At 35.2% G+C, this 144179-nt stretch overlaps 1 protein-coding gene and 1 non-coding gene across 2 annotated transcripts; one reads left to right on the top strand and one right to left on the bottom strand.

Moving 5' to 3' along the window:
• Window positions 1-73815: 73815 nt before the first annotated feature.
• Window positions 73816-73921, top strand: LOC131154649 (small nucleolar RNA R71). The gene has a single exon (XR_009136565.1). It is a non-coding gene; the product is annotated as a small nucleolar RNA R71 (small nucleolar RNA).
• Window positions 73922-117452: 43531 nt separating this feature from the next.
• Window positions 117453-137319, bottom strand: LOC131154571 (uncharacterized). Its single transcript, XM_058107414.1, has 3 exons — window positions 136881-137319; window positions 118057-118259; window positions 117453-117901 (listed from the first exon to the last, which is right to left on the bottom strand). Exons 1-3 carry the CDS (start codon window positions 136980-136982, stop codon window positions 117637-117639), a joined length of 570 nt encoding a protein of 189 aa, XP_057963397.1. The 5' UTR covers window positions 136983-137319; the 3' UTR covers window positions 117453-117636.
• Between the last annotated feature and the right edge of the window lie 6860 nt (window positions 137320-144179).

The following is a 144179-nucleotide window of genomic DNA, read 5'->3' as shown; positions in this document are numbered from 1 at the left end:
GTGTACAAATAACACATTTTTCAAAATATAATCATTTGAGTGTATCGTGTCTATAATGAGGAACCCATTCATATCACCGTCATGTAATTACCACACATGACCGAGTTATGCGGCTTGAAGGCGAGACCCAACCATGGCTAGCCTATGAGGTTAGATCAAAATACCTTGTCTGTAATACAACTGGCCCACCGCAACTTGGTCCCTGACCTGGTGGCGGTCAACATCTCTTCGCAAGCTCAATTGACCTCCATTACCAACACGCTCCCTGAGCAGTGTGGTTGCACTAACTTAATCACTAGCAATGGTACCGTACTCTTATATCATTAACCAACCGGGTTCTCATTTCTACCACTCAGTATACATAATAATATCTTTCCAAAAGCTTTCATTTCTCATAAATAAGCTCAAGCTCATGAGTATCCATATGTAAATAACACATATCGTCGGTAACTCATGGTTGTTCATCATATTTCATCATGTCTGTGCATATCTCATCATGTTTGTGTATATCTCATTTTAACATATCAATGAAATTCGCATCTGTATATATATCACATTTCATCATATCTGATAAATCTAGTTTGTATATAACTCATCTCAACATATTTGTATTAAACATATCTATATATAAGTCATATCATTATATCAGTGTAAAACATATTTGTACATATCTCATGTCAACATATCTATTTAAAACATATATGTTTTTATCTCAACATAAATCACGTCTCATCATATAATATATTCACATATTCATTTTGCAATAATCAAATCCTTTCTCATGTCACACAAGTTTTTCAGTAATATTTAACAATATAATAATTATCCAGTAAAACATAGGATAGTCCCAAAACTATTATTTCTCATATGCCTGATAAGTCAGAATTCCACGTATAATATTTTTATTTCATACTTTAATTTAATTAATTAATTTCCAAAAATTCCTAACATAATTTAACTCCCCTTACTTGCTTATTGAGAAAATGCCTACAAATATCCTAAACGGACGCCTGCGGCATTCGAAGCACAACACCTGTGATCATACATTTTAGTTTGCTCAGCTCAAACTCGTGATAATAGCTACTTAACATTCCTATGCCCACACACTCCCATTAATCGGTCAAATTCTAAAGAAAGGCAAGTGTGATCCACTTACCTTATTTGAATTTAATTTCTAATATATTAAAAACACTAATATGAACAAATACCGTAGTTTAATCTAATTCCAAAATATTTTTCAAAAATCTATTTAATCAAATCCTATAGTTTAATTTAATCTCATGAATATTTCCAAAAAACTAACATAATCAAATACTACAATTTAATAATTAAATACTAGAATTTAATCAGTTAAATTTTTAAAACAAGAAACATAATTTGTACTCCTCACCTTAGCCTTGGAGTGGTGCCTAGGATCCTCAAATCAAAAATCTGCTCTAATTAAATTGCTAAGGATCGAAACTGGGATCCTTGTGGTAGTATCCGATCATTAATTTGGATGAATATTTGGGAGAAATTGAAGAGAGAGAGAGAGAGAGAGAGAGAGAGAGAGAGAGAGAGAGAGAGAGAGAGAGTTTATCTTACCTCAGGAGTGGTGCCTACGACGTCCTGATCATAAATCCACTTTGGTTAAAATGTTGGTGGCCGAAGAATCCAGTGGTATTTTCCGTTTGTCAATCGACCGAGAATTTGCTGAGAAATTGAGGAGAGAGAGAGAGAGAGAGAGAGAGAGAGAGAGAGAGAGAGAGAGAGAGAAGAGAGAGAGAGACGCTTGGGAGAGAGAAAAACTCTCTGGATACTTTGAACTGAAGGATCAAAAGATCTTTCAGTAACCTAATGTATATATATAATATATATTATTATAACATTATATTATTATAACTTAATAATCTTATATGATATCATATAATATTATATACATATATATATATACACACACACACACACACACATATTACTTATATATATATATATATATATATATATACACACACACACACACACACACATATTACTTATATATATGTATATATATATATATATATATATATATATCATATTATTCATTAAATTAATTCAATTTAATAAGAATTAATTAATTCATTAATAATAATTTTTTTAGGATCATTTCACTAATCTTATACAACTATTTTTGGGGTTGTTATAACACACGCACACACATGCATACATGGTCTACTCACAGATTGTAGAAGAAGAAGAAGAAAAAGAAGAAGAAAAAGAAAAAGAAAAAGAAGAAGACAAACCTTGTCACCGAGCTTCAGAATTTGAGGAACGAGGATCAGAGTAGCTCAAGCGAGCGCAAGCGGGGGGGGGGGGGGGGGCGTATGAGCAGGTCAGGTGAGTAGTGGTGGCGGGCTAAGGAGTAGATCAAGCTTGCGGCAGCGGCGGGAGGAGCTTCAGTGAGCAACAGAGGCGGAACTCAGTTCGGCGAGGAACAGAGGGAAGGAAAGGAGGGGAAAAAAATGGGAGACGGTCGCGCGAGGGAGGCTCAGGAAAATTGAGAATTTAATCAGAGAATCAGTGACAAATTTCAAACCGTCACTAAAAGTTTGTTATTAGTGACGGTTTAAGAACCATCACTAATAGTCTGTCATTTAAAATTAAAATTTAAAATGTTGTACCAATTAAGGATAAGCATAATTCGAGGAAACTCGAATTCATCGAATTAAGTGACCAATTTCAATCATCAATTCAGTTTGGTCAATAAATAGGGTTTGTTCGATTCGATTATAATTTTACCAATTTTTGGTTCATCGGTTATTGGTTCAGTTAATATAATTTTTAATTCAGTTAACCAAATTAACGAAATTAATAATTAATTAAAAATTGAGTTTATAAAATAAACTACTCTAAAGTGTTTTGATAACCATTTAGTCACTAATTTATATTTTACTAATTTTTTTATTAAAATTAACATGCATACATTAACTGTTTAATTAAGTTAAATGATAAGTGATGGCTCTAAAAACTGTCACTACTATAAAAACTATCAGTGACGGTTCCTAGACAATATATATCAGAAACAGTTCCTATCTATCCACTATTACGACTATAGTCTCATACTGGCCAATCTGAATTTTGATCATCTCCATGAGCAACCCACCCATGCATGCACTAACATGGCTGCTGCATATGCAGAATCTCATTTCGGCTTAACTACGGCCGATGTGGACCTCGAATTCATCCACTCAGGTGGCTACTAGCCAAACATATGGATTTTTCCTTCATATTTGAAAGAGGTTGCTTCTATTAGGAAAAGTGAGAAAAGACCTTCAAGACCTGATTCATTGAAGAAGCTAAAAATGAGTAATTCTTCCATGAAACCTTTGCACATTAACACTACAAAGTCTGTCTTAAAGAAACTACAAATTAAAATCTTATGCAGATGATGAAAGTGGGACTTCCTAAATCGGAGAAAAGTTATATAATATGATGTGTAAGGGGTCTAGTCCTATTAAATCTAGGACATGCTCTTCTTGTTGTATTTTATCTTCAACTTATCCAGATTCTCATTTGTGGTGTCAAGTTTTACTTACTAGCAGCGCAATATCAACAACTCTCTTTTCTCCGTCCACTGCTACAAAGATAGCATCTTAACTTACTAGCCCTGCTGAATTGTAATCATCTTCATGAGGAACCCACCCATATATGCATAGACATTTGAACAAAAGCACGTTGTTTCTCTTTTGTGCATCCCATTCCTTTTACTGTACGTGATGAACAACTTCAAAAGATCTCTTAAATTAACTTTATTGCATTTAATAAATCAACTCAATCATTGCAAAACTTCACCACACCTACCTTGGTATATACACGATCATTCCAAAAGGTATGAACTTATAAAGGTTTGAATTTAGAGAATTTTTTCAACCAGTGTTCACTATATATCAATGACAAATCTTCCATTTTTTTTGTCCACTATGTTAAGAACAATCACAGTCCATGGCCAGAAATGTAGATCTTTCCTTCAGATTTGAAAGAGGTTGCTTCTATTAGGAGAAGTGAGAGAAGACCTTTAGGACCTAACTCATTGAAGAAGCTAAAAATGAGTAATGTTTTCACGTGTGAAGCCTTTGCACATTAACACTACAAAGTCTTTCTAAAAGAAACTATAAATTAAAATCTTCCGCAGATGATGAAAGTGAGACTTCCTAATTAAACGAAAAACTATATAATATGATGTGTAAGGGTTCTGGTCCCATTAAACTTAGAACATGCTTTTCTCATTGTATTTTATCTTCAACTCATTCAGATTCTCATTTGTGATACATCATGGCCACTTAGGTGACCTAAAACACTAATAGGTCGAGGCAAGCATATATGTTTGCCTGACATGACAATTGAGGTGATTCCTTAGCCATCTCTATCTTAGTTGGAAGGCCTAACTTTTAGGTTTGAATTATCTATAAGCTAATCTACTTGTTTTCCTGGTCAACAAGTGCATTATAAGCGGCGAGACTAATACAAGACTATTAGTGATGGTTTAATAAATTCGTCGCTAATAATATACTATTAGTGACGGTTTTAACAAATCATCACTAATAACAGATTATTAGTGACGGTTCTTCAAAACCGTCACTAATCTTGTAAAATAAATCGTGTTTATATTTTTTTAAATAAAAAACAATATTACTGATGTTTTAATAAATTCATCGCTAATAAGTGACTATTAGTACCAGTTTACATAAACCGTCGCTAATATAGTTAAATAATTTTTTATATGTTTTAAATAAAAAAAGTTTATTAGTGACGTTTAACAAATTCATCGCTGATAATGGACTATTAGTGATGGTTTACGCACACCGTGACTAATATAATACTATTACTAACGATTAAATAACCGTCACTAATTGTTGTTTAGTGACGCCTTCAATTCGTTACTAATACCCCAAGAAATGTCGCGAATATTTTCTCAGAATAGTTCCTGCGCAAAAAGTAGTTTCCGCAATGGTTTGAACAGGAGAACTGGTTTTTAGTGATGCAAGTATTAGTGACGGTTTTAGTTTCATCACTAAAAGTATACTATTAGTGACGGCTTATAATAGTTGCACTATTAGTGATGGATTTTAAAAACCGTTGCTAATATGCTACTTTTAGTGAGGAAATTGGAACCGTCACTAATATTTTCGTCATTAAAAACCAAATTTTTTGTAGTGATTTACAAAATGTTAATGATTTTTATAAGGTTGATGAACACTCATCTTCCTCTAAAGAGATATGTTACTTTAGCTCTAACACCAAGAAACATCAAATTATCTAAGAAGCCATGCTCTCATTTTACACTAGTACACAAAAACTCTAAAATGAATAAAATCTATACTAATATTTACATTACGATAACCCATTCCATGCACACAAAGAAAGTGGTCACAAGCAAACATAATATTTTGAACAAACTTGACTCGTGATTGTGACACGCTACCCACCTATTGCCTGCCGTTGACTTCTTCTCCCCATTTATCCCATTTTGCACGGCAGAGCTACATCCTTAGCGATTCTAGCGCAAGTACTCCGATCAAACCAATGAATTCATCACAATCGTTGCAAGCGCCATGGACAACTAGGACAGTGCCAAATAATGGTGAGTGGCAGCAACGCCATAGACAACTATGACAGTGTGAAATAATGGTGAGTGACAACAACGCCAATAAAAACTTACTTTTATAACATATTCTAGTACAAAATTAGCTAGGGATGGGTAGCAAGGTCATAGGCCCACAAGGGGGAGGGACAACATGTTTGCTTCCATGCGTGCACTCTTGAATTTTTGATGACATAATAATAGTCCCAACCAACTCTTAAACTAAAATCACTGGAATATTTCCTAAGAGACGCGTACATGATTAGTAGTGTATTATAAATAGATCCGAAAAATTGCATACTAATCTTTTTTAATTGATTTTGTTGGGCGCACAAGATAAGCACATGCCACTGATTATCATACAATAATTGTTGAGGTATTTGAAAAATTTTAATATTTTTCTTGAATAATTTATTGGATTAAAAAATAGAATATCACAACTCAGAGACAATAATTTGGGTTTTCAAGAGATCACAAGTTGGGCATCACAACGTACATCATTGATCCACACTCATCCGTCAAACCAACACCGCGGCGAGATTCCCGGCCAGCCTCGGGCCCTCGCCCGCGCTCTCTCCCCTGCCGCCCCCGCCTTCCCATATCCCCAGTCTTTTTGACCAACACGTGACCTACCCCGCCCGTCATCGTGGCGCGTGCAACGGGCATTCTCCAGCACCGGCGGCGCGTGCGTCTTCAATTTCAATCACCGACGCGTTGACGTCATGTTCCCGTCTCACGTGAGAGTGGCATTTCAGCAAATATACAATGTTGCGCGGAGGTAAAATCGGAAGAATGTAGCGTTTGTATTTCAGAACCTCCAAAAATAAAAAAATACGTACAATAAATTAAGCTGCTACAGTCTGCTGGTTTCTTGTCACGTGGGTCCGTATGGTGCATGGATCTAACCAGCCCCTACCACTGCCGCCCTCTCCCATCTTTTATTCAATTTATTTCTCTTTCATCAAAACAAAAATTATTTTTCTTTTTTTTCTTTTTTATAAAATTTGAGTTAAATAATTTTATTTTATATATATTTTTTATAATTAATACATGTAGTAAAATATAGATATGTTTATTAGGTTGTGCTGCCCTTCTTGACTTTAGAATTCTAGGTTGGTCCTAACTCGTACCACTCACAAGATTAGGTCTTACAAGTGTGGGGTCCATTTATGAGAATGATTAAGATATAGTTCGGAATTCCAAAGTTTGTTCAAGATTTCATAATCAAGAAGTTCAAAATTTTCCTTCTGAGGCGTGTGGTAAAATGGGTCAATGCCTAATGGATGATCCAAGACCCACCCATTTAAATTGGATTTGTGTTTAAGATATAGTGACTCAATTGTAATCAAATCAATCCAAATCCAATGCATTTATTTGATAGGTTAAGTGGATTTGGTTTGGATACCTAAGGATTACACCTCTCATAAGTATTGATTTTAAAATTTTTTAATTATTTTTTTTAAATTATTAAAGAGAGAAATAATAAATCATCAAAACAAGTGTTTTTATAAAATGTTTACTCACATTTGTTGAAATTTGAAGAGAAAAATGATAAATATGTACTTTTTTAAAAAAAAAATTAACACATATTTGTTGAAATATTAAATAAAAGTTTAAAATAAATTTATTATATATTTATCAATGGATACCCATTTATAGCTCATTAACTAATTGGATGAATTTCATATTTATATTTTATACACACATTTATAACCACATCCATGCCCATTTAAGTCTCACCCGTTAATGACCCCACCAAACTTGAAACACTAACCCATTTTGTCACTCTCATCCCTTTTTATAAACTTTAATCAAATTCAATCCAAAAGGATTTAACTAATCTTAACTCATTTATTTTAACTGAACTCATTAACTTGCTCGTAATTAAGCATGTTGTAGATTTTAATTGTTGTTGTTTCTAGTTCAAGTGAGTTTGGCATCTAAGAGGGTCTTTCGAAGTGGAGAGCACGAGGGAGCCAAAGATATAGATATACAAGAACGTACATAAAATGATTAAATCAATGAGGGGAAAGTAGGAATTATGACCGCAAAAGAATTAGCTAAAAAGATTCATAGTCTTTTGAGGGTGATCATGCCTCTAAATAGAAGTAAGCTCTTATGAAAGTTTTAGGTGGTTATCACTGAGCAATTTCTTAGAGTTGGAAAAGTGAGTCCAATTTCTAGTCATAGGTTTAGATTGTAGTGATCCAAAGTCTTTATCCAAGGTTATATTGTATTCTTCTATTTCTCCTTTATCTTTGGAAGATCTTTTGAGTTATTTGGTGAAAAATTTACGTAGGCTAAATGATTATGTATGTCCATTTGTCATTACATTTTTTGAAACATTATGTCAATTTCATTTTATATGACTAGTTGTACTAATGCATCAAGGGCTCTTGGCAAGGTGCATTGAAACTTCTCCCCTTTTCCCAATAGAAAATGAAGTAACCTAGGGAATTATGGAATTTAAATAATGGAAGAAGAAAAAGGAAATTGTATTTAAACAGTGCCTCGTCGACGAACACAGGGAGTTCGTCAATGAATACACATGAGGGGCTCGTCAACGAGGATATGTCTCGTCGACAAGAAGATACTGAGAGGCTAATTATCATTCTCTGAATTTCGTCAACAAGAAACAAACCTTCGTCGATGAACGACCTTCATGACCTCATCGACGAGGTGACGTGGCTCGTCGACGAAGGCCAGTATATAAATAGGCCTAAACTTCATTTTTGACTGAAAACTCATGCACAAATCTCTCATTCTCTCTTCTTTTCTGTTCCCTACCCTTCTCTCTTAATTTCTGAGTTCGTTCTTCACCGGATCAACGATCCGAAACCACCACGACACTCATGGGGACGTTCTCTACAAATTTACTGGAGTGGATCGTCGATGGGGCTTGTTTAGATTTCATCCCAAATTTAAGGTAAAAGTTTTTATTCAATATTTGACTTCCCTACAGTTATAGAAATTGTAATAGTCAAGGAAATACTAAAGTTTTGTTATGGAGGATATCATTTTCAGGGTGTTGAACGGGGAACCCTGTGGGTGCAGAACTGATTATTTTAGGAGCTTTTCATGAATCAGGTAAGGGGATAAACTAAACTAGTTGTTTTATGAAAATATGTGTAAAATCTTACAGCATTTGATTTCAGGAAAATAAATAAATTTACATATATATATATATGTATATGCATTATGTTCGGGAAATACTACTGTAAATGACAATATGTTGTAAATATGTATAATACCCATTTTGTGTGGTATGTGTAGTATTTACTATGAATTACTCTTTTCTAGGAAAATGTTAAATGATACAGAGTTTTATATGATATACGGTGTATGGGCCGAGAGTTTGATATGATATACCGACATACAGGCCAAGGATGTTCTCACATGATATGCCGACGTACGGGCTGAGAGTTTATATGATATGTCAGCATATGAGCCGAGCCTCTTATTTGATATGTGATATGATGTACGGGCCGTGATTGATAAAATACGAAATGCCGGCGTAAGGGCCGATGATTTTCACGTTATATATGAAATGTGATGTTGATGATGTTGAATAGAAAATTATTATTATGAAATAGCAATGTATCACAATTTGAAATATGTTATATGTTATCAGAACCTAGTTGACTTGGTTTAGGCTTACACGTGCACGGTACCGTAGCTATGTGTTCATGATCATCATGATATTGTGTTATCACTGTCGTACGGGACAGCGTGAGGATGGATAGTCGATATTGTTTATTGAAGTGTTGGCGCCCCTGGTGTATGGACCAGGTCTAGCAGACTCATCATACTGACAGACATTTTCTTTGACTTGGCAATGGTCGGCCAGCCATTGTCAGGTTGTTTTTATATTATTAATATATGAGATGAATTATGTTTATGGAAATCCAGTATACTCTATCATGATTATATATGTTTTTCCCATATACGATTCACACAGTTTCATTAAATATGCTTATGTATGTTTTTATATATAACACACAAATACTAATGTTGTCACACACTGGTATTAGTTTATATTCCTTACTGAGAGGTGTCTCACCCCAAATTATATGAACATTTCAGGAGCCCCAGATAGGAGAGCGGATAAAGCTCCGCAAAGGTAGTTACAGTTGATCTACCCTTTCTGAAGGGTAAGTCTTTTGCTAGGGTCAGATGGATTTTTGGGTGGTGACCCTAGGACAGGTTTTGATTGTTTTGGGATGTATATGATGGTTGTGGTAAACTATGGTATTGTATTGTTTTGGGAGTTATATATGATTTTATGTTTCTTGTTGTTTAGGCTTCCATGTTGCATTTCTGATGTATCCCTGGTACCCATGGGTTCAAGTTGATTATAATCTACTAGGTTTATTATATTGGTTTTTATAATCATGGAAAAAAATGGGTAAAATAAACAGGTCATTACAGTTTGGTATCAGAGCCTAGGTTGTTAGGTTAGACTTTAGTGTACAGTGGAAACGATACTAGAGTAGGAAAATGATTTAAGGTTTTGTTCTACGGTCTAGAGGTAGGACTTCCGTGGTGGTCTCTGTGTTTTTCTTGGGGTGATGATTTCAGGAAAACCATAGTAAACTATTGTTAGGTTGTATTCTTAAAATGTCGGACTGGAGTTAGGAATGAGTTAAGGAAGTTAGGTTAAGGAACTATATTAAGTTTGTAAACTATAAGTATAGGGTTCCTAAGTTACATTTATTATTTTTCAGGATGGATCTGGGAGGAGGTAGTGCCCACACGAGCAGTAGTGATTGAGCAGGGCCCTCGAGTGCAGGCGAAACTTATTCTGACGCAGTACTTCGTAGCGTGGCTTAGTAGGTTATGTGTGAGATCGCTAGGAGCTCTAGAGAGCAGGGAGGTCCATCTGTAGGCCATGGGTGCACTATAGAGAAGTTTACTAAGATGAATCCTCTGGCGTTTTCAGGAGGGATTGATCCTACAGCTGTCGAGAATTGGATGCAGGAGATTGAGAAAGTCTTGGCAGTGCTACAGTATACAGAGGAGCAGAGGGTCCTCTTCGCCACCTATAAACTGAAAAGAGAGGTTGAGAGGTGATAGATTGTTGTGAAGCTTCTAAAGCAGCAAAGGACGATGCCGATAGTGATGACATGAGATCGATTTAAAGAATTATTCTTTGACATAGTATTTTCCAGCTACCATCAGGGAGGCTAAAGTGGAGGAGTTCCTGAGTCTGAAGTAGGGATAGTTGTCGATCCAGCAGTATGCTGCGCGATTAATTGAGCTCTCTTACTTCACTCAATATATTGTTCCTAATGAGATAAAGAAGGCAAGGCAGTTTGAAAGAGGATTGAGGAGAAGCATATACAAGCGGGTGGTAGTGTTAAAGATTCAAGATTTTGTTGAGTTAGTCGACAGAGCAGCCTTGGCAGAGGTCGACGAGAGTATGGATGCAGAGGAGCAAGGACAGAAGAAAACATATGCCTCTTCAAGCTACCAATAGGGTCATAGGCAGGGTCAATGGAGAAGAGGAAACTATGGCAGGGGGCGAAGACAAGAAAATGGGGATCATGAGGTTTAGAGAGTGCAGAATCCTCTTGTCTATCAGAATTGTGGGAGGAGGCATTGAGGAGAGTGTCGACTAAGACGAGTTATTTGCTATCGCTGCGATAGACATGGACATCTGGTGCGAGACTACTCTTTACCACCAAATATCGCTCCTGCTCCTAGACCGTACCGGGGAGGCTATCAAGTGCCATATGGAGGCCAATAGAGAAATATGGCTCTAGCCAGAGTTTTTGCTTTGACACCGGGTGATGCTAAGATAGCCGGCAACATGGTGATAGGTATGGTTAGCATTTTTTCCTTTAAAGTTATTGTATTATTTGATTCAGGAGCCACACACTCGTTTGTGTCTCTAGAGTGCACTAGACTATGTAGGGCAGAAACACAGTTGTTAGACACTGAACTATAGGTATCTACACCGACCAGATCAGTAGTGAGGTGTAGTAGGGTGCTCCGGGGTTGTCTAGTTGCTATATAAGGGAGAATTTTATTTGTTGATTTGATAGTGCTAGACATGCATGGGTTTGATGTCATATTCGGTATGGATTGGTTAGCAGTTAATTTTTCTAGCATAGATTGTCATGCACGAGAAGTGATATTCAGACCTCCAAGAAAAGAAGATTTCAAATTTGTAGGGTCGCGAGTGCAATCCCCACCTCAATTAGTTTCAGCTATTCAAGCAAAGAGACTACTATTGAATGGTTGTCAGGGATTCGTGGCCTTTGTGAAGGAAATGTTAGGGAATGAATCGAAACTCGCTAGTACACAATAGTAAAGGAGTTTACGAATATTTTTCCAAATGAGTTACCAAGCTTGCCACTTGATCATGAGGTAGATTTTCCTATTGATCTGCTTCTAGGTACGACACCGATTTCTAAAGTACCTTACCGAATGGCTCTAGAAGAGTTGGAAGAATTGAAGAATCAATTGCAAGATTTGCTTGATAAGGGCTTTATACGGCCCAGTGTATCTCCGTGGGGAGCTCCAGTATTATTTGTGAAGAAGAAAGACAGGTCTATGAAGATGTGTATAGATTATAGGGAAATTAATAAGGTGACAGTCAAGAACAAGTATCCTCTACCCCATATAAATGATTTGTTTGACCAGCTCTAGGGTACACGGGTGTATTCTAAGATTGACCTTAGATCAGGCTATCATCAGGTGAAAATAAAAGCAGAATAAGGCTCGAAGATAGCCTTCAGGACAAGATACGAGCATTATTAAATTCCTCGTTATGCCGTTTGGTTTGACGAATGCTCCTGCAGTATTTATGGATTTGATGAATAAAGTTTTTCACCAATATTTAGACCAGTTTGTTGTTATTTTTATTGATGATGTACTAGTTTATTCAAGGAGTTATGAGGAGCATGAAATGTATTTAAGGCAGGTTCTACAGATGCTTCGGGAAAATAAGTTGTACGCTAAGTTTAGTAAATGTGAATTCTGGCTTGAGAAGGTTGTATTTCTGGGACATGTCATTTTAGAAGATGGTATATTTGTGGATCCTAGTAAGATTGAGGCAGTAGTGAATTAGGCTAGACCGAAGAACGTCCAAGAGATCAGGAGTTTTTTGAGACTAGCTGTGTATTACCATCGTTTCATTGAGGGATTCTCAGCACTATCAGGACTTCTGACATGATCGACTAGGAAGAATGTTAGATTTGAGTGGGATGACAGTTGCGAGTAGAGTTTTCAAGAATAGAAGCAGAGGCTTGTTGCGGCACCAGTATTGGTTATTCCGTCAAGGGGTGAAGATTATGTTATCTACAGTAATGCGTCCTTGAAGGGACTTGGCTGTGTATTGATGTAGCATGGTAGAGTAATAGCATATGCTTCTAGGAAATTAAAAGAGTATGAAAAGAACTACCCTACCTATGATCTTGAATTGGCTGCAGTGGTACACGCATTGAAAATTTGGAGGCATTACCTGTATGGTGAACGATGCGAAATCTTCTTCGACCACAAGAGTTTAAAGTACTTTTTCACCCAGAAGGAACTGAACATGAGGCAGAGGAGGTGGTTGGAACTCATTAATGATTTTGACTGCACTATCAGTTACCACCCAAGAAAGGTGAACTTGGTAGCTGATGCTTTGAGCAAGAAGTTGGTGGCACCAGCATTGACAGCTATGGAGATTCAGTATCCGATCATGATGGATTTTGAAAGATTAGGTATAGAATTGGTCGACAGTGGTTCTCAGGCTTGTATTTCTAGTTTAATGGAGTAGCCTACTCTGCAGGAAAGAATTAAAGTTGCTCAAAAAGATGATCCAGAATTAACAAAGATAATGGTCAAAGTACTGAGTGGTCAGGGAGAAGAGTTTAGTATCGCAGATGACGGGGCTTTGCGGTTCCGTTCCAAATTATGTGTTCCTACCAATGTTGACATTAGGAAGACCATCCTAGAGGAGGCTCACAGATCTTTATACACAGTTCATCCCGGCAGTACAAAGATGTATAAAGATTTGCGAGAGTCTTATTGGTGGAGTGGTATGAAGAAATAAATTGCAGTGTATGTAGTCCAGTGTCTGACATGTCAACAGATGAAAGTTGAGCACCAAAGACCGGCAAGTCAGTTGTAGCCGCTATTTATCCCAGAGTGGAAGTGGAATCATATGTCTATGGACTTTATTTCAGGGTTATCGTCAGTGTTGCATGGCCAGAATGCGATTTGGGTGATTGTAGACCGTTTGACTAATACTGGCCATTTTCTTCCCATCAAGATAAGCTACTCCATGGACAGACTGGCAGAGATATATATTCAGGAGATAGTCCGTTCTCACGACGTGCCAGTGTCTATAGTGTCAGACAGAGACCCACGTTTTACGTCACGATTTTGGAGGAGCTTGCAGGAAGCTCTAGGGTCTTAGTTATCTTTTAGCACGGCGTTCCATCCTCAGTCAGACTGACTGACTGAGAGGACGATCCAAATATTAGAAGATATGCTTCAAGCGCACATGCTAGGCTTTGGGGGTAGTTGGACTTAGTTTATGCTGCTGGTGGAATTTGCATACAATAACCGTTATCGGGCCAGCTTTGGCATGGCACCATTTGAGGCACTTTACTGTAAGAGATGTCATTCTCCTTTATTTTGGGATGAAATGGGTGAGCAACGAGTTGTGGGACCAGAACTTATTCAGGAAGCGCGTGATAATGTTCATCTTATCAGAGATAGAATCAGTGCAGTTCAGAGTCGACAAAAGAGTTACGTTAATACCCGCCGCAGGGAATTAGAGTTTGATGTTGGTAATCATGTATTTCTGAAAATAGCTCCATTAAAAAGGGTTATGCGATTTGAAAAGAAGGGTAAACTTAGCCCTATGTTTATCGGTCCATTTGAGATTCTAGAAAAAGTGAGGCCGGTTGCCTACAAGCTAGCTTTGCAACCTGTGTTGTCCAGGATCCATGACGTATTCCATGTTTCCATGTTGAGAAAATACGTCCTAGACCCTTCTCACAAAATCAGCTATGGTGAATTAGAGTTCAATGATTCACTAGTTTATAAGGAGGTGGTAGTACAGATTCTGGATAGGAAAGAACAAGAATTACATAATAAGAAAATTCCTTTAGTGAAAGTTTTGTGGAGAAATCATGTAATGGAAGAAATTTCATGGGAGCTCGAAAAACTGATAAGGCAGAGATATCCATAATTATTCAAGAAAATGTAAGTAGTTGGTAATGTTTCTTTTGCAAGTACATGTAATGGTTTAGTTAGTGAGTAGTATTTTAGTTTTGGGAGAGTTTTATTTTGGTATTTGTAATCTCCCAAGACTTGGAATATAACCACGGTATTCCTCCGTCATAAGTGAGGGTAAGTAATAAAATAAGTAGACGGTTTTCTTTAAGGGATGATGAAACGTATGAATAGCAAATTTCGAGGATGAAATTTTTATAAGGATGGGAGAATGTAGTGACCTAGGGAATTATGGTATTTAAATAATGGAAGAAGGAGAAAAAGGAAATTGTATTTAAACAGGGCCTTGTTGACGAACACAGGGAGTTTGTCGATGAGTACACATGAGGGGCTCGTCGACGGGGACGTGTCTCAACGACGAGAAGATATCGAGAGGCTAATTGCCCATCTCTGAATTTCATCGACGGGAAACAAACGTTTGCTGACAAACGACCTTCCTGATCTTGTTGATGAGGTGACGTGGCTCGTCGACGAAGGCCAGTATATAAATAGGCCTAAACCTCATTTTTGATTGAAAACTCATGCATAAATCTCTCCTTCTCTCTTCTTTTCGGTTCCCTACCCTTCTCTCTTAATTTATGAGTTCGTTCTTCGCCGGATTGACGATCCAAAACCACCACGACACTCCTGGGGAAGTTCTCTACAAATCTGCTAGAGTGGATCGTTAGTGGGGCTAGTTTAGATTTCATCCCAAATTTAGGGTAAGAGTTTTTATTCAATATTTGACTTCCCTACAATTATAGAAATTGTAGTAGTTAAGAAAATACTAAAGTTTTTTCTAGGGGATATCATTTTCACAGTGTTGAACGGGGAACCTTGCGAGTGCAGGACTGATTATTTTAGGAGCTTTTCAGGAATCAGGTAAGGGGATAAACTAACGTAGTTGTTTTATGAAAATATATGTAAAATCTTACAGCATTTGATTTCAGGAAAATAAATAAATATATATATATATATATATATATATGCATTATTAGTGAGAAATACCGCTGTGAATGACAATATGTTGTAAATATGTATAATACCCATTTTGTGTGGCATGAGTAGTATTTATTATGAATTACTGTTTTTTGGAAAAAATGTTAAATGATACAGAGTTTTATATGATATACGACGTACGGGCCGAGAGTTTGATATGATATACTGGCGTATGGGTCGAGGATGTTCTCACCTGATATGCCAGCGTATCAGCCAAGCTTTTTACATGATATACCGGTGTACGGGCTGAGAGTTTATATGATATGCCAGCATACGGGCCGAACCTTTTATTTGATATGTGATATGGCGTACGAGCCGTGATTCATAAAATATGAAATGCCGACGTAAGGGCCTATGATTTTCACGTTATATATGAAATGTGATATGATGATGTTGAATTGACAATTATTAATATGGAATAGAAATGTATTACATTTTGAAATATGTTATATGTTATCAGAACCTGGTTGGCTTGGTTTAGGCTTAAACGTGCACGGTACCGTGGCTATATGTTCATGATCATTATGATATTGTGTTATTGTTGGCGTATGGGGCAGCGTGAGGATAGATAGTCGTTGTGGTTTATTGAAGTGTTGGCGCCCCTCGTGTACAGACTAGATCTGGCATACCCATCGTACTTACAAACATTTACTTTGACTTGACAATGGTCAGACAGCCATTGTCAAGTCCCACCTTCGAGCCACACAACCCAGTCATGTGGGGGTAAGACATGACACCAGCCAGCTAACCTACCAGAATTATTTTTGTATTATTAATATATGAGATGAATTATGTTTATGGAAATCCAATATACTCTATCATGAATATATATGTTTGTCCCAGATATGATACAAACAGTTTCATTAAATATGCTTATATATGTTTTTATGTATAACACACAAATACTAATGTTGCCACACACTAGTATTAGTTTATTTCCCTTACTGAGAGGTGTCTCACCCCAAATTATATGAACATTTCAGGAGCCCTAGATAGGAGAGCGGATAAAACGCCGCAAAGGTAGTTAAAGTTGATCTACCCTTTCTGAAGGGTAAGTCTTTTGCTAGGGTCAGATGGATTTTTGTATTGTGACCCTAGGACAGGTTTTGATTATTTTGGGATGTATATGATGGTTGTAGTAAACTCTGGTATTGTATTGAATGGTAGTATGAGTTATATATGATTTTATGTTTCCTACTGCTTAAGCTTCCGTGTTACATTTTTTATGTATCCCTGGTACCCACAAGTTCAGGTTGATTATGATTTGCTAGGTTTATTATATTTGTTTTTATAATCATGGAAAAAATGGGTAAAATAAGCAGGTCGTTACAGAAAATGTCTATAAAGGGCTGAATTTACTACATTTATGCTTTTTTTGCCACTTCCATATCCTTCTAGTCCATTGGATAGTATTATTCTCCTCTAGAGCTTCATTTATATAACTACTAATTTTAGTCATCCTCCTTTGTTTCAAGCTTATGTCTTTGGTGTTTTCAAGATATTCCCTCTTAACCTATGTTTGAGAAGTATCTTATATTTGAATTTGTGTGGATTTGGATAAGATGTAACACAAATTTTTATTGAATTTTGTCCAAATCTATCTAAATCTAAATTTAAAACCCAAAATTCATGCTCCCAAATACAACATTAATATTTTCTTCACTTGTGGATTTCACATAGAGTACATAAGTATTATCTTTTTTTCTTCTATCTATTTAGGTTACCTCCTAGATGGCAGGATAATAATCAAGCCACCAAGGATAGGCAATTGCCATGTGACTCACTTCTCATTGTAATTCTTAATGTGATGCTGTAATTAGTAAATAAGTGATTTTCCTTACTTGCCATATGCCTAGGCATTGTCATAGTTAGGTGATTGTTACCATATCTTAAGGTAGACACACATGATGTCACAAATAGTGCCCCCCCCCCCCCAATAATTGCTCCATTTAGTTACTTATAATGTTTATATTTAAATTAGAATCTGTAAATTACAACCTAACTTTTGATTGATCACAATTGTTAAATCAACCCTTTTTATTTTTTATTTTTTGCAATCCTTACTTGGAATTTTGTTAGTCAATTCTCTACTTAATCCATTGCGAGGTTTTGCATCACACGCTTGAAAGTTATATTAATTGCCTTATAACACCATAGCCCTCGATATCCTAAAAAGGTGATATTTGCCTAGGTGAAGGGGGGGGGGGGTTTAAGTGAAAATCATTCTCCTTTCTCACCTCACTATTGTGATTTCCTTTTAGTTAAGCAAAGCTTGAATTCAACCTCACCTAGCCTTGGTGATGCTAGACTTGTGTCACTACGACCACTATTTTTTGGTCATCATTCATTCCTTTTCACTGCTTATTGTCTAGTATGATCATATGAAAGATTCTTTGTAATTCGAAGGTTAAGTTCTTAGGATTTTCCATTTTTCATTTTTTATTTAAGTATTTCTCTTCTATTTTCCTTTCATAGCTATAGCCTTCTTTTTGCTCCCATTTCATGCTTTGCCTCTCGCTTCCCTAATAGGCAAATGATTCTCCCTTATTCTTCATTGTTTATACTATGAATCCATTAACAATCACTAACATATAGGCTAGGGTTTCTATGAAACCATTCTTTGATTCCCTCCTCTAAGAGATAGAGGTTATCCTTTCTCTTTTGACTGCTTTTCTAAAGGCGACATTGGTACAAGCAATTTGGTAATTATCTTCATTTCTCTCTAATGGGGTTTTATATTTGTTTGATAACGAGAGAATACAATCCCTTCTCACCAAGGCTGTTGGGATTGAAGCAATGTATACCAAATTTTCATTGACTAGTAGGTGGATCATCAACTCCTAACATTCCTCCACAAGGCACCTAGGGAGCATAATCCCTACCATGAGATCCTAGTTAGAGAAAAGAGATATCTCATTCAAGATGCATGAATCTCTAAAATCTAGCCTAGAATTCCTTCGAGACTAGTACTGTCAAGTCAACTATCAACAATGTAGGGATGTTTGGGAGCTAATTAATGAGGTTGGAAGTTATAAGCTTAATGCCATTCGTGCTAGGATGAACTCTTCATCTATGCTTATTACCAATGTAACAATGCTACACAAGAAAAGATAGAGAAGTAATTGGAGATACAGAATCATCTCGAGGATTTGATCCATGAAAGTTTTGAGGCAAAGATAACATCTTAGGATAGATTCTCTGAAAATGGTGAAAGTTAAAATAAATTATCAAAGAACATATATCAATGCCACTAATACTACTTTGTAGCTCAAATCAAGTAATTCAAAGGCTTTAGTATTGAAGAGTTGGTCACCATAAGCACTTCTTGGTCTATATCTAATCTTCATACAATTGGATTCTCATAGTATATTTAAACAGTCAATGTACAAAGTTATAAAGGGCTAAAGGGGACATACTACGACTAGTCTAAGGCCAACACCACCTTTGAGTTGAATTCTTCAATGTTATGGAAAAATCTATATGTTATCACGTTCTATGCTTCGTGGATGCTCATCAAGGCAATGAACATCTCCAAGTACTCAATGAGGTTCATGCTACCATCATATAAATCAATGATTGGCATCTTGAAACCTTAAGGTATTTGATTATTCTAGCTATGATTTAACGATGTTTCTTTAGCTGCTAGCTCTAATCCACCGTTTCAACTACTTTTTTCCAAATTTAAAGTTTTTTTCCTAATTATTCATCAATAATGGAGTCTTTTCCAATGCATAATTACGAGGTTTCCAACCTCCAACATAGGATACCTAAGACATAATGTAAGTCATACTTCGCGTATGGTGTGAGTTACTTTGGTATAATAATGTTTGCATATTTTAAGCTACAAGTTTCATATATGCTCTTGCGTAACTTAAAAAAATAAACATTGTAGCTTAAAATTGCAATAAAAGAAGCAAAATGTGCCGCCCAAGGGTGGGTGGATAGGTTTAGTATTAGATAACCAAATAGCTCTCCAATTACAACAGTAGAAGAATGAAGGCTTCTCATCTCCACCAATAAGAATCTAGACTTTTTTTTTATTGTTTTGATGCAAACAAGGGTGACTCATGACTTCCCATTGTAGTATTTGCAAGGGTGCATGCCAAGCTTTCGATGCTATTTCTAATCAAAATTAAGGGCAACATACAAAAAGAAGGGGTTATAACCATGCATGCATAAAAGGAAATGGGTTGAGATAACTTGCCTTTTTATAGGGTGACTTGACCATTAAATAGAGATTATTATGCAGGAATTATTTGATAGTTACTTTGAGTAGGAGAAGTGGTGTAACGCCCTGGGCCCGCCACATGGGGCCTGAAGTGTTATGAGAATGACATGCGTCTCTGATACCATTCACGCAGTGGAAAATAATAAAATTAATAAAATAACCTCAGACATAATATATCAGAGTTCTATATTTGTACATCAACAAACTCATATCGTATAGCCATGTTCTCCATATTACAAACTTGGATGAAATATAATAAAACATATAAACAAAAACATAACCGATCAAACATCACTCACAAAACTACCCCGCCCCGGAGCTATCTAAGCTCGATCACCTGGATAACCTGAAAAGATTTAACATATGACAGGGTGAGACACTTCTCAGTAAGGAAGAAATATAGTTTATAACAGTGTGTGGTTGAAGTGTTTATTATACAATTAAAATATCCATAAAAAATGTACCCACAACTCACAAGTAGCCCAATTATCATACCCATAATCACACAAGGTCAATGTCTTTATCATCCAATCACATACCCATAACCTTCAATATTTTACTGGTAATTCTCGAGAATAGAGAAATCTACTCGCCTATATAAGTGGTTTCTCTGTGCTCTAATGCTAACACTAGAGCACTCACCTTTCTCAGTAAGCCTTTGGTTCATGTATCTAGATAAAGTCACTAAGAATAGGGAAGATGACCCGCCCATAAAGTGGCTTCCCTCTACTCTGGTATCCACATATAATTACTAGAGTACTCGCCTTCCTCAACAAGCTCTCGGGTGGAGTAATCTACTTTACCCAAAATACTTAATTAATTAAAGTTATACACGGCCAATCACAATTGCTTCACAAATTTTCACACATAAACCCATATCACAATCAGTCCACATAGGATATTTATACAGTTTTCAATTCTACCCACATAGGGTCTACGTTCACATAACATATAATCGTCCACATAGGATCAAACACAACATATATGTCCATGCAAGACTGGTCCACACAGGACTAATCAAATCACAGCATAAATGTCCAAACAAAACTGGTCCACATATGACTAATCAAACTACATCATAAATGTCCACACAGAACTAGTCCACACAGGACTAATCAAATCACACATGAAACAAACAACACTCCATTCATAGTAAATAGGTAAACAACCTCCTCATACCACTGCCAATGTTTACCTCCCAATATAAGCGTCCATATAACGACCTCCTCATACCACTGCCAACGTTATATGACGGTTATACCAGGTACGATATAATGACCTCCTCATACCACTGTCAACGCTATGTCATAATTTACATGAACCACAACTCAAGTCAACAACAACCAATCATTCAAAATATTCACAATTCTACCAATAATATACACAACATCAGAATTCGCAATCAGCCAATATATTCAGCCAGACAAAATTCACAGTTACACGATTCTCGCAATCTCGATAATTCATCATTTCACATTACTCATAATCATTTATTTATCAAAAATTGTTTCAACCACACAATTTTTCCTAATATAATTTATCTATCTAAAAGCAATATTTTTAATGCCAGCATAGTTTAGAAAACTATGTCTGTATATATAGAAATTTATACTCAAAACTAGTCTTTAAAATTATTGAAAAACTATTATAAAATATTTCCCCTTACCTGCTCCTTGAAATTCGACCCAAAATCAACAAAATGGGACCCTATAATCCAAAAATTCCAAATTCCTTAAATCTTTGTAAAACACCCTTATAATACTTCCTAAACTTCAAATACCTCAAAATAAATTTAATATTTTAAATTATTTTACTTATCCTGATTTTGGGATGTTTCTCAAACTTTTCAAATCAAAGATCCACTCTGCCTATATTACAGAAAATCTTTCTAAGAGTCTCATGGTAGCTTCCAATCGTCGAACCAAATTAAATCCAGTCCGGAATCAAAGAGAGAAGGTAGTAGGGCCAAATTTTTGTGTGTGCGAGACAGAAAACATGTAGGAAATTCGTACTGAAAATGAAAGATCTCATTATTTATACATAGGGATTCGTCGACGAGACACGTGGACTCGTCGACAAGTCCTAGTACACAATTCAGCGATGAAACAGCCGACTTGTCGACGAATTTCAGTCATGAAACCCCCCCTCTCTGTATTTCCTCATCAACGAGACACGTACCCTCGTCAATGAGCCAAGATAGAGTCGACGAGACCAGTTTGTTCATCAACGAATGCTTCCTGCCCCGCCTTTTCCAACTTATTCCTCCTTCCCTTCTATCTTTCTTATTATTCCAATTAGTTTAAATTTTTTTTTCCTGGGTCGTTACAAGTAGAGCATCAAAACCTTGTTTGGAATTCGGAAAACACTAAGGAAAGGAAATTGAGTATAAAAAAAAAAAAAATGAAAGCATTCACTTTTTCTTTTCTTGTTTGGTATTATAAAGAAAAGTTAGAGAGAGAGAGAGAGAGAGAGAGAGAGAGAGAGAGAGAGAGAGAGAGAGAGAGAGAGAGAGAGAGAGAGAGAGAAGAATTTGACTTTTAAACATAATTAATGTTTTATGATGTTTCTTAGTTTAATCATATTAAAACAAAAATTTATTTTTAATATGATTTGATATAATGAAAAGAACAATCAAAAACAAATTTTCTTCTTATTTTTTTTTTCTTTTATTTAATTGCCCCTTTTTCAAACAAATCTTTGATGAAACGGAATTTCTGGATCATAACAATTATGGCTACGGTATCATCTCCTCTTTTACATTTTGAAGCAAATTGAAGCAATTCTTTACTTTGAATCCACGGACTTTCTTACTTAACCAATTAGATATCATGCGTCGATTTGTAATAAAATTAATCTTTATGTAACAAATTGATTTATAGTAAAAATAAACTTTAAAAAATATGAAGAAAATATAATTAATTTAAATTAATATCTTGAACAAACACCTACTTATCAAGTGTGTGTGTGTGTGTGTGTGTTGAAATAATTTATGCAAACTACCCAAGCTGGAGCAACAAATAATTATTGCTGGATGCCTGTACCTGAAAGCTTAACCCAATTAATAGTGCTTTTTGCCCTTTTTTTAAAAAAAATATTTTTTTCCTAATATAGCCAGGTACTGTCCTCTCACTGATTTGAACCTAAAAGTATTGCTGCAGGTCTCTTCTCTTCGCTTATAAATGTATATAGCCTGAGAGAGAGAGAGAGAGAGAGAGAGAGAGAGCATGCAACATTAATTTGGCGAATTAAAAAAAGGAGGACGAGGTTAAATTTGTCAACGACACCAGGTGAAGATCGCCGGAGGGAATCAGGTACTGATGAACATAATACGGGGAAGGTGGTGAATTTATGTGGGCTCGTCGGCAATATGTCTTCTTTCGCCGGAAGGAGGAGGAGGTTCACGTACTCTACCCCCATGCTGCTTCTTTTCACCATTTGGGCCTTGCATATATGCCTCTTCTTCTCCGACTACCACGCCGGAGCTACCAGACCTTTTCCGGCGAAGGAGAGAGAAAGCCAAAGCGACATGAAGAAGGAGAAGAAAAGCATTAACGGTCATCGTCATCAGTCGTTCTTCCGCAACAAAGGATTTGAAGAAAGCAAACGAAAAGTCCCAAGCTGCCCAGATCCTCTCCACAACAAGTAGAAATCAAATAATCATTTGATAATAATATTATTATTATCATCCATTTTTGTTTCTATTTCTATTTTTGCATTTACCCAAAATACCCACGTTTTTCCCGTTATTTTTGCGTTAGTCTCTCGATGGATAGTCGCAATTCTGTGGGAAAAACGGGGGTATTTTGGTACCCTTAAACCCTTCTTCTGAATGAAGCTAGCCCAAGATCAGCACCGCTTGTTCTTGATGTGTATAGAAGCTGATATATATTTTTGTTTTTCGTTTTTGTTTTTAATTTTTTATGATATCCAAGTTTGTATGGCTCGAATTAATTAATTAATTAATCTCTGTAAGTTCTTTTTCTCTTCTTTTTTTTTTTCTGCTAAATTAGTGTTTCTTCTTCTTGAAGAAGAAGAAGAAGAAGAAGAAGAATGGCAGAATTGAAGCGTCTTGATTAGTTTGCAGTTTGCAATGCATCAATACAATACTCTTGGCTTGTACTTCCTCTATTGTTTCTGCTTTTCGTGTTTTTGTTTTTGTTTTTTATGTTTTCTGTTTTTGCTTTTGTTTTCTGCTTTGCCCAGTTACTGTCTCTGCTGTGCAAGGAAAGAAAGCAGATGGCCTTTACAGCATCTTCAGTGCCTTAGCTGCTCTACTGCTATTTCCATTGAAGGAGCAGAAGCTTTAGTAATTATCTTTTAACCATCTCTGAGATCGTTGTAGGTTGTACCTTTTTTCCCATATCGAGTCAAGTATGAACTGCACTGTCTTTTCATTTTTTTTCCAATCGTAGCCGATATTTTTTCGATCAGAAGATCACAGCCGTTCAGTTGGTTGACTCGGCTTTTCCATATTTCATCAGTTGACCCCACCAAGTACAACAGTACTTGCCCAACTCGATTCGATCACAGTACAAATGTTCAATACCCAAATTGACCTTCCTCGGTAGGTTAACGCAGAAGATATGGTTAAGGTAATATGGTAATTTCAGTTGATACATATATATATATATATATATATATACTTGTGCAATAATTAAAGGAAGAAGGATGCGTAGAGCGTAGGGTTCACGGGGAGTTTGGAAGCCCGTGCAATAACTACAAACTTTTTATTACTTTTTATTTCGTTCCTTAAATAAAGTATATTTTTGAGTAACCTTTTAAAATATTATTAAACCACATTTCGAAATTTTAAATGCAACAAATATTAATTTAATTCCCAAACTTTTAATTTCAACTTTCTTAAAATTTTCAGTACTAAGGCCGTGCAGATCTTGAAAAATATATGACCAAATTTATTTTTTTAATGTTTGTTTATCAATCAAAGTGAGAAAAAAATTAATTAAAAATTTAATTTTAAACATTATTATCATTTTTTAGTTTTCAATTGTATTTAAATAAATTTTTATTTTTAATAAAATTTGATCTAGAGAAAAAAAATTAATAGGAAAAAATTTTCTTTTTTTTTTCCTTTATCAAATAAAATTATTAATTTAAATGGAGTTAAAATAAAAAAAATTAAAAATTAAACTATTACAGTTTAAACTCGTGTTTGAGAGTTTGGAGTTTGAGTTTTAAATTTATATACATTGCAGTGCAAAATTATATTAAGTTTTTCCAAATCTATATAAATTTAAATCAAAATTTCAAAATTAGTACTCTCATATGTAATATAAATTTTTATAGAGCAAAATGTAATTCAATAAAATTTCAGCTTTTATTTTAATAAAATCCTCTTGAATTTCTGAATATGACTTAACACTGCACTCATCGGGCTTTTAACAATTACCAAAAAATCTCATAAAGTAATTTGTGAGAAGAAAAAATTATATAAAAGATCATTTTTATTAATAAGGGTAAAAGATACTGACCTATTCGAAGATCTAGAGAAAAGATACAAACTTTTCTTGAGAATTTTAAAATCTCAAGAATCTTCTCTAAAATTTTAAAAAATCTAAAAACCTTTATGGAGATTTACCAAAAATACACTGAACGTCCTTTACATTTAGGAAAAAAGATAAGTTATTTGAGTGATATAAGTGTCTCAAAAGTCAAACATTAAGACTTATGGAGTGTTTGAAACATTACGAGTTTGTTTGGATCAAGGATTTTATGTGGGAAAAAGAAAGGAAATGAAAATAAAGAGGAAACTCATTTTCCTTTATATTTTCCTTCTCTACTAAATACTATCAAAAATGAAATTGACTTTCATATGATAAAAATTTTAAAATATATATATTAATTGAAAAGTAAGGTGTATTCCCAAGAGAGAGGGTGAATTGGATTTTTTAAATTTTCTTTGAAACCTTTTTGTTTTACGAGTTCCTTTAGTTAAGAGTTAACCCAACAAATCAATATTCAGCAATCACACAATTATAATGATATTGATTTGCAACCTCACAAGTCTAACCAACAATCCTTTTGAATATGTCAATCCAATCAATAAGGTAAGCTTGATTTCACAATATGAAACAAAATAAAAATTTTAGCAAGCTTCTAAAATTCAGATTTTGATATCAAATAAGTTACTTGAATTTAATCAATAAGTTAATGAGTTTTGATATTTATCAATGAACGTATTCCTTTAAGGTATCTACAAACTTTGATATTTATCAATCAACAAACTCCCTTTAAGGTTTCCACAAACTTTGATATTTATCAATCAACATACTCCTTTTAAGGTTTTCGCAATTCCCAATAACAAATTAATTTCCAACAACTAAGTAAGCATCCGCGCAATTTATATATGCAAAAAATTAAAGAGATTTAGGAAAAAGAAGGACACCAAAATTTTACGAGGTTTGGCTATACCCGCCTACGTCCTCGCCTTAGGTAAACCATCCAAAGATTTCACTATACTGCTCCCTTAACCGGGTGGAGCTAATTACACACTCCTTCAAGTAGAATGGAGCCCTCCTCTCCAAGCGATACCCTACGCTCAGTTAGCCAACAATTCAATCAACCTTGAATTGTCAAAAATAACAAAAGAAAATTTTGTGTACAATGACACTCTCAAAAGAGCTGATTAGTACAATTTGAATATCACAATATACTTCAATCAAATATCAATATAGAAAGATAAAGCTCAAGTGTATATCATCGTGTTCTTTCTTAGATTGAAAATTTCAAGTAGAGGACAAGAACCATGAGCTTTTAAATCAGCAAGTACTCAACTTTAACTTTTAGAAAATATTCGATAAGAATGCTTTGATTGAGAAAGAATTTGATCAATAGCTAATTTTGATTTTGTTTTTGTATTTGATTCTTGGGTTTAACATGTATTTATAGATAGAAAAAATAGTATTTCGTATTCCCCAAATTGCTTTGAATATTCCCCAAGTTTTTACAAAGTTTAGGGGTCCAGCAAACACTTTTGGAAACCTTCACACACTGTTTTAAATTTAAATTTACGAAAGTTGGTCGCCTGAACCCAAAAGTTAGTCATATGTGCCTTTTAAATTAGTGTATTTTTTAAAACAATACAGGGTTAGTCGCCTAGGCCTGATGGGCCAGTCCCCTGATCTGGTTTTGTCTGCTTGTCAGTTAACTGATCAGATATGGTCAGTCACCTAATCTACTATTAGCTTTGACCACCTTTTACTATTTTGGGTATAACTTTCACTATAAAACTCCAAATAAGACGAACTTGGTATCAAAAGAAAGCTAAGAAAAAATACTACAACTTTTATGTTGACTGTTTTTTAACATAAGAAACCATTGATAGAGTAAATTGCACATCAACGAAGATATAGAAAAAAGAAGGAAGTTTGGCATATCCTATTTTGGTCCTTTATATTCCAAAAATAATTTTAACCTTTTTGAAATAACTTTTGACCTTATAAAAATATTTTCCAAGTATTTTAAAAGGTATCTAACTCCAAGTAATTAACATAAGAGTTTCATGCATCTATATTGAAATCGTTTGAAGTACCTACATGAGACTTCTTAAAAAATTACAACTTTCTAAGCGCCAAGTCTTCATGTATTTGCTTTACTCTCAGTATCTTCATTTATTTGCTTTACTTTCAACATCTTCATATATTTGCTTTGACTTCCATCATAGCTCATTGAATTAAGTATACACTTCATCAAGTTCTTCTAACTTTAAGTACAAGCTTTCAATAGACTTTTCAAGCACTTGACCTTGGTCTTTTATCAACACTCTTGAGTCCTGAAACTTTATTTAACGAAATATGTTAAGCTCCTTTACTTTGTTATCATCAAAACAAGATTCTAAGTCTTGTGAGGCCAACAATCTGCCCTTTTTTTTATGATGACAAATAAGGAGCATAAATGAATAAGTCTTAATAAGACTCCCTCTTACAATAAGCATCAACTTAACAATATTTGCAATATCACGATCATTTTCAATAAGCAAATTAGAATTCATGATCAATTTCAATATCATGCTCATGTATTTCATTTCATAGTTGAGCCAATATACATGCTTAGGTATGAAGTGTCACGCTCAATTTTTGCCTAAAAATTCTCCCCCTTTTGACATCATTTAAAAGGAGAAAAAAAATATAAATATCAAGAAAAAACATATAAATACCAAGGCACTGAGCAATCATAAGCAAAAGTATATATCCAGTGAAAACACAAAATAAAAACTTTGTATTCATCATGCATAAAAAGATAGACAATAGGTCCCAAAAAGCATGAGAAAATACAAAAGGTTATATATATTAGATTTTTCAATAATTTCTAGTAATGAACAAAAATCATGATATTATTACTTAACAAGAATAACTCTCCCTGAATGAAATATATTTCATATTCAATAAATTTATAATTTCATTCTTGAAGGACAAACTATGTATCCATGTATAGTATGAGTGTAAATATCATGTGAAGCTATCATCATTATCAGTCATCATTAGCAATCATTATTATCAACCATGCTTTTCAAATTTATTATGTCATGCTCATGCTTAGTTCACTAAATTTTTTCCTTTTTATATCAACAAAAGGACAAACCAAAAGAAATATTATGCAAAGGTACTAAGGACCAAAAAAAAAAAAAATCACATTTAGATTACAATAACAAAGTCCATAATCCAGCATATATTTCAATCATAACATGGTCATCCATTATTCAACATGCCAAAAAATATATAACATAATCCAACATCAGCATGTAAACTAAGATGGTCAAGAGAAAACAAATAAAAGAGCTAAGTAAAAAAATTAGTAGTGTGAAACATTTCAACCCAACTTAGTGTTTGGTTTCAGAAAATTCTTTTGTATATGAATACCAAAATTCATATGGCTTTCCAAATCTCAATACTTTCTAAGTTACGCCTTGTACAATCCAAGCTTTCTTGATTGTAGCCAACAATGTCATTCTTGTATTTATTTGTTTCAATAAGCCCAGAAACTCATCTTTAAAATTGTCCATTTCAACTCTTTCAATATCCTTGTATTAATTTTGATTAAGTGGCTTTCCATATATTGAACAGGGAGAATTTTCTTCTTGGTATTTGTGAGCTCTTTAGATTTTCTAAGTAACAGCTTCTTTTAGTGTTTAAATCAATCAACTAGGTTTGTTGTTGTTCTTCTTCTTCTTCTTCACCTTTATTTAATAATTCAACTAGGGTTTAAGCTATATTGTCCCTATTAATGAATTATTTACCATGATATGCACTGTTAGACTTTGAATTTATGTATTAGATTTCTTATTTTTACTCAGCTTCTTAGGGTTTCTACTATAGTAGACATCTCTATTAGTAACTTACATTTTTAAGTATTTTTCTACTATTCGAACACATTTATAGTCATTGCTAAATCTCTTAAGATTGGCTACTTTAAACCCTGTAGGCTATGGAGGCATTACCATATTTTCATTTAAGTACAAATTTATCTTTCTCAATGCCTAATAAGAATGACTATTATTCCTAAGATCTAAAGAGTCTCCTTGGTTTGTGAACTAGGCTTTCATATTGATACCCATACTTTCTTAGATCTTGATGATTTAACAAGAGATGTTTTTTTTACTTTCCAAACTTGCTTAGTTTTCACACCCTTTCTCTTTAATAGACACTCAAAGTTAATGTGTCATTTCTCCTTACATAGAAAGCATGTGGTTTTTGTGTAAGCATTGGAGGAGGTATTATCATAGTCTTTAGAGGCTCTTACAAAGTACCCTATGTAGAGGTTATTTTTCCTCGTGTTCTCTACTTCATTGAATCCTATACCTTCTTTATCCAAAGACATTCTTTGTGATCCAATCATTTTATCAAAGTTCTCATTTCTTTTAGTGAAGTTGTAAATTATTTTATTTTGATCCTCAATTTTACTTTCAAGGCAAAGTATTTCTAAATCTTTTATTCCTTTGCAGTTTGCTTGCATCCTTACTAGCTCTTTAGTCATCTGATTTATTTTGCTTTCAAGTTCACCAATGACAAGGTCCTTTTCTTTTTCAATAAAAGTTTGAGATCTTAAATCTTCTAGATCTTTCATTACTTTTTCATTCTTACTTTCCAATCTTTTGATTTTTAAATTCATTTCTCTTTCAGCAAGATTTTTTTATTCTAATTCTTTCATTATAACTTCATTTTTATTTTTCAATGAAGTATATTGTTTAGTTACTTTAACTAGAATATAGCTTATGAACTTTGAATAATTCTATTTGTAGTTCTTCATAAGATGGTCTACTCTCATCACTGGATTCATCAGATGAACTAGATTCATTGTATGAATTATCTCAAGATTTGGATGAAGAGCTTTGTTCCTCATGATCGTCCCATGTCATAAGACAACCATTTTTGTTGACTTTTTGAGTCCGATCCCTGGTTTTGATAATATCAAACCGCATGTTACTAATGTGTGTACCTAAGTACTTGAATAGGTTAATCATTCAAAACACATACATGTAAGTGAAATGGAAGCCAAGAATGACTTAAAGCACATAATCCTGGCTGATTCCACAAAGAGTCAAGAGCAAAAGAAGAAGTGTTTTAATTGTAAATGCATTTTTGTTTCATAATTTATTGGGTCTGTAATAATTATGGTCCGTAATATTTGCATCGCATGCATGATAGGGATAAAAGCTCAATATGACCATAGATTGACCGTAGGAACCAAACCAGACTTTAGTCGATCGACGTTAAATTATTAAGGTCAAATTAAAGGCAAAGTTGTAAGTTAAATTGTCCTTGGCCGACCAACCGCTTGTGTATAATATTACCATGGTCGACCAAAACACTGTTCACACATGGAGTCAAACTTTGAACTTCTCTCGGTCGACCGAACCCTAGGCAGTGTAAATGCCTTGGCTGACCGAGCCGGCCAAGAAGTCAAAATGTTGACTTCATGGTCGGCCGTTCTTAAATGAATGTGTCCTCCATGGTCGACGGAATTGACACGTGTCTGACCCTCAACTACTTGGTCGACTGAACTCATAGTTCAAACTGGCCACGGTCGACCGAATCTCATAAACGGTCAACCAAACCTCAACTATGGTAAACCAAACCTACAAAGGGTTCGAAATCACCTTTGGACGGTCGATCAAACCTTAGTTCAAAAATGCCACGGTCTACCGAACTTAGTAATATGGTCGACCGAACCTTGAATACGGTTGACTGAACCTCATAGGTTGGTGAAATTTTTACCGCAATTAAATAGGGTTATTTTTCATTAAACATAATTAAAAATTTTCAAAAATACCCCTTGTATCACCAACGGTCATATTTTTACCCAAGTCTATATATGCCCCTTCATAACTCAAAATTAGCAAGATGATTAGTTAGAAAACTCTCTTAAATTTTCATATCATATTTTCGTCTTCCTAATCTTATTTTTCATCCTCTCTTTGTTGTTACTTTGAAAAATCATTTTCAAGAGAGTGTTTTATTTATCTTGGGCATTTTTTTTACAAATAAAAATCCTTTTTATTCTCATATCTTATTCAAGTTTCATATCTCATTTTTGAGTAAATCAAAGTTTTCTTCGTATATATTGATTGATATATATATCTTTGGAGAAAACTTGTTTATTGCTTGTGAATCTTGCACACATATTGCAAGACTTCAAAGGCTCATATATTCTTCATTGCAAAATTATTTTTGAGCAAGAGTCCTAGTTCCCCTAAGCTTTATTTGAAAAACTAGTTTTTGGGAAAACTCTTGGCTTATTGAAAAGAGTACCTTGTGCATATTCTTATTTTAATATCTTTGCTTGGAAGTCTCTTACTCTTTGTTAGTAAGAAAATTATTTTTCACACTCAGTCTTTATTGAGAAATATTTTTGAGTGAAAAATACACATTCTCACATTGAACTTAAATTCATATCATACATGAGTGTATTGAATATACTGTTGTACATCATTTGCTTACTTTAGAAGCACATCTATTTGTACGCAAAAATTATTGATTATTTGTTTTATTCTCGACAGGTTGTCGAAAGAGGGAGACTAGCCCTGTGAATAGTCCTGAAATTGCTCAGACCCGGTTAGGAGAGCACCGGACTGGTTCAGACCTGGTTAAGAGAACTAGGTACACCATCCTGGTAAGATATTGTAAATGGTGTCACTCCACCCATGAAGTGAGCAACTAGTGGAATCCTCTCTCTTGTGAGCTTGAGGTGGGGACATATGCAACATTGGCTAAACCCCGATAACATTTCTTGTTCCTGATTTTAATTTCCGCAATTTAAATTCTTGCACTTGAATATTTATGTTTTATTGTTGTGTATGATTGTGAATTACTGAGCCTGCTTACTTGCTTTGATTATTTGCTCAGTTGAATTCTTGTGAGTATTGGAATCCATTTAGAAAGACTCCAAATTGCGAGATACTACTAATATCTAGTTTAACCTAAGAAGAAGTTTAAAAATTCTAATTCATCCCCCCTCTTAGAAATACACTAATTCCAACAATTTTCAACCTCTTGATCGTTTGATTCGCAATCTGAGCTATTAGAACTTATATTGTCCCATGTAGTTGCCTTCATTGCCTTTTTCATTTTCTTTTTAGAATCCTTCTTGAGTTGTGGACAATCCAATTTTATGTGTCCAACTTTCTTGCAATTATAGCATGTAAGAGATTCTTTCTTTGTTTTCTTTTCATTAGTTTCTTCTTTTTCTGATTTGGAGTCTTGGAATTTTCTTTTATTTTTATTTCTAAGGATTTTTGCAAGTCTCTTGGTTATGAGGGCTACATCATTCACATCCATTGTCTCTTCATCTTCATCGCTAGAACTTTCATTTGAAGCTTTAAAAGCGATGGATTCCTTGGCTTTAGATTTTCCTCTAGTTCTTTTGTTTATTGTCATTTCATAAGTAAGGAGAGATCCAATTAATTCCTCTAAGGAAGTATTTTTCAAATTTCTTCCTTTCGTAATTGTAGTGGCCTTAGGTTCCCAAATTAGTGGGAGTTCTCTAATATTTTTCTGGATCATTTCATAAGTTGAGTAATTTTTCCTTAACACATTGAAGGAGTTTATTATATGTGTGATCCTAGTATACATACAAGTAATGACCTCATCAAGGTTCATCCTAAATGTTTCATACTCACTAGTGAGCATATCGATTCTATTATCTCTAACATCAACCATTCCTTCATAGATTACTTCAAAATTATCCCATATTTCTTTAGCTAATTTACATGTCATGACCCTATCGAATTTGTTTACATCAAGAGCACAATATAATACATTCATTGCACTAGAGTTTATTTGCAGCATCTTATGGTCATTATCAGTCATCTCTTTTTCTTCCTTAGGTATGTCTTTGTTGTCTATGTTTTTAGTAAGGATGAGGTCACCATGTGTGACTACTTTCCATACTTTCCAATTCATAGTTCATAAATATATCCTTATTCGTTATTTCCAAAAGGTGTAGTTTACACCGCAAAAAATAGGTGGTGTATATGAGGATTAACCCTCAGCAAAGGGATATACACCTAGGTGTGCCGTAGGGATCTTTATGTAGCTTCTGGTTTAAGATTTACTATAACCCTGCTCTAATACCAATTGAAAAGTAAGGTGTATTCCCAAGAGAGGGTGAATTGGGTTTTTAAAATTTTCTTTGAAACCTCTTTGTTATACGAGTTCCTTTAGTTAAGAGTTCACCCAACAAATTAATATTCAGCAATCACACAATTGCAATGATATTGATTTGCAACCTCAAAAGTCCAACCAACAATCCTTTTGAATATGTCAATCCAATCAACAAGGCAAGCTTGATTTCACAATATGAAACAAAGTAGAAATTTCAACAAGCTTCCAAAATTTAGATTTTGTTATCAAATAAGTTACTTGAATTTAATCAATATGTTAATGAGCTTTGATATTTATCAATCAACGTATTTCTTTAAGGTTTTCACAAACTTTGATATTTATCAATCAACAAACTCCCTTTAAGGTTTCTACAAACTTTGATATTTATCAATCAACGTACTCCCTTTAAGGTTTTCGCAATTCCCAATAACAAATTAATTTCTAGCAATTAAGTAAGCATCCATGCAATTTATATATGTAGAAAATTAAAGAGATTTAGGGAAGAGAAAGACAACAAAATTTTACGAGGTTCGGTTATACCCACCTACGTCCTCACCTTATGTAAACAACCCAAGGATTTCACTATACCGCTCCCTTAATCGGGCAAAGCAAACCGTTTACACACTTCTTCAAGTAGGATGGAGCCCTCCTCTCTAAGTGACACCCCACGCTCGGTTAGCCAACAATTCAATCAACCCTGAATCATCAAAAACAATAAGAGAAAATTTTGTGTATAATGACACTCTCAAAAGAGCTGATTAGCACAATTTGAATATCACAATATACTTCAATCAAATATCAATATAAGAAGATGAAGCTCAATTGCATATCACCGGGTTCTTTCCTAGATTGAAAATTTCAAGTAAAGTGTTGACTTTTTGAGTCTGATCTCTATTTTGATGCTGACAAATCACCAGTGTCTTATGTGTGTACTTAGTATGTGAATAGGTTTAAAATTCAGCACACATAATATTAAAGGGACTTAGAAGCCATGAAGAGCAGAAAGCTCGTATCACACACTTGGCGTATTCCATGGATCAGAAGAGCAAGAAAGAAGATATATATTTTATCTTGTAAAAACATTTAGTTTTATATTTTGGTCTGTAATAATATGTATGACATGCATGATATGTATGATAAGCTTAGGATGACCGTAGATTGACCGTAGGAAATCAAACAAAGGCCATAGATTGACCCTAAGACACAATACCCTTAATCTAAAATACTATAACTTATTCACAAGGTGTTGAGTTAGGTGTACTCCCAAGAAGGGGGTGAATTGGGTATTTTCAAATTCTTTGACTCTATTTACCTCTTAATCCTTACTTGTATATTTAGCAAACTAATTTCAGGGATTTATAACAAAAGAAAATTCAATTTACCAATAAGTTCTTAATTACCCAATTAATTGTGCGCAATGTTATTACACCCACATATGGAATACGTACAATTTAAATATAGTGTTGAAAGTAAATAGTAAAGGGAAAAGATAAGACAAACACAGTTTTTACGAGGTTCAGCCAACTCGGCCTACGTCCTCGCCTTGAGCAACTACTCAAGAATTTCACTAAATCCCTGCTCCTTAAATTGAGATGGAGCTTTCCTTACAATCCACTGCTTACAAGAGGTACAACCCCCTCCTACTCTGCTACTTACAAGAGATACGGTTCTCTCCTCAAACCCCGGTTCACACACCGAACCGTGTATACAATAGAATCTGTAAAAACACTCAAAAATGCTTCCAAACAAAAGCTCATGAGTACAATTCAAAATTCTTAATACATTAACATATGATAAAATCTGAAGTTCAGAATGTATGAAACGATATAATCGTTTATGTATGATATGTCTTAACACACAAACCCCTTTTTATCAATTCTCCCAAAAATGTATAAAAACAATGATTTGGAAATCTTAGGTTAGATCCTTGAATATAAAGATAACTTTGTAGATTGCAAAGATGTTACACCCACTTTGGAAAAATTATTTCATGAAATATTTTAATCTCAATGATATTTCAATCTTAATGTGATCTAGGTAATATTTGACTTGATGTATATGTATATGTATCTCTAAGATGATAATACCAAAGATCAACACTCTTACTATATAATTTTCTGAAAATATCCTTCAATATATATTTAAAGTTACAAACATAAATGATCTTCAAATAAGTAGATTTGTTATATTGAAAATATCAACTCTTTGAATGAAATCTCACTTGAATCAAAAGTGTTTAATCAATACCTAAAGTTCTTCTCAAGTGGTAATATTCTTAATGAAATGATTTGCTAGATGCACACACCAAATCAACTTCTTAACTAGAATTCAAAAGTAGATTTTGCAATGATATACTCTATGAAAAAAAATGGATATCAACAAGTAGATCAACTTTTATAAGAAGAACTCTATCCAACTAACTCCTATAAAAAATATGATTTATCAAACCTCAATACTCAAATGAAAAACCAGATGAGTAACTGAGTTCCACTTAGATATTCTGAGTAGATTTGCCCAACGTAAATGAATGTAGAGTGACAAGCAAACAATTTTTTATCAATCAGCACAAGTTCCTCTATTCTCTTTCAATAAGATGTATTCTTCTCTTCTTGTGTGTCTTAGATAACGTACTAGGGTTTAGATATTCAGTATTTATAGTGTCTTACCCTTATAATTGATCTCAACCACTGGATTAATGAGATAGTTCGCGAGTTCTATTAATAAAAATTAAATTTTTAAGTTTTCTTGCAAGTTCAGACGATTGAGGTCAAGAGCCGAGATGACTAAAGTCATTTTATCCTTCAAAAAAATAGTCTGGACACAGGGTCAGACGATCGAGGTCAAGTTCATATGACTAAAGTGTCAAATTTAGATGACCAAAGTGCTTCTGCCAGTTTCTTTTTTTCACTCATAAAACTTCAAACGACCGAACTCATTCTTCAGACATCTGAGGAAATTCTTCAGATAACTGAACTTAAAGTTCAGTCAACCGAAGTCCCCAATTTTGAATATTTTCTTTCTGGTTTAGAAATCTATTTTGCTTTCTTTCTTGGTTCTTTTATAAAAACATTTTCCAGGATTTTGACATTATTTCTAAGTCCATGAATGTCCCCTAATGATGTTTATGAAATGTATGAGTCCTAAAATCATTCTAAGGTATATGTTGAGCCTCAAATTAAATCATATGAAAATGTAAATACATGCGATCTAAGTACCCATTCCCAAGATGTGCTTGAACTTTGCCGCTTGTATCTTGATTCTCATATTCTTTGAGTTCCATGGATCTTGCCAAGATACATAAGCTTTACTTTAAGGCTTCCATGACTCGTTATCCTTCCGTGCATGCTTAATATAAGTCCTGTTCACAAACTCAATGCACAAATCAAATACCAAGTGATTTGTCATTATCAAAACCAGATTGGACTCGTAGAGTCAACAAAAGGCAAAAAGAAATTACGGTCAAAATTGGGGCAAGAAGGTCAACCAACTCTAGGATTTTGGGCTTAATTAAAAGCCTTGCTTGACCAACCATCGCAAGGTCATTTGACCTTGGTCAACCTAATTGAAAAAGTTGACCAAAGTTAAAAATTCGGTCGATTGAACTCTTGGCAGTATAAATGCCTCAGTCGATCGAAACAACCAGAAGTCAATATATTGACTTCACTCAGTCAACCATTCTGAAATGAACGTGTCCTCCACGGTTGACCGAATTGACATATATCTAACCCCCAAGTACTTGGTCAACCGAACTCATAGTTCAAATTAGCCCCGATCGACCGAACCTCATGAACGGTCAACCGAATCTCAGCCATGGTCGACCGAACCTACGAAGGGTTCAAAATTGCCTTTGGATGGTCAACCAAAACCTTAGTTCAAAAATTTCATGGTCGACCGAACTTAGTGATATGGTCGACCGAACCTTGAATATGGTCGACCATACCTCTCGGGTTGGTCAGATTTTTACCACGGTTAAATAGGGTTATTTTTCATTAAACATGATTAAACATTTTCAAAAATGCCTAGCGTGTCCCCAATGGTCATATTTTCACCCAACTCTATATATACCCCCTCCTAACTCCAGATTAGCAAGTTGATTAGCCTAAAAACTCTCTCAAATTTTATACTTAATTTTTCCTCTCTTTTTATTATTTATTTGATAAATCATTCAAAGAAAGCATAGTTTTAAACATCCTTTTGGCATTTGTTTTTAAAAATCTAAATCGTTTTTACTCTCATCTTGCATATATTTTCAGATTTTATTTTGAGAGTATTACTTTGGTTTCTCCCACATATTTCATTTGATAAATATCCTTGGGAGTTTTATTTGCTCGTGAATCTTGCACATCTATTGCAAGATTCAAAGACTCATTTGCTTGTATTTGTGAAAATATTTTTGAGCCATAAACCCTAGATTCTCCAGCACCTTATTGAGAAAAATAATTTTGGAGAAATTCTTATTTGGGCATAAAATCGTTGAGCTTAATTTCATATTATATGTGAGTGTATTAAGCTTATCATTGTACACATCTGCTTAGTTTAGAAGCATCTTTGTTGTACGAAAAATACTTTATTGATTATTTGTTGCTTTCTCGACGTGTGGTTGGAAACGGGAGACTTACCCTATGAAAAGTCTTGGATTTTCTCAAACCCGGTTAGGAGAGCACCGGATTGGTTTAGACTCGGTTAGGAGAACTAGGTGCACCAACCTGTAAGGTGTTGTAATCGGTGGTTCTCCACCCACAAGTTAGCAATTAGTGAAATCCTCTTACTTATAAGCTTGAGGCGGGGACGTAAACAGTATTGGCCGAACTCCGATAACATTTCTTATGCCTACTTTTAATTTCTGAAATTTAAATTTCAGTACTTGAATGTTTGTGTTTAATTGTTTGAATATTTGATTAGGTTTATGATTATATAGAAAGACCTTAGGTTTGTGTAATGCTGCTTGTAGTATCTGAATTGACCTAGGAGAAAATTTTTTAAATACCCAATTCACCCCCCTCATGGGATTGCACATAATCCAATAATTGGTATTAAAGCCTGGTGGCATTGACTTAAATGTTTTTACTAAAGATCGAGATGGCTCACATTGGTGTATCCCCATTCGGAGAGGGACGATCACCTTGCAGTCCTCCATTATTTTGTGGTGTTGATTACACTGCTTGGACAACTAGAATGAGCATATTTATAAAATCAATGGAGTGGAGGGCCTGATAGGTGATTGTCAAAGGAATTTCTATGCTAGCTAACAAAAATGATATAAATTTATTGCATGCGAATTCATATGTGTTGACCATATAAATCATACTCGGGTTTGATAATGACAAATACTCAAGTATTTGATGGCTATCTAGTTTGTATGCAGGGTTATATTAGCATATAAAGTGATGCCATATGAAGTAAAGCCTAAAGACTCTAAAGATTATTTTACGTTGTAATTTATATTATTATTCAATTCGGGTCTGTAATAGTAATTATAGGAAAAAAGTTTGTAATAATCTCTGCATATCATGCATATAGGTTTGCTGTAAGCTCAGAGACCTTAAAAGTCCTGAGGTCCCTACACAAATGCACAAGATGGTCCCCAAAATAACTTACATTATCAAGAGAAAGAATTGAAATGATTTGGACTAAAATAGGCAAAATTGTGAGAGGTCTAGTGACCAAACCCGTTGTGTTCAAAACACCTCGGGCGCTCGAACCATGGATCGGTCAACAAGTTGACTTAAGTTCGGAAAACAGAACTAAAATGAATACACCATCCATGGGTGACCAAACCGCTGAGGTGATCATGTTCACTAACTTAGCCAACCGAACTTCACGGTCAAGCTGGCCTTGGCGACCGAACACTTAAGTTTGGTTAACCGAATAATTGACCAGGCGACCGAAAGGCAAATAGAATGAAATCGCCTTAGTTCAGCATACCAAGCCCTGATTCGAGCACTTGAATGATCAAAAGCAACTTTTTCTACCGAGTCTGTTCAGGCAACCGAATCGTGGTTCAGCCACCCGAAAAACTCTTGGGTTGTTTATTTTTACCAAAGTTAAAATTGGTTAAAAGAGGTTATTTTTTCTAAATGGCTTTTAAACAATTCTAATAATGCCCTATAAGTCCTTAACGACCATAATTTGGGCTACTTCTATATATAAGGCCTCATTTGTGCAAATTAGCAAGAGATTAGAGAAATCATTAGCAAAAAATCATCTCAAACTCAAAAAGCTTATTTTACCTATTCTTACTCAAATTCTCTCATACACTCATCCCTTTGATTAATCCTAGCATTGTGAGAGCTCTTATTGTGTTTTTGTTTTGTTATAGATTGCTTAAAACTCTCAATACTTTGGTTATTGGTTGTTATTTATTTTGGAGAGTTAAGCAAAGAGTTTACCCACATATTTAATTTGATAAATCTAGTATTGGGAAAAATTCAATAGCTTAAGGATCTTTGCATTGTTATTGCAAGATTCCTATGGCTATATTTTTTGTGTGCAAAATATTTTACAAGCTATAATTTTTTCAAACAACTCTTGTGCTTATTTTATCAAGGAAAATATTTTGAGTTGGTTGGAATGTTTGATTAGCATCTTTGAAACCATAATCTATTATTGAGATTTATTATACTTTGTTTCAAATAAATAGCTTGTTAGAACACTCTTGAGCATATTCGTGATTATACTTTGCTGAGTGTTTACTTGCACAAAATCACATCACCTAGCTTACAATTTCCTATACTGTTGATGTGGTTGATTAATTACATTTGATACATATCTGCTTGATTGAGAAGCATAATCATTGTACCCAGTTTATTATTGAAAAATATTGTTGTCTTCGAGGCGTGGCCTGAAGGGGCGGTAATCCAGGCTGGTAAGGATTGTATGTAAAGGTTGAGGTCAGTCATGTGCTAATTGACCTGGTTGTTTAGGTGTCGCTCCACTCGTTAAATGGGCTTATAGTGTAATCCTTGTTCCTGTTAGCTAAGGCGGGGACATAGGCAGTTTGCCGAACCTCGATAATATTTTTGGTGTTGTGCTCTTTATTACTTTATTGTGCATGCTTGGTTAAATCTCTAATGGAGTTTAATTTTCACTAAAAATATATACTGATTTATTTTATACGCATTAGATTGACCCTAGGCTTGTGTAATAATGCTGTTAGTGGATTGATCTAAGGGATCAATTTTAAAATACCAATTCGCCTCCCTCTTAGGATTACAATAAAGCTAACAATTGGTATCAGAACCTAGTAGCTTAGACTTAATTGTTATTTTTCAAAAGATTTAGATGGCTCATAGCACTGCAACCCCTTTCCTTGAGGGACCCTCTTCCACACACCCTCCGATTTTTAGTGGTGTTAATTACACCTTCTGGAAACAGAGGATGCACATCTATCTTCAGAACACTGATTGGGAGGTGTGAAGAGTTTTCTCTAGGGGTAATTATGTTCCTATGAAAACTGAGGGTACAACTAGAGTTCCTAAAACTGAGGAAGAATATAATGATGATGATATGAAAGCTGTTAGTTTGAATGTCACTGCTATGAATATTTTGTATTGTGGTCTTGATGTAAATGAATTTAATAGAGTTATGGCATGTTCATCTGCTAAGGAGATATGGAATAAGTTATAGGTCACATATGAGGGTACTAGAGATGTAAAAGATAGTAGGATTGATATGTTGACCAGTAAGTATGAAGCATTTAGGATGAACACTGGTGAGTCCATTCAGAGCATGTACACTAGATTCACACACATCATTAATTCACTACATGCATTAGGTAAGACCTATCCTACATATGAGATGATTAGGAAATTCCTTAGAGGCTTGCCTCCTATTTGGGGAGCTAAGGCTACGGCCATTTCTGAGGGTAGAGACCTTAAGGTCATGACATTAGATGAGTTGATAGGTTCACTGATCACCTATGAATTAGCTATAAATGAGAGATATAATGAACATAATAGGTTGAAAAAAGTGACTCCATTGAAAACTTCCACTAATATATCTAGTGAGTGCAGTAAACCTGATTCTGGAGATGATATGGCCATGCTAACTAGGAAATTCAGTAGATTCTTCAGGAAGAATAGTAAACCATACAAAAGGTATAGGGAGTTTGCATCTGAGAAGGGAGAGTCGAGTAAAAGAAAGGAGAAATCAAATGCTCCTACGTGATATAATTACAACAAGGTTAGGCATATCAAGTTGGATTATCCCTTACTGAAAAAGGAAGCTAAGAAAAAGAAGAAAGCCATGAAAGCGGGCACTTCATAGGATAAACTAAGTAGCAGTGACTCAGACTCAGACCACAGTGACTCAGAGGTTGCTAACCTGTGTTTGATGGCACATGATGATGAGGTATTGTTTTCTTGCTCTTTATCTTCATATTATTCTTCTGATGATTGTGACTCTAATAGCATGCCTACTTTTAGAGAATTTCAATTTGAATATATTCATGTGTCTAAACCGTTGAATAAAATGATGCTTTAAAAAGGAAATGCGAAAATTAGTCAAAATTATTTGAAATTGCAAAAACCTCTCATGCTTCGATTCTGAAAGAAAAGGATTTGAAAATTGCTAAGCTTGAGAGAAAATTGGAGGATAGCTCCAAAATTGTTTTTAAATTTACTGAGGGCTAACATAATTTTGAAAAAGTACTTGGAGCCCAAAGAAACTCTCTCGGCAAAGAGGGACTTGGTTTTAATGGTGTTGAAAATATTAGATGACCTAATCTTTATTTGGAACATTTCACACGTGAATCAAAATCTCAAATCCCATATAAAGATCCAAGGTGTCAAATAAAATGTTTTAAAAGCAAGCAAATCGGTCAAATTCAATTTGATTGCCCATTTAGGAATAAATATGTAAAAATTAGAAAGGTATGGGTAGTTAAGGGTGATCCAGTCACTAACTCCCATGGACCTAACAGAATTTGGGGACCAGCGTCAGTTACTTAGTTTATCTTGCAGGTGTGTTTGAGATCATCCTCTTCAAAGGACAAGTGGTACCTGGATAGCAGGTGCTCACTGCATATGACCAGCGATAAAGCGAAGTTTGCATCCATCACTCCCAAGGATGAAGGGTACGTGACATTTGGCGACAATGCAAAGGGGCGCATCATCGACATTGGTAAGGTCGGTAAGGATCCTTCCCTAATTATTGATAATGTTCTATTAGTTGATGGCTTGAAGTATAATTTGTTGAACATTAGTCAATTGTGTGATAAAGGCTATAAGGTTTCATTTGAAAATGATAAGTGCATAGTTGAAAGTAAATCAGATCATAAATTTTTTTTCACTGTAGATCACCATGAAAATGTATACACTACTACTTTTGATGATCTAACTTCACAACAAATAACTTGATTTTCTACAATAAATGAAGTTAGTTGGTTATGGCATAGGTGCTTAGGACACGCTAGCATGGACTTGTTGCCAAAACTAATGAGAAAAGACTTAGTGAAAGGCTTGCCTAAAACACCATTTGGGAAAGATAAAATCTATGATACATGTCAAATGGATAAGCAAAGAAAATCTAGCTTCAAGAAAAAGAAATTTATATCTACCACTAGACCACTTGAAACGCTTCACTTGGATTTTTTTGGTCCTAACTCTGTGCAAAGTCTAGGTGAAAAATCATATGCTTTTGTTATTATTGATGACTATTCTAGGTTCACATGGGTATTATTTCTCTCACATAAAAATGAATCATGTGAATAGTTTACTAAGCTATGCAGGAGAATTCAAAATGAAAAAGGCGATAAGATAACTCACATAAGAAGTGATTGAGACACTAAATTTAAAAATGATGACATAGAAAATTATTGTGACCTAGAGGGTAGATCACACAACTTTTCTGCACCTAGGACCCCTCAACAAAATAGTGTGCTAGAAAGAAAGAACGGGTCATTGTAGGAAATGGGTAGGACTATGTTGAATGAACATAAATTACCTAAATATTTCTAGGCTGAGGCTATAAATACTACATGTTATGTCATGAATAGGGTGTTAATTCGACCTTCACTTAATAAAACCTCATAAGAATTGTGGAACAACCATAGACCTAATATTTCATATTTTCATGTTTTTGGTTGTAAATGCTTTGTGCTTAGGTATAATGAGCATCTAGGGGAATTTGATTCTAAATTTGATGAAGGCATTTTCCTAGGTTATTCTCTTAATAGCAAAGCATATAGAATTTTCAATAAAAGAACTTTAACTTGTTGGGAATAAAGAACAAATTCCCAAAACCTGTGAGAAACAAAATAGAAGAAAAATAACGCCAAAGAAAAAATCAATCACACGCACAAGACAATATTTACGTGGTTCGGCAATTTTGCCTACGTCCACGGAGTTGCAGGGATTTCAATATTATCAGGAAGAAAACACAGAGAGTGCAGCAATACAATGCTCTCCCCCTCTCTCTCTCATAGGTACAACCACGCCAACCCTAATCACCCGAAAAGCAATCCTTTTTATATGTTGCGCCTAGGGTTCCATTCCAAATGGGCTAAGCCTTAGGATAGAAATCTCTAATTAAATAGAGGTCGGGTCGTCATCCAAATTAAAACACAACTAGGCTCCACAAAAGCCCAACATAACTGTCATTGAATCTATTCATGTTGTATTTGACGAATCTAATCCATTTTCTAAGAAAAATGATGAAGAACAAGCTATCTATTAATAACAATGTGAATGAAAATTCAAAAATAAATGATAAATCATCTGAAGATAATCAAAATGAGAATGAAGTTCAAGAGCTGCCTAGGGATTGGAAATTTATTAAAAACCATCCTATTGATCAAATCATAGGTAAACCTTCCTATGATGTAGCCACAAGATCCTCCTTGAGAAACCTAGTGAGTCACTCTGCCTTCTTGTCCCAAGAAGAACCTAAAAATATTGAAGAAGTCATAGAGGATGAGTCTTGGGTGATGTCTATGCAATAAGAACTTAATCAATTTGAAAGAAGCAAAGTGTGGATCCTAGTTCCTAAGCCTAATGATCATACAATTATTGGAACCAAATGGGTGTATAGAAATAAAAAAAAAATGAAAATGGGACAATAACTAGGAATAACGTTAGACTAGTTGACCAAGGTTATAATCAGGAAGAGGGGATAGATTTTGATGAAACCTATGCTCCTGTTACTAGAATGGAAATTATTCGTATACTACTTGCTTATGATTATTTTAATAACTTTAAATTATATCAAATGGATGTTAAAAGCACATTTCTTAATGGCTACATTAATGAAGAAATGTATGTAGAACAACCACCCGGTTTTGAAAATCATAAATATCCAGATCATGTATACTGGTTGTCCAAAGCCTTGTATGGATTGAAACAAGCTCCTAGAGCTTGGTATGAAATGCTTAGTGGTTTTTTTACTAGAAAATGAGTTTACCCGTGACAAAATTGACACCACACTTTTCTTCAAATCTAAAAATGATGATATGCTTATTGTTCAAATTTATGTTGATGATATCATTTTTGGAGCCACTAATGATGAGTTGTGCAATGAGTTTTCCAAATGCATACAAAGTGAATTTGAAATGAGCATGATGGGTGAACTTAGTTTCTTTTTAGGCTGCAAATTAAGCAAGCTAAAAATGGAACTTTTATATGCCAATCTAAATATATGGAAGATAGTAAAATTCTTGGTACTCCTATAAGTTCTTCCATCAAACTTGATAAAGATGAGCAAGGAATCCTTGTTGATGTGAAATTATATCATGGCATGATTAGGAGTCTTCTATATCTTACAACTAGTAGGCTTGATATTATGATTAGTGTGTACATATGTGCTAGGTTTCAGGCCTCTCCTAAGGAATCTCATCTATCAGCAGTAAAACGAATCCTTAGGTATCTAGTTGGAACCATAGAGTTATGATTATGGTATCCTAAGCATATGACTTTTGAGATTGTTAGTTATACTGATGCTGACTTTGTCAGTAGTAAGGTTGATAGGAAGAGTACTAGTGGAACTTGGCACTATTTAGGACAATCTCTAGTTTCTTGGTTCTCTAAGAAATAGAGTTCAGTTGCCTTATCCACAGCTGAAGTGGAACATATTGTGGCCGGTAGTTGTTGTGCTCAAATTCTATATATGAAACAACAACTTGTGGATTTTAGGTTGCACTACGATACAATGCCGATTAAATGTGATAATACTAGTACGATCAATATTTCAAAGAATCATATCTCACATTCACGAACTAAACATATTGAGATTAGACATCATTTCCTTCGTGATCATGTGCAAAAAAGGGATGTAGCACTTGAGTTTGTGTGCACAAATGAGCAGTGGGCAAATATTTTCACTAAACCACTTCCAGAAGATAAGTTCATACAAATTAAACGTGAGCTAGGTCTAATGCATAGTAGGAATGACTCCTAGATATTTGATAGATTGCATGAACTTAGGGGGAGCTTAAGTCTAACAATTGATATAACAATTGGTATCACTTTGAATCTCTCATTGGTTTAGACTTTATGAATTTGGTTGTGTTTTGAAATGAATAATCTTCATATCTATTGCATGATGATGATTGTATTTGCGATGTCTTGATCATACTGGACTGTTTGGGTTAAGTAGTTGTGGATAAACTGTTAATTTTTTAAAACTCAAAACAGGTCATTTTTATACAGGTATTTTTGGGAAAATATCCTATTTTCAAATGGCATATTGCTGAAATTTCTGAAATTTCCCAAATCTATTTTGTATATTAATGCATCATACCCAATGCCTATGACTACAAGTTTTATATGCTTCTTAGCCCTTTTTGCTATTGCCAAAAGGGGGAGAAGGAGAAGGAGAAGGAGAAGGAAAAAATTGGGTCGTACTTTTAAAAAAAAAATGTTTGTATTGATAAATCTTTAACATTATGCATATTGCTAGGGGGAGCCTTTCAAGGCTATACCCACTTTTTGCGCGGTGTATTTGTCATCATCAAAAAGGGAGAGAATGTTGACCTCATAGGTCATACCTGGTTTTGATAATGACAAATATTCAAGTATTTGATGACTATCTAGTTTGTGTGTAGGGTTATATAACCAGATAAAGTGATGGCACATGAAGTAAAGTCTGAAGACCCTGAAGATTATTTTACATTGTAATTTATATTATTATTCAATTAGGGTCTGTAATAGTAATTATAGGAAAAATGTCTATAATAATCTTTGTATATCATGCATATAGGTTTGTTGTAAGCTCATAGACCTTAGAAAGACCTTAGGTCCCTACACAAATGCACAAGATAGTCCCCATAATCACTTACGTTATTAGGAAAAAAAATTGAAATCATTTGGACTAAAATAGGCAAAAATGTGAGAGGTCGAGCAATCGAACCCGTTGTGTTGAAGACACCTCAGGCCCTTGAACCGTGGACCAGTCAACAAGTTGACCTGAGTTCGACAAACCGAACTGAAATGAACACGCTGTCTACAGGCAACCGAACTGCTAAAGTGACGTGTTCACCAACTCGACCAACCGAACTTCACGATCAAAATGGCCTCGAGCGACTGAACACTTGAGTTTAGTTAACCGAATGATAGACCAAGTGACCGAAACACGGATAGAATGAAATCAACTTAGTTCAACATACCGAGCCCTAATTCAGGCACCCAAACGATCAAAAGCAACTTTTTCTATCGAGTCTGTTCGAGCGACCGAACTGTGGTTCAGCCACTCAAAAACTCTCGGGTTATTTATTTTTATTGAGGTTAAAATTGGTTAAACAAGGTTATTTTTTTCTAAATGGCTTTTAAACAATTCTAATAATGTCCTATGAATCCTTAACGGTCATAATTTGGGCTACTCTATATATAGGATCTCATTTGTGCAAATTAGCAAGAGATTAGAGAAATCATTAGCAAAAAATCCTCTCAAACTCAAAAAGATTATTTTGCCTATTCTTACTCAAATCCTCTCATACACTCATCCCTTTGATTAATCCCAGCATTGTGAGAGTTCTTCTTGTGTTATTGATTTGTTGTAGATTGCTTAAAACTCTCAATACTTTGTGTTAGCTTTGGTGTATTCCCAAAAGGGGGGGGGGGTGAATTGGGTATTTAAAACTTTTCAGGTTGATTTCAATTCCACAAGCAGTAATACTCAACCTAGGGTCTATCTATATACACATATAGCCAAATGCGTAGATAAATGATATACGAAAATTAAATCAAGCGCAATATTCACACTATAACATATACGTGCATGAAAATAAATTGCAGAAATGTAAGGTGCACACACGATATGTTATCGGGGTTCGGCCAATACTTCTTACGTCCCTACCTCAACTTGCGAGCAAATGATTACAACTATTACTCACTTAACGGGTGGAGCGGCACCGTTTACAACCAGGTCAATTAACGGGGTTGACCTCAACCTACACCTAACCAAGATGGTGCACCTAGCTTTTCTAACCGGGTCTAAGCCAATCCGGGACTATTCAACAGGGCTAGTCTCCCTCTTCAGGCCCACGCCTAGAATATAACAGATATAAAAATTTTCATACAAATAAATACTTCTTACACAAGCAGATATGTACCACTACGCACAGTATAATCAATGCACATCAATATGCATGAACTATAAGCTCAGTCCTCTATGTGTGCAAGCAACACTCAGAATAATTACTTTATCTAATCAAGCACAAGAGTGTATTCTAGAACTATCTTTGAAACTATGTATCAATATATCTCAATCACAAGCTTAGGGTTTCAAAGATTTCTACCAAGAGTATTCTAAATATCTCTAAACAATATTTTCTTAATATTCAAGCATAAGGAGATACTTAAAAATAAGCTTGTAAAAATATTTTTGCACAACCAAAAATACAAGCCCAAATGAGTCTTGCAATGACAATGCAAAGACTCACTTAGCTATAATATTTTTCCCACACTCAGATTTATCAAATTAAACCAGTGGAAAAATCTTTGCTTAACTCTCAATATGAAAATCAAATATCAACGAATGTAATGAGAGTTTCTAGCAATGTAGAACAATATATAAACACTCACAAGGCTAAGAGAATGGAAATATATGAGTGTATAGGGTTTGAATGAACAAATAGGGCTTAGGAAATTTGAGAGGATTTTTCGTTAATCTTATTTTCTAGTCACCGCTAATCCAAGCAAATGAGCCCCTATATATAGACAAGGGTTAAATTATGACCGTTGGGGAACGCATAGGGTATTCTTAAATTTGTCCCTATTTGACCCCTTTTAACCATGGTGAAAAAAAAAAAACAACTCAAGAGTTTTAGGCGTCTGATCCACAGTTTGGTCGCCCGAACAGACACAGTGAAAAATGTTTATTTTGAAGTTTGGGTGCCCAAATCAAGGTTCGGTTTGTTGAACCGAAGCGATTTCCAAAAGGTCCGCGATTTGGTCGCCTGGTGTCAAGTTCAGTTTGCCGAACTTGAATGCTTGGTAGCCCGAGGCTTATTTGAACGTGAAGTTTGGGTTGTTGAGTTGTTAGGAAAAGTCAAAGTTGACCTTCAGTCACCCAAGGACGCTACGTTCATTTTTGATTCGGTCACCCAAAACCAAGTCAACATTTTGACTTTCTAACTATTCGGTCGACCGAAGCAAAATGTATTGCCAAGTTCGGTTGCCCGAATCTATAGGATTTGGCCCATTTAAGTTCGATTTCAAAACATAAGATTCCCCAAATAATATAAGGGAAAGTGGGGACTTTCCTAAGTGCAAGTGCTGGGACCTAGGGTCTTTTTAAGGTCGTTTTACTTGCCAAAAAAATTCAGCATCGGTCGACTGATTCCTAAGGTCTTTCTAAGGTCTTGAGCTTATAGTTTTACATGCATAATTTGCATAACAATTATTAGAGACCATTCCTATTTTACTATTACAGACCCAATATTAAACTTAATCTGACATTACAACAAATGAATCTCTTGGGTCTTCTTTTGCTTCAAGTTAACATGTGCCATCAAATGATCTTTGCTAATATGAACTTGCACAAAAACTTGATAGACATTAAATACCTGAATATTTGTCATAATCAAAACAGGGTATGACCCATAGGGTCAACACTTTGGTTATTGATTATTATTGATTTTGGAGAGTTAAGAAAAAAGTTTACCCATAGATTTAATTTGATAAATCTAGTATCAGGAAAAATTCAATAGCTTGAGGATCTTTGCATTGTTATTTTAAGATTCCTATAGCTATATTTTTTGTGTGCAAAATATTTTACAAGCTATAAGTCTTTCAAACAACTCTTGTGGTTATTTCATTGAGGAAAATATTTTGAGTTGGTTTGAATGTTTGATTAGCATCTTTGAAACTCTAATCTATTATTGAGATTTGTTATACTTTATTTCAAAGAAATAGCTTGTTAGAACAGTCTTGAGCATATTTGTGATTATACTTTGCTGAGTGTTTGCTTACACAAAATCACATCACCGAGCTTACAATTTCATATAGTTGATGTATGGTTGATTGATTACATTCGGTACACATCTGCTTGATTGAAAAGTATAATCATTGTACCCATTTTATTATTGAGAAATATTGTTGCCTTACAGGCGTGGCCTGAAGGGGCGATAATCTAGCCCGGTAAGGACCTGTGCTAATTGACCTAGTTGTTTAGGTGCATCTTCCATGCGTGGCTTGAGCGAGCAGTAATCGTTCATGTGCATATAAAACTTGCCCATACATTGGAAAGGAATGGCACATTAAATAAACTTGTTCAGGTAGAGGTGTCAGATGCATAAATAAAGAAATGGAGTGGCTTGTTATGAAAGCAAACCCCTTAGAACCTAAGGAAAAATGGATTTAAATTAATATTACCAAATTATTTAATTCTTCCTTAGACCCTAGGACTAGATTTAGGGGTTAGTAATGACATTAGGCTTGGGAAGTGGCTTAGGTTTAAAATGAAGAAGCTTAGTATGCACATCCACTTCCAAATGGACAAGGCTACTACGTCTGGTATATAATTCAAAATGCTTAATCCACACTTAAATATAAACATGTTAAATTAAGCATACCTTGTCCACTCATAATAAATACTCTTTTGACCCAAACAGAAATTTAAATTAATAAGAGTATTTATCCAAATTCGATTCACAAGCTCTCAATCCTTCAAGTCTAATCCTTAGAGCTTTGTATCTTTTTAGTTTAGTGAAATGGCTAATATGATGGCCGTAGGTTTCAACATTTATGAATATGCAATAACTGAGAAGCCTATGCATGAATGTTAAGAAAGAAAAGCCATTTAAACTTGAGCCTCTCACACGTATTAAGATTTATAAGAAAAAAAGGCAAACATCGACTTATCATCTTAACGAATATTCATTGTGACTTTTTGGTCCAATAAGCCTAATGTAATCAAAGTCAAGTTCAAGTCATTGAAAATATTAGGAACTCTTGGCTAAGAATTTGAAGAATTAAAAAGTCATAAGATTGTAATTGTGCACAACTCAGGGGGAGCACTTATCTTTCATGACTATATAAATTAAAAGCTCTCATTATCTTATAACATATATGCCTATATGCCCTTATGAATTACAGCATTGCACTGAACTCAAAACTATCCACTGTCTTCACTATTCTTATTCTTTGATGGATAGATTTTATTTTTATGAATTGTTGATTGTTGTCTGATTGCATGCTTAGTCTAGAATGTCTGCTGCATGGAGGATGTAGTGATGTGAATTGCATGCTGATAGTAGATTATCGGTTGTTGCATGCTTTAGATAAATTATTTTGTTGAAAACAACCATTCTTTAGGTACATGTTTTATGGGAAAATGTCCAATTTACAGACGATCCGCTCCAGTAGACTTGGAGCGAACTTCCCCAGGAGCGTCGTGGTGGCCTCAGATCGTCGATCCGGCGACTAATGGGGCCAAAATTGAAGAAAGAGAAGGGAGACCATAAAGAGAGAAGAGAGAGGGTTTCGGTCGATTTTCCTACGTAAAAACTGAGTTTAGCACTATTCATACTACGGCCTTCGTCGATGAGCCACGTCATCTCATCGACGAGCTCACGAAGAAGGTTCGTCAATGAACACCATCTCCTCATCGACAAGTTTTAGAGTTTAGAAAATAGCCTCTCGATATCTTCTTGTCAATGAAACATACCCTCGTCAACGAGACCCTATGTTATCCTCGTCGACGAATCCCCTATATTCATCGCCGAGTCCTTGATTAAATTCCTGGGTTATTACTCTCAAAGTGCAACTTCATCCATGAACGCGAAGCATTCGTTGATGAAGCCTGCTGCCTCCTTTTGTCTCTGTTTCCATTTCCCTCTCTCTTTATTATTTAAATACTATTATTCTTCGGGTCACTATATACCAGGCTAGTATAAAGATGGCACCATATGAGGCATTGTACGGTCGTCGGTGTCGATCTCTGTTGTACTAGGATCAAGTAGGCAAGTGGCAAATACTAGGACCGGAACTGATTCAATAGGCCTCTACAAAGGTCGAACTAATTAGAGAGAGAATCAGGGTAGCTCAGAGTCGGAAAAAGAGTTATATAGATACTCGTCGACGAGAGCAAGAGTTCAAGGCAGGAGATATGATATTCTTGAAGATTGTTCCGATGAAAAGAGTAATGAGGTTTGGGAAGAATGGGAAACTAAGCCCTCGGTACATTGGGCCATTTGAGATCCTAGAAAGGGTAGGTATGGTTGCTTATCGAAGGGCATTACCCCCAGCACTATCCAAAGTTCATGACGTTCTTCACGTGTCAGTGCTGAGGAAATATGTGCCAGACCCTTTGCACGTGTTGAGTTACAAACTTATGGAGATCATTGGTGCATTAGCATACGAAGAGGTTTTGATATAGATATTAGCTCAGAAGGTGCAACAGTTACGAACTAAGGAGATACCGTTGGTTAAGGTATTGTGAGATAACCATGCAATGGAGGAAGTTTCATGGGAATTGGAGTTAGAGATATGCTAGAAGTACCCTCAGTTATTTAAAGATAGTTATGTATGTATGTATAGTAGAATAGGTTTTTCAAGTTATTTTAGATATGTTTAGAAGAGTTTTATATGTGTATTGTAATCTCCTAAAACATCACGTTGTAACCACAGTATTCCTCCGCCATATGTGAGGGTATGTAATAAACTTGGGTTGTGGCTGCTAGGTGGGTGACTTCCGACTCTTCTGTAGAATTGAGTTATTAGGTAAGGTTATGCTTAGAAATAGTTAACAAATTTCGAGGATGAAATTCTTATAAGGAGGGGAGGTTGTAAGGGTCCGACCCGAGAAATGTGAATTAAACAAATAAGAAAAGGGAAAGGAATTTTAAAAAAGTGAAAACAATAGGGCTCATCGACAAGGCTTTTCTGTCATCAACGAAATATCTTCTGTGGCTCATCGGCGAGGCTCAAAGGATCGTCAATGAGTGGATACCAAGATATTTCTGGAATTTTGGAATCTCAGGCTCGTCGACGAGGCCAACTCCGTCGTCAACAAACACTCTTCTTCTGCTCATCGACGAGCGCTCTACTTCGTTGACGAGTCTGGCTGGGTTAACTAAATTATAAATTTCTATTCATTGCTTCATGGTTAAGAAAACTCAAAACTCTCTCTCTCTCTCTCTCTCTCTCTCTCTCTCTCTCTCTCTCTCTCTCTCTCTCTCTCTCTCTCTCTCTCTCTTCAATCCTTCATTATTCGTCACCTGAATCCACGATTTGATGTTACTACATGGGTCAGGGGGGAAAACCTCTACAGTTATAGCATATTGGATCTTCATTTTGAGGATTTCTGGGTTTCATCCCGAAATTGAGGTAAGGGTCTAAGTTTGTTTTTGGTTCAGTAAATCTGTAGTAAATAGGATTGCGTTGAAGTACTATTTTGTGGTTTATAGGTTCTGAGAACTCAGTTCACTGTTTTGGAGCCGTATAGTTTGTGTTTTAGGTTCGGGGAAATAGGTATGGGAATTTTTTTACATCAGTATTTTTAGAAAACTAAACCGCTAGAAATTTAGCTTATATTTATATGCACATATTGACTGCTTATTTGCAAAGTTTCACTAGATAAAAATGTCAGTTTTACGATTTTACGGTTTTGGTAAAAATGAGGGTTTTGGCGTATAATCTCCAAACTTTTCAAAGCTTCGTTATTTGTATTAAATTTAACGAAGGAGATGTTTGAACCCCTTTTTTCCCATTTAAATGTTATTTTTCGAGTTATATACTATATAGAGCGGATTTTTGACCAAACAAGTGTGGCATATGATATGAAATGGAATATACTGAACTGTTATACATGTATATGAACTATGGGAACTGAAGTTCCATTTTACTATCTGAAAATGTGGAAAAAAGGTGTCGGTTATATATCGAGCTTTATATGTAAAAAGGGTTAAACCGAGAGTGTGTGTGCCAGTTTATATCACCATATGAATGAATGAGTTTGTGAAAATACTGCAACTGTATAGGTGATTTGTGAATTTGAAACAAATTAATTCGTTTTACTATAAATTGTATGATATTGGGACCACAGCTTGTTACTATGAGAGCCTTAAAAAGCTCAACATTATATGAAGCCTTAAAAAGCTTAAGCACGATTCTATTTCTATAATTTAGGTACAGTGCAACCACACATCTATTTTTCAGTGTAGGTGTCGAGATAGTCAGCTGGGTAAGAAGGGTCACTAGTGAATTAATGGACTAGGTGGAGGAGTTTCATTCAGACTATAATAATGGTGAAGACTGACAAGTGCCTGCGCAAGGTAGGGCTTGAGCAGTGCTTTATCATCGCATAACCCACGCCAAGGGGTAGTGTTGGCATTAGTTATGATGTTTCTAAGCTGAACGGTGTTCTAAATATGCATATACATGGTTTAAAAGCTAAAATAGGCAGAGTCACAGGTTTGAGTACTGGGCGGAGGGATTATACAGTGTATGGGCCTGTACCCTACCGTAATCTCGGGAACTCGTGCTTGCAACGATGCTTAATTATCTATTGCAGGAAATATATAAATGTCTCCTATATTACAGTATTGAGAATATGTTATATATGTAACTGCTTTCTACTGGTTTGAATATGTATTGTTGCACACTGATGTAATATCTTCCACCTTACTGAGAAGTGTCTCACCCCAACATACAATCTTTGTTTTAGGTCCTCCAGGACGTCAGTCCTAGTTGCAAGAGGGACTTGGAGTGTCGTATTGTGTTTAGATTACGTAAGTGTTTTGAATATACAATAGACTTAGTTCAGAATGTATTTTTGGGGATTGTAAGAATAGGTTATGTTTTAAGCACGATCATATGTATGTGAGAATACAGTTAGAAACTCTAGTATGTCTTTTAGATTTCCATATGGATGTTTATGTTTTCCGTTGTGCATGAGATTACATATCAGTATGAAACACCCATATGTCCCTATTCAGGGTGGGTTGTATATGTATGTTTATCAGAGACAGGTGTAGTAGCACTCCAGCGTTGTATAAAGGGTCGGGGCGTTACATATTGACTTCGCTTGATCGATCGTTCTGAGATGAACGTGTCCTCCACGGTCGACCGAACTAATATGTATCTGACCCCCAACTACTTGGTCGACCGAACTCATAGTTCAAATTGACCCTGCTCAACCAAACCTTATAATGGTCAACCGAACCTCAGCCATGGTCGACCGAACCTACGAAGGATTCAAAATCGCCTTTGGACAGTCGACCAAAACCTTAGTTCAAAAATGCCACGATCAATCGAACTTAGTGATATGGTCGACCAAACCTTGAATATGGTCGACCGAACCTCTTGGGTTTATCAGATTTTTACCACGGTTAAACAAGGTTATTTTTTATTAAACATGATTAAACATTTTCAAAAATACCCAATGTGTCCCCAATGGTCATATTTTCACCCAACTGTATATATACCCCCTCACAACTCCTGATTAGCAAGTTGATTAGCCCAAAAACTCTCTCAAATTTTATACTCAATTCTTACTCTCTTTTTATTTTTTCTTTGATAAATCATTCAAAGAGAACATAGTTTAAAACATCCTTTGGGCATTTATTTTTACAAATCTAAATCGGTTTTACTCTCATCTTACACAAATTTCATATCTTATTTTGAGAGTATTGCTTTGGTTTCTCCCACATATTTCATTTGATAAATATTCTTGGGAGTTAATAGTATTTGCTTGTGAATCTTGCACATCTATTGCAAGATTCAAAGGCTCATTTGCTTGTATTTGCGAAAATATTTGTAAGTCATAAACCCTAGATTCTCTAGCACCTTATTGAGAAAAATATTTTTGAAGAAATTCTTATTTGGGCATAAAATCCTTGAACACTCATTATGCACATCTTTATTCAAAGATTATCTTTGTGAAAAACACATTCTTACATTGAGCTTATTTTCTTATCATATGTGAGTGTATTGAGCTTATCGTTGTATACATCTACTTAGTTTAGAAGCATCTTTGTTGTACGAAAAATACTTTATTGATTATCTATTGTTTTCCCGATGTGTGATCGGAAGAGGGAGACTTGCCCATTGAAAAGTCCTAAATTTGCTCAGACCCGGTTAGGAGAGCACCGAATTTGTTCAGACCCCGTTAGGAGAACTAGGTGCACCAACTTGTAAGCTATTGTAATCGGTGTCGTTCCACCCGCAAGTGAGCAATTAGTGGAACCCTCTTACTTGTGAGCTTGAGGCAAGGACATAGGCAGTATTGGCCGAACCCCGATAACATTTCTTGTGTCTGCTTTTAATTTTCAAAATTTAAATTTCAGCACTTGAATGTTTGTGTTTAATTGTTTGAATATTTGATTGGATCTATGATTATATAGAAACACCCTATGTTTGTGTAATACTGTTTATGAAATCTGAATTGACCTAGGAGAAAATTTTTAAATACCCATTTCCCCCCCCCCCCCCTCTTAGGATTACACCAATTCCAACATAAAGGACAAGAACCATGAGCTTTTAAATCTGCAAGTACTCAGCTTTAGCTTTCAGAAAATATTCAGCAAGAATGCTTCGATTGAGAAAGAATTCAATGAATAGCTGATTTTGATCTTTATTGTTGTGCTTGATTCTTGGGTTTAACATATATTTATAGATAGAAAAAGTAGTATTTTGTATTCCCTAAGTTGCTTTGAGTATTCGCCAAGTTTTTACAAAGTTTGGGGGCCAAGCAAACACTTTTGGAAACCTTCCCACACTGTTTTAAATTTAAATATACGAAAGTCAGTCGCTTGAACCCAAAGGTCAGTTGCCTACGCCTTTTAAATGAATGTATTTTTGAAAACAGTACAGGGTCTGTCGCCTGGGCCTGATGGGTCTGTCGCCTGACCTGGTTCTATCTTCTTATCAATCAACTGATCAAATATGGTTAGTCGCCTGATTTGCTGTCAATTTCAATCACCCTTCAGTATTTTGGGTATAACTTTCACTATAAAACTCCAAATAAGACAATCTTGGTATCAAAAGAAATTTAAAAAAAAAAAATCCTACAACTTTCATGTTTACCATTTTTGAACATAAGAAGTCATTGATAGATAAAATTGCACATCAACGTGGATATAGAAAAAAGAAGGGAGTTTGGAGTATCCTGTTTTTGTGTTTTTTATTTCAAAAATAATTTTAACATTTTTGAAGTAACTGTTGACCTTATAAAAATATTTTCCAAGTATTTTAAAAGATATTTAGGTCCAAGTAATTAACCTAAGAGTTTCATGCATCTATATTGAAATCATTCGAAATACTTACATGAGACTTCTTAAAAAATTATAACTTTCTAAGCGATAATTTTTCATGTATTTGCTTTACTCTTATTATCTTCATGCATTTGATTTGCTTTCAATATCTTCATGTATTTGCTTTGACTTCCTTCATAGCTCATTGACTTAAGTACATATTTCATCAAGTTCTTCTACCTTTAAGTATAAGCTTTCAATAGTCTTTTCAAATACTTGACCTTAGTCTTTTATCAACACTCTTGAATCCTGAAACTTCACTTTACCAAATATGTTAAGTTCATTTACTTTATTATCATCAAAACAAGATTCTAAATCTTGTGAAGCCAACATTAACAATGTGTAAGATCAACCTTTTGTTTGTAGAGTTTTAGTATATTTTTTATTATCTTTCTCATTTTCTTAATAACCATATTATATTTTCATTTCTTTTTTGTAATATTTTCTAAATTTCAAATGGGCGTCAAAGAAATCCATAAAATTTTTAAAATCTTAAAAAAAAATTGTGTGTACTTACCAAACTTTAAAAGAGATTAGTATCTCTTTTTCCCATCAACAAAATCTTAATATTAAAAAGCTATTCGATAATTTAAAATTTATAAAAATCTTTATCTTATCGATAACTCAATATCTGTATCGTCATATTAAACAAAAATATTATTTTTTTTATTAATGAAAAAACAAAGATAAGATTTGTATTGGGCCATTTTCGTCATTTCGCGGTGTCATGGTAATGCGGGATTGTTTGGAATTTGCAAGGCTGGTGAAGCCTCGTGTTTGGATGTGGGGGTTTGAGCTGTGAGAGAGAGAGAGAGAGAGAGAGAGAGAGAGAGAGAGAGAGAGAGAGAGAGAGAGGCAGTCAGGCGGAGAACCCAAGGCGAGAAACCGCGACGCATTGTGCGGCGGGAAGAAGTAAAAAAGCTGCGAAGTGATGCGTAGCCGTGTGCTTTGTCCCTTAGCTCTTTGGATTTGGAATCAATTTGCAATTCACATTCCACTATTTCAGTCTCTTCCATTAAAATAAAAAAAAATCATTGACAAGCTTTGATATATATATATATATATATATATATATATATATATATAATTTGGGAATTTTAGTCATTATCATACCAATATAAATATTATGACATCAAATCATGAGGTGAAAGCCGCCCATCTATTTACGAATTCCTTATTCCTGATAATCTACTAAAATAAATTCTTAAGAGTTAATGACTTTGAGTCACAAAATTACAAGTTCCTCTCATCACTTGAGTCAATTTGACTAGACAAACCAATTTTGATATTTATTTAATAAAAAATAAGTAAATAAAATTCTCATTTTTTTTATTTTTGGGTTTAAAAAATAATATGATTTCATCTTCCACTTACATGTAATCCATTAGTTGATCACTTATGAAAGTAAAATTTGATTTATGTACTAGATTTTAAAAAAAAAAAAAAAAAATGACAGCATGATCAATAAATAGTAGTTTTGAAAACTAAGCATAGGAAGTCGTACTTGATATGTTAGCATATATCTCGTTATTTATATATGTGTTTGAAACCAGCTTTACATTTTAGTAGGGGCCAGTGAGTGTTGACAGCTTATTGAAACTTTTCTAGGACAGTGTATGAACTTTTTTCAACATTATAACTTCTTTCCCATAGGTGTTGAACCTAAAAAATTCATTCACTGGATAAGATATGTGTGTGCAGCACGCATATAATAACAAAATCAAGTATTAAGTCTTATTAGCTGGGATCGGATATATGAATCATTTTCTGTCAATTTCTACCATCATGGTTCAGGAATATTAAATCATTACTCACTATCTTTTCCCATAGTATTTTAGGTCTACTCTTATCTCTTCTATTACTCTCACAATAACTAACTCACTCTTCCTCACTGGGACACTATGTGACCTACGTTACAAGTATTCATATCATATGAGTCGTCCCTCTCTTATCTTATCTTTTATAAGAGTTATACTTAACTTACCGCGAATATATTTATTCCTTAATTTATCTTTTAATGTTATATCACACAGCACACAAGAATGTATAAATAACTTTTTATTTTTCTCGAATTGATTAATTTATTATACTCAAGGATTAATTATAATATGATTTTATGAAATAAAAATGAGAAGAAAATGCTTCCTAACATACACTAAAAAAAAAAAATACTTAGAAAAAAAGTTTGGGAGAATGAAAGTTGGAAAGCAAAAACTAAGCTCAACTTTTAACAATTACATTAAATTTTATGATTAAAATGTGTAAAACCAAGAGCTAGTCAAATTGGCTATCCAAAACGGATTATCCGTTAATAAATGTCGCCAAAGTCTTATAATCCCTAAAATTTAATGTAAGATGAATCAAAACAATATAATTAGTTAGATAAATTAATAAAAAATTAGTATAAATTAACTGAAGCCTTATTATTTAGCCTACTGTACCCGTTTACAATTCAACTGGGCACATCAAGTTCAGGTTACTCATGCACCTTAAGTAGCTATATTTTTTTTTAGTGTTGTTGAATGAATTTATGGAAATGGGGAAATTGTAGCTATCAACATCAACACCGTTGAAATCATAGTCATAGGTGAGTAGCAAAAAAAAAAAAAAAAAGGGTAGGTCGAAGATGTTAGTGAGACTGAATACGCAGCCATAGGTCCACAATCACTCATACACCATTAGATGGGGAGGTAGCAATAAGTAAAGATCTGTCGAGTCACTCACCCAATTGAACAGTAAAACTAGAGAACATTTTTCTTTTTTGCACCAGTGAGTTAATGTAATTGTCGACCTAAGCATCGACACCATTGCCAACCCATCAAATTTTTTTTTATTTTATTTTTTAAATAATCACCCCACATGCAAGAACTTTGTCCATCTACATCGGCATAAGGCTATTTTTGGGATTGAAAGTTTATTTCATTGAAAATTCTAACCATTGATTAGACAAAAGAGGTATATTGAATCTTATAAATAGTTGAAGATGAGGTGATTGTGCAACTAGTTTTTAGTATAAGGAGGTTTAATGCATTTTAACAAAATTAGAATAAAAAACAATATATATATATATATATATCTATATATATATATGTTTACTGTGGTCTTAATATATTTTTTACTAGGAGTAAATTTTAATTTACATATAAAACTATCTCCTTTTTAAGGTTTTAGTGGGAGCAACAGCCCCACAATAATCAATGCAATTTCGCCATTTTTTCTTACGTCAAATCCGTTGTTAAGATGAATATATCAAGATGTCAACTAAAAGATAGAACATGAGTAATATTGTATTTGAATGTTAAGAGATACCAATGCCAATTTTAAATGCTAATAAAGTTTGTATCTTTTGACAAATCTGAAGCCTTTATTATTTATATCGCGACGTTTCCGAACGCTATTGGACAAGATTGTAAAAGGTGGTTTTAAAAAGTGTTTTTCGTGGAAAACTTGTTGTGATAGAGTTGTCACTGACCTTTTGGAGTGTAGTTAGTACACTTAATTACTACTCAATTAAAAGTAGAATCGGTCTAAGTTGTCAGAGTCAAGTTCGAGAGTTCGATTACAAGAGGAGAAAGCATTAGCATCCCCTACGCACCCGTTCTACGAACAGTACCTAATTAATTGAAAATTATCCCACAAATCAAATGTAATAAGCCTTTGCAATTACTCCCTTCCAAAAACTGTGAAGAAATGCACAAAATAAATATCATATAAGTATTCCCTCATAACTGAGGCATACTGTACTTCGAAGAGCTCATGCCTCTCTTTTAAATCATCATGATAGGAAAATCGAGAAAATAGGGTACAAAATAAACTCTCAATATTTTGAAATTTCATAGGGTTTTTTTAAGTGTGAAAATAATATTATGGGGGGTTTCAGAATTTATTTGGGATAAAAAAGAGTGTCACAAATGATTTTCAAGTCTCAAAATATTTTCCTGATTTTTCTCTATTTTTCTGAATTTTTTTAATAATTTTTCATATTTTTCCAAACTTTGAAATAACAAAAAGACAATTAAAGCAAAATAATGAAAATCAAGTCCCAAAAATATTTTTAAATTTTTTTCCCTGAGTTTTCTAAATTTTTATGATTTTTAGAATTTTTAGAATTTTTATGATTTTTCCGAGTACAAAAAGCAATTTTCTAACTTTAAAATATTTTTGGATTTTTTATAGTTTTTTATGATTTTTTTTAGGCACAAATTTTCTAACCTCAAAATATTTTTTGGAATTTTCCTATAATTTATCAGAATTTTTATATGATTTTTGTTGAATTTTCATGAATTATTTAAGCATTTAGATAGTAATAATTAAATAAAATAGGGAAAACTAGTGAAATCCGGTTCGAGAGGACGAACAAATCAAACGTTGACCGGTCTAGGGGCAATCCTGTTTAAGGCTGAGTCAAGGCCATTCGGCTTAAAGCTAGGGCACGTGGCACCCTGCGAGTGGATAAGCAGATGCGGGTGGAGATTGATGAAGTGGCATGATCTCAAACGTCCACCTAGTGAAGATCTGACGGCTATTATTGACTTTTTTAGTTCGATCCCTATTTTGATACTGACAAAGCATCTTTATCTCATGTGAGCATTTAGTGTGTGAATAGGTCTATATTTTAACATGCACATGAGGTCAAAAGAAAATGGAAGCCAGAAGAACCTCAAGATCATACATCTTGGCGTATTCCATAAGGCTTGAAGAGCAAGATAGAAGAAGAAGACATTTACTTTCAATTGTATTGCATTTTGTTTTAATTTGATCTATAATAATTGCATGGCATGCATGATGTGGATGTAAACTCAAAATGACCATAGATTGACCCTAGGGACCAACACTTTACATAAAAACTCATTTCTTAAATAACTAACTGGTTAGGGTTAAAAATTAGCGCGAAAGCGAAGTTTACAAAAACTTGTCGATCGATGCCAGGTTTTTGGGCTTAATTAAAAGCCTCGGTTGACTTACCATCGCAAGGTCATTTGACCCTTGTCCACCAAACTGAGAAAGTTGACCAAAGTCAAAGCTTTGGTCGACTAAACCCCTAGTAATATAAATGCCTCTATCGACTGAACAGGTCAGAAGTCAACTTGTTGACTTCGCTCAGTCAACCGTTTAGTTTTTAAACATATCGTCCTAGGTTGACCAAACTGACTCGTATCTGACCCCCAACTGTTCAGCCGACCAAATGTGTAGTTTATTTTGGCACCAGTCGACCGAACCATATGAGCGGTCAAGTGAACCTTAGCTATGGTCGACCGAACCTACAAAGGGTTCAAAATCGCCTTGAGATGATCAACCAAATCCCTAGTTCAAAATTACCAAGGTCGACCGAACTTAGCAATGCAGTCGATCGAACTTCTCGGGTTAGTAAAATTTTTACCGCAGTAAATCAAGGTTAATTTTCATTAAACATAATTAAAAAATTTTCAAAATACCCTTGATGTCCCCAACGGTTATATTTTTAGCAATATCTATATATACCACTTCATTTGTCTTAATTAGTAGAAGATTAGCAAAAACCATTAAGAAAATTTCTCTGAAATTTTCATACTCCTCTTATTGCTCAATTTCTTTCAATCTTTTCAAAGCATACTACTTAGACTCTCTTTTATTATTTCTTTGATAAATCTTTCAAGAGAGCATAGTTTTAAACCTTGGTTTGGACATTCGTTTTACAAATCAAAGTCGTTTTTACTCTCATCTTGCACATATCTTTTATACCTTATTTTGAGAGAATTATCTTAGTATCCCACATATTTCATTTGATAAATATTCTTGGGAGTTAATATTATTTGCTTGTGAATCTTGCACATCCATTACAAGATCAAAGGCTAATTGGCTTATGCTTGCGAAAATATTTTTAAGCCATAAACCCTACATTCTCTAGTACTTTATTTAGAGAAATATTTTTGGAGAAATTTCTTATTTGGGCATAAAATCTTTGAGCACTCATCATACACATATTTATTCAAAGATTATTTTTGTGAAAATCACATTCTCACATTGAGCTTATTGCATATCATATGTGAGTGTATTTGTGCTTATTGTTGTACACATCTGCTTGTAGTAGAAGCATTTCCTTGTACATAAAAATTATTGAATTATCTGTTGTATTCCCGATGGGTTGTTGAAAGAGGGAGACTAGCCTTGTGAATAGTCTCAGACTGGTTCAGACCCGATTAAGAGAACTAGGTGCACCAGTCTGTAAGGTATTGTAAATGATGTCGCTCCACCCACAAGTGAACAACTAGTGGAATCCTTTTACTTATGAGCTTGAGGCGGGGATATAGGCAGTATTGACCGAACCTTGATAACATATCGTGTGTCTACTTTTAATTTCCAGCACTTTATATTCCTTCACATGTATGTTATATTTTATATATTGTGAATGTTGCGCATGATTTACTTTCTGAATATTATTTTTATTTGCGCAATTGGTATATGCTTACAAAGACCCTAGGTTGTGTATTACTGATATCTTGTTTAACCTAGAAAGAAGTTTTAAAATTCCAATTCACCCCCCTCTTGGGAATACACCAATTCCAACAGCTGCAATGAAGTCGCTTCATGCATTTATGGCGAGCGGGATAGGAGCCACGCGTGGGTTAATGGGGGGAGGAGTGTGCATTAATTATGGCTCTTGGTTCAATGCGATCATGGCCATTGAAGGAGATCAGAGATTGGACAGTAGTGGTGAGATGCGTCCGGATGGATGACGTGGCCAAATCTCAGCCGTTCAAAGAGGCCCAGATCGTGCAGTTGTGAACAAGGTGTACACAGATTGCCTACGTGGTCATATTTCGACCGTGTGTAGAGAACACAGTGTGGACAGCTGAGACTCGACCACGTCGCCGCCTTATCAAACGGACGGAAGAATGCCACGTGTTGAAATCCTAGGGTCCCGAGGGTTGTGATTTTTAAACCCAAAATTTTCCATTTCCTCATTTTCATTCTTTCATTTTTCTCAAGCACTCCCTTCCCCCTCTCTCTCTTCTCTCCTCCTCCTTCTTCTTCTCTGTTCTTCTTTGCAACTCAGGAACCTTTGGACCCTCTTCTCTCTATAACCTAGTTCCACATGAAACCCTAGAGTTTCTTCGAGCCCCTCTTCTCTTTCTCTGAATCACCTATCTTTTCCCAAGCTTCTTCCTTCACTCGTTCTCTTCTTTTTCTCGAGCACTTTCCCTCTTTCTCATAGAAACTCAATCTTGAGTGATCTGGAACCCTAGGGTTTCATATCTCTTTCTCTCTATTTCGAGCCAAACAAAAACTCTAACTCTCCCTATGTGAGGCCAATGTTGAGTTCAGTTTATGGCCTAAACATCTGAAGATGTTCGCGAAAGAGTAAAGCCAAAAGCAAGGCTTAGAGGGGGTGGCTTTGACCTAAGAGGTCTAATCAAGTTCTAAATGACGAAGTGAAGGAGCTAAGTGTTTTCTGACCCTTTTTCTTTTTTAATGTTTTGTTGTTGTATTTTTTTGTGAATGTGTTGTTTGAACATTGTTCTAGTTGTGGTGATGTGAATGATGTTTTGGTGAGGGGGTTTGGATCTGTTAAGATTAGGGCTTTGGGTTAGGGTTTCGGTTTAGGATTGCAAAGTGGTTAGGGGGAGAATGGAAAGTGGAAGACGAAGACGAGTCAACTTGTCTTTGCTCGGGTGAGTGGTGATGGGTTGACTCGTGCGATTCAACTCATTTGGGTGTGTGGACTCAAGTGGACCCGAGTGGATCATGTGACCTCAAGCACGTGTGGGTTTGGGTTAGCCTCTAATTTAAATCAAGCCCGAATATGTACTTTGAAATTGGGCCTCTAGGTGATTTTAAAAGGGCATGGACCAGGTGCGGTGTTTTAAAAACATTGGACTTGGGTTTGATTTTAAACGGGCTTTGGTCCAACTTGAAAATGGGCCTGGGGTAATTTTGCAAATGGAATTCAGTTATGTTCAAATGGGCTGGGTTAGATTTTAAAACAAATGGCTTCAGGTTTGATATAAAATGGGCTAGTTTAGTTTTAAAAACATTGGGCCTCAAGTATTTTAAAAGTAAAATGGGCTTTGATTGAGTTTTAAAAATGGAAGTGGGTTGTGTTTAGGCTAAGGCTCAGGTTCGGGCCTAATGGGTAATCCAGGTGCAGTAGTTCAAACCCAAGTTTGGGTTTAGATATGAGGGATTCAAATCTGGTCTAGGGGTTCAAGTCTGAGTTCAGGATTCAGGTTCAAATACGAACCTGAACTTGATTATGAGAAGAGGTGCCAGCATTAACTCACATATCCACAACAATCATATGAATAGAACAATTTTGAAAAGAAGTAAAGTTCTAGATGGTTAACCTTCTCTTTCCTTCCTTTGATCTTTTTTTCCCTCCTTTGTGTCTGTCTGATTTTTTGCTCTAGTACTCTACTTTCTTTGCTCTCTGCTCCTCTACTTTCTTTGCTTTCTACTTCTTTTCTGTAATGCTCCAATTCTTTGTAGAGTTTCTACAGAGCTTCTTCCCCTCTCTCAAATTTCAGAGAGTTTCTTCTCACTTTTCTCAATTTCAGCAGGGGTTTCTTAATGCTCTCCTTTTGTCTTGCAATAGTGCGAGCCTCCCTTTTATATAGGGAAGCTCGGGGTCTAATTTTGGTGCCAATTTTATTCCAGTGTGGCTCTCCTCCAACGGAATTCCCCTTCAACAAACATGTCAAGGAATAATTCTTCTTAACCAATTTCATTCCTTCTATGCACATGTGTTTTATTACTTTTTGAGAATTTCATTTTCTGAATTTCCAGCTAACAAATTGATTCTATTCTTAAGCGTAGATGAGCTCAGAGAATTCTCAGATATGCCAGCTAGCAACACAGGACTAGAGGGGCTAAAATTTGTATTTATTTTGTATTTTATTTTTGGTTATTTTTTCTGTGTGTATGTACCCCCAAGTTGCCTGTTCTCTAACCTTTATTTCTACTATATTTTCCTATCCCTGAAGTTTAGCTGTAACTTTTTGTATGTATTTTTTTTTACTGTGCTTTGCTGCCCTCAATTGTACTCGGGACACGTGCCCACTTTCTTTTAACAAAATGTGACTTCAGGCATGTAATTTTGACCCATAGAGGAATGTCACCATTGACCAATTTTGACCAAAATAAATATTTGGTAATAAAATGGCTTTAAGATCCAAAAAAAAAAAAACACTCTTTCAAAATTGAAATACCCAGTTTGAAAATTGAAAGGCTCGGACTCAACTTAAGAACTAAAAACTCAATTCAAAATTTTGACAGACTTAATTTTAGCATTTAAAATATCCACTTTAATGTCTGAGACTCGTATTAAAAATCAAGAAACTCAATTTCCAAAATAAAAAGAAATAAAGGACTCAATTTCGAAATTTTAAACAGTTTAACTAGAAATTAGAAAGACTCAGACTAAGTTAAGGACTCATTTTTTGAAATTATGGGGCTTAATCCATAATTAATTTTGAAATTGAGGGACATTGACTCTAATTTAAACTTATCAAATGGAGTCAACCTCTGGAATAATCATAACTAAAGAAACTCGACAAATAACCAAAACTCAAAATGAAACGGGACTCTATTCTTTCTAAAATTCCTTGGACTTGCAATAAAAATACTAGGAAGCAAGTATGGAACTTAAAGGACTCAAGGACTTGAATTTTTATTGAAAGAGGGTTTTATTATCTTATTACATCGGGTTTCCTTGGGTAGTGGTCTAGTTAAAATTGGGGTTTCTACACTTTAGATTATTGAATTTATAATTAGAAAAGAAAAGAAAATATAATGGAGATAAACTTTGTTATGTATTTTCTCTCTAACTCAAGTATGATTCAGAACAAAAATATATTTAGAAATGATTAATCTTAATATATATATATATATATATATATATATATATATATATATGTAAGCTTATATACAGGACTTGTATATATGTTCGTAAGAAATTTTTGAAAACGATTGCTTAATAGTTTTCTTCTTTTTAATACTACTCGGTGCACATGTTGTTGACTTTTTGAGTCCTATCTCGTTTTTGATAATGACAAATATAAGGTATTTAATGTTTGCTGACTTTGTGTGCAGTTGCCAATATTCAAAATCATATGGTGGCAAATGATGACTCAAAGGAAAAATGAAGACCCAAAGTGTTTTAATTGTTATAATTTATATTCAATTCATTGGGTCTGTAATAATTATATCAAGGCTTGTAATAATTGATGCATACCATGCATGTAAAAACCTATAAGCTTAAGACCGTAGAATAACCTTAGGGATCACCTTGGTTGACCGACACCTAATTTTTAGGACTAAGTAAAAAGTCCTTAGATAGACCCTAGGTCCTTGCACTTACTCTTAAGTTAGTCCCCATTATCATATATACTATCAGGAGAAACTATTGAAATGAAACAGGACTTAAGGTATAAAAATTTAGGGCTTCGAACGACCGAACCTTGATGTTCAAAACACCTTGGTCAACCAAACAGGTGAAAAGTCAAAATGTTGATTGTGGCTCGGGTGACCGAACTTTTTTGAACTAAACGTCCACGGTCAACTGAACACGAGATCTTGAACTTCATGTTCAAAATACCCCCAGACAACCAAATGTTCAAGTTTAGCACACCGAACTTTAGACCAAGCGACTGAACCTCAGACAGATTGGAAAATCAGCATGGTCAGCAAACCAAACCCTTGATCAAGCACCTAAATTTCAAAAATCACTTTTTCTCATATGTCTGTTCGAGCGACCGAACCTATGTACTGGCCGACCGAAACTCTTGAGTTGGCCTAATTTTTACCAAGGTTAAATGAGGTTAAATAGGGTTAATTTTCTTAAACTCTTTTAAAAAAAATTTAATAATTCCCTATGTATCCCCAACGGTTATAAAATTGGCCAAGTCTATAAATACAAGTTCATTTGCTCAGATTAAGGATGGACTAACACTTTGATTAGTAGAAAAATCCTCTGAAATTTGTCAAAGCCTATTTTTCATACAAAGCCTATACTCTCTCATACAATCATTCCTTTGCTAAATCAATCTCTGTGAGAGCTCTTTGAGTGATAATACATTGTTCTATCTTGCTAGAAACTCTCATTGTATTTGTAGTTGTTTGATTTTCATATTGAGAGTTGAACAAATATTTTTTCCCCCGATTTTATTTAATAAATCTGTGTGTGGGAAAAATCTTATAGCTAATGAGTCTTTGCATCGTCATTGCAAAACTCATTGAGCTTATATTTTTGAGTGTGCAAAAATCATTTCACAAGCTCATTTTTGAATATCTCTTCGTGCTTGAATATTGAGAAAATATTTTTTGGAGATAATTAAAATACTCTTGGTAGAAATCTATGAAACCCTATATTGTGATTGAGATTTACATCTATACATAGTTTCAAAAAAAAAGCTTGTACACTCTTGTACTTGATTAGATATAGTCATTACTGTTGAGTATAGATTGCACACATATAACACTAACCTTATAGTCTTATATTATTGATGTGCATTGATTATACTGTGGTGAGTTGTTGTACAAATCTACTTTTGTTAGAAGCACTTTTCATTGTACGAAAAAGTTTATCTAATTGTATTCCAGGCATGGCCTGAGGGGGTTTGATCTAGCCCATAAGGATTAGGTTGGGGTCAGCCCTGTGAATTTGACCTAGGGTCTTCTTCGCCCCGCAAGGAGAGTTTGTAAAGGTTGAGGTCAGCCCTACTTTAATTTAACCTGTTTGTAATCGGTGTCGCTCCACCCGTTAAGTGAGCTATAGTGAAAATCCTCCGGCTTGCGAGCTGAGGCAGGGACGTAGGCACAGTTGGCCGAACCCCAATAAGATATCGTGTGTGCCTTGTTTAATATTTCTGAAATTTATATTCCTACACATGTATGTTATTGTGTGAATGTTGCGCATGATTTAATTTTCGCATCGTTCATTATCTATGCATTTGGGTTTATGAGAATATCGACAGACCCTAGGTTGAGTATTACTGCTGCTAATTTGGACATACTTAGGAATAAATTTTAAATACCTAATTCACCCCCCCCCCCCTCTTGGGAATACACCAATTCCAACAATTAGTATCAGAGCCTTGTGGCATTAACTTAAACATTTTTTCTAAAGATCGAGATGGCTCACATTGGTGTATCCCCATTCATCGAGGGACGATCACCTTTCAGACCTCCAGTGTTTAATGGTGCTAATTACACAACTTGAAAATTTAGAATGAGCATTTTTATAAAGTCAAAAAATTGGAGGACCTGGAGAGTGATTGATAAAGGAATTTGTATGCCTGTAAATAAAAATGATATTAGGTTAATGCATGTGAATTCATATGCCATGGATTTATTATATTGTACTTTAGATTCTCATATTCTTTATGAAATTATGGCATGTAAAAATGCGAGGGAGATTTGGGTTGAACACGAAAATAGATATGGAGAGACCCAGGAGAAGGAGATTGACACTCTAGAAACTCCAAGATCAGATGATCAGGTAGTGGTAGATCATAAGCTTACTGCAATAACCAATGAGGAGGTTTACGTTTCTCCTTCTAGTTTAATTAATATTGCATGTGATGATTCATCTATTAATTCCTGCAACACATTACTTAATGAATCATATGTTGAATGTTGTGATATTACTGTTGACATTGCATGCAATGATTCATGTAATAATTGTGATATATCTTACGATGAAGCATGTGCTGAATTGATAAATGAATGCATGCCTTCGTGTGAAAAACTAGAAAATGCTTTATCGAAAATGCTTAAGCTTCTAGCTCAAATGTCTAAACAGAAAACAATTTTGAAAAATGAAAATAAGAAAGTGACAAATCAATTGAAAGAATATAATTCCACTTTTGAAAAGAAAAAGATTAAGAAAATCTTGAAAATTATTTGCTTGGAAGAAGTAATGGATAATTATTCTAGCATAACATTCAAAGCTAAAATTAAAAAGAATAATCATAATAAATCCTTAGAAATTAAAAACAAAAATCTTTTCAAAAAAGATTTAGGATTTTCATGTGATTCCCACTGTCGTGCCTCATCGAGCAATCATAAAAATCATAAGCATAATCTTTCACGTATTTACAAAACCTGCTTACACTGTAAAATAAAAAGGCACATTCGATTTACTTGCTCATCTAGAAGTGTCAGAGGCTTAGAAAAGGAAATGGAATGGATAATCAGAAAAGCATACCCCGTAGGACCTAATAAAAACCAATTCAAGTTGAAAATTACCTAGTTAGTTTTTCATTCCTTAGTTCCTAGGTTTAGGGGGCTATGATGACAATAGGCTTGGGAGGTGGCTTTGGTTCAAAATTTAGAAGCTTAGTATACATATCCATTTCCAAATGGACAGGGCAATTGTGTCTGAAATATATTTTCTACTGCTTAACTCATGCTTTAATATAAACATCTTAAGTTAAGCATATTTTGTCCATTTCACAAAGTTGAGGTTTAGGGATTCATCTCAGTATATATCCTTTATCCCTAAGCTTATCTTTTAACATAAAAGCCTTGATCAAAACTTAGACATTGCTCTAGGTTTAAGCACTATTGATCATAAATGACTAATATATATTGAGTGCTCATCATAAGACATTCCTTCTGCTCACTAACTGTATCCTTGCTTCATAATTATAATTGTATCTAAAGGATACATACCACTATCCAAAGAGCTGTATTTAAAAATTCATACACTCCTAGACGCTCTTTGCTCAAACCTGGACATGATTACTTGCACAAAAATATTTGGAAAAATGGTCAGCATCTTCTAAATACTCTTTTGTACCCATCAGTGATTTAAATTTTCAAAGAGTATTCATTTAAATTATCTTATCAAGCTCTCAAACTTTAATCAAATCCTTTAAAGCTTTGTATCTGGCTTGAATGTGCTAAATGACTAAGTTGGTTGCCTAGGTCTCAATCTAGATGAATGCATAAAATTCAAGTAGACCTATGCACGTGCAGTTTAATTCAAATTGGAAGCGGGCTGAGATGATGCATGGGAGGATGCCAAAGATGAATCATAAGGAGAAGACATTGCAAAAGAGTGCAATGGGGCCATGACTTGCTCTAGTAGCAAGTGCAAGAAGAGGCCGACTATGCTCGCCCAAGCTATAATGAGAAGGCAGGAAATGAAGAGTCAAGGTCGAGTAGATTTTAAATGACTTCTCATTGTTTCTCGACCAGGTCGCACCAAGCTCAATCCTGGTCATGGACCTGGTCGACCATCTCAGTATCTCCCAATCTTATAACGGTGTAGGGGCTCGACCAGGTCACCCACACACGTGATGGTCACATCACTTTGTTGCACCCCCAACTTATCCTACTCTAAAGACTCTAAACCCTAGTTAGTCTACTCTAACTACCCTAAGGACTCAAAAAGAAAATACAAACTTTCGGGTTGCCTCCCAAAAGCACTAAGTTTACCGTCTTCAGCCAAACAGTTTGAAGCTCAACTTGAAGTTAACTTGGGTCCTATTTAATATTGGTTTCTCCCTTCTCTTCCTCACACCCAAAGTTGCATACCCCCACCTTATTTGTAGAATTGGGGACCGAATCATGTTTTGTTATGAATTTCTTAAAAGGGTCCTCAAATTTGGCAATGGTAAGGTTGTCTAACTGAAATGTACTATCCCAAGGGTATTTCCATAGCATTGAAGGTGTTTCTTTCCTAAAAAATTTATCACACACGACTTCGTCCACAGCTTGGACGATGTTAAGTGGATGTTGGGAAGCATGAAATATATTAAGCCTATGTTTCTTATGGCCCCATGAAATGTTCATAATCCTCATCCTACATTGAATGTAGGCATTAGCCATGGCTAGGAATGGTCGACCCAAAAAGACAGGGATTGGGTTCATGGGGGGTTCCATATCTAAAATAATGAAGTCAACCAGGTAAGGGAATTCTCCAACTGTGACTATGACATCCTCTACTACACCCCTAGGTTTCTTAAGGGATTGAACAGCTAAACTCAATGTGACCTGAGTGGGTTGTAGCTTTCCAATGTTAAGTTACTAATAGGCTGAGTATAGGAGGATGTTCACACTTGCCCCTAGATCTAAAAGAGACCCTTCAATGGCATAATCACCAATCACACAAAAGACAGTGGGGGAGCCGAGGTATTTTAGTTTAGGAGGGAGATGACTTCGTGTCATGGAACTCCAATGCTCAGTCAACCACGCTTGTCCAATCATAGCTGCTCTTGATTCTTTTTGCAACCTATATAGTTCCCTGATGATCTGTGCATATCTAGGCATTTTCTTCATTACATCCAAGAGGGGTTGCTTGGCTTGAACTCACCGAAAGGCGCCCAAAATGGACTCTGTGGTGGTCTCTGCATTAGATAAGCAGGGTATAGGGAGATTTGAAGGGTATAGAGCTAGAGAAACATGAAAAGCCCTATGAAGGGCATAATGTGGCTTGGTCCCTCCAACCACGAGTGAGGAAAGGGGGTCGTCATGTCTTAGGTAGGAAGAAGGTGAGAGATAAGAATTAGTAATTTGTGCCACCTTCTCCTCTTCATCTTTCTCCTTTTTGCTCAATTGCTCCTCGGTTTCATTATCTATCACCCTACAACTTATCACTTGGGCCTACTCAGGATAAGTTGTTGGACTAGCGTCCGGTTCACACTCTACCCCATATTGCCCCTTTGGATTTTTTATGCGTTGACTTGGTAACTTGCCCTCATCCCTCCGACTTAGAGTAGCAGCTAGCCTCCCCATGGTGGTTTCTAGCTTTTCAATAGATTGGGAATGGGAGTGAAGGAGTTTTTTATCCACTTTACGGTCATCTTCGATTCTCTTAAGGGCTATCAACACTGTCTCCTAAAATGAATCATATCTGGATTGAGGTGGAGGTGGGTGCTAAACGGTTAAAGGTCTGGGGGCTAAGTTCGGATGATTTTGGAAATTTTGATATGGGCATGGAGGCACCGCATTAGGGTTTTGTTGAGCTCTTTGGCTTTGAAGACCCGGAGCTTGCGGCCTCCGGGAGAAGTTAGGATGTCGTTTCCACCAGGGATTGTAGGTATTCGAATAAGGGTCGTTGGACTGATTATCGTACCAATTGTGTGTGACCTTTACTTCCTCCTACACAAGCTCAAGCTAGGAATGCACGTAAGGGCAATTGTAACATGTATGGGAAGGGTCAGAGCAAATTGCACAAACCTCTGCACACGTTGTTGTCTGTGGTCCTAGGGACAAGCATTGATCTAACTTTTTAGCTATAACATGCAGAGTAGAGGCAAGGTTCTAGTTTGTGGCCAACTCGTAAACTCCCTTTTGTTTAGAGTTTGATGTATTAGGTAGTCTACGAGTTGCAGCCAAGTACTGCTGAGAATTTTCTGCCAGATTTTCAAAGAGAATCTAGGCCTTGTTCTTGTGCTTAGTGAGGAAAGTGTATCTGCACGATGCATCCACCATAAACCTATCTCTCTCAGCCAACCCTTTATAGAAAGTTTGGACTAATTGCCACTTGGGGACCTGGTGATGTGGACATTTACGGAGCAAGTCCCTAAAGTGCTCTCAAGTGTCAAAAAAAAGTTCCCCATCCATCTGTGAGAAACTTTTGATGGCTCTCCAAAGCTGATTAGTCTTCCCAATTGGAAAGTACTTTTTAAGGAATTCATGTTGCATGGTGGCTTAGTTGGTCACCGAGTTCGGTTCTAAGGATGTCGGCCAATATTTGGCCTTATCCTTCAGGGAGAATAGGAAAAGCCTAAGACGGAGAGCATCATCACTGAAATTAGGGATGCGGATGGTGGAACAAATTTCCAAGAACTCATCTAGATGCTAATAATGATTTTCAGTAGAGTTCCCATGAAAGTTAGGCAGCATCGAGATAATCGAAGTCTTAATCTCAAATTGTGCCACCTGGACATCTAGGAACCGGATGCAAGATGGCGATGTGTATGCATTAGGTAAAAGTAGTCCCTAAAAGGCCAAAGGTGTTGCTCTCCCACCATAGGTAGGTGAGGGGCATGGGGTTCTAGGATTTGTTTTGCGCGAACCAGGGGGTTATCCTCGGTCATTGCTTTCAGTTCAGATGACTCATCCTTCTCCAGATTAGAGATAGGTTTCCTAAGGGATCTACAAGATTTTTCAATCTCAAGATCTATGGGAATTATCTTGGGTTCCAAAGAATGCAAACCAAACATACACACGTGTAAGCACATAGATTCAAACTTCAAAAATAGGAATCAAAATAAATAAAATAGAAATTAACAAATAAAGTGAAAAAAAAAAAAGGAAAGCAAATCAAAAGAACAAAGCAATAATACTCTAAAGCGAAAGTTGGCTTATAATCGTAGCCAACTCCCCGGCAACGGCGCCAAAATTTGGAAGGCTCACCAAGGCTTGCGTCCTTAACTACCAAAAATAGTATTTATAAAACCTAACTATCCCAAGTTCAGTAGAAAGTGGGTAAATCGGGTATCGATCCACGGAGACTTGAAGCGCAGTTATTAAACAACTTCTAATTTAGTTTACTAAAACCTTGTTATGAAAAAGAAGTGAAAGATGATATTTTTGCAATGGTGATTGTCTAACAGCTACTAGAAAGCATATTAAAGAAAGCAAGTAAATCTATACTACTGTAAAGCAGGAAAATTTCTAAGTTACACCACTTCTACAAAGAGATACTATGGTCCAAATCAGACGCTAGACACCATGCTTCTAACTATGCTCATCCAGACTTCCATAAAAGTACTAACCCGAGTGAGCCAAACCGGGAGAGGGGCGATCAAGGGCACAGGGTAGCAAGGGTGCACCAACCGTCTGGAGTACGGTCAGGAACTGGAGTATACCCTGTCTCAACAATAACGAATACCTATGCCATTTTGTAGCGGACTATTTCCCTCTGATAAATGCATAGCAGTGCTTATCCTTATTGACAACCTTTCATCAAACTCACAACAAGTAAATAGAAAGCAGTAAATTGAAAGCAATAAATGAAAGTGTGAGTAAAAAGATCATCCCTTGTTGACTTTTTCAATTCGATCCCTAGTTTTGATAATTACAAACCACAAGTTACTTACGTGTGCACTTAGTACTTGAACAGGTCTTTAATTCAAACACACACATAAGGCAAGGAAATAGAAGTCAGAAAGAACGCAAAGTGCCTATACTCCTGGCATATTTTAGGAAGTTTCAAAAGAGCAAAGAAGAAGAAGACTTAGTGTTTATTTTGTATAATGCATATTGTTTCATTATTTGGTCTGTAATATTGTGGTCTATAATATTTGCATCTGCATGCATGATATGAATAAGCTCAACATGACTATAAATTCACCTTAGGGATCACCCTTCGGTCGATCGACACCAGATTTTTGGGACGAAGTAAAAAGACCTTAGATAGACCCTAGGTCCTTGCATAAATACTTAGAATAATCCCCACTATCAACTATATAATCAAGGGTGAACTTTAAATCATAAACAGGACCAAAATCTTAAGTTTGAAAGGGGTTCAGGTGACCAAACTGTGTGCATTAAAAATGCCTTAGTCGACCGAACAGTTGAAAATTCAATATGTTGAATATGGCTCGGGCAACTGAACTAATTTGAACTAAACATCCACGGTCGACTGAACCCTGACCCTGACTTTTCCACCTTCCCCGGGCGCCCAAACTTTATGTTCAAATTAACCTCGGGTGACTGAAACCTCAAGTTCGGTAGACCAAACTTAGGACCGGGCGACCAAACCTCGAGCAGTTTGGAAATCGCCTTGGTTCAGCCACCCGAAGTTCTCACCGAGCACCCGAACTTCAAAATTGTCTTTTCTTGTTGTGAGTGTTCAGGTGACCAAACCTATGGTCCGGGCGACCGAAACTCTCGGGTTGAAATTTTTTAACTATGATAAAACGAGGATAATTTTAATTAACCTTCATTAATCTTTTCTAAAATTCCATCTATGTCCCCCAATGGTTATATTTTTATGAATGTCTATATATATATATCAGTTCATTTGGAAAGATTAATGGGGGGGATTAGAAAAAATCATTAGCCGAAACTCTTTGAATTTCAAAACCCTTATTTTTCATATACAAGCCAAAAATCCATCTCTTACTCATCCTCCTTGCTAAAATTCTTTGATAAGAGTATTATTGAGATTGTTCATATTAGCTCACACTCTCATTGTATCTATTTAATGTTGATTTTTTGAGAGTGAGCTTGAGAGTCCCCTTGTGATTTAATTCATAAATCTTCAATGGGAATATACTCTAGAGCTTGTGAATCTTGCATTATTGTTGCAAGCATTCATAAATCTTCAATGGGAATATACTCTAGAGCTTGTGAATCTTGCATTATTGTTGCAAGCATTCAAAGACTTGTTCTTGTGCTTTGTGAAATATTTTTTTTAGACAAGCTAAATTTCAAATATCTCATATATCTTACACTTAATATTTGCTCTAGAGATATTTGAGTGTATTCTTGAATTCTTTGTGGTCATTGCGTGTGATTGAAATACACATTTTTAACACAAAGATAAACTCACATCACTCTCACATATTGCTTGATAACGTTGACATTATCTTGAGAGTAGTCACATTTAAACTTCACTGAGTTTATACTTTCATATCATATGGAAGTGCAATTTGTAACTGTATTGAGCATATCGTGGTACATGTCTTCTTGTGTAGAAGCATTTGAATTGTATACAAATATTATTATCATCTGTTGTATTCCAGGCGAGGCCTGAGGGGGCGTTGATTTAGCCCATAAGGATCAGTAGGGCCTTCTCCGCCCCGTAAGGAGAACTTGTAAAGGTTGAGGTCGGCCCTGGTAATTTGACCTGGTTGTAACTAGTGCCGCTCCACCCATTAAGTGAGCAATAGTGGTAATCATCAGGCTTGCGAGCTAAGGCAGGGACGTAAGCAGTATTGGCCGAACCCTGATAACATTTCTTGTGCCTACTTTTAACTTCCGCATTTTAAATTCTAGCACTTGAATGTTTGCGGTTAATTATTTCAATATTTGATTGAGTTTATGATTAAATAGAAAAACCCTAGGTTTGTGCAATACTAGTTGAAGAATCTGAATTGACCTAAGCAAAAGTTTTAAATTTCCAATTCACTCACCCCCTCTTGGGAATACATCAAAGTCAACATCCCTTTATCATTACAAACATTTGTCACTAACGCCAGAAGTACAAGAGGATATCCTAATATACACAGTTATTGCATGAATGTCGTTGGTTGTCACAGGCCATCGGACACTCCATACACAAACGAAAACTACTCTACTCCTATTCTATCTTGGCTCTCAATGACTTCCTAGGTCTATCACTCACATAATAGAGGACAAATAGGAACCCAAAGCTTGTGTTCATAGTGAATACTTATAGGCTTTAGGGTTTACAAGGTTTTTTTTACAAATTAGAAAGGTTTGCAGCAAATCTCGCGCAGAAGATCATCACTGTCGACCAAGTCGCTCCTCTGTCATTATTGTGCACGCCCTAGTTGAAACTCGTGGGAAGTTGGGGATTTGAATCTTCAATGTCTTCAACTTCATCATGCCTTAAGGTCTTGATGGTTGAGCTAATGGTCGAGACTTGCAATATCTTGATCTTTAGGAAATCTCAGTATCTCGACATAGTCACCCCTGAAGGTCTCTTGGTTGAACACTTCGTTGAGACTCTCTGTACTTCTGAATTTCAGTTTTGTCTCAGTATCTCAATGTGGTCACCCCAGCAGGTCACTTGGTCGAGCACTTGGTCGAACCTTGCAGCATTTTGATCTTAGTTTGAACCTTGGAGTTTGCAGTGGAGAACTAAGTCGCCCCTGTGGTTCGTTGGACGCGCCACATGGTCGATCATCATCTTCTTGTTCATTTATGATCTGAAACCTCTAGAGCTTGGCTGAATGTCTGAATTCGAGCTTTGAATCCTCCAAATCCTCCTTGGCTTCTTGTAATTCCTAACTCCATGGTTTTAACCTGTTTACCCTGAAAAGCCAAACAAACCTTACATAGCTCTGAACAATGACAACTTTAGGTAAATACATAATAAAATGAGGATAATCACAGGTAAATGAATATCTAAAATCATATATTTTAGGGACTCATCGCTAGGCATAGCTCCCTTTGCTGATGGTCAATCCTTATATAAACCTCCTCTCTTTTGCGGAGTTAACTATACTTATTTGAAACAACGAATGAGGATATACTTGCAAACCATGGATTGGAAAGTTGTCACACATGGTGACCTTATTCCTACCAAAAACATAGATAACTAAGAAATACCTAAAGAGGAAAAAGAGATGACCGACAATGACCATAAGATGTTGCAAGTAAATTCAAGTGCTATGAATGCTTTATATTGTGCACTTGATGTAAATTCATTCAATAGGGTCATGACATGTAAATCAGCTAAATGAATATGGAATAAAACTAGAGGTAACCCATGAAGGAACGGTTGATGTTGTTAACTTTTGTGTAATCCCAAGAGGGGGGTGAATTGGTATTTAAAAATTCCTTTCTGGGTCAATCAATCTAGCAATAGTATTACACAACCTAGGGGCAGTCTAAGTATATATGAAATTGTAGATATTAAATATTTACCAATATTTAAAGCATACAATGCGATTTCAGTATTTATCAACTCAATGTAATTCTGTGTCTATTAGATACGCAGTATATTTAGCAAGGAAATTAAATCAAGCACACAGCAGAATATAATGTAAGAAATGTAAAAGTGACATTGAATATGATATCGGGTTCAGTCAATCCTGCCTACGTCCTCGCCTTGGCACACCCACACAAGGATTACATTAAGGCTCACTTAACGGGTTGAGCGGCACCTAAACAACCAGGTCAATTAGCACAGGGCTGACCTCAACCTTTACAAACAATCCTTAGCAGGCTGGATTACTGCCCCCTTGGGCCATGCCTAGAATTCAACAATATTTTCACAATATAACTGGTACAGTGATTATGCTTTCATGCAAAGCAGATATGTACCAAAATACAGCACAAACAAATATGCACTCACAGATTATATGGATTTAATGCTCAGGTGAGTTCCAATATGTCACCTCTCTAAGATGTTTAAGTGTATGCATATGTGAGAGTTCAACCCTTGATTCAAGATAAGATATGCTATACACAAATAATCAAAGGAAGTTTAACACAGTCGAAATCAAATATCTCAAGAATATCCTAAATGTATAGCATAATAGATATTTTGGATTGAAGTTAGCAAAAACAATATCAAAGATAATATGCAAGCTTGTGTAAAATAATATTTTTGCAAATCAAAATCCACAAGCTTGATGAGTCTTGCAATCAAGATGCAAAGACTCACTAGCTATAAGGGTATTCCCGCTCAAGGATTTATTGTTTAGACCGGGGGAAAGACCCTAGCTAAGAAATCTCAATGAAAATAATCAATCAACAAGCAAGGAGAGTTTTAACAATGTAAAACACTCAATAACACTCTTGGGAACTTGATCTATCAAGGGACTAGCAAAATAGAGAGTGTATAGAAGTAGTATGGGCTAAATGAGATTTGAAAATTTGAGAGTTTTTCCTTAATGATCTTTCTAATCAACCCTTAATTTTGCAAATGAGAAGATATATATAGGAAAGGGAAAAATTATGATCGTTAGGGACTCAATGGGCATTATTAAAAATATTTTAAATGAGTTTAACGTTTTAACCCTATTTAACCCCTTTAATTTTTCAGTAAAAATTAATTTACCCCGCGAGATTTGGGCGCCCGGTCTGAGGTTCGGGTGCCGAAATAGACACACTCAAAAATTCACTTTTTAAAGGTTCGGGTGCTTGAAGTAAGGTTTGGTTGGCTAAACAAAAGACAGAATGTTTATGTCCGCAGTTCAGGTGCTCAAAGCTAAGTTCGGTAGCCCGAACTTGCCAATTCAGTCGCCCGGAGCATATTTGAACGTGGGATTCGAGCGCTCGAGTTGGTGAAATGGTGTCAGGTCAAGGATTTGGTCGCCCGTGGAAGATGCGGTCAAATATGTTTGGCTGCCCGTATCCAAGTCAACATGTTGACTTGTCCACGGTTCAGGTGCCCAAGGCGTTTTGAACACCACAGGTTCGGTCACCTGACCTCTCTTAAGATTTTAAATTAAGTCCAATTTTTTGCTTCAATTAATTCCCTTGATTATGAAGGTGATATGGGGACTTCTTAGTGCATATGTGTTGGGACCTAAGGTCTTTTCAAGTACGCCCAAAAACCTGGCGTCGGTCGGTCGACCGAAGGGTGCCATAAGGTCATTCGGTCCCTATGGTCTTAATGAGCATTAAATCCTATCATACATGCAGATGCATTATTACAGACCATATAAATTATTACAGATCAATTAAAAAGGAATGCAAATACAATAGAGAATAAGTCTTCATTCTTTCAATTCTTCAAACGCCATAAATGAAGATATCTTCATAGTCCATATGGCTTGCTTCAGTTCCTACCAACAGTGCATGCTAAGGATAAACCTATTCAAGAAGCTCAGTGCACAGGTGAGAAACATTGGTTTTGTCATAATCAAAACAGGATTAGACTCATAGATTCAACATTCTTCCCCTTTTTGATGATGATAAAAACAATTTGCAAAAGTGGGCAAAGCCAACAGGCTCCCCCTAAGTATATGCATAAAATTTGAATTTTAAGTGCATACATTTGAATGAGGACAAACATACGCAAATTATGCATTCAATTTTAATTGTCAATAAAGCTCAATTATGATATGTATTAAGTTGTATTTAGATTTTGCATTAGACATTTCTCCCTCTTTTTTACATCAGCAAGAAAGGGCTAGGGTAGGAAAGTAAACACGAGACATAGTCAATTAAGTGAATGATTTAATTTTGGGAAGAACATTTTTAGAAAATTTGGCAGTATGCCATTTGAAAATGGAGTGTTTCCCAAAAATTAAACCAAAGACCTGATTGATTCCAAGTATGCACATCATTCATATCAATCATGCAAGATATTCAGTATAGTCCAAAACAGTGCATGCTATGATTCAAATACATCCAACATTCATGATCAGTATGAAGCACACAACTCAATATATGTTAAGAACATGAATGTAAGTGTTAGAATTGTTAAGGAATTTCAGAGCTAGAGAATTTTATGTTAAGTTGCTCCCTCTGACAATTTGAAGATATGGCTTAATTGAAACAAGTTGCTTACACAAATCAAGATTCATTTCATTTTTCCTATAGTATAAGCCATTCATTTTAAATCCTTTAACCCAACCATACTAATGACTTATCAACTATATTATGCTTAGTATGGTCATCGCTATAGGCCACAGATGCATCTTAGAAAATATATTAAGGCATGAATTAATACTCATAACCTAGAACAATCCATATCTATTCATAGACCTTTAAGCACTGGATATGATGTTCAAGGTTCTTCTGAAAAGCCTCAATATTTCAATAAATGGAAGTGATGCTTATAAGATCTTTAAGCTCTTTCTCTAGGGATGGAACTTAGCTCGTCTAACTACCTGATGATTATGCAAGCATGAAATTTAAAAAACAAATATTTTAACATTAACTTTATCATAATCATCTTTAACACGAGGTTTTATATGGGAAAATCCTGGTGAAATTTTGGCAGCATGCCGTTTGTATATAGGACATTTTCCCATAAAACCTATACCTAATAGTGGGTTGTTTTCAACAAATAAATTATATAAAAGCAAGCAACAACCTAATATCCACAACTAGCATGCAAATTATATCACTGCATCCGCAATGCAGGAGGCTTTCAACACAAGCATGCTTTCCAGTAGTTCAATCAAAAACTCATAAAAGAAATGAACTATCCAATGGATGATATGAACAATAACTAACAATGGATAGTTATGAGATTAGTGCAGATTTGTTCTCACAGGAGCATACATACATATAAGCATAGATAAAAATTGAGAGCATTTTAATGAATATAGATATGAAAGGTGAATGCTCCCCCTCAATTATGCACTCGACTCATTTAATGTCTTTTTCTTATTTTTCAAATCATTTAGCCAAGAGTTTTAAGTTTTTAATGATTTGATCTTGGCTTTAAGTTCTTAGGCTTATTGGACCAAAAAGTCACAATGGATATTTCTTTAAAAGAACTAAGCCTACATTGCCTCTTTTCTTTATGAATCCTAATAAGTGAGAGACACAAGTTCAAATAGCGTTGAATTTTAAGGATCAGGCATAGGTTTCTATGAATTTTGTTCTATCATCTAGGTTGAAACCTATATTAAACATTTTAGCCATTTAATTTAATTCATGAGGATGAAGTTCTAAATGATTTTATATAAAGTTTGAGAGCTTATGAAGGAAAGAAGAGTAAATACTCTTAAAGATTAAATCTTTATTAAGTTCGGGAGAGTATTTTTTAAAAGCAGGACATTATTTAATATAGGCAAGCTAAGGATTATGTTTTGACCATTTTGGCAAAGAGCATTATAAAGTATATGAATTTTGACTGTAGCCTTTTAGAGATTGAAAAATATCCTTTGAGTATGATCACTATTTTGAGTAAGGATACGAACCATGGAATAGGATGAAAACTTTACCGAATGTGATCGTGGTTGGTAAAGATTCCTTGTGGATGATACGGTGAACCAAAATTAGAAGATTTTTATATTTTAAGCACAAAAGGGAATATTTTGATTAATCAGTGAAACTAGAATCCCTTAGTGGTTGCCTCTAATTTTGATTATGGAAGGATGTCTTTAAGTAAGCACTAGTTAGAGTAGGGACTAATGATCATTAGTGCTTAAGCCTAGAATGATGACTAACCTAAGGTTAAGGCTTTTATATTCAAAAATGAGTTTAGGTTTAACTGATATATATCGAGGTGAATTCCCTAAAACTCAAATATGTGCAATGGACAAGATATGCTTCACTTAAGATTTGTACATTCAAGCACGGATTAAGCATTAAGAATTTTATACCTAGCAAGGATGCTTTTGTCCATTTCGAAGCGGATTTTAATTAAGCTATAGCCAATGATTTCATATTTTAACCAATGAATATATGCATTAAGTTTAGATTGGTTATATACTTGGATTTGCAGATTGGCTTGATTTTTCAAAATACTTAGTATTTAAAATTTTAACCACTTCCTAAGCCTTTAGTCAACACTACCCCATATGGCTAATCCTAAATGCTAAGGAAGAATTATGTGATCATGTAATTCTTGTTTGAGTAAATTCTTCCTTGAATTTTAAGGGGTTTGTTTTCTTAACAACCCATACCATTTTTCTATCTTTTATTCTTGATGGGTTAGGAATCAGTGATTCTTTGACTTTCCATACTCGTTTGGGTTTCACACCTTTTCTTTTAAATGGGCAATCAAATTTTACGTGCCCCTTCTTTTTACATAAGACACATATGGTGTGAGTGTATGGACTGGAAGAGGTACTAGCATAGTGTTTCAATTCTTTTACAAAGTATCCCTTGTATAGGTTCTTCCTTTTCCTATTTTCAATTCCATTAAAACCTATACCTTCTTTATTTAAGGTCATCTTTTGTGAATCTAAGAGTTTGTCAAAATTTTATTTACCTCTAATGAATGTATGGATGATCTTAGACTGATCTTCTACTTTCTTTTCTAGATTTTGCATTTTTGAATCTTTCAAGTCTTAGCAAACACTTTGTAATTTAATAATCTCTTTAGTCATGTTATTTGCTTTGTATTCAAGTTCTGCAATAAGAATATCTTTATTATTATCATTTGAAGTTTGAGATCATACTGCTTTCAATTCTTTTTCTAGTTTTTAATTCTTGTTTACTAACTCTTTGATTTTAAAATCATTTTCCCTTTCAACAAGAACTTTTGATTCATATTCTTTCTCACATGCCTCATACTTGTTCTTCAAAGTAGTATATCTTTTGTTAGCTTTAACAAGTGACTTATGAATTCTAACATATTCAATTTGCAATTATTAATAAGTAGGCATGCTCTCACTATCACTACTATCACATAATTCAGAATCAGATACATCATTCAAATCATCACATGAACCATTGCCAGGGTTATCTAATAACATAAAAGGAGACGGGTTTACCTCATCATCAGTTAGAGCTATGAAGCACGATTTACCTCCTTCATGGCTTTTTGAGTTGGAGTCACATGGAGCTATAGAATTTTCATGCTTAGATGCTCCATATCTCTTTTCAAGTTCCTCCCATATTGTTTTAGCGTTTTGACATGCCCTTACTTCACGAAAGATATTAGTATCTAAAGCATAAAATAGAATATTTATGGCATCAAAATTTATTTAAATTAAACTCATATCGTTATCATTCAGCTCAATTTCTGATTTGGGGATTTCAACATTATTCACATTTTTCATAGGTATGATATCTCCTCGAGTAATGACTCTCCAAGTCCTCCAATTCAATGATTTTATAAAGATAGTCATTCTAAGTTTCCAATCAGAAAAAATTTCACTAGAGAATCCATTACTTAAATCATGTAGCCTTTTTCTTTACTTTTAATTGGTTCATTCTTGAAAATAATAGCTATTAACACAACCCTAGGCTCAAAAACCTCAGTTTAAACGGTTGACTTTCAAAACTTGCATGATAATCATATACATACACGTATAATTTCCATTTTAACCCGTAGAATTTACAAAACAATTGGCTTAATCTATTCCGCTTACCTAGTTTCCTGAAGTTACGCCTGTAGGGTTCCCAAAACTGTACCTGTGGCGCTCACACGAACCCTAAATTCATAAATCCTAGTTTAACCAACTCGACTTCAGGTAAAATATTATTTTAACATTTCCTAGGCCCACAAACTCCAAATAAATGATTAAACTCCCAAAAACATCAAATTTGCTTAATTTCCTAAATCTTACCCTAACCTTGGAGTAGTGCCTAGAAAGCCTAGTTCAAAAATCTACTCCACTAGACTTATAGAGAAAAGCTCATATATCATTGTGGTGGTTTCTAATCGTCAGTTTGACTAAAGATTGGGAAGAAATTGAATAGAGATAGTGGATTTACCTTATCTCAGGAGTGGTGCCTATGACGCTCCTACGAAAAATCCACTCCAATTAAAATGTCGGTGGCAGAGAATGGAGCCTAGGGTATTTTCCATTTTTCGATCGGCGCCCGTTTGGCCAAGGGAATCGAGGAGAGAGAAAGGGAAGGCGGAGGGGAGAGAGAGAGAGAGAGAGAGAGAGAGCAATTCGCTAAGGGCAAGAAATTTAGATTTCAATCTCAATGGGATCCTCTTCAGGTTCCAAATAAATATATATATATTATAACCTTATAATATATTAATATTATATTATAACCTTATAACATTATAATATAATATTATGTTATATTAATATATTATTATATTATATTATAGTATATCATTAATTATTCTTAATTAATTAAAATACTTATTTGATTTAAATTAATTAAATATATTATTAGTATTATTATTATTTATATTAATATATTATTATATTATAGTATAGTATATCATTAATTATTCTTAATTAATTAAATTACTTATTTAATTTAAATTAATTAAATATATTATTAGTATTATTATTATTTCGGGCTAGGTTACTACATTCTCCCCTCCTTATAAAAATTTCGTCCTCGAAATTTGTTAATCAATCCTTTTACCTAACATTCAAATCCTCAATTTAAACATCAAACACCCAACTTGACCTCAAACCGTCAAATCACAACACCTAAATTACCCAAATTCTCCTTCAAAGACTTTTCCTCACAATCAACTAACCTAATCTTCGAGTACGAGTTCCTGTCTCTCTGCTCAAAAACATCACCGTCAATGGATTTACCATAATTTTCTAAAACTTGTGATAGAATCAGAAAATCACATAAGTCCGTCAAGGGATTTCTACCTCCAAGCTAAAAAAAAAAAAACTCAAAATTCCTAACAATATCTTAATCTATCCATTCCTATCCTCATCCTAACTCGATCCTATACTCTAGTATTAATTCATTCTAGAGTCTACAGGACCTAACAACCTAATGGTCTGATACCACTCTGTCACACCCCGAACCAGCCAAGTGGGGCCCGAGGTGTGATGTGATCGAATCACCTGTGTCTGATACCATAACCTTAATCGCGTAGCGGAAAAATAAGTAAAAATTCTCAATAATATACCAGAGTTCTATATAAACATCCCAAAAAGGAACTTCCCAACATCCAGTATCCATATATACATCTCAGAAAATAAAAAAAGCATAAACCCAAAAATACATCCAAGACTTGTACCCTTTCACAAAAATGTTATGCCAACAAACCCAGCCCCGAGCTCACTAAGCTCGATCACGCGGAGGTCCTAAAAAATATGAATTATATAACGGGTGAGACACATCTTAGTAAGACGGAATAAATTAATACCGGTGTATGGCTATCATGAGTTTAGTGTATACAGAATATCATCAGTTGTTAATTAACCACAGTTATAAAACCATTCTCAAACCATACCCACTCACACACACAATTATTTATAAGTTAAAGTTTCCAAGGATAGAGGAGATTACACGCCCATACGTGTAATTCCCCTCTACTCTAATATGTTATGTCGCCCTAAATACATATAATACTACTATATTTAATAATTTATTACTTTACTCTGTATATTGTTGTCTCTATGAAACCCAATTCTTTATAATCTCTATTTTCACATGCTCTGTTCTCCTATCACATACTCTGTTATCACATTTCACATTCTCTGTCTTCATATATTTTGTATTCACATACACTATTTAGTATTTACATGCACTGTTCTATTCATACTCTGTTATTACATTTCACATCCTCTATCTTCATGTATTCTATATTCACATACATTGTTTTGTATTTACTTGCAATGTTCTGTTATACTCAGGATAAATCTACAAATATGAATTTAGAACTCGCTGCTAGATGGATAAAAACTAACATACTTCCCCCCAGGACGGGTTGTGCGGCTCGTACGCTAGACTTAACCCTGATCGGCCCACCAGAGTTAAATCATTTCCCAAATCTTCAGTCTGCTAGTTCGATTGGCTTTCTCATTCTGGTCTAGACTCCAAGGGTAAGTCTACCCTTCATAGCTCAATTGACTATTCAATACCAACACTCTCTCTTAGACATGTTGTTGCACTAAGCTCTCCATAACTCTCGCAACGATACCATGCATACTATGGTCCACCTGAGTTCTCAACCCATACATTGCAATTTAACATTAATATTCTGCTCTGATTAAATAATTCTAAATACAATATAATCCCAACACATTTCAGTATTTCTAACATATTATACATATTTCAAAACTCAACACAGTATTTACATTTTTCCTCATGCCACACGATTTAAATAATACACATATTTATATAACTACTGAAATAATAAGTCAATACATGTTCATTATCAGCTTTACTGAAAATATAGGTTAAATTATCTACACAATTTATCTAATACTCAAAATAAGTGTTAATAATAAAAATAGAGATAATTAACCCTACTCACCTTGACCAATTTTTAGAAAATGTAAAACAACTCCAACCAATCATTTCAACTAGTCAAATTATCCAGAGAATCCATTACTTAAATCCTGTAGGCTTGCATGTGCAGTGTCTTGTAAGTTGTGAGTATTTATTGTCTTGTAAGTTGATATGTGTAAGTTGTGTAAGTGTTTAATTTTACTTTGTTTTTCCCATGCCCTATCTCCCATTCTTATGGAGATATTCGATGTCTTGTCTCCTTGTTATAAGTTATATATTTCCATTGTAAGAGTTTTAATAGCTGAGAAGAGAATTGATATTGTTATTGAAATTTAAAAACTTTGTCTTGTTAAAGCTTTAAGCTTTGTTCTGATCTTAGTGATTGAGTGGCGAGAGGCTACGTCTGTTCTCCTTGGAGATTAGGTGGTGTGAGACCACTACTTATCCCACACGTCTTCACCATCTCATATCTTTTCACACCATTATACACAAACAGCAGTAGCACCTTCACTTGTTCGGGTGAAGTTTAAGGATTTTTTGGTTATGCTTCAGATTCATGGTGATCTTTGGTAAGTTATCCAGTGTTTTCCCATGGTAAAATCATTATTAATTAGTCCCTAATTTTCTTAAGAATCTTTGCTTAAAATCCCATAAGTTTCAGTTGCACAAAACCCTCAAAATCACTTTAGTATTTCAAACCCGTCGCAGGTCAGGCAACTGACCTCAAAGAGATCAGACGACTGCCCTATTTCAGCTCTCGATATTTTTGCTCCAAGCTCGGTCAGTTGAATGATCTTATGTCAACTGACCCCATAAGATCATTCGACTGACCCAACACTGCCTCCCTAAGAAAATTGCATTTAAATTCCACAGTCAACTAACCCTGAGTCACAGTCGACTCAAGACACCCAGAACTTCAAATTTTTAGCATTTATACACATATTTACTTGTCATTTGTGGGAATATTATTGTGATATCATTGACTTATGTTCTTGGATGATTGAATAACAACTTCATAGCATATTTCTTGATTCCTTTGTGAAAAAACCCTTTGAGATCAAATTTTGAATTAAACTATATATCTTTTCAAAATCCTTGGACATGTGTGATAAAGCATGATTTATTTTGTGTAAGTTTAGTTGATTCAATTCTTGTTATAAATTGTTTCTTATGTATGTGTTGGTTGAGGGTTGAAACTCGTAGGACTAGGTTATCCTACCCCGTCCTACATTAGTAGCTTCACTAACCATGTCACCGCCCCATGACTCACTACCACCTGATAACTCAGCAATATCCTATACCATAGACCCATGGCTCATACCTAAATCAATGACGTTATCTCACCATCACCCTATCCCTTCATGACAAACACGCTCAATGGCCACTCGGTCTAAAATTGGTATAGTCAAATGCAATCCAAAGTATGCCTTGACCACCTTCATATCGACCACCATTCCTCGTGAACTTCACAACATAAAGGCAGCCCTAGCACACCCTAGTTGGACAGCAGCCATGAATGAAGAACTCACTGTCCTCCATCAAAAAAATACTTGGACACTTGTTCCTCGCATACCTCGCATGCATATCATTGGTTTCAAATGAGTGTTTAAGTCAAAACTCAAACCCGATGACACCTTTGATTGACTTAAGGCACACCTAGTTTCCAAAGAGTACCATCAAATTGATGGCGTTGACTACACTGAAATATATTCCCTCGTCATCAAACCTCACACCATACACATGATTATAACAATAGCTCTCAATCAACAGTGGACTATTTGTCAACTAGATGTCAAAAATGTCTTCTTGCATGGGCTCATTTTTGAAGATCTTTATATGCATCGGCCACCAGGGATGGCTGATCCACATAATCCAACATATGTTTGTAAGCTACAACACGCACTCTATGGCATAAAACAAGCACCCCATGCTTGGTTTGATTAGTTTAGTGCTTTTCTTCTTAAATATGGTTTCTTTTGTAGCTTGGCCGACCCTTCCCTATTTGTTCTTCACTCTGATTTTGGCTCCCTAATTTTACTTCTTTGTATGGATGATATATTACTCACTGGCTCTACTCCAACACTTGTTACATATTTCATTCAACTCCTTAGTAGTGCATTTGTAATGAAAGACTTAGGGAATATTCATCACTTCCTTGGCATAGAAATCACTGCAACGCCCAATGGGCTTCATCTATCCTAATCACACTACGCTCTCACTATTCTTGAATGCTCCAACATGTTTGATTATAAACCTATGAGTACACCACTTGAAGCTAAAACTAAACTTCCTTCCAATGACACTCCCATCAACGATCCTAGTAACTATCGGGGACTTGTTGGTGCTTTACAATATCTCACACTCACTCGTCCTGACCTTTCATTTAGTGTTAATTATGTCTCACAATTCATGCATGCTCCCACAATGACACACTTACAAATGGTTCGTCATATCCTATGGTATGTCAAAGGGTCAATTGGCATGGGGTTACATTTTTCTTCACACACTACACTTGATCTAGTTGCTTTTTTAGATGTAGATTGGGCAGGATGTCCTACAAGGAGACGATCAACCACGGGCTATTATACATTCCTTGGTGGGAATCTCATCTCGTGGTGTGCAAAGCAGCAACACACCATTTCACGTTCAAGCATGGAGGCCGAGTACCATGCCATGGCCAACATAGCAGCTGAACTCACTTGGATCACCTTGTCCTCCAAAACCTTCGAATTACATTACCGTCACCTCCTATACTCTATTGCAACAACCTCAGTGTGCTTCACGTGACTATTAATCCTATTTTCCATGCTCGCAACAAACATATTAAGTTGGATTATCATTTTGTGTGCAAACGTGTTGCATGTAGTCTTCTCATCACTCAACATGTATCAACCACTCAACAGGTCACCGATCTCTTTACAAAGCCAATTTCTAAGTCAACTCTACATTATTTTCGTAACAAACTTTGCCTCCAAACCCAGCAAGGTTTGTGGGATGGTATTAGCAAAACACTCCCCTCAATCAATTCTATCTATGAAGACATCAATTCCACCCATGAATACACTTCAGAAAATCATGAAGAAATCAATTCCACCTATGAAGACACTTCACAAAATCATGAAGAAATCAATTTCACCCATGACGACACTTCAGAAAATCATGAAGAAATCAATTCCACCTATGAAGACACTTCAATTCACCCATGAAGACACTTCAATTAAATCCATGGAGCCACTTCAGCAAATCCCTTAGCAATTAAAGAAGAATTCAAACCGTTGTTGCACACTTATTAAATATATGATTCCAATCTTCAAAGAGCCACAAGGAGCCGAATTTTTTAAATTCAAACTACCACAACTGTATCATTCACCCCCTATAAATACTACCCATTGTATAGCCTAAGTATTCACGTTGCCACATTTTTTGAAATGAAATTATTTTTTCTTCCAACTTCATTGTGTTTCTAATTTTCTTTACTACTTATGGTTAATATTGTTGGCTTTTTGAGTCTAATCCCTATTTTGATGTTGACAAACCACATGTATCTTATGTGTGCATTTAGTGTGTGAACAGGTTTTCATGTCTGCACGGACATAAGATACAGGAGAAATGGAAACCAAGAGAGAACTTAAAGTCCACACAATAGTTTGGCGTATTCCATGAAGAGAAGAGCAAAAAGAAGAAGAAGATGTTTATTCTTTATTATAATTGCATTTAAAATATTTGGGTCTTTAATATGGTCTGTAATAATTAATGCATCGCATGCATGATAGGTTGAATAAGCTCAATGACCATCGATTGACCTTAGAACCCCATGCACATAATGAAAAATCTCTTAAAGCTAAAATGTCACATTTACACAAACAGGGATAAAACTTGGGGTCATAATTAGGGCCAAAATTGTGTTTTTGAATAGCCTCGGTTGACCGAACCCCTCAAGTTATATTCAGCTTGGTCGATCGAACACTCTGTTGGCTAAAAAGTCAAAATGTTGACTAAGCCTCGGTCGATCGAACCATTAGCTTTATAAATGCCTTGGTTGACCAAATCGGTCAAAAGGCAACATGTTGACTTCGCTCGGTCGACCGTTCTATTTTGAACGTATCGTCCTAGGTTGACCAAACCATAAAGTGTCTAACCGTCCCCCTCCCCCCCCCCCCCCCCTGACTCGTTCTGAGTTATGCTTCCAAGTGCAGAAGTGTCAAGTTGTATCAAGGATGAGTCCAGGATCGTATTCCACAGGGACCACTGAGTATCAAAGTATTTGTGAAAGTTTAGTGAAATCCTGTTGCTGTAAAATATGAGTTGAAAATCTTTTTGGTCTTTTATGATTTTGAAAACAGTAAACAAAGAGGAAGAAGCTTGAGTAAACTATCAAAATGAAACTGAAATTTTATCAATTCTCCAAAAATGTAAACCTACTAACGCAATCAAATTAAATAGATTAACTGAAACAATTTACCAAATACTCGGGTTACGGGTCAATGTCTGCTTGCTTCCACCGTTTACTAATTTCCTAGGCCTCACTCCTCTTCTTGTTAATCCAATCAAGGCATTAATAAGATGAAATTTTTATCACTAAAGATCGAGTAAATTGGCCACATCCAAACGGAAGAAAATATAAACTCTCATTACGCATCAACCGAATGTCGTGTAAATTAGTTGATGAAAATCCTAGATTAAATCAAGGTTTTGATGTGCCTAACGTCAACAACAAAACAAGATGTAAGAGCTAGCAATTTATCAACGATCCCTTCAATTTTCGGTTTTAACTAAATAAAAGTTTAACAATGATATCATAGGATAACTAATAAACCATGGAACGCAAACGACGTCGACCCACAACCCGAGTTACCGAACTTAGCCACTCATGCTTGCAATAAAAAAAAAAAACAAATATGGAAATCCTAGTCTACTTAAAGAAACATTAGGACACGCACTAATTAAAAATGGAGACTACAAATAAGGAATTAAAACACGCTAGAAAGGAAACTTAATCAAACCCACATACACTAACAATCAAACCTTTAATACGAATCAATAATTCAAACCGAGAACTCGAACAAAAATGCAAATACATTAAAAATCTAAACTTTGAATGATACCGAAAAAATAAAAATACGAACTTTAACAAAACTGAAAAATATGAACTTGGACGAAACTGACCCTAACTAAATTAATTAAATAACTTGGAACATTAAACTAATCTACGGAAAAATATTTAACCGAAAGAGATTAAAAAAAAACAATTAAACTTCAATAATAATGGAACACCCTATTTAATATTCAAAACCAAAAAATAACAATAAACTCAAATAACAAGTTAACAATATTCAAAGTAATAATCAAAGAAAGAGAAAAGATAAGAGAGAAAGAAAGAAACTGCAGGGGAATTTCAGGCCGGAGAGATGTGCAGAAGCAGCTTGCTTGCTGTGGTGCTTCACGGGTCTTCCAGCAGGTTGCTGCTGTAGCAGGGGCTGTGCTCTGCTGTGTACCTGCTGGAGAGGAGGCTGGAAGGAGGATGAAGGCTGCTTTGGAGTGGTGTGGAGTTCGGGTGCTTCTGCTGTGGTGGCCGTGTAGGAGAAGCTCTGCTGGTGTTGCTGCTGGCGGGTAGGAGTTTGCTGGCCGAGAGGGCTTTGCTGGGTGCTGGAAAATTGCAGCAAAAAGAAACAGGACCTGCTGCAACCGTTGGAATGGAACAGGGACTCGGGTAGAGTCGCTGAGTGCTGCTGCTGCTTGCTGGTGTTGGCGTGACAGCAGGTCTATTGGCTGGAGTCTGCTGGTGTTCGGTTGGCTAGCAGGGGCTACAGGTAGGAGTTGCAGCGGGGAATCCGTGGGAGGCTTGGGAAGAGAAGAGAGGGATATATAGAGAGTTAAGGAAAACAAGAGGCGCAGAGAGCTACGGGAGAGACAGCAAGGAGCAAAACAAAGAAAAACAAACTAATATGAGAAGAAGAAGGAGAAGAAGGAGAAGAAGTAGAACAGAGGAGCCATCCAGCCTCCCTAGAAGCAGCGCTGGGGGAGTTTAAAAAGAAAAGAAAAAGAAGCCCTACCCAAATTTGCCAACCCGACCCGGCTATGCATGGCCGGGTCACATCAACTATCCATTTTTTTAATTTTTTTTTTCATTTTATTTGTTCTCTGTTCGTCACAAATTCTGCTCTTCTGGGGCACGTATCTCACAAAACTTGAAACACAAAATTTGTAGATGATCCTTTCCTCTTTCTCCATAAATTTGAATTGTCTCAATCGGAGCTCGGACGGAAAAGTTATGCATGAAATACGAACAGGTGTCGGTTTTGGTTCCCGGGAATTTTCCTGCGACAAAAAAATACCAAAAATTCATAAATTGTGCAATGAAACTCAAGAATACTAAATTCGACACTTTATTAAAATCTTAGACATAATTGGACATTTTAATTAAAAATATAAGCCCTAAAGCTCGGGTTAAGATGCCCAATTACGCAGTTTTGACCCGTAATCACACCCCCCAACTAACGTTTTGCTAGTCTCTAGCAACTTACGTGAATGAATCTTAGGGTGGTGTCTACAAATACATACTCCAGTAATCATGAAATCAATGCACATGCAGCATAACTATACCACTTCACATACAAGAACATAACTGAATTTCACACAAGCTCGTTCATATTCAATGCACACGACTCCAAAGCACGTCACTCATGCAAGCTTCATCGTTTATATGTGATTTGAGAGTAGTATATTCACATGAAGTTAATCAGTGGCACATTCAGAGTTAATGCAATCATATAAGTTCGAATATAAACAGATAAACTCTCGAGGTGTGTGTGATGTGTGTGACTCAGTACACCTAGGACGCCAGTGGACACCTACAGAACGGTTGCTTTGACTCGGCCTAACTGGTATACCCTCAAAAACACTCAAAAAGAAAGAAATGGGTTCACTCATTATATGTGAGAAGGAGTGTTGCGATCAAACATCCCACATATTAAAAGGAACAACGCTAAGTATATGGAGTAGACTAGTCTAGAAAGGATCTAGCCTATCTATGAGGTGTCGGGTCCTTCACCCTAGCATCTTCTTACCTACTCGCCACATCCAACTGAGACCACCCTAGATCAACTTACTCACAAACTTGTCGTGAATTCATCTGAGGCATTAATCAGTTGAAGAATCTTCATATGCCAAAAAATATGTGTTATGTCCTTGATTCTTTGTGATATGTATGTGGATCAAGCATTAGCGTTTCATCTCATGCGCATTTGTATTTCTTATTCTTTCTTCTACTCATTCTTCATTTTTTTTGTCTTTTCTTGATCAATTAGGACAATCATAACACTTCTTTTGTAATCTTCATACCATCAATGGGAATTGAGCTCGAATAGGAGTTCATGAATTAAGTCTATCTCTAGGGGTGGCTCAGCCTTCACATTTTGAGTAGGCTACAAGACCTAGGTTTCTATCTCCCCACTAAGTGTCACCTCTAGGCTAGCAAATCAAAAACAGAGACTAGTGTACAAGGAATCCTCCAGAAAAAAAAAAAAAAAAAGAGAATTGAGTTCCATGAACTCTGATTTGATATTAACGCTCAAAAGGACGATAATAGCTCAAGAGTATCTCACAAGGTGTCATAGTCTCCACGGGTGTTCTCTCGATGCTCATAGGAAACCCTAAGTGCAATGAATCACGTGAATGTGTTTATTTAGCCTCGTGAGATGCCGTGTAAATACAGGAAATTATATAGCCAAATTAACACGAATGTACTACCAATCGATTCTTCATGGAGTCATAAGATCATATAAAGAGAAAACTACGCATGATTGACTCAAGTGTGTAGTTCTTAGGTTATATGCAAGTATGTGAAGGATACGAGTCAATGTTAAAAATGGGATAATGTAGTGTAAATCTTCAATGCTCTTCTTTCTTTCTCTCTTTCTTTTTGATTTTTGATTTTTTTTTTTTTTGTTTTTTTTTTTTTGTTTTTTTATATAACACCATTTTCCCAAGGCAAACCACATATGTTTAAAGCACACAAACCACAGGGTAAATTCTCTTCCACCCCCTAACTAGAATATAGCATTGTCCCCAATGATGCAGGAGAATTGAAAGAATTTACCCAAGAGAGTATTTAAACGTAAAGCAAAACAATTCTAAAAATATAAACGAGAAAAAGAAGAAGTACCTGAACCGCTTTGAAAGGAATATAACGCTAGAGAATAAGAAATAACAACTACAGATCAAAGGAAAACAATGATAAAAATAAAAATATAAATGAGAAAAAAAAAACACAAAAAGGGAAAAGAAAAGAAAAGAAAATGAACTATACTAAGTGGGATCAAGCAAATGTAGAGTAGATTCCTCAGGTGCAAAGTTAGAAATAAAAGGCTTGAGCCTTTGACCATTAACCTTAAAAACATTACCATTTTGAGGATTCGGAATCTCTACAGCACCATGAGGAAAAACAGTCTTCACCATAAAAGGTCCACTCCACCGAGACCTTAACTTACCAGGAAACAAGTGTAGGCGAGAGTTGTACAATAGCACCTGTTGGTCGGGCTCAAAAGTCTTACGCTGAATGTGTTTATCATGAAAGTTCTTCATTCTCTCCTTGGACAATTTAGAATTATTGTAGGCATCCATCCTCAGCTCGTCCAATTCAGATAACTGCAATTTTCTCACGCAACCAACATCATCAATGTTAAAATTGCATTGTTTAATTGCCCAATACGCCTTATATTCCAACTCTACAGGCAAATGGCAAGCCTTACCATACACTAATCTATATGGAGACATGCCTAAAATGGTTTTAAAAGCTGTTCTATAAGCCCACAAGCTATCAGACAATCTCAAAGACCAATCCTTCTTATTTGGGTTAACAGTTTTCTCAAGGATGTGTTTAATTTCCCTATTTGCTAATTCAGCTTGCCCGTTGGTTTGAGGATGGTAGGCAGTAGAGATTTTGTGATGGATACCATACTTCTTCAATAAGGCTGAAACATGTTTGTTGCAAAAGTGCGTGCCTTGATCACTAATTATGGCTTTAGGCATGCCAAACCTTGCAAAAATGTTTTCTTTCAAAAATTTTACAACCACTTGATGGTCATTAGTTCTGCAAGGGACTGCCTCAACCCACTTGGAAACATAATCAACGGCAAGCAAAATGTATAAATAGCCAAAAGAAGAAGGAAATGGTCACATGAAATCTATACCCCAACAATCAAAAATTTCAATCACTAGTATAGGTTGTAAAGGCATCATGTTTCTCCTAGTGATTCCCCCTAATTTTTGACAAGGTTCACAAGCTTTACAGAAACTCAAAGCATCCTTAAACATATTTGGCCAATAAAACCCACTTTGAAGAACTTTAGCCACTGTTTTGTGGGCGGAAAAATGCCCACCACAAGCTTCTGTGTGGCAAAAATTTAAAACACTAGAAATTTCATTGTTAGGCACACACTTTCTAATGATCTGATCTGAACAATATTTAAAGAGATAAGGATCATCGTAAAAGAAATTCTTAGCTTCAGTCCTCAACCTTCTTATGTCTTGAGCATTCCAACGAGGTGGAGTTTTCCCTATAACCAAGAAATTTACAATATCAGCATACCATGGTAAATATTCAACGGCAAATAATTGTTCATTAGGAAATTTATCAAAAATTAAAGAAAACTTCTCAGAAACTTCTGGTTGAAGCCGAGAAAGGTGATCTGCCACCACGTTCTCCACTCCTTTTTTATCCTTTATTGTGAGATCAAATTCCTGAAGTAGAAGTATCCACCTTACCAGTCTTGGCTTAGTGTCTTTTTTTGACAGTAGAAATTTCAAGGCTGCATGGTCAGTGAATATTATGACAGGAGAACCAAGAAGATAAGATCTAAACTTATCCAATGCAAATACTATAGCTAGTAGTTCTTTTTCTGTGGTGGAATAGTTCTTTTGTGCCACATTTAAAGTTTTACTAGCATAGTATATAACATATGGCAATTTATCTCTTCGTTGTCCAAGAACAGCCCCCACAGCGAAATCACTTGCATCACACATTAATTCAAAAGGAAGTGACCAGTCAGGAGATCGAATGATAGGTGCAGTGGTGAGACATGTTTTCAATTCATCGAAACCATTTTGACACTCTTGGGTCCATTCAAATTTAACATCATGCATCAAAAGTTTGCAAAGAGGTTTAGAAATAAAGCTAAAATTCTTTATGAATCTTCTATAAAAACCGGCATGCCCTAAAAATGATCTAACATCTTTCACATTTTTAGGTGCAGGCAAATTTGAAATCAAGTCTATTTTAGCTTTATCCACCTCTATGCCTCGAGAGGATACAATGTGCCCCAAAACTATTCCTTGTTGGACCATAAAGTGACATTTTTCCCAATTTAACAACAATTGCTTTTCTTCACATATTTTCAAAACAACCTGCAAATTAGACAAACATGCATCAAATGTTTTTCCAAAAACTGAAAAATCATCCATGAATACTTCTACACTGTCCTCAATCAAGTTGCTAAAAATACTTAACATGCATCTTTGAAAAGTAGCGGGGCATTGCATAGCCCAAATGGCATTCTCCTAAAGGCAAAAGTTCCAAACGGACAAGTGAAGGTAGTCTTCTCTTGGTCCTCTGGAGCTATTTCTATTTGATAATAACTGGAGAATCCATCTAAAAAACAGTAATATTCATGCCCTGCCACTTTTTCTAAAACCTGGTCAAGGAAAGGCAAAGGAAAATGATCCTTCCTAGAGGCAGCATTCAATTTCCTATAATCTACACACATCCTCCAACCTGTGGTCTCTCTAGTAGGCACCAATTCTCCCTTATCATTTTCTACAACGGTTATACCAGATTTTTTTGGGACAACTTGTATTGGACTAGCCCATTTACTGTCAACAATTGGATATATGATGCCTATGTCTAACAATTTCAAAACTTCTTTTTTTACCACTTCTTTCATTGCGGGGTTTAGTCTCCTTTGCATCTCTCTAGAGGGTTTCGAATCCTCTTCCAAATATATCCTATGTGTACAAATGAGAGGACTTATACCTTTAATGTCGGCAATGGACCAACCAATGGCTGATTTGTGTTGTGTCAAAATTCTCAACAACTTACTTTCTTGGTCAGGAGTCAACAATGCAGAAATCACCACTGGGAATGAGTTTTCTGGTCCAAGGTAGGCATATTTTAGTTCCGGCGGTAGTGGCTTCAATTCTAACACTGGTGCCTTCTCATCGGATGGTTGTGCGGAGGTTTGTATTGCTGGTAATGGTTCAAATTTAAGCTTCCATTGCATCTCAGTTGAGTCACCTGCAACACAAAGGGAAGAAAAATGATCAGTGGACTCAGTTAAATCAAGGGAATCTTCTAATTCCTCCCACTGCTCATCACAATCATAGTTTAACCAAGGAGTGTCTACAATTAAAGATTCCAATGAATTGACTTCTTGGATTTCTTCATGGTTTTGAGGTTGCCTGCACAAATTGAAGATATTTAGTTCTAAAGTCATATTTCCAAAACTCAATTTTAAAACACCACTCCTACAATTGATTATGGCATTAGACGTTGCTAAAAATGGTCTTCCCAAAATCACCGGTGGTGATGAATTTGCACGGGATGACACTTTCATATCCAATACCACAAAATCCACAGGGTAGTAAAATTTATCCACTTGGACCAAGACGTCCTCAATGATACCCTTAGGTATTTTTATGGATCTATCAGCAAGCTGCAAGATAATGGATGTGGTTTTCAATTCCCCTAGCCCCAATTGTTCATACACACTATAAGGTAGCAAATTAACCCCCGCACCTAAGTCTAGCAAGGCCTGGCCTATCTTAGAGTTTCCGATGACACATGAAATAGTAGGTGACCCAGGATCCTTGTACTTAGGTGGTGTGTGATTTTGAATAATAGCACTAACTTGCTCAGTGAGGAAGGCCTTTTTCTGCACATTCAGTTTGCGTTTTACAGTGCATAAATCCTTTAGAAATTTAGCATAAGCAGGAATTTGTTTTATTGCATCTAGAAGTGGAATGTTAATCCTAACTTGCTTAAAAATTTCCAAGATTTCAGCATGCTATTTATCCTTGTGCAAAGAAACCAAACGTTGTGGAAACGGTGCAGGTGTGGAACATGCATCATTATGTGAATTTAAAGTACTCGACTCACCACTATCAAGAGGAGGATTAGCATTTTTACCTGAACTCCCTGCACTATGGGCAGGGTCACCCAAAACCTTAGCATTCCTCAAAGTTGTAATAGCTTTCACTGATTTCACGTTGCTCCCTTCACCTGAATGCTGAGATGATCGATTGTGCCCTTGTGGATTGGGCTGGGGTTGAGCTGGAAACTTTCCTTTCTCCTGGTTACTCAAAGTGGTGGTTACTTTAGTGAGAGTCCCTCTGATGTCATTGATGGCCTGAGAGTTTTGGTTATTGATCGTGCTCTGACTCTGCATAAACTGTTGCAAGCTAACAGTTAGCTGTTGTATGGAGTCTTCCACTCCTCTTCTTTGCATTTGGGGTGGCTGATTTGGAAAATGAGGTGGCCCCAAGCCTTGGCTAGTGACTGCATAAGGATTATACTGACTTGGTCCCTGCGTAGATGGCCCCACTTGGTCATTTTTCCAACTGAGATTTGGATGATTTCTCCAACCTGCATTATATGTATTAGAATAAGGTCCAAGAGAATTCTTAGAAACCATATGCACTGGGTTAGATTGATCAAGCAAAACTTCCTTAAAAGCAGGAATAGTTGGACATGCATCAGTCACATGCCCTGGATCCTCACATATGCTGCATTTTTCAGAAGATGATGGTAAAACGTGCATTTCATTTACCTTCTTAAGTTCAATGGACTCTAACCTTTTAGACATCAATGCAAGCCTAGCATTCAAATCATCAACTTCTTTCAATTGATACTTACCACCCCCACCAATGCATTTTTGCTTTTCAGATCTATCATACACATCAGAGACATCCCAAGATTGGGCATTTTCAGCCAAGTAATCAAAATAATCAAAAGCTTCTTCAGGCCCTTTATTGAAAAACTCACCATTGCACATTGTTTCTACAAATTGCCTCATCTTTGGTTGCAATCCCTCATAGTAAAAACTGATGACCCTCCAATTTTCATACCCATGGTGAGGACATGCATTTAAAAGATCTTTGAAATGTTCCCAACACTGATAAAATGTCTCCACATCCTTTTGGCAAAAATTCATTATTTGTCTTTTCAAAGCATTAGTTCTTTGCATGGGAAAAAATTTCTTTAAAAACTCCGTTTGCATTTCTTGCCAAGTCCCAATGGATCTTGGTCTTAAGGAATTCAACCAGGTTTTTGCTTTTTCTTTTAAAGAAAATGGGAACAATTTCAATCTTATTACCTCCTCAATGCATGTTCTATCCATGAAAGTGGAACAAACTTCTTCAAACTCTTTAATATGCAAATATGGGTTTTCAGATTCAACGCCATGAAAATGAGGTAACAATGGAATCATCCCAGGTTTAAAATTAAAAGCATTTGCATTCAAAGGTAGAATAATGCAGGATGGGGTGCTGGTCCTAACAGGTTGCAAATATTCTCTGAGTGTCCTATTAGGCTTCTCCATATCGTGAGGTTCATTTTCAGCCATGATGCTACACGTGTCAGATGGTGATTCAAGTGATTCAAGTGAAACAGGTTCACTCGATGATGAGATGGATGAGTCTGTCCTGACTAGTCTAAATGTGTTATCTCTAGCCCAACCACTCATACAAACTTAGTATAAATGCAATAAAAGCAAACAGGTCAAAGGAGAGGAAGTAGATATCACCCAGGCTGTGAAGACGTTCACAGCTCGAAAACACCTCTCTGAAATCTAAGAAACACTTCGATGACACCAATTAGTCCCCGGCAACAGCGCCAAAAACTTCACTCGTTCTGAGTTATGCTTCCAAGTGCAGAAGTGTCAAGTTGTATCAAGGATGAGTCCAGGATCGTATTCCACAGGGACCACTGAGTATCAAAGTATTTGTGAAAGTTTAGTGAAATCCTGTTGCTGTAAAATATGAGTTGAAAATCTTTTTGGTCTTTTATGATTTTGAAAACAGTAAACAAAGAGGAAGAAGCTTGAGTAAACTATCAAAATGAAACTGAAATTTTATCAATTCTCCAAAAATGTAAACCTACTAACGCAATCAAATTAAACAGATTAACTGAAACAATTTACCAAATACTCGGGTTACGGGTCAATGTCTGCTTGCTTCCACCGTTTACTAATTTCCTAGGCCTCACTCCTCTTCTTGTTAATCCAATCAAGGCATTAATAAGATGAAATTTTTATCACTAAAGATCGAGTAAATTGGCCACATCCAAACGGAAGAAAATATAAACTCTCATTACGCATCAACCGAATGTCGTGTAAATTAGTTGATGAAATCCTAGATTAAATCAAGGTTTTGATGTGCCTAACGTCAACAACAAAACAAGATGTAAGAGCTAGCAATTTATTAACGATCCGTTCAATTTTCGGTTTTAACTAAATAAAAGTTTAACAATGATATCATAGGATAACTAATAAACCATGGAACGCAAACGACGTCGACCCACAACCCGAGTTACCGAACTTAGCCACTCATGCTTGCAATAAAAAAAAAAAAACATATATGGAAATCCTAGTCTACTTAAAGAAACATTAGGACACGCACTAATTAAAAATGGAAACTACAAATAAGGAATTAAAACACGCTAGAAAGGAAACTTAATCAAACCCACATACACTAACAATCAAACCTTTAATACGAATCAATAATTCAAACCGAGAACTCGAACAAAAATGCAAATACATTAAAAATCTAAACTTTGAATGATACCGAAAAAATAAAAATACGAACTTTAACAAAACTGAAAAATATGAACTTTGACGAAACTGACCCTAACTAAATTAATTAAATAACTTGGAACATTAAACTAATCTACGGAAAAATATTTAACCGAAAGAGATTAAAAAAAAACAATTAAACTTCAATAATAATGGAACACCCTATTTAATATTCAAAACCAAAAAATAACAATAAACTCAAATAACAAGTTAACAATATTCAAAGTAATAATCAAAGAAAGAGAAAAGATAAGAGAGAAAGAAAGAAACTGCAGGGGAATTTCAGGCCGGAGAGATGTGCAAAAGCAGCTTGCTTGCTGTGGTGCTTCACGGGTCTTCCAGCAGGTTGCTGCTGTAGCAGGGGCTGTGCTCTGCTGTGTACCTGCTGGAGAGGAGGCTGGAAGGAGGATGAAGGCTGCTTTGGAGTGGTGTGGAGTTCGGGTGCTTCTGCTGTGGTGGCCGTGTAGGAGAAGCTCTGCTGGTGTTGCTGCTGGCGGGTAGGAGTTTGCTGGCCGAGAGGGCTTTGCTGGGTGCTGGAAAATTGCAGCAAAAAGAAACAGGACCTGCTGCAACCGTTGGAATGGAACAGGGACTCGGGTAGAGTCGCTGAGTGCTGCTGCTGCTTGCTGGTGTTGGCGTGACAGCAGGTCTCTTGGCTGGAGTCTGCTGGTGTTCGGTTGGCTAGCAGGGGCTGCAGGTAGGAGTTGCAGCGGGGAATCCGTGGGAGGCTTGGGAAGAGAAGAGAGGGATATATAGAGAGTTAAGGAAAACAAGAGGCGCAGAGAGCTACGGGAGAGACAGCAAGGAGCAAAACAAAGAAAAACAAACTAATATGAGAAGAAGAAGGAGAAGAAGAAGAACAGAGGAGCCGTCCAGCCTCCCTAGAAGCAGCGCTGGGGGAGTTTAAAAAGAAAAGAAAAAGAAGCCCTACCCAAATTTGCCAACCCGACCCGGCTATGCATGGCCGGGTCACATCAACTATCCATTTTTTTAATTTTTTTTTTCATTTTATTTGTTCTCTGTTCGTCACAAATTCTGCTCTTCTGGGGCATGTATCTCACAAAACTTGAAACACAAAAGTTGTAGATGATCCTTTCCTCTTTCTCCAGAAATTTGAATCGTCTCAATCGGAGCTCGGACGGAAAAGTTATGCATGAAATACGAACAGGTGTCGGTTTTGGTTCCCGGGAATTTTCCTGCGACAAAAAAATACCAAAAATTCATAAATTGTGCAATGAAACTCAAGAATACTAAATTCGACACTTTATTAAAATCTTAGACATAATTGGACATTTTAATTAAAAATATAAGCCGTAAAGCCCGGGTTAAGATGCCCAATTACGCAGTTTTGACCCGTAATTACCCCCCAACAACTTGGTCAACCAAATGTGTTGTTCAAATTAGCTTGGGTCAACTGAACCTAGAGGAGTAGTCGACCAACCTTCGTCTTGGTCGACCGAACCCACGAAGGGTTCAAAATCGCCCTGAGATGGTCGACCAAACCTATAATTTAAAATTGCCACGGTCGACCAAAATTATAACAGCGGTCGACTGAACCTTGACCATGGTCAGCCGAACCTCTTGGGTTGGCCAAATTTTTACCGTAGTTAAACAGGGTTAATTTTCATTAAATATGGTTAAACATTTTTCAAAATTCCCTTTGTGTCTCCAACGATCATATTTTGGCCAAAGTCTATATATACCCCTTCATTTGCTTAGATTAGTAACTTCTCTCAAATTTTTTAGTTAATCAAAGTTTCCCCAACTACTTTTTCATTGCAAAAAAGTTTATGGGGTAAATTTTATACTCTCCTAAACTCTCTTTATCACTCTTTGAAAAATCTTTTGAAAGAGAACATTTTATTTTGTTTGGGCATTTCATTATCGAAATCACTTACTCTCTTGAAATTTTAGTTTGATAATTATTTATGAGAGTAGGTTTAGAGTTCTTCCCATATTATTTTTTTGATAAATATTTTGTTGGAAAAACTCTTCGTAGCCTTTGAATCTTTGCACCTCTATTGCAAGATTCAAATGCTCAAATAGTATTCGTTGCACAAATATCTTTGAACTTAACTCCTAGATTCTCCAAATATTTTTATTTGCAAAAATCTTTGTTCGAGAACATATTTATCATTTACATATATTCATATATATTATTTGTGAAAAAACTATTTGAAGAGCAAACCCTAGGTTCTCCTATACTTGTATTGAAATATATTTTTGGGAGAAAATTTTAATAGGGTCACATCTTTGAGTATGTTATCATACACATCATTTCTCAACGATTGAAAGTATTGTTTTGAGAAAACACTCTTACTCTACTGAGCATATTTCATATCATATTAGAGTGCATTTATTTAGAGCTTAAACATTGTACATCTATGCTTGTATTTAGAAGCATTTTATTATGTATAAAAATATTTTTATTGTATCGATTGGGTTCAGCCAGGAATTGAACTGGGGAGTCTCAGCCCCATAAGTGAGATCGGTTCGATTCAACCCGAAAATTGAACTGGGGTGTCTCCGTCCCGTAAGGGAGACCAGTTGGGCTCAACCTGGTAATTAAGCTAGGGTTTACCTTGCCCTGTAAGGAAATGTTTTATTGGCTTCTACTCCACCCGTTGAAGTGATCAGGGATAGTGGAATCCTTAGGGGATATGCCCAAGACGGGGACGTAGGCTAGTTTTGCCAAACCTCGAAAACAAATCTGTGTGTCACTCTCTCTCTGTCTCTCTCTCTCTCTATCTCATTTAAATTTCCGCACTTAAATTTCTATATGTGTATGCTTGTTTATTTACTATTACAATTATTTACATGCACACATTTAAATTAAATGAGATATATTGCACACATTTAAGCCTGCACTCATAGTTTAATTATTTTACATACACGTTTGTATTATGGAAATGGGATATGATATGTGGTGAATCGGCGCAAATGTCTAATTTAGCCAACAAGTTTTTAAAACCCAATTCACCCCCTCCCCCTCTTGGGATCACACCAATTCTAACAATTGGTATCAGAGCTTGGATGCAATAAGTTTAACCGCATTTGCATAAAGATTACAACGGCTTATTTTTTGGTGTATCCCTGTTTTGAGGGTCAAACCTTTGCAAATCCTCCACTATTTTCATCGCATAGATTTTACTAATTGAATATTGAAAATGATTTTTAATGCATAGTTTCCCAAACCTAAAAATGATTTGAAAGTTCATGACTTGAACTCAATGCATATCATTTGAGTGTCATGCATATTGTATTGTGCCTTGGCTACTAATATTCTTGTAAAGCTTATATTTTATATTTTGGGAACAATAAAAATGTTGAAAAATCCGAGAGAGAGAGAGAGAGAGAGAGAGAGAGAGAGAGAGAGAGAGAGAGAGAGAGGAGAACGCCACCTTGAGCTTAAATGACTAAGAAGGAGTGAAATATAAAGGTATATCTATCCTCCTTCTAATTTATTGAATGATTCATGTTATGATTCACATGATATATTTTGTGTTAGATTTTTGTTGTGAATCATACGATAATTCTATGATTATAGCATGATATCTTATGAGGTGCTTAAAAAGGAATTTCATTAATACTCATAAGATGTTAGGATTTATATAATATATATATATATATATATATATATATATATATATATATTAGAAGTTATAACACTTTAAATGCTTAAATAGTGTTTTATGCGTAAAATTTTATATTTTAGTACACATTATTGTCATACTGAGAGCCCTAAGAAAATCCAAAAAAACGTGAGTTTTTTTTATATATCTAATCTAAGCTCAATATATATATATCATTATGATTGGATATTACATGATACTATTGGCTATATCATGCTTATACAAAACTATCAATTCTTAAATTTAAATCTCATAAGTATGTTTAAAATAGAATTCCCTGCAAATGGACAAGGAAGTTTTATCTGTGTAAATAACTCTTAATGCTATATGAGCTTTAGTATAAAAAATTTTAAATATAGCATATTTTGTCCATCATGCTAAGAGTGAGGTTTAGGGAATTTTTCATAATACTATATCATAACCCTAAACTCATAATGAAGCTAAAATGCTTTCGAAGTTCTTTCCCGTATCAGAAAACATCAGTTATGCCAAATATTATTAATTGAATATAAAGTTCTTTGGCTGCATAACTGAGGGGGAGCAGACAATTCATTTTTGAACTGCAAATCACTATCCATATGTTGTGAGATGTTTAAACTCTTTTATGGATAGTTAATTGTAATCACTGCTCTAAATGTTCACAATCCATCATTCGCTCAAAGATCAATTACATTTTATGGATGGATTATATTTTTGATATCTGAAAGTGAAGTAGTTATCCCAAGAGGGGGGTGAATTGGATTATTAAAGATTTTAGTTCTTTTTATGGATTCTTGGCTTACGTGTTCAATACATAGCAAAACTTCTAATAATTCAATCAATTCACAACCAACACTAAACACAACACAAGTTTTAAAAAAAAAAAAAAAACAACCTTTACCAAACAATCAATCAATCAATAACTCAAAATAACCAATCACAAATACCCAATCAACCACAATTTGCAGTATTTTGTGGAACTTCAGCTTTTGAATATTTTTTGCTTTGATAGCATCCATGTGAGTAATTTCAAGCCCTTTGTTTGGATGAAATTATTTTCTTTCTCTTAATTAATATTTTCACAAACAATTAACCAACGTACTCCCTTGTGGGTTTCTGCAAAAAGTTAATTAAAACGTACTTTCTTTTATTAAGAGTCTTCTTTTAAATTTAGTTTTGATCCCTATAGTCTGCACTTAGCATACACACAATAATATATAACGTGCTGAAATTTAAAAGAGTATGGAAAGAAGAACACCAAGATTTTTACGAGGTTCCACTTATCCCCAACCTACGTCCTCGCCTTTGGCCAATACCACCAAAGGATTCCATTTTTTGCACTCCTTTCAGGGTGGAGTAAACCTTTTACAAATCCTTTTTTTTTTAGGTAGAGATACCTCTCCAAGCGATCCCCCACTCTTGGTCCAACGATCCAAATCAACCTTGAACCATCAAAGACCTACAAAATATGAACAAAAATGGGTGTACAAAGACACTCTCACAACAGAGCAAATTAGTACAAATAAGAGCACTAATATACTTCAAATCAAATACTAAATAAACAATATGAAGCTCAAGATTAGATATCACCGGAGGTTCTTTCTTAGGATTTGAGAAATCTCAGTAGCAAACTTAGAACCGTAGGCTTTTGATCAATAGGAAATCAATGGTATTCTTCCAGCAAGAATTTGAGCAAGAGTGAGCTTTAGAAGAGTTTGAAAGTAAAGTGCTTGAATGCTGATTGTTTGCTTGGTGATTTAATTCATTGGGTTAAAGGAGTATTTATAGAGTTTCTAGAGTGTGTTTCCTTGTTGCCCTAGTTGTTTGGAGTGTCCCCCAAGTTTTTATAACATTTAAATTTGAAAAACTAATTTTTAGAATTTTCCCATTAAAGTTCAAAATTTAAAATCTCTGTAGAGTCAGTCGGCTGGGTCACTCGACTGGGCCTGTTTTGTATAGGGTCAGCTGCCTGGCCAATTGGCTGAGTCCATTCTGTCTGTCTATAAATTAAAACATTTATTTGTCAGTTGACTGAGTGAAAACCGTTCATTTTGGACAGTCCAATTTGTCAGTCAGCTGAGTGAACATAGTTCATTCAGGTCAGTCGGCTGGACAATTTCATTTTTCAAAAATTTTCATTTTTAAAGCTTTGAACTTTTGTTGTTTGAAAAACTAAAATGTGACTTTTATAATCATTTTCTAGGGTTTTCAAAAATTGGTCTCTAAGTCAATATTGCATCCTAAAGAGCTTCATATATCTATATAGTATTGAATTGAAGTACTTACATATGACTTTCTAATTATGAACACATTAAGCACTAAGTTTTCAAGATTTTTCCATCTCTTCATATTCAGCTTGACTTCATGTCCCAATAAACTTTAAGCTTTTGCTCTTCCATTAAATGCCATGCTTCTATATTCTAGTAAGCTTTCATTTGATTGGCTTTAATTGTACGCTTTCCCCCTTGATGACCATGTGAGCATTTTGATCCTAAAACATTGTCACTTTAAACAATACATGTCAAGATATCCTTCATTTGTTATGTTAGGCCAACAATATCATATGCTAGTGTGCAAAATGCAAATAGCCCCTTATGCTAAATGATTATATCTTCTGATGGATGGATATCTTTTTAAACTTCTTTGAGCTGAATTCCACTGTCCATTGCTGGAAAAATGATTATATTTCTGATGGACAACTTATATGTATTTGATCTATTGATTGAACTACTGAATGCATGCTTGATCTGAATGTCTGGCTGATGTAGTGATGTGAATTGCATGCTAGTAGTGAATATAGGTTCTTGCATGCTCAATCTAAATTGTGTCTGCATGACGCAAATTTTTTTTAAAATAGCTTGCTTGAATCTATCAGGTTTTAGGTACATGGTAAAATGGGAAAACGTCCAATTCACAGACAGCACGTTGCCGAAATTTCGGTAGAACTTTTCCTAAGAATAAAACCATGTATTGAGATAACAATCAAATGCATGCTACAATATTTTTGAAAGGATGAGTGAATTATAGAAGAAGATTAACTTTTCATCCTTAGTAGAAGATGCATGCACATGATCATATAGGGAAGGTTGCACTGATCACATGATAAAATGCTTTAATAGATAACAAGTGTAGTTGCGTTAAAAGGAATGCTTATACTCACTAGTATGCTTAGTGAAATTAATTCTTAATTAGTATAAGCAACACATTCCCCTTCATAGGATGCCAAATAATTGAATAGACATGTACATGTAAAATCTAAATTGTTATATAAATTAAAAACATGTAAACATCTTATTGTCCTAGGAGGGACTTCATGGACACCATTTGGTCCAATTATTTGGTTTATGTACTTTCACTCAGGACCAAAATGGTAGAGTATCATCCTTTTAAATTGAACGTCACATATCTTGATAATGGTCCATAGACTAGGAGAATCGCATGACATAGGGGGGGTGTTTATGTACGCACACTCATTGAGTATTTTAAGTTGTGTTATTCTTATTTTGAACCCCTATTGCATTACTTTTGAAGTATAGCCTTGATTGGCTATCATATTTTAAATTAAAATGCAATATGTCATGTTGTGTGTTGAATGTTTATTATTTGTTGCATACTGAAATCCTTTGATAGGATGAATATATAAGGAATGGTGTTAAATGACTATCATCCTTGAACTTAATGCAAGTATGTATGCATGCAAATATATAGGAGGAGTTTAAGCCCCACTCTTAGGAAAAATGAAAAAAGTACTTAATGTTTATAATTTCTTGCATGTTAAGTCTTATTAAGAAGGGTGAACATAAAATGGATGTGCTTAAATGAAATTCATCCTTGAATGTAATGCACTTATGAGTGCTTGAGATTATACAGGGGAGAATAAGCCTCAATCTTAAGTAAAATAAAAATCACCTGCCCCATAGACTCACACCATTGTTCTTTCTACTTTTTGAGTCTAAAGACCTTTCAACGCACCATGAACATCATATCCTACAACTACTAAATCAATATTTGTTATGGATTGTTCTTAGGGCATTGGAACATTGCGTATGTCCTAAATTCTAGACTTTTAGTGCATGATTGTTCTTGGAATAGTTTTTGCTAGTGAAACACAAATCGTTTAACATATATCCAATAAAATCTATCAAAAATGAAAATTTGTTGCTTATACTCCTAAATGAATTTCGCATAATTAATTTTTAGTATAAGTAGCTAAAAGCATCTAAGCATGTGTCTCCTCAAAGACATTTGAAACCATGAAACTATGCATCTAAGCACGTATTCAAATTGATAGGAGGAGCATCTGAAAATGATTTTCCATCTTGTTATGTTCACCAACAGTTTTTGGCTTAGATTTGCTTTGGAATTTTCTGTGGCTTATGTACTTTAAAAGTATGATCATTTCATTGAAAGTTTTAGATTGAGTCATGTTGCTTAGCCACAGTTCTTTGGTTTGCCATATGATCCCTCTTTTAAATTTGTATAATATCTTTGGATCTATATGGTTGTTTATTTCTAATACTTTGTGATTTGTACTTAAATGATAAACCAGAAAAATAATGCTTACTTGAGTTTTGAATTAAAGTTTCTTTTTCAGCAAGCATAAGCCCCCAACATTTATTGACAATCATAAGGGGATATATATTTTTATACATATATATTTATTTATATATACATTTTTAAGAGCAAGAATTGAACTTATACGGAATATATCTTATCTCTTGCTAATGTGCTTAAATGCTTTCATAACTTGTGCTTCGTTGTATTAAATCTTTATGTCATGAAATTTAAAATTTTCTTGGAAGGTGTTGCATTACATAACTGGTTCATGGATTTTACATTAAATGCATATGAACTAATTAGATCATTTTTATGCTCAAACCAATTTTTTTTTATGTGCCTTATGCTTTTACATTCCAATCTTTTGCGGGTCTTACGTTGTGCTTAAATTGAAATATTTTGTGCATATTTCTAATTTGACCTTATTCATGTCATTTTTATCTATTAGATAACCAGTTAAACTGTTTTGTGTGCTTAATTGTCATTTTTCTTAAAACAATTCAAAATTTTCTATGTCCAAATCCTATACCAAAAGGAGGAGAGTCATTTAAGTAAAATAAAATTATTTTAAAAAAGGGGGAGTTCTCTTTACTAAGTATGTTTTAAATGATAAAATTATTTTATACTTAACTTAATTTTAATGTTTTATGAGCAAAATGTTAATGACCAAAAAGGGAAATTTTTTAAAAAAGGGAAAATTTTAGGGGCAAATATTTTTGGGGATAATTTTTTTAGCATTTGTGCTTTAACGCAAAAATTTAAATGCTTAATTTTTTATAATGTCTTCTTTCGTGAAAATGCTTAAACTTTATTGTTTATATTTTTCATTATGCATATTCTTAGGGGAGGCCTTTTCAGGCTGCACCGTCATCATCAAAAAGAGGGAGATTGTTGGCTTTTTTTAGTCTGATCCCTATTTTGATGCTGACAAACCACATGTATCTTATGTGTACATTTGGTGTTTGAACAGGTTTCCATGTTTGCACGGACATAAGATACAGGAGAAATGGAAGTCAAGACAGAACTTAAAGCCCACAAAACAATTTGGCATATTCCATGAAGAGAACAGCAAGAAGAAGAAGAAGAAGACGTTTATTCTTTATTGTAATTGCTTTTAAAATATTTGGGTTTGTAATATGGTCTGTAATAATTAATGCATCGCTTGCATGATAGGTTGAATAAGCTCAATGACCATAGATTGACGTTAGGACCCCATGCACATAATGAAAAATCCTTTAAAGTTAAAATGTCACATTTACACAAGCAGGGATAAAACTTAGGGTCATAATTAGAGCCGAAATTGTGTTTTTGAATAGCCCCGGTTGACCGAACCCCTCTAGTTATATTCAGTTTGGTCAACCGAACACTCTGTTGGCTAAAAAGTCAAAATGTTGACTAAGTTTTAGTCGACCGAACCATTGGACCGAACACTCTATTGAACGTATCGTCCTAGGTCGACCAAACCATAAAGTGTTTAACCCCCCAACAACTTGGTTGACCAAATGTGTAGTTCAAATTAGCTTGGGTCAACCGAACCTAGATGAGTAGCCAACCGACCTTTGTCTTGGTCGATTGAACCCATAAAGGGTTCAAAATCGCCCTGAGACAGTCGACCAAACCTGCAGTTTAAAATTTCCATGGTCGACCGAACTTATAATGGTGGTCAACCAAATCTCTCGGGTTGGCCAAATTTTTACCGTAGTTAAACAGGGTTAATTTTCATTAAATATGGTTAAACATTTTCCAAAATTTCATTTTTGTCCCCAACGGTCATATTTTGGCCAAAGTCTATATATACCCCTTCATTTGCTTAGATTAGTAACTTTGATTAGTAAATTTTTCTCTCAAATTTTTTAGTTAATCAAAGTTCCCCCAACTACTTTTTCATTACAAAAATCTTTATGGGGTAAATTTTATACTCTCCTAAACTCTCTTTATCACTCTTTGAAAAATCTTTTGAAAAAGAGCATTTTATTTTGTTTGGACATTTCATTTTTCAAAATCACTTACTCTCTTGAACTTTTAGTTTGAAAATTATTTTTGAGAGTAGGTTTAGAGTTTTTCCCATATTATTTCTTTGATAAATATTTTGTTGGAAAAACTCTTCGTAGCCTTTGAATATTTGCACCTCTATTGCAAGATTCAAATGCTCAAATAGTATTCATTGCACAAATATCTTTGAGCTTAACTCCTAGATTCTCCACATATTTTTATTTGTAAGAATCTCTGTTCGAGAACATATTTATCATTTACATATATTCATAAATATTATTTGTGCAAAAACTATTTAAAGAGCAAACCCTAGGTTCTCCTATACTTGTATTAAAATATATTTTTGGGAGAAAATTTTAATAGGGTCACATCTTTGAGTATGTTATCATACACATTATTTCTCAAAGATTGAAAATATTGTTTTGAGAAATCACCCTTACTCTACTGAGCATATTTCATATCATATTAAAGTGCATGTATTTAGAGCTTAAACGTTGTACATCTCTGCTTGTATTTAGAAGCATTTTATCATGTACAAAAATATTTTTATTGTATCAGTTGAGTTCAACCCGAATTTGAACTAAGGAGTCTCAACCCCGTAAGTGAGACCGATTCGATTCAGCCCGAACATTGAACTGGGGTGTCTCCGTCCCGTAAGGGAGACCAGTTGGACTCAGCCTGATAATTGAGATGGGGTTTACCTTGCCTCTTAAGGAAATGTTGTAACGGCTTCTGATCCGCCCGTTGAAGTGAGCAGGGATAGTGGAATCCTTGGGGGGTATGCCCAAGGCGGGGACGTTGGATGGTTTGGCCAAACCTCTATAAAAAATCTATGTGTCACTCTCTCTCTATCTTATGTAAATTTCCGCACTTAAATTTCTATATGTGCATGCTTGTTTATTCATTGTTACAATTATTTGCATGCACACATTTAAATTAAATGACATATACTACACACGTGTATGCCTGCACTGATAATTTAATTATTTTACATACACATTTGTATTATGGAAATGGGATATGATATGTGGTGAATCCGCGCAAAAGTTTAATTTAGTCAAAAAGTTTTTAAAACCCAATTCACCCCCCCCCCCCCCTCCTTCTCTTAGAATCACATCAATTCCAACAAATATCACTAGTGAAAATGTGAAAGGAGGCCCTAAAATTCCTTTTAAGTTTCTAGGTTGTTGAAGAACTCATTCTTAGTTTATAGATCTTGTACAAAAACCATGGACTTCTTACTCCATGATTGGCACTACACTAGATATCTCTAGCAAAAACCTCAAAGAAGGATTTAAAGATTGTTCTCAAGTGTTTGTGACTGATTAAAGGTGGCTAAAGAAGAAATATATGGACAATGCTCAGCTAATTCATCTTAATCATCCTAACTTAGTTAACTTTGGTATGACTTATTATAAATAAAAGTTATTTAAAATACTTGTCGAAAGAATATGAGAGTCTGGACTCAACTATAAGACAAGAATAATATATTCTTCCTCTTAACTATCAATTCCAAGAACTATGAAGGTAAGAGATTGGAATCTTTAGAGGATATCAAGAGAGATATACTCTTTTTTTTACTAGAATTTGATTGGTGATAAAAAATAAATAAATCATTATTTATGGCCTAATTTTCCTGAATGACATGTTTGGTATTACTAGGTCAGAGCAAGATGAGATCCAACTTAATAAGTCTGTTAGCATTTTCTTCTTCTAATGGCAAGGGACATCACCCTAATGGCTATAATGCAAAGTTCTTCAAATCCTATTGGCACAATATTGAGAATGACTTTGTTGTAGCCATTCTCTCTTTCTTTAATGACTCTTAACTACTTAATCAAGTTAATTCCATAATCTTGGTGCTAAATCCAAAAATAAAAGAAGCCTAAAAGCCCTAACTTTAAACATATTGCTTATTGTAACATCTTGTATAAATGCAATATTAAAACCCTTTCTAATAACCTCCAATCTTGTTTGCCCTCTTTCGTAAGTACAAATAAAACTAGTTTTATTAAGGGAATAAGTATTTAGAGTAGTGTCCTTCCTAATGAATTTGAATAATTGTCATCTTATTGTGGGAGCTTCTAAAGTTGCTATTAAGGTGGATTTTGAGGAATGCACTTGTCTTAGTAGATTGAGGTTTTATCATTAAAAACCTTAAGGAGATCATTAAAGAATGCATTAACACTACACATTTTTCGTCCTCCATCCGTGATTCTCTTAAAGGATATTTTCAAGGTCAAAAGAGGGTAAGACAGGGAGATCCTAGCTCCCTACATTTGTTTGTCCTTTCTATGGAAGTTCTTACAAGAATCTTGAAAGAGCAACAATGGGGGGTGAATTGAAGTATTACAACAAGTGCAAGCAACTAGGAATTACAAACATTTGCAGTGTAAATAATTTGTTCATCTTTGCGCACACAAATATTGTAATAAAAAGTACTAACACTGCGTGTGGGAACATTGCTTTGGGCCTTGGATTTGGATTTGGATAGATATGAACAAATTTCAATACAATTTTATATTACATCTTACCCAAATAATTCATATCCAAAACCAAGGTCTCTCCCAACAAAGGGCGAGAATGCTTTGAATCTATTTCACTCTCTCAAAGCAGTAGAGCGCTCCCCCCCCCCCCCCCCCTTCCTCTTCGTGCAAAGTGCTTCTAAACTTGGGAAAGATTTATCAAAACCATATATGCTATCTCTAGGTGCCTTAACTAAAAAATTGGCAATGGAAGGAGAACTTTCCTCTTTTGTGATAATTGGCATATGTTGCATTAAACATATCCATTAAGCTTAGCTAAATGCATCATTGATAGTCACAAATTAAATGGCCAAGGGTGACTTCTAATAGAGTTGTCAAAGTAAAGGAAATGATTAGGGGGGCCTATAATCATACCTCTAATGATTTAGTTACTTGGAACCTCATTGCTGCATGTTGTCTTTTTTTTTTTTTTTTTTTTTTTTTTTTTAAAATTAGAACCATTGAATCAAGAATGTGAAGCAAGATAGAATTCCCCAATCTAGTTCAAGCAAAACATTCCAAGCAATCATTTATATTTTGGTTGTTGGAATGGACTTTTTACCCTTGATGAGATGCTTTCATAAGGAAAAACAACAATCATAGCTTGAATCTTGTTCAAGCACTCCTCAATCTAGTCAGAGCAAAACATTCCAAGCAATCATTTATACTTTGATTGTTTGAATGGACTTTGTACCCTTGATAAGATGCTTTCATAGGAAAAAAAAAACTACAATCTAGCTACATATTTGGTTACGAGTACCCTAAGAGTAGTTTATTGCCTATTTTTCAATCATGGATTCGCTAGAGAAATTCATTAAAAGGATAAAAAGGCACTTTAAAAGAACAAATGTCAAGAGGAGCTTAGCGAGCTATCTTGACTTGAGAAAGCTCAATTTGTTGCAGTTTACAAGCTTGCTTAGGTTGTTATTGTCTAACATATTTCGAGACGAAAAATGTTGTTTTCCAATTGAAAATATACGACTTTACGACGAATGAAAACAAAGAAATACACAAAGCAAAGATTTGTCAGCTGAAATTTTAAAAACGTTTATCTGAAAATGTTTTCCTGCTTTACATTTTATTTGGATTCGCAAAAATCCAAATTTTGATAAGAATTAAAAAACTAAAAGGTAATGATTATTTCTTATCCGCTAATATTATTTAAGTTGTCACATAGATGATCCTCCACACCAAAGAGAGGATCCAAAGCCATTTTCACTACGTTTTCCAATCGATCATTTTTTGAAAGGTAGAAGTGGTTTTAGCAAGCTTACTGGGTTGAATATAAGCTCGTCTCTCCTTAGTACTATATCTTTTTTACCCCTCGAGCCTACAGCCTTACTCCCCATATCTTTAATTTATAAATTTTAATTGTAACTCTTCAGAAAATTTTAATTAATCTTTTGAGAAAAGGCATGGCTTCTTTCTGATAATTAACATGCTCAATATATTTAATCCAAATTTTGATATGAAAAAGTCAATATTACATTCATTTCCATTATCATTTCATCCACAAACCAAAACCAAACATAACATTAGGCGAACAGAATTCAGGTGTAGCATTAAAAAAATACCCTCATTTTCAATCTTTTAAGCAACTTAGATGAGGATGATGCAATTGTACACTCGCATTCGCCCTTGCTCCTACACCAACCAGGACAAACAAGTTGTCAACGATGAGTTGGCCAGAACAAAAGATCAAAGCCATTCAGGGTACAAAGCCCTTTAATTTTTATTTATTCTTTTAACACTTTTCAATTCAAAATTCAAAAATAATTTTCAAACTAGGGTTTTAATCCTTAAAAAGCAGCTTTGACTGGAGACGGTAAATAAAAATTGCTAAGGACTAAAACGCAAACATAGATCGACCAGAATTTTAAGCATATCTAGCCATTGATGCAAAAAGATCAAAGATCAGGATCCTCGTTGCAAGAGCGAGGAACCAAAGAACACAACAATATAAAAGATTCTAATCAGCCAAACTGGCCTCCATATTACCACAACACTGCCCTAAGGTTGCATAGCTCAAAAAAAATTTGGAATGTTGTTCTCTATGAATACAGATGCTACTTCCAAAAATTTAAGATTGGACTCATTTTATTTTATTTTTACTATCACTATTACTATTATTATCATTGAGTCATTGAGAAAGGATTCATTTTCAACTATGCATCTTTGATCTTCTGTGAGAAAGTGCCCACAATTGCACTATAGATTACGGGATGAACAAAATGTTTTTACCAGCACAATTGCATTTTACGATATCACAAAATCGAAAGACCCAAACAATCACTAAAAAGTAAAATATCACGCTACCGCGCTCATCGGTTGGTTGAATCTACACCTTCCCAGTCATTCCAACAGTTGAACTAGCACGATTTGCTTTATGAGCTGCCTGAGAAGTAGCCTTGGTGAAATACATATAGTAATATACGTTGAGAATCATGGTTGCAACTACGAACACGGCTCCTGCAACAAAAACACCTTTCCGCAGTGTTTCGCAGGAGAAGTTCTGGGCATAAATCATTCCTCGGTATTTTGTATGATAAGCATTGTTCTTTGCACCTGCAATTAGACATGCTTCCGCAACCAGAAAAAAGACCCTGCAGGTAGAGCATAAGAAATAAGCTTTTTTTAACTTCAAACATTTAGAAGTTGGTTGGCAAATCAACAATAACAGAATTAGTTGTTATCGAGATGAGAATTTTCCAAGAGTTCGGCAAGTTTCAAGAAAACTAAAGCAGGTTTGAATTCTTACCATGATGAGAAAAAATAGATTATGGACCAAGCACGATTACTGCCAGGTGCCAACGGTCTCCCAAAACACATGCACTTTGTCACACCCATTAGCAGGGATTCACTGGAGAGAAGAAACAAAAAAGCACCCACACCATAACCAGTGGCAACATCTGAATTGTAAACACAGTACGTGGCATTGGCCGAGTCTTTAACTACATGACCCTGTGATGCAAGCAAGAACGGACTTATTACTACAAATCAACCCAGAGGGGAACACAATTAATTACAAATATCAAAATGCCAACAGCTTGCACAATTAAATACAAGTACTGAAATCCAGCAGTTTGGCTAGACAATCACAACATCTTGATAAGTTCAAACGTAACAGAGAGATTCTTTGCATTATCCCATTTCAGAAATTTTGAACAGATAAATATATTAGGATCGCCACTATTTTTAACAGCAACAATTTACCCTACTAATAAAAGAATGAATATGCTGCGCATTTATCTGTATTTATCATCCCAAACTACCAACTTTTTCAGTGTCTTCAAAACAGATTAAAATAAGGATTCAATCTCCTATTATAAGATAGGGCTACTCATATGCAATTCCAGCAAAACACAATGCCATCTGCAGAGCTTTGCCTCCAAACAAGCAATTTCCTACTTCAATTTCAACCTAACAATCAATGCCAATGGGGGATAGAGGCAAAACCACCTCCATCCCTTCCATTCTATTCCAGGATACACCAATCAATCAACCTACAGAAATTCAACCTTGACATTCCTGGTTCTCTGACACAGGTAAGACAACATTTATTTAATTTAATTATTTTTGGGAAAATTTTTTGTTCAATTTAAGCAATGACATGTTCATGACTGAAGAGCTTCACTACTGCTAGCTAAACAAAAAATACAAAAAACAACCTGATTGAGATACCTATAGCAAGTTCCAAATCCAATTTTCGTTGCAATATGTAGAACATTTAACACAATTGCAAGTCAGGACAGCTTATACCAGGCTTAATATTGTGATCACCTAATAGGCCCAAAAGACCAGAGGGCACAGGTTAAAGCCTGAATCTTCATGGCAGATGCCCTTCTTGACTTGATGTTCTGATACCAGTTTGTTGGGGCCATCACATGTCAGCAGAAAAGAGGAAACACCACCTTTTACTGGGCTTACATCTACATAATCCATGGTGACAAGGGTAAGGTTTACAAGGCTTCATCAGTCACACTACCCAAATCCCTATGCATCCAAGCTGAAACAACTCAAACGCACAATGCCTCCAAGTGGACCCTCATGCAATACCACACTTATAGCTTCAAATCATATGCCAAATTCTTCCTCACATGGGTGAAATCTCCGACCTCCAGGGACAAGCCCTCTTTGTGTGCCAAAAAGCCCCATGCCCTTGGGCTAAATGCCTCACTCATTGGCAAAGGTACATCAATGTTTTAGCATAGCTCTATATATAAGCTTCGTCTTTGCACTGTAATCACAGAATTTTGTCCAGGCAATGCACCAGCGCTTCAAAGAATATATATATTGGGTTTAAGAAAGGAGTTTGAAAGATCTTGAAAAACAATTGAGTTGCCACTGTCTTTTTGAGAAGGAAAAAACAAAGAAAATATATTAGGACTAGAAACCAAAAAATGGGTTCAAGAGTCCGAACAAACAGAGATAAGTATCCATGTGACACCCATATTACCATCATTAATTGTCTTGTCAAAAAGAAAAGGTTTCAACGAAACATGTCCCATGCACCTCAATCATAGCCATTGAAAATAATTTGATAATGCATGATTTTGGAGTACCGTGCATGGCTAATCCCTTGAATCAAAAAGGAGATACTTCCTTGATGGTCATTTAGTAGACTATATCCTTCCTCAGGCAACCCACTACATAGAAGGATTAGTATCTTCCATTAAGGAGAAGACCTTGAGGAATTCGAAACCCCTAAAATCCTCTTTCTTTTGGGCAGCCACCACTACTGTGGTGTCTAGAGCCCCCCGGGCCCACCTGCTGGTGCAAGCAACTGATCTATGAAAAGAGTGTACTAGTAGTCCCAGAAAATCCAAAATTCCAAGAATCTCCTTTACGTGCTGCTATGAAGCCATTTTTCCTAGTAACTTTTAGGCTGTGGGTGAACAATGTTTATCAAGCCTTAACTATCCCTGCACATGCAGCCCAATTGCATGTGGAGAGATAAACAAACAATAAGCGACACCCACCATGGGAACAACTTAATTTTCTGACAAACAAACAATAAATGTGGGCAGCAAGAACAGAACCCAGGACGTCCTTATAACCTGGCTCTGATACCACATCAAGAAACCACTTCTTCCAACCCCTTGGGCATTTAGGCTCTAGGCAAACAATATTTTATATTGAGCCTTACCACCTACCATAATATGCAAGTTCAAAGTAAGATTTCAACTGAAGACGCCTTTTGTTATGATCATTCCAAACAATATGATTAGAAATGTTTTTGAAAGATTAGCCCTTAAGAGCACAAGCAATTGTTGACCTCCCCTCAAGCCTGCTCTATGGAGGAGAGAACCATCCATGGGTATAAGCCAAAAAATAGGAAATACAGAATCGTATATATTTCTTCTCAATTTGCCATTAATGGAACATATTTAGCATCAAAAGGGCACGCATAAAAAGAAACATTTGATATTAGCACGGAATAATAATGCGCCATATGAATCAAAATCCCTATACAAATAAATCAAGAACACAAATTATGAAGGAAGATTTTTTTTAATAAACAATATTAGTTTCCTTTATCTTTTTTAGATCTTTTGTTTTTTCTTCTAGTATTTCTTTCAAATTTTCTTATTTTCATTTTTAGAACTTTTATAAATTTTTTGGAACCTTCTTTTTTTATTTTCTATGAATTCTTAGGAATTTTTCCTATTAGAAAGTTTCCAAATTTATCCAGTCAACTCTCCTTGATTATAGGAGAAATTTTTATAATTATGTAAATATTCTTAGGAGATATTCTAGGAGATTTGCTAGGAATTTTCATTCTTTCCTTTTGTTATTCTTTCCTTTATTATTCTTTCCTTTTAGATTATCCTTGTAGTCTATAAGACATTCAGATTGTACCTTACTTTAAAAATAATAAAAAATACTATTTCAATTCTCCTCCACTTCTCGATGGTATTAGATGCTGGTTTTCTTTTCCTTTTGGCAGTCATAGCCTCTAAAACCTAGGCCTTATTGCCTTAACCTTGTTCAGCCTCCATTATGTCTGAAATTTCCGAAACTTCCACCATGGCCAGACCTGAACCTGTGGTCAACACGAAAAGTGAAACCAAAGTAACCCATACCGAACCCCATTCAGCCCAAATCACAAATATCCATCTCAATGAAGCCAACTTCTTGAGATGGTCTCAATCAGTTCAAATGTATATCCACGAGGGAGGCAAGATTGGGTACCTTACTAGTGAAACCAAGGCCCCTGACAGAGCAGACCCATCATATGCTATATGGGATGCTTAAAATTCCATGATTATGGCTTGGCTTGTGAATGCAATGGATGAAGATATTAGTGCTAATTACATGTGCTATCCTATTGCAAAATAACTTTGGGATAATGTTAGTCAGATGTATTCTGACCTTGGAAATTATTCTCAGATTTATGAATTGCAACAAAAAATTGGCAAGACCCTACAAGAGGTAGACAGTGTGACTAAGTATTTTAATGTCCTTGAGGGACTTTGGCAAGACTTGGATCTAGTCAATGATAATGAATGGCAAAGCCCTGATGATTGCAACCACAACAAGAAGATGGTAGAAAATGAAAGAATTTTAAAATTCTTGGCTGGACTCAACGATGGGTTTGATAAGGTCAAGGGGAGGATTCTAGGTAGACAAACTTTGCCTCCAATCGGAGAGGTATTTCCTAAAGTGAGACGTGAAGATTGTCATCGGAATGTTATGCTAAAGAAAAAAGGGGTTGATGGAACAGTGGAGAACTCGGCTTTGGTTGCTACTAATCCTACTGTTTTGGCTGCTACTAACGCCTCTGTACAACAGTCATATCCCAATCAAAAATCTCGAGTATGGTATGACTATTTTAATAAGTCACGCCATACCCCAAGAAACCTGCTGGAAACTACATGGAAAACTAGCAAATTGGACGAGCAACAAACTTGGACCCAGAAACTACCAAGTGATTCCTAGAGCAAATGAAGCCCAAACCAATGTTCTAAGTTCAGAGCAGATGGATTATCTTCTTCAACTGCTGAAATCCAATCCGATATCTGGTACTTCTATTGGTTCCTTGGCCCAAACAGGTAATATGCCGAGTGCCTATTCCAGTTCTTTAGCCTTTGCAACATGGAATACTGATTTAGGTGCATCCGACCATATGACCAGTATATTTCAATTTTTTCAATCTTATTATCCTTGTTTGGGTAATAAAAAGATTAGGATTGCAAATGGGAGTCTTTCATCCATTGCAGGAGCAAGTTCAATTAGAATTTATGAGAAAATAGAAATAAAATTTGTCCTTCATGTTCCTAAACTTACTTGCAATCTTCTGTCTACAAGTACATTATCTAGTGATTCTAACTGTCGTATCATATTTTTTGATTCTCACTATGAATTTCAAGACCAGAACTCAAGAGAGATGATTGGAAGTGCTAGGATGATCGATGGCCTTTATTATTTTTAAGATACCCTATTCAGCAATAAACAAGCTCGGGGCTTGAGTGGTAGTACTCGTTCAATCCCTGTGCGTGATCAAATAATGCGTTGGCATCTTAGATTAGGGCGTCCTAGTTTTTATTATTTAAAATATTTGTTGCCTAGTCTGTTTAAATATTTGGATTGTACTTCTCTTCATTGTTACCTTTGTCATTTATCAAAAAGCCATCAACTCCCTTATAATTCAAATGGCTACCGTGCATCAAAACCTTTTTATTTGATTCATAGTGATGTTTGAGGTCCCTCTAAGGTTATCACCTTATCCAAGAAAAAATGGTTTGTGAATTTTATAGATGATCATACTCGAATTTGTTGGGTATATTTGATGAATGGAAAATCTAAAGTTGAAATATTATTCAATAATTTTTATCGTATGATCAAAAATCAATTTCACACAAAAATAAGCATACTTCGTACGAATAATGGTACAAGATATTTCAACCAATTTTTGGGAAATTTTTTGAAATAAAGAAGGATTCAACGTCAATCCACGTGTCGTGACACCCCACAACAAAATGGCATCGCTAAAAGAAAAAAATCGTCATTTACTTGAGGTTGCACAAGCTATAATGTTTTCTATGCATATTCCAAAATATTTATGGGGGTATGCTATTCTAACTACTTGTTGCCTTATTAATAGAATGCCTACCCATGTGCTGCAGTATATCACTCCTTTGGCATGCCTAAAAAAATCCTTTCCTGATAATAGGATAATTTCTTATCTGCCTCTAAAAGTATTTTGATGCACTGTTTTTGTTCATATTCCAGCTCATCTTAGATTTAAACTTGATCCTAGGGCTGAAAAATGTGTGTTTCTTGGATATGCTCCCAATAAGAGAGGGTACAAATGTTTGAATCCAATAACAAAAAAAATTCACATCAGTATGGATGTCGTTTTTGTTGAAAATCAGTCTTACTTTAACCAAACTTATCTTCAGGGGGAGAAAGAGACTATTGAAGATCAGTTTTGGCAAACTTCTATACCAATGCCTAATGTTTTCCTTGACATTGACATCCCTCTACAAACATTCAAGGAACTGATATTTTAAATAGTGAAAAAAATGGAAATCCCAATCTGCCTATACAAAGCATTAAGGAATCACAAATAAGGGGAGAATTGCTACAAAATAATCCCTCTTCTAAGCTTCGGGTTTATACTAGAGGCAGGTATCGTTCTAATAGCAAAGATCATCCCACTATTTCAAAGTAGAATCAATCATCACCTCCAAAAACTGGTCATTTGGAAATCCCAGGCAATCCTTCTACTACACTTCCAGTTGATCAATCTACCGACCTTTATGTACCTACAGCCATTAGGAAAGGAGTTAGAACATGTACCACACACACCATTGCCAAATATTTATCATACCATAGACTCTCTCATAATCATAAGGCCTTTACATCCAATATTTCTCACCTATTTGTTCCAAGGACCATATTCAAGAAGCTATGGATCATCCGGATTGGAAGTTAGCAGTTCTTGAAGAGATGAATGCACTACGGAACAACAGCACTTGGGAAATTGTTGATTTACAAAAGGAAAAGAAAATTGTAGGTTGCAAGTGGGTGTTTACAGTTAAATGCAAGGTTGATGGCAATATAGAGAGATATAAGGCAAGACTCGTTGCAAAAGGGCTTACACAAACGTACGGAATTGACTATCAAACTTTTGCTCCAGTGGCCAAGATAAACTCAATCCGAGTGTTACTCTACTTAGCTGTACATTCTAACTGGCCCTTACACTAGTTGGATGTAAAGAATTCTTTTTTAAATGGAGATCTAGAGGATGAAGTGTTTATGGAATTACCACCAGGTTTTGAAGGTAATCTTGGCAGAGATAAGGTGTGTAAATTGAAAAAATCATTGTATGGGCTCAAGAAATCTGCGAGAGCTTGGTTTGAACGCTTTGGGAAGGCTGTAAAGGGTCATGTTTACAGCCAAGGTCAAGCTTATCACACCATGTTCTATAAGCACTCAAGTGAAGGGAAGGTTGCTATTCTAATTGTCTATTTTGACGATATTATTTTGACAGGTAATGACAGCAAGGAACTTGTGAAATTAAAACAGATGCTTGCTAGTGAATTTAATATTAAAGACTTGGGTGACTTGAAGAATTTCTCCGTATAAAATTTGCAAGGTCAAGAAAAGGTATTTTTGTTTCACAAAGAAAATATGTGCTTGACTTGCTTGGAGAAATAGGTTTACTTGGGTGTAAAGCAACTGAGACATCTATAGAGCCCAATCTTAAACAACAACCTGCCAAGCCTAAAGAAGTAAACAATAGAGACCAGTACCAAAGATTGGTTGGAAGGCTACTTTATCTACCACATACACATCCTAACATAGCCTTTGCTGTCAGTAGGGTAAGCCAATTCACGCACTCACCAAGGCCAGACCACTTTGATGCAGTTTATAGAATCCTGAGATATTTAAAGGAACTCCAAGAAAAGGTCTATTGTTTGAAGATCATAGACATCTACGAGTTGAGGTATACACTGATGCAGATTGGGTTGGGAGTATAACCGACAGAAGATTAACTTCTGGTTATTGTGCCTTTGTTGGTGGAAATATGGTTACATGGCGAAGCAAAAAACAAAATTTGGTAGCTAGGAGTAGTGCAGAGGCAAAATTTAGAGCAGTTGCTCATGGAATTTGTGAAGAGTTGTGGATTAAGAAATTATAGGAAGAATTGAAAGTCACTAATCCACTACCTATGAGACTGTATTGCGATAACAAATCTGCCATAGTCATTGCTCGCAATCCAGTGCTTCATGATAGAACAAAACATGTTGAGGTCGACAAGCATTTTATAAAGGAGAAGCTGGATGGTGAACTGATTTGTCTACCCTATATCTCTACTATTGAACAAATAGAAGATATACTTACAAAAGGACTACCAAAGAAGCAATTTGAAAATTAGATCGGCAAGCTAGCTATGGAAGACATCTTCAAACCAGCTTGAGGGGAAGTGTTGGAAAGTTTCAAAATTTATCCAATCAACTCTCCTTGATTATAGGAGAAATTATGTAATTATGTAAATATTCTTAGGAGATATTCTAGGATATATTCTTAGGAGATATTCTAGGAGATTTGTTAGCAATTGTCATTCTTACCTTTTGTTATTCTTTCCTTTATTATTCTCTCCTTTTAGATTATCCTTGTAGTCTATTAGACATTCAGATTGTACCTTATTTCAAAAATAATAAAAAATACTATTTCAATTCTTCTCCACTTCTAGATTTCCAATTTTTTATTTTAATGCTTTAATTTTATCCTTTTCTTTTCTTTGAATTTTCTAATTTCATATTTTTCCTAATTTTTCTAGATTTTTCTTTCTTTTTTTTTTGCACTAATTTTCTTCATTTTTCTATATTTTCTAGGTTTTTAATTTTTCTATCTTCATTATTTATTTTTCATTTTAAAAATATTCTCTTTTTTATTGTTAAAAAAAAATTATATTTTTAATTTTCTTTGATTTTTGCTAGATTTCTAGAATTTTTTGAAGATCATTTGAACTTTTCGATTTTTAATAATTTTGAAATGATTTACAAATCATAAGGGGTAATTTTAATTAAATAAATAACTACACCACCTAGCTTCCCCCTTAGTGTTGCTTTGTTGGGTGCTGCTGCCATGGACCATGATGTAACAACAGTCTTGGTGCCATTCTCCATTTTCCGAAAAATGAAAGCATAACACATGCTCAGTTTCTCTCCTCTTGGCACACCTTCCCCCCCCCCCCCCTCGCCCTTTCGCTCTCTCTCACACAGACACAACGGACATCTATGGGTGAGGTTCCTTCAATTAATGACTGCAAGTACGACCCTATGGTACATCAAAGGCAAGGTTTAGGGTTTTGATTTGCAATGGTACTGTTCATAGGGATTTTCATCGACAGGGTAGCAATTGTCGTGGCCGGGAACAACTGAAGTTTGAGACGGTGAATTGGGACAATTACAGCTTGGCTAAGACAAAAGCGAATAATTGTGTCATGAAAGGCATGGACTTTGATGGTGGTCCAAAAAGCAAATCAAATCCACACAAACTTTCATGTTCAAGTCTCATTTAAAATAAATTGTCTAAATTTATTTTTTTCTTTAATTATAATTAAACTTAATTCTTCTTCAGACACCTTGTCTTGTCTTTTGAAGACAATGATGTCTTTTGTCTATAAAATGATTTACAGTATTCATACTCTTATCCATGTATGAGTATGTTCACATACACACGTGCATAGAGCTTTGATCCATAAGGAGATGGAATTGCTAAATCAGTTACGACAAAGCACAAAAATTATTAAAAATTTGAGAAAAGTTGAACCTTACAAAGTGAGCTTAGAGCATATTTGGGCTATAAAGCTTTCTTTATATAATATAGTCAAAGCCCAAGTTTTAATTAAAATGCATTTTCTTTCTTTACCTTTTGAGACTTGTGCTTCAGCTTTTTCATTTTTGACTTGTTATTTAGTTATTACAAGATAACCAAGAATAAAAACTTAAAAAAATTATTAAATTAGACATAAGATACTGTAACATTCGTACGATCATAGGATTGCAAAGATCTCATGATCCCAATCCCAAGAATCAAACTGGGATGCATAAGGATCCCACCACTAAAAGATTTTTAATGAAAGTACGATCATTTTGTAATTTTTAGATCACTGATTATTTAATCAAGTTTTCAAATACAATTTGTATCTACGGAAAACGGATATAGGAAATAAAAATAAAAATAAAAAATTGCATTTGATTAATCCTTTTCGCAAAACTATTTTAGGAATGTATCTTGAAAATACCTTCATTTTTAGGATTCTATAAAATGACATTTCTACAAATTTGAATACAATCCAAGAATCCCGACCTTTCCTATCCCCCCATCACCTGCATGTTCCAACACCCATCGCTGCCCCTTGCCGACCAATGCTGCTCACCATCAGCTTACCACTCCCGCCACCCCACCACTAACTATAACCACGAAATGTTGAATGTTGACCACCCCAAAAAACAAGATATGACATTGCTTTCATACTAAACAAACAAATTCCATGTTTTCAAACAAACAAATTTATCCAAACATGGTTTCAAATACAAAATATGCACACAATATAACCTACTATTTTCATTAAGGGATCTGCATACAAATATTTGAATGCAGATTATGTTTTCATAATTGAATGCAGATGTTTTCTAAAAATGAAAGCAGCGAATGTGTTTGGATAATTTGGAAACAACTTTTTCTGCTTCTTTAGTTTTCAGGGTGGACAGCATTGGTGGTAGTGTTGGCAATCATTGGTGGGTGTTGGTGGCCGGCAATGCTTGGTGGTGGCTGGTGGTGATGGGCGGTTGTCGAACATCTGAACATGTGAGTGTTGAGATAATAAAGGGCTGGAAGTGCTAGATTGCATTCAAAATTCACAGAAAACATCATTTCACAAAATTCTAAAATGATCATGATTTGAGGATAAAATCTTTAAAATAGACTCACAAAAATGATTAATCTGAAGCTTTTCTTTTATATTTCATGTATCCCTCATTCTTGGAATACAGAAAAGTGTATCCAAAAACACAACCAAATAGGTCCTAAGATTCTAAAATTCAGATTGGGATGTCAAACGTTGGACTTAACATGAAAGAGGGCAAGGGCCAAAGTACAAAAAAGAGGAGGAAAAACAGAGAGGAAAAAGAAGTCCTGAATTTAGGATTTTCATTATTTACTCAAAAAAGAGGGAAAAAGAGAGTCAAATTTTTTGGAACATTTTTTAGAATCCCTTAGTAAAAGGAGATAATATGACAATCTTAATACAAATAAAAAACAATTTGGGGATCTGGCATTTTCCAACAAATAGATCCAATATTGGATAAAGGTCTTTTCTAATTGGAAAAAAAAAAATGTAAAAAAAAAAACATCCAATTTTGAGCATTTTTGGAACTTTCTCATAGGGACTAGAAATTCAATTTTCAAAATAGAATATGAAATGTCTTTATTGAAAAAAGAGAATTTTCTACGTTTAGAAACATGGAAATCAGACCTTAGATTTAGATTTGTACGGATTCGAATAAAACGTAATATAAAATTGTACTAAGTTCCAAATCCATATAAATCCAAATCCAAACCCCAAAATCCATGCTCCCAAACACTCCCTTAATGTTTTTAGGCTCTTCGGTTGGAGAACAAAAATTAGAGGACAAGATGAGATTTTTGAGAAATTTAGATTTTGGCCATTTTCAAAGGAGGGGGGGGGGGGGGGCACTAAAATCCTAGGTAAATAGTTAGATACTACACAATAGAATGAAGGACTCAAAATCTGGAAAAAGCACAACTGGTTCCAAAAGTGAGGGCTGCCAAAATGTCATTGGGGGAAGATAGAATCAAGAACCGACTAAATTAACGACATTCAAGGAGGCTCAAATCGAACTAAAAGCGAATTTTAAAAATGTTTTTCTTTTCTCATATTCAAAATTTCGGTAGTATTGATGTCAAAGTTCTCCTTACTAATGTCAAACACCGATTTTTAACCTCTTCAACTTCGAAAAGCCTCTCCAACCACCGATTTGAGGTAGTACTAAAGGGACTCCAATCCAAACCTTCCAGCCTCAGCCTACTTGGGCATTCCTTGGCCAATATATGTTCATAAAAGTTCATAATCTCCACTCCAATCTGTGTATGGCCCCTCACCATCACCCCAAAATCTAATTCCAGATCCTTAATAACATTCTTCCCCCTCAAATCAGCCATTGTATGAAAGAGCCCCATGTTGTAATACCCTTCACTGGCCCGCTTCGCCTCGATTTTTAGCGCCAACTCATACCATCCTTTAATACCAATACCCCAAAATCATTGCAATGCCTAGCCCTTCTTGCCCTACCCTCCTCATCTTACAAGCCACGCCCATACAACCCAGTGATTTAAAAGGCGTAATTGAGGCACGCCCTTGAGGCGACTTGAGCCTAAAACGCCCTAAGACGTAAGTGGAAATGTATAATTCCACAAAGGCATACACATCAGGTGATAAGGCGTAAGCATCAAGTGTAAAGGCTCGCCTTTTTACGCCTCAAATGTCAAGGCGTACGCTTTCCTCCCTCTCTCTCCCGTGAAGCTTCTTCTCCTCTGCTCTCTCGACGAAGCTTCGATGAAACCTCTACTCTCTCTTCGAAGCCTTCAGTCATCTCCTCTCTTGACGATTCCTCTCGACGAAGCCTCCAGTCTTCTCCTCTCACGACAACTCCTCTGGACAAAGCTTTAGATCTCTTGACGAGGCCTCCAGTCTTCTCCGACGAGTCGATGAAGCTTCCATAGCTTTCCTCCAACTCCTTCTCCCTCTCCGACGACTCGACGAAGCTTCCGTAGCTTTCCTCCAGCGCCTTCTCCCTCTCTGATGATTCCTCCAAGCTTCTCGTCTCTCTCCAATGAGTCGTGGACCCTTCCAATTTGATTTACCTCTATTCATTTAGTTTTATATTCTTAGAAATTAGTGGATGACTTTAATTTGGCTTTTTCCATTCTTTTGGATGATGCTTTAATTTGGCTTTTTCTATTCTTTTGGTAATGTGGCTCATGTTTATTTTTTCACATGTATTATTTGTGTTTGTTATCTAAAATTGGCTTATATGATATTTAACGATTATGTCGTTATTTATTTTTTTCCATTATTCTAAAATTTTTCTCATTTTTTTACTATATATAAATTGATTTTATTTATTAATTATTTAAAAAAATATAGTCCCAAAATGCTTACGCCCCAACGCCTTGAGGCTTACGCCTCGCCTCAAGGAGGGTAAAACGCCTCGCCTTATGCCTTGGCCTTTTAAAACATTGAATTCCAACCTATCCAAAATAGCAATTTCCCAAAGATGTTGTCTTTAGCCTCCTTCAACATTCCCAAAAACCTCTTTACTCCATTGCCTCAACTTCATCGTCACATACTTCAGTTTTTTCATCAGTTTAAAACCCTCCCAACCCTGCGCTGGACGCTCTCTCACCAAACCCTCACACCCTCCCAAGGCACCACCTTGAGCAGTTATGATTTTCTCTTGTGAGAAAATGGGGTTTTGGAAAGAGTAGGAAGGGAGATGTGCTGTGGTGTTGTGCGGTGTTTGCTATTTTGTGGCCTTTATGGGTCAAAAAAAATGCAGGCACCTTCAATGATGGTGTAATTTCCCCAGTTTTGATGAGGAATAGAGCAATTTTTATGGCCTCTCTTTGGGTCCACTCATTCAGGTTCTTTTGGGGTTTGCCACAGCTCAAATTTGTTCGGGATTGGTGGCAGTGCTTTTGTAATTATTTTTGGCTGTATTTATGCTTCTTCTTGTGAGTAGACTTGTTTTTTCCATCATTGTACTTTTTGGTTCTGTTTTTTTCTTTTAATAAATAAATAAATAAACAAAAAACCAAAAAAAAAAAACCTTAGAATGAATTTCAGGAATTTTGGTTCTCCTTCTTCTAAACATAAGCAATCACTGAAAGGATTATAATTTTAATCATTTTCAATTCAAAAAAAATTAATTAAAGGAATCAGAATTTCGGATCTTTGTAACAAAAATTGAAATGAGGAAAAGGCAAGAATTTGACTCATTGATGCAAAGATGCGAATCAGAAAAAGAACTGAAATAATATAAAGGCCGTACCCAGTGCACAAGGCTCCCACTTTGAGTGGGGTCTGGGTGAGGTGGATGTGAGCAAGCCTTACCCCCATTTTTGGAGAGGCCGCTCCCAAGTCTCAAACCCGAGACCACCCGTACCGAGGTGGAGGCACTTACCATCGCACCAAGGCACGGCCTCTAGAACTGAAATAATATACGGAAGGAAATTTCCAAAGAGGTTAAATTGCCCAAAGGAAATGGCCCATCAACACTCTCCAATTCCTATTCTTGTAGAAGAAGAAAATTTGCTAAAAAGGGACTCTGATTTGAAAAGAAACTGCTGTCTGCATCAAACAGTCAACCAGTTCCTCCAAAACCAGTCATCTGGGTCCACCAGAAATGATATATCTGCTTTCTGCCCATTACTGAATCATTGGTTTCATCCCTTTTATTAAGTCAACCTAAACGACCAGAAATTGGTTCCTCATGTCGGAGTAGATTATCTCCATGCATTGAGGTGTCTTCAAGCATTCCACATGCTCCCTTGGTATGTTAATCTTCAAAGTCAAATCCCCACACTTGAGTTGGGTAATTTTCCCCTCCCTTGTTGAGAAAGCACATAAATTGTTCTAATAACAATGCAGATGGGATGACTGGTGTTCACATTTGAAGAGCAAACAACATCCAAAATCCTATACTAACCCTCTACGATAATTAGCGACACAAAAAGATGGTATACTCCCTGGAAAGCAAACACTCCACCCCTCACCACTCTCCACTATCTCTGCACAACGAATCACATTAGTGCTCTCACAAAATATAGGATCTTGTTAAATAAAGAGACATTACAGAATCATCTCCTCTACATCATCCCTCTTTTGCGATCATTTTTCTTAACCACTTCCCTTAGAAACCACAATCAGTGGAGTCAGGTCAGCAACAAAATGACCTTTGCAGGTGCACCAACTCAGGGAGACCATTTTCAAATGCTTAAAGGTGGAAAATGGACAATATTACCCACGAATTTTGCTAAAAAGCAACACGTACCATTGTCAAAAGTATTATTATATGTATCTGGCCAACACATTCAAAGCAGCCACCATAAAAGGAACAGTAATGATGAGGCTTTGGCGAATAACAGCTTGCATGGAATAAATGATTTTCAAATGACAGTTATAATGATAAGGGCACAACTCAATCCCTTTTGCCATCTTGTTTATTGAAAAGGACACTATCTAATGGGCATATTTGCCACAAACTAATAAATTCAACCAGCATCATTTTTAAGAAACTCCCTTCCCTTCAGTGCCCTCAACTTGTTTAATAGCACTCCTCATTAGCACAAGGCAATGGTGTTTGGACAAAAGCTACAACTAAGCCTTGATACCAACTGTTTGAAGCCAGCTACATGGTCCATTAGAAATGGCAATTAAGTGCAATGTTTGAAAAGGCTCAATTAAGGCTCACTTTAGAACAGTTTAAGGCTCAATATAAAAATGTAGTGGCTTCAGTTGCATATATAAGAATAGGTATCAGAATCCACAACAAGGATAGGCTGCGGCACAAAGAGGTTTAATTTATTTACATATTTTCATTTAAAAATAAAATTCTCAGAAGGCCTATGCCTCACCTCTTACGAGTTAAAATGCCTTATCTTATGCCGTTGCCATATAAAACATTGATTAATTGCAAATTTACAATTTCTTGTCTTCCCACAAATAGATCTCAATTGCCTCAATTCAGCTTATAAATGTTAGAGAGTGAAATTGATCAAAGAATGCCATTATAGATTCTATGATATTTCCACTAAATAACATTTTGTAAATGAATCTTCAAGAAATAATGATTCATCTGCCTCAATAGGCTTGCAACCGCTTGTCTTCTATTGGCATTGGAAAAAAAATTCCCAATGAACAGCAGTTTAATGCATTTATTAAACATTGAAACATAATATCTATCTAACTATAATCTACTTACTATTCGCTCTCTTTTTTTTTTTGTTCTCTAATAATGTGCCTATTATACCGCTGTTAGTTTCCAAAAAACCTTAAGATAAATAATAAAAGAAATGACAAGAAAACATGTTCAGCTCGAAGCAATGACAACCTGATCCCATCTTGGTTACAACAGACCTTGCTCCATCCAGTGTCCAGGCTTCAAGACGCATTCCTGGACCTGCCCTTAAAGTCCAAGCATGATTCTAAATGGTGCCTTCTATCTCAGCTTCTCAATAATATTACTGATACATTTCCAAACCTAAGAACAATCCAAGCCAAAAGGTTTGAACCACTATTACGGTTGCAGGGTGAGGAGCATAACCTGATTTAGTCCCATCATGATGCCATCTTCACCTGGACAAGTTTCTAAACCAAGTAATAACTGATAAACAAGGTCGGGCTTGGAAGTAGTGAGATCTATAGTTCATGGGTTCTCCTTCCCAATATATATGGCAAAGCTAAGTTCAGTTGATCAACAAACATAAATAAATGCTGGATTAATCAATATTAACCAATACTTCATTCATTAGTACGACTAATCAATCCAGGATCACCAACATTTGACAAACCTCGATGTAGAAAAATGCAAATTGTAGTTCAATGAAAAAAGTGAAAACACTGGAAATCGCCGTTTTAAATCTCTTCTTGCCACTAAAGAATCAGCCTTTGAATCCACTTGAAACCAGTATTTACAAACTAAGGAGGGACAATCAGCCGCCAATGCTGATGTGAGTGCTTAAGGAACCACTCATCTTAATACAAACAAATTAGTTTACAGCAGACAAACTACAAAAATTAAAGAATTCGCCGGAAGACGACAGCCAGTTAAATAATAATTCTTCGGATAATTTTTATGAACCTCAAATGTCATCAATTATTGGTTTCACAATATATATTACACCACAAGTCATTGCATTGGACAAGCTTAAGTCCACTTTTCCTTCAAGGCATCTATGTAAGGGATCAAAATTCAATCACATGTATAGCACAATAGTCCGCCCATTAGATGGATAAAAAGGCAACACATTACACCAGGCCAGTAGCAAGGACAAACTTTGGGATGGTCTGTTAACTCCAACTATCGAACATCTTGGGTTCAAGTCCTCATAGAATCAACTTGGTATTTAAGTAGACACTTGTGGCGGGGCTTGTCTGTTGGCATATGCTTTGTAAGTGACTCAAATTTTTTATCTTGGTTTCCTTGTCCTATAGCAGAAAGGGATATACCAACTGCCGGGTTTATAGGTGATATTACTCAGATTGTATCTTCAAAATAAGGGCTTAGGCATGGGCTAATGGACTTGACCACATCATTCGTGTGTGCCGTGTAGTCCCACTATGCCTTGCTCGTGTGTTAAACTCTGAGCCATTTTCCTCATCTCAATTTTTTGCTGGTTGTTTATGCCATTCAACAATATACTTCAAAATTTGGTTTTAGAAAAATATATAAATATATAAGAGCGAGTTTTTTAATTCAGAACCTGAAATCCCTTTTAAAAACTACTTTCATTCTGTACGTCCATTCAATTTTTTATATTTCCTTCCCAAATTAAGTTGCCAAGCACATGGGCTGGTCAAGCACTTGAGATGCCTAAAAATTTAGCACCTTCTCTACTCTGATTTTCTGCACCTTCTCTATTGTTTGAATTTTTGTTCCACTTTTTAACCAATTTACGATACGGTCTACGAAAAGCAAATCCAGGTATGAGTGTTCAGCACAATACATGTATTGACAAGTTGACATGCAGAATCTTAAAAGATAATGACAAGACACTGCAGGGAAGAGGAGTCTAGGCACAATGGTAAAGTTGTCGCCGTGTGATCTAGAGGTCATGGGTTAGAGGCATGGAAACATCCTCTCGCAAAAATGCAAAGTAAGGCTACATGTTATAGACCCATCATGGTCCACCCCTTCCCTGAACCCCGCATACGCGGGAGCTTTGTGCAACAAGCTGCCCTTTAAGACACAGCAGGGATATAGGGAGTTAAATTGAATATTGGAATATGTAATTATGTTCTTAACAAATTTTTGTCCAAATATGACCCATTATAAAAATAAAAATAAAAAAATTTAAAATCATACCTCATTTGATTTTCTTTAAATGTTCATAATTTATTCTTTAAAAAAGGCATCCTTTAAGCATCAAAAGTTCATACCAAGCTTCCAGAAGATTCATACCTATGTTCCCACTTCCAAGATTCCAACAGTAACAGGCTTACAACAGTTCCTTGCTGGTGTTATCTAAAGAATAGAAACTAGGAAGCAGGAAGTAGACACAGAAACAGACTATCGATTCGAGTTCTCTACTTTGTTTTGGGAAGAGATCAGAAGTTCACTTGATTTTCAAATATAAGAAAATTCTTAAAATTTGAGCATGCTTCAACTTGCCCCCCCAAGCTTTTATTTTGTCCATGACTGCTGTAACCTACAATCACTGACAAATTAATTCGTCATGACTGATGATGATAAAAAAATTTAAAATAAAATCCAACACATTTATGGTCTATGGCCCTATGCCATGTCTGACAGATGTCGAAGGCATGTCAATGTTGTGCAACACCATAACGTCCTTCTGTTTGGAATGATGGTGCTCTTGAGGGCAACTGGACGCAACTTTCCTAGTAGAACTTCAACTAGAAAATCCTAGAGCAGCACCTTAGGCTTCTGTTTTGAACTCTGAAAACATTAGATGAAAGGAAAAGAAAACTTGAAGCAACCCACTTTCCATATTTGATTATCAAAGAAAATGGAAAAGAAGATGCAATATGTAGAAAATCAAAACATGAAATTGATTTTCTACATCACTAGTGTTTGATTCTTCTTAATTTTTAATCACATTAGAATACTATTTTTTATTTTTAGAAGTATTTGTTTTAGGCAGAAAATAAAATGGAAAATATTTTTTAAAAATTTTTCTTTCCTTTCATTTGCTCAAACAAAATCCTCACTGCAAACAGAGACTGGAGGTGGCAAATTTTGTTTTAAGGACAAGGAATCACTCTGCTTCAGCCTACTCTTTGTTTGTTTGAATTTTACTGATGCATTTTCCCACTTAAATTTACTGTTCATGTTCTTATCAGCTTCCTACATTGCCGTGCTATTTATTTCTGAGGTAGCCGATCAATTAGCGGCCAAGATCCTCCCTTATTTTCTTAAATGCAACATGTCCACATATCATATAATCCTGACTTCTATGGCCAGACATCACAAAGCTAAAATCCTCCAAGCAACCCCATCACCCACACACTTCGTATGGAAGTCCACAATCTCAAAACTAAAAAACGCTCTGAAACCTCACGAGCGTGAGAATCACTAGATCTTACAAACCATAATCTTTCACAAACAAAGAACAATACGACAGCTGATACACTTAAATACAGCCTCAAAATATGTGATAGCGTTCGGCCAAAGCAAAATTGAAAACAAATTTTTTTTACTAAAAAAAATCAGAAACGAACAGGTTAAAGCAAGTCCCTAAACCTAACTCCTAGCCGTTTCAACCAGTAACAGAGACAAAAGCAGAGTGAGAAGAAGGCCTTACAGTGCTTCTACGGCGCTCTGCAGCCACGGCGAAACCAAAAGCCACTAAGCTCAGAACCACCACCAGCAGATGAACCAAAGTCGATCCCTTCCCTTCCCCCATCTCTCTCTCTCTCTCTCTCTCTCTCTCTCTCTCTCTCTCTCTCTCTCTGTGCGCGGAGGAGAGAGAAAGCCCTAATCGAGCTTAGCAGCTCGAGAAAGCTCAGCAGTGTGAGGGAGTACAGTCCAGTCTGTCCAGTGCACATAGGCGTGGAAAACTGAAATCAGCGGAGGCTTCTTCGGCTGGGCGAACAGTTGTAGTTCGAGATCCACGCGATGTATAATATCGTTTCTCTCACGCGGTGCTAAAAAATTGTATTACAACCTCGTTCAAAGTGAGACGGTCAAGGAACGATCCAATGGGGATCGAACGTGCTAGCCACGCGGATCAAGAAGATTGGGTCTTCGTAAGGAATAATGCATTTTGACGAATGTTTTATGGAACCCGAAGTAGGAAAGTTACTATTTACTTACTGCCAGCCCCAGGCTGAGATTTTTCATTTTTGCCAATTCAAAAATTGCGTTACGCTTTTGTGTTTGGTCAGTGGAGGAAAATTTGGGATTGGGCAAAAATGGAGCCAGGTTTGTTTAATTATGGAAAATAATTTTAATTTTTTATTTTAATTCTAAGAATGGTAAAAAGTTAACTAATTTTTTTATTTTTATGACATTTCTATGTAATAAATTATCAATAATAAATCATTTTTGTATTATTTATTTTTAGAAATAACTTTTTTATTTTAATTTATTAGGTAATTACAAAAAATGTCACAATATTTTTAAATTTTTTTAATTTATATAGAATAGTTAGAAAATATTTTTTTATCATTTTCCTAAATTTCTAACTCTTAGTTTGAATATGGGAGCATTGAATTCAAATTTTGGATTTTAATTTATGTGCATTGTGTATGGAATTTCTTCTAAACTCATACAAATCCAAATTCAAACTTCAAAATTCTTAATTCTAAGTATCACCTTATACATATGTTGAAAATTTAAAAAAAAAAATAAGTTATCTTTTTTGTGATTATTTTGAAATTTAAAAATAAAAAATTTATTTTTTTATACTTAAACAAACTCTTTATTTTTTTTTACCTTTTTAATATAAATCTTGAAAAAGTTTAAGAATAAGTTAAAATTTTTATAGTTCTTTAAAAAGTTCTTTAAAAATAAAAAATGTTTTCCACAACTAAACAAGTCCTTAGGTCTTATCTCGACATATGTTGCCAACTACTTGCAAAGTTGCACTAGCTTTTCAAATTTCTAAGATCTTGATCATGATTCAAATCAGGACTTGTTGTTTTAGATTAATAACTTGATATGGGAATTGCAACAATTTTCTATTCAGTTTTGGCTATTTAACTCATTAATTGGATTGAGTTTGGCTTTAGTTTATTTCATGTTCCTTGATTTTGATTTAATTTGAGTTGGTTGTGTGTGATTTTGGTGTATTCCCAAGAGGGAGGTGAATTGAAATTTTAAACTTATTCTTAGGTTAAACCAGATGTTAACAGTATTTCACAACCTAGGGTCTTTCTGTGCAATCTCAAATGAGCAATAAATATAAAGTGTAAAAATTAAGTCATGCGCAACATTCACAATATATTAAATATAACATACATGTGCAGGAATGTAAAGTGTTAGAAATTAAAGTAGACACACAATATGTTATCGGGGTTCGGCCAATACTGCTTACGTCCCCGCCTCGAGCTCACAAACAAGAGGGTTTCCACTACTACTCACTTAAGGAGCGGAGCAGCACTGTTTACAACCAGGTCAATTAACGGGATTGACCTCGACCTACAACTACACCTTACCAAAATGGTGCACCTAATTTTCCTAACCGGGTCAAAGACAATATGAGACTATTCAAAAGGACTAGTCTCCCTCTTCAGGCTCACGCCTAAAATACAATCAATCAGCTCAAATTTGACGTACAAATAAAGTGCTTCTAAACAAGCATATATGTACCGATATGTACATGTAATAATCAATGCACACTAATAATGTAAAAACTGTAAGTTCAATGGTATATGTGTGCAATCAACACTCAAAGTAACGATTATCTCAATCAAAGTACAAGAGTGTATCATCATGCTAATCCTTGAAACAACGTATAGATGCAAATCTCAATAATGATTAGGGTTTCAAAGATATCTACCAAGAGTATTTAAAATATCTCAAAAATTATTTTATCAATATTAAAGCACACAGAGATATTCAAAGATGAGCTTGTAAAAGAATTTTTGCACACACAAAAATACAAGCCCAATGAGTTTTGCAATGAAGATGCAAAGACTCACTAGCTACAAGATTTTTCCCACACACAGATTTATTAAATAAAATCGAGGGGAAAATCTATGCTTAACTCTCAATCCAAAATCAAACAAACAATATAAGAGTATAAGCTAGTGTAGGATCTCTCAAGATATTCTCACTCAAAAGGATTTTGCATCAAAATGATCAATGGAAAGAGTATTTGGCTTAGTAAAGGAAGATAGAGCTCTTAAAATTTCAGAAGAAATTTTAGCTAATTAAATCTCTAATCTTCTCTTAATTTTTGCAAATGAAGACATATATATAGTCTTCAACAAAAATATAACCATTAGGACACAAAGGGTATTCCTAAATTTATTTAATGAATTTAAAATCAATTTACCCTTAATTAATCCCAATTACCCGCAATAAAAATTGAGCAACCTAAGAGTTTTGGTTGCTTGGACCTTAAGTTCGGTCGCCCAAATTGACACAGGTGAAAAAGTTGTTTTTCACGTTCGGGTGCCCGAGGAAAGGGTTGGTTTTCTAAACCAAGGCGATTTTTCAAAAGTTCACGATTCGGTTGCTTGGTATCAAGTTCGGTTTACCGAACTTGAGCATTCGGTAGCCCGAGGCAGTTTTGAACGTGAAGGTTTGGGCTACCGAATTGGTGAAAAAGGTGAGCGTACGAGTTCGGTTGACCGAGGACGGTGAAGTCCTTTTTGGTTTGGTCGCTTGAAGTCAGGTCAACTGTTTGACCTTTCAACCGTTCGGTCAATCGATATGTTTTTAATACCAAGGTTCGGTCGCCCGAAACCTATTCTTTTAGCCCTTTAGGTCTTATTTTAATTCAATTAATTCCCCTGATATTATATGTAATTTTGGGGACTATCTTACGTGTAAGTGCAAGGACCTACGGTCGTTCTAAGGTTTTAGGCATTTTAGCTTAGCCTAAAAAACCTAGCGTTCAGTCGACCATCTCTCGATTTCCAAGTGATGTGTAAGGACTTAGGGTCATTCTAAGGCCTTTGAGCTTATTAGTTACTACATGCATGATATGCAAATCAATTATTACTGACATTTTCCTATATTACTATTACAAACCCAAATAAAGTATAATATAAATTGCAACAAAAATGAATCTTCTGTGTCTTTAGTCTTTAAGTCTTCATATGTCATCAAGTGGTCTTACTAATATGAACCTACACACACAAACTTGACAAACATTAAATACCAGAATATTTGTCATAATCAAAACAGGGTATGACATATAAGGTCAACAATCTCCCCCTTTTTTATGATGACAAATATCTTATGCAAAAGTGGATACAGCCAAGAAAGGCTCCCCTTGAAACTTTGCACAAGAGATATGTAGAGATTTAAAAGTTCAAAACATTTATCTCAAGTACCCAATTTTGTCTCTTCTTCCCCTTTTGGCAGCAGTAAAAAGGGTCAAGATAACTTGGAAGCATATAGGCAAGGCATTGAGAAAGAATCATTTAAATACAAGATATGGTTTGGGAAGATTTTAAAAATTTTAGCAGCATGCCATTTGAAAATAGAGCATTTCCCAAAAAAATTATGTATTTCAATGACCTGATTGAGTTCCAAGTATATAATTATCCACAATAATCAACTTAAACAGTCTAGTATGGATTGAAATAATAAACAGAAATATAGCTTTCAATCATCCAAAAGATAGAATAGTCATACAATGCAAAATGAATGACAAAGATAACCTCATAAAGTATGAGATATAGCAATTACCCACACAAATAATATAACTGATCATTTAAATGATTTAAATGACATGAAAACAATGTTAGACCATAAATATATACAAACCATTTCAATTGAAACATATCATAAGACCCGTGAAAGATTTGAGTTTAAAGCACACGACATGTGATAACAAATAGTTGGTTTGAGCACAAACACAGTCTAACAAGTTCGCAGGCATTTTCATGTGAAGTTATCGAACTAGTTATGCTATTTAAAAATATATGTATATAATAATAATAATAATAATAATAATAATAATAATAATAATAATAATAATAATAATAATAATAATAAGGCAAGAGATAAAGATTTTTTTTATTTGAAGAGAATTTCTTGCTAAATAATAAAAATTTATGTAAATAGATATATATATATATCTATATAATAAATATATCCCCCTTAGGATGTTGTCAATAAATACTGGGGGCGTATGCTGAAAAAGAAACTTTAATTTAAAGCACCTGAAAACAGAATTTTTCTAGTCAATATTTAAGCATAAAACATCTCATGACCAAAAAAATACAACCATATGAAACTTAAAGATATATTCAAAGATAAGAACAAGATCATATGGCAAAAATGGATGACAGTGGCAAAACAACATATTTCAACTTAAGATTTTCAATATAATCATTTTATTCAAGCACATGCCACACTTGATTCAATAATAGATCTAAGTTAAAAAGTTTGTGAGCATTAGATGCTCCCTCTATCAATTTGAATTCTAACTTAGATGCAATAAATTGCTTATACCAGATATAGAGAATTATTTCATTTTGCCGAGTAGTATAAGCCATCATTTTGAAACCTTTAAACCAACCATACTGATTATTAATCAACTATATTTATCCTTATCAGTATAGTTGTCCCTATAAACCATAGATGCATCAGAGGATATATATTAAGGCATGCAATGTAGTTCACGACCCAAGAACATTCCATATCAAATCATAGAACTTCAAGTGCAGGATATAATGTTCAAGGATATCAGAAGAGCCTCAATATTCGAGAAGCAAATTGATGCATATGAGTTCTTTGAGCCTTTTCTATTGGGATGGATCTGACCCTTTCTAAACGTTTGATGATTATGTTAGGATGAAGTTTAATATATTCAGTTTTCACTCATCCTTTTAAAAATATTTTTACATTAATTTTATCATAATCATCTATGTACATGGTTCTATTGTGAAAAAAATTTTCAACAATTCGACAGCATGCCTTCTGTAAATCGGACATTTTCACATAAAACCTGTACCTGATAGTTGGTTGTTCTCAATAGAATATTCATTAAACCATGCAACAACCTTAAATCCACTACCAGCATGTAATTCACATCAACTGTGTTCGTCATGCAAGAGGCTTTCAATACAAGCATGAAATCCATTACTAATTATAAAAAAAAAAATATCCATCAAATAATATAAAAAGTAAAGAGTAGAGGATAAGTTTGCATTCAGTGCAGTATAGTTATTTATTAAGGCATATGAAGTATGATCATGAACGCATTTTAATTTAATAGTCATGAAAGAGTAATGCTCTCCCTGAGTTGTGCACTTAATCATTTTATGTCTTTTTCATTTCTAAATATTTTAGCCAAGGTGCTTAAGATTTTCAATGGTTTAAACTTGGCGATAGATGCATTAGGCTTATCGGACCAAAAAGTAACAATTAATATTCGTTGAGGTAATAAGCCTATGTCTGTCTCTTTTCTTATGAATCTCAATGCGTGTGAGAGGCACAAGATTAAATACTCTTAAGGATTTAAATCACTATTGAGTTTCGAAGAGTATTTTGGACAATCGGGACATTATTCAAAATATTTTTATGCTAATTAATATGTCCAAACTAATTAGTCAAAGAACACTTAGGAAATTATTATCTTGTGAACACTGCTCTTTGGTGATTGTGATGTATCCTTTAGATATTATCTCAATTTGGAACAAGGATACAAACCAAGGAAAGAATGAATCTTTACTTGATGTGATCGTGGTTTGGTGAAGAATCCCATGGATGGGATGGTGAACCAAAATGGAGGATTTTTATATTTTAAGCTCAAAGGGAATATTTCAATATACTTAGATAAGGAGCTTGATTCCCTTAGTGGATACCCCTAATCAGGTTAAGAAGGGATGTCTTATAATAAGCACTCAACATATATTAGTCAGTTATGATCAATAGTGCTATAAGCCTAGAGTGATGACTAAACTTTGATTTAGGCTTTTAGGTATAAAGATAAGCTTAGGGATAAAGGATATATAGTGTGAGAGGAATCCCTAAAACTCAACTTTGTGAAATGGACAAAGTATGCTTAACTTAAGATGTTTATATTAAAGCATAAGTTAAGCATTAGGAATATATATTAGGCACAATTGCTCTGTCGATTTGGAAGCGGATGTGAATGCTAAGCTCCTACATTTTGAACCAAAACCACCTCCCAAGCCTATTGACATTATTAACCCCAAAATCTAATCCTAGGGGCTAAGGAGAAAATTAACTAATTTAAATCCATATTTCCTTAGATCCTACGGGGTCTGCTTTACTGATAATCCATTTCATTTCTTTTTGTAAGCCTCTAACACTTTTGGATGAGCAAGTATTATATGCATGTGAAGAATTGTGCTTACATCTCCTATTTTCATTTGATGAGACAGTTGAATGACTATGGGCATTATGAATCAAGTCTGAACCCTTTTTAAAGTGATTTTTCTTTTTGATTCCAAAGGGTTTATTATGAATCTTCTTTTCACTTCCTTCCAAGCAGACAATATTCAATATCTTCTCAATCTTTTTCTTTTCTAAGACAACATGATATTCTTTCAATTTTTCGAATTGTGTTGTTAGCTTCTTATTTCTGTTCTTAAAGAGATTTTTCTACTTAGATAACTTTACAAGAAGTTTATTCATTTTCAATAAAGTCTTTTCTAGTTTTTCATACGACAACATGCTTTCATTATTCAATTCAGCACATGATTCATCATAAGAATTAACATAATAATTTTCACATAAATCATTGCATGCATCATCAACAGATTTATCATAAAATATAACAGATGATTCATCCCATAATATATTACAACATTTAGCATAAGAATCATCACATGCTTCATTGCACGAGTCAGTAAATAAGGTAGAGTAAGAGTCATATACCTCATCGTCTATGAATGCAACATGCTCATGATTAGCCACTACATGATCATTTAGGCTTGGAGCATTTGGAGTGGCA

The sequence above is a fragment of the Malania oleifera genome, chromosome 4 (genome assembly GCF_029873635.1).
Source record: "Malania oleifera isolate guangnan ecotype guangnan chromosome 4, ASM2987363v1, whole genome shotgun sequence".
NCBI classification, from domain to species: Eukaryota; Viridiplantae; Streptophyta; class Magnoliopsida; order Santalales; family Ximeniaceae; genus Malania; species Malania oleifera.
Note: the sequence above shows the minus strand (reverse complement) of the source record. Positions and strands in the feature narration are given on the sequence as shown.

What these genes read in the sequence shown, in the direction of transcription:
- LOC131154571 (XM_058107414.1), bottom strand. Translation starts at nt 136,982, where the DNA reads ATGGGGGAAGGGAAGGGATCGACTTTGGTTCATCTGCTGGTGGTGGTT. An exon ending in CAGAGCGCCGTAGAAGCACT is followed by an intron (nt 118,260 to 136,880) that starts GTAAGGCCTTCT and finishes CTTGCATCACAG; the next exon opens with GGTCATGTAGTTAAAGACTC. An exon ending in ATCTATTTTTTCTCATCATG is followed by an intron (nt 117,902 to 118,056) that starts GTAAGAATTCAA and finishes CTCTACCTGCAG; the next exon opens with GGTCTTTTTTCTGGTTGCGG.